At 37.6% G+C, this 144179-nt stretch overlaps 2 protein-coding genes across 2 annotated transcripts; one reads left to right on the forward strand and one right to left on the reverse strand.

The window, feature by feature from the left end:
• Positions 1–13492: 13492 nt before the first annotated feature.
• On the reverse strand, positions 13493–16418 carry LOC145029836 (uncharacterized). The gene is made up of 3 exons (XM_078978290.1): positions 16256–16418; positions 15864–16024; positions 13493–13609 (listed from the first exon to the last, which is right to left on the reverse strand). Exons 1-3 carry the CDS (start codon positions 16416–16418, stop codon positions 13493–13495), a joined length of 441 nt encoding a protein of 146 aa, XP_078834416.1.
• Positions 16419–51710: 35292 nt separating this feature from the next.
• Positions 51711–113441, forward strand: LOC145029837 (uncharacterized). The gene is made up of 5 exons (XM_078978291.1): positions 51711–52054; positions 63579–63645; positions 110729–111101; positions 112603–112747; positions 112973–113441. The coding sequence occupies exons 1-5, from the start codon at positions 51711–51713 to the stop codon at positions 113127–113129; spliced, it is 1086 nt and encodes a 361-aa protein (XP_078834417.1). The 3' UTR covers positions 113130–113441.
• The last annotated feature ends 30738 nt before the right edge of the window (positions 113442–144179 follow it).

The raw sequence follows: 144179 nt of genomic DNA on the forward strand, positions 1-144179 counted from the left end.
CATGTATAATTCTTAGGCATCCTTTCTCAAGGATCCTACTATGGCACAAAATGAAATAACACGTGTCATTAAATGGATCTATTTCATCACATGCATTCGTGTTGAATAACATAGTAAAATTGCGATACCATTGTTTCAAAACTATTTAAGTCATATAAAGACTTTACAATTTACACATTTTGTTGCTTACCCTCGGGTGAGATAACTGTTAGGCAGTTTCATGTAGATTATACATCTAAATGTATCTTTAGATGTTTTAGTATCATATCAGGATGATATACTTCCAAAGTTCGAGAAGTTAAACCACATATATTATAAGAGCATACAAATGAAAATTAATGAAGAAATTTTTATGTTTGTAATCCAAACATGTATTTCAAATATGTCCTCAACTCATACTTCTGATTTGGAAATCCGCTAAACCGCTGTGATTTCTCAAACTCAATAGTTCAAATGATAGGACCATTATTAGTTTTTACAACTTAATCCAGGATGATCTTCTAAGAAACAATCATATGATTCCAAATTTAGAATACTCATATTTCCACTCATAGTCATTTCAACGTCATATTGAATATCTTAATATTCACCAAAACCTTTATATTGTTTTGATGAATTTCAATCAATATTATTCGATTTAATGGAAATATCTTCTTGGAGTATAGAAGTATCATGTGATTATAAATTTTCAATAAATCAGTGCATATTTCTATTGAAATCATAAACCATTATGTTCTAACTGATTCTCATATTCTTTGGATCTATCTGCTTTCATTCTCCTCTTGACAATCCATTTATAGCCTAGTCGTTTACATACTAGAGGTATATCCACCAGCTCTCATGTGTGATTTGGCAAGATAGAATCATTTCACTTTTAATTGAATCTTTTGATTGAGATATGTTAAAGAAAGTGAATTCGTTTTTGAAAGTTTGAGGCTCTCTTTCAACCATATACATCATCTACAAATGATTTATGAGGAATAGGACTAAAACTCAAAGATTAATAAGTTATTATGAAGGAAAACCCAACCTAGTTGACTGGAGATCCCAAGATCTAGGTTCAATAGGATAACCTACTTGCATATAAAATTTATGAATCATTGTGGGGGTTATCCCCAACCCATTCCTAAAACAAGCAGTGATGCAGGTTAAGCTTATAGCCGAAGATGATAAGATGGAAATCATCATGGATTAACTTCTAATGATTATGATGGAATCAACTATGTGAGAGAGAATTGGGGGTCTCTTCAAAGAGAATTGTATGGTCACATTCCTAAGAGCTCTTATCGAACCATGCAAGTGTCCATGACCATAATGAACACATCAATGAGAACTTAATTGGGCCAGGGAGAATCATGTGAGACACATATTGATTGTTTACACAAACGATAGAATAGTTCAAGGACATCGAGTCTACTGCTCAGCTAGTAAAATAAATATGTTTCTTAAGGGAAGGTTCAAAGGGTAAAACATACCTATCCTATGCATGATTCAATTGTTGGATTTTATCTCGGTAGCTTGAAAATGTTTGATTATTTTTTTATTCATGTGGGGGATTTTTGGAAAATTGGTGTTAACCAATTTATACAAATGGGGTTTTCCTTTTTTTTAAACCATCCAAAATGGATTTATATGAATGAGAAATTAATCCTTAAAGTAAGGGTCTTGGAAGAAGTAAATAAAAGAGTTTAATGGTTGGGAGAAAGAAAAGAAAAGTTCAGGGACCTTTCTTGTAAACATTTCTTTCTTTTGTAAATAATTAATATTACAATTTAATTACATATTAACACACATTAATATTGTGATTAATAGAGGTGTTTAAATGGGAGGTTATAGAATGTGTAGTATAAATAGTACTACACAACCATTTGAGGACATCAATAAGAATACAAAAATTGTATTATTCTCCATTTCATATTCTTAGTTTTCTTGCTGGATTAAAAGTAAAATGCAGGCCTATTCAGGGTTCGGGTGGTCTAGAAGAACCACTTCAAATTGTTGTATCCTGGGAAACAAACACTCTGTAGCGGGCGAATTTGTTTTAAGGACAATGTGTTAAACACATGCCTCTGTCTTTTCTATTTTCTTGTTTGTTTTCTTACATTTATATAATATTATTCATACAATAATTATCCTAGATTTTTGAGACATGAGTAGTCATTCCGAATAGTCAAAGCCAGAGATTGTTGCCATTATATGTAGTCATTCCGAATAGTAAATGTCATAAATTCCTGACAACCTTTTAGACCGACTATTTCAGACCATTATCCCAGAGCCACGTTTTAGACTAGCTATTTCGGAGACAGGTTCCGGACCAGCTATTTCGGAGCCACATTCTGGAATTGGTATTTCGGACCATAATTTTGGAACAATAATTATCCAAGATTCCTGACATATGTGTAGTCATTTTCCAACAGAAAAAGTCTTGGATTCCTGATAGTATGTGTAGTCATTCTGAACAGTAAATGTCATAGATTCCTAACAGTGTTTCAGACCCTTATTCCGGAACCCTATTCTGGATTCGGAGCCACTTTCTGGAATGGCTATTTCAGACACTTGCTTTTCGACTTAAAAATGTACCTAGCATGAATCCTCAATGTTGAAACAAAATTGGAATGAGTTCATTTCATGATGGTGTTTGGCATTTTGAAGAAGAAGATTGTTATGTTTGTTCAGGTAATAACCCATTTTTGGAAGGTCCAGATTTCCTACTCTCGGATAAAATGCCTGATGACGTTTTCCAAGCTACGAAGGTTGCTGAAGAAGCAAACAAAAGGGGCTCTAAAAGAAGTTGCACACTAAATCGACGTGTAGACGATTCAGCAGAACAAGTAAATGAAAAAGAAAAATGGGTTGCATAAGTATTGAAAGAAGTGAAACAAGCTAAGAAGTGGATTGAAAATGTAAATAAGGAGATCAATAAGGTGCATGCAGAACGGGACTGTCTAACAAATGTTGTTAGAATTAGAGGGGATTTTATTAACTGGGAACAAAATATGTATCCCTTACAATTTCCTAATTTGTGAAAACCAATTTAAGTATGTAATAGGTTAAATAATGATTTTTGGAATAATATTAATGAAAAAGGATAATTGTCATTTTAGATAATCATACTGCTCATTTTACAAAATTTAGTTTAAAAAGACATTACAATATTCAAATTTAAAATTAGATTACATTTGTCGCCGATAATTTGGAACTTGCATCTGATGCAAACTACCTGTGTCTAAATGATTTTCAAACAATTCCATGTAGGTCTCAATTAGTTTGAAACCATTATCAGTCAATTCAACTCAATTTTCTATTGTTGGAGTTGTCCTACATGTTTCTTCGATGATGTCCATTGTGTTCACAAATTGTCGTATATCTTCAAACATGGTAATAAGGAGCATTTTCATGTTATACGATGCTATTTTTCTCCGGTCCTCAACCGGTGAAGGCGTAATGAGATTTCCAGTATTACCATTCATTGTTTAGCACATTGATAATCACGAATCATTTCTAATGCATCCATATCAACAAGATGTTGTTTCTCATCTTCAAGACGTGATATAACATACTCTATAGGCAACTCATCATGATCGTTCGAGTGACTGGATGTTGGAGACTAAAAATAGAATGTACCTAAATTATATTAATATACTATTTAAAAACCAATGTGCATAAAATATTTAATAATAAAAAAAATACTTCCATAAACATATCCATAACAAAAAAAAACCATAATTACAACTAGTCTATTATAACAGGTTTGTCTGCACTTGCTCCGATGTCATCTTTTGGAATCCTATCTACTTTCAATTTAAGTTTTAACATCTTTTCTAATTTCTTTATTAATTTTATGGGTGCCTTTGTTGGTTTATTTGTTTTTATCTTATTTTGAAACTCAGCATCATCGTTTTCTATCTGTAAAAAAAAGTTTCCAATAACATTTTTAATATATTACAGTAAAAATAAATTAGAATTATAAAATTATTGTTTTTTTATAATGGGTTTAGGTCATTTTTGGTCACTTAACTTTTGATTTTGTGCTTATTTGGTCACTTAACTAATTTTAAGTTTTGAAAGGTCATCAAACTTTTGACTTTGTGCTCATTTAGTCACTTAACTTTTGGTTTGGTCACATTTAGTCACTTAACTTTTAGATTTGTGCTCATTTGGTCACCTAACCTTTAATTTGCTCATTTATTCACCAAACTTTTAAAAAAATTTAAAAGTTTAGTGATCAAATGAGCACAATTTTAAAAGTTAGGTTACTAAATGTGACCAAACCAAAAGTTAAGTGACTAAATGAGCACAAAAGCAAAAGTTTGATGACCTTTTAAAACTTAAAAAGAGTTAAGTGACCAAATGAGCACAATACCAAAAGTTAAGTGATCAAAAATGACCTAAACCCTTTTTTTTATTTTACCTTTATCGGGCGCAATTCGGAAAGCTCCTTTAAATGGAATACAACTTCGTCATCCTTAAACCCCATTTTTTTAACAACATGTACGCTAACTTGTCTGTAGACTAACATGAGTTATTAAACAATACTTAGAAAAAAAATAGTATATTATAAGTATTCTGGATCATCATTTCGGAATAGATCATCAGGTTCTAGTCCTACATTATCATTTCGGAACACCAACAATAATATCTAATTGAGGACTAAAACAACCGATTAGAAACACATTACAAAGTACTTACATGATATTCATACACGTACAATGACAAAAAGATATATAAAAAAAGATCTACAGTTGTTCCTTGTGTTCCGGACCATTCCAAAATACATAATTTCTTTCAGAAAATCAAATGTAAATGTCGCTTCTGTGTAGAACTTACTTGGTTTGATGATTCCATACTGAAAATTTGGTCCAAAATACGGGTGGATGGTGCTTCCACTACTAGAAAAACAGCCTTTTACGATGCTCATTGCGTGTTGTAAAAGGCTCAGATGACGCGCAAATGCGCGTCAAGGAAGGCCCTGTCATAAATAGAGACGGCGCGTGTTTGCGCGTCGTCTATACACGACGCGTATTTACGACGTGCTTTTAGGACACGCAATGCGTATCATTAAAGCCGCTGTCAAGAAAGGCCATGTCATAAATGAAGATGACACACATTTTTGCGTATCGTAATTTTATTTTTTTTAGAAAAAAATTATTTATAGATTTACTAATTTTCAAATTAAATTTGCATTTTACGTGTCATAATAACAAATAAAATACCATATACAAAAAAAATACAATCCATTACACAAAAGTTAATGTCATACAAATAATCATTCCAATAATAGACAAATGTAATACATCAAATGTTAAAGAGATGAAAGTTATCAACAAATAATAGTTGAACTACAAGAACTTGTTACCCACCTTCACAACACCCCAAGATACTTTGCTTGACACTATGCACATCAACAAGACCTACAAATTTGAATAATGCTACCATTAGATTTAAACTTTTGGCTAGCACTCCAACAGCCCTACTGAAAAATGATCTGATAAAGGTGGCTAATACCAACAACAGAAGCTTCAATAATCACCCTGAAATAAATATATACAAACTACTTACAGTTAAATAATGAAGGGGATCAGATATGTATGGATGCTTGGGGGAATAAATCTCAGGTACAGATGCAACCAAATGTCCGACAACAATGTTGAAATCAAACTTAGCTAATTCCAATATCTTATGGGCTTGATCAGGAGCACCAACTAACAAAGTTGCCATGAATCCAACAAGTTGAGCAGAAAAATCGGAGTTTGACTCCCTTAAAAGAAGAAAGAGCTTCCAACAGTAGTGATTCCCTGTAATACAATAAATTGGATGGTGATCACAAATTAGGAAAATTGATAACTATCAACTGGATTCAAGTAAGCCAATTAAAACAAGAATTCAATCTAGTTATTTTTCCTACTTGTAATGTTCATCAAGTTTTAACTAGTTATCATTTTTTTTTCAAATACTAATAATCATCATCTAATTCTGGGGTCAAAATTACCCTACAAAATGGAAGAAATAATTAATAAAAGAAGACCTTAATGAATAGTTAAATTACTTGCATATTCCTCTAGAGTTAGCATCTTGTTTCCAAAGCTCCTACCCACAACTTATGCACTCTCCCCGACCATTCTAATCACCTGCTCAACAAGTATAAACATTGCACATAAGACAAGGGTATTTTTGGCACATGAAAAATAAAGCTATCCATACATGACTAAATCACACCAAACGTAAAAATACAAATCCCAACGATGTTCCACTTCCATGAGATAATGCAATTTTGAGACGCGACGCCTAAAGAGTGGTTCAAGGCGAAAAGAGGGAACACCAGTTTGCCATCTTTTAACCTCATACATCTCATTCCATGCTTGAACTATTTCATCAATTTTATAACCAAGACCTAAAAAACACTCATACAAAACATTCAACTTTGGACTAAATTAAGTAAAAATCAGAAAAGCACAAGGAATTTTTTTGTTATTAAAGGAGGAGCATGGAAGGATGGATATTAGATATTAGATATTAGATATTAGTATTACTTACAGCTGTGAAGCTTTAGAGTACATTACTTGAAAATATGTCCTCCTCGATCCAAGGCGTATGGTACCACCCATATGAGTTTTTGAACCCTATTATCATTCATATTGTTATTATAAATGATGACTGAATAGTTTGTTATATTATGTTAAAAAAAAATAAGGCGATAAACCTTGGGGATAAATATGACACAAGGATTTTTAGTATTTGGATCGAATTCGGTGCTATTTGCATTTTCAAGACCAAGAACAGATCTGGCGTACTCTATGACAACAATTTGCATTCCTAAACAAATGCTAAGGTAGGTGATATTGTTCTCACGTGCATATTTCGCTGCAATGATTTTCCCTTCTACACCTCTATCACCAACCCCCCCCCCCCCCCCCCCCCCCCCCGGAACAAGCACACCATCCACCGACTACATCATCACACCAAATCACACTCTAAAACCGTTAACAATGCCATTATTATAATTTTTTTGTAAAATTTGTTTTTCTATCCAGATGATATTTGATATAACTGTCCTAGATGTATCCTTTTATTTATCTGTGCAGTCCACTTTGATTTTTTTATTTTTTCTCTTTCTCTTTCAACCAGTTTTCTTCTTATGTACTTTGAAAAAGGATACCCGATCATAACAGTCAAAATAACTAGGAAAGTAAAATGAAAGTAGAATTCTATATGCTTTGAACCCTTATCTAACTAACATACACACACACATACACACACAAACCTTCAAAGAATTCCAAGCAGCTCTGTGAACATCAGGATTCTATATAAAAACAAAAAAGATCCAGCATGACCAATAAGTTTCAAGGACATGCATTGCATGATAAAGAAAAAGAAAAAGAGAGATGGAGTGGATAGTAACTTCTATGGTAGTTGCTTCTTCAATTGATGAGTAATTTCCTTCGGCAAGCAACAAAAGCATGCAACAGAGCCCAAATGAGTAATCAGAACTTAGTATGCTACCAGTAGACGCATCAGTTTCAGAGGGAGAGATTACTAGACGTGATTGTGTGGATATTAGTGACTGCAAACATATGATAGCCACAAGGGTATAAAGGTCAAAACACAAAGGTTTTGTAGAATTATAATGTAGAAAGTTTGTTTAAAAATATAAACTTACTAATAGTTCATTCATGTCACTAGATGCCCTAAGTCTTGCCCTTTGTTCAAGTGAACAAACCAAGAGAACAAAACCAAGAAGCATGACACTAACAAAAGCAGCCCTTAATGAGAAATTCATTTTCAAAACACTAACAAAAGCAATATAGTATATGAGTAAATCAGCAAGAATAATAGGAGTATTTTATCAAGGAGGGGTATTTTGGGTATTACGTTAATTAGTTTGCAGCAACTTGCAACAATGCTTATAAGAGGGTAGAGGGTACCGTATGTGCGTATCATGATTTCTCTTTTGTGAAATTTGTACATTGTTTCTTTTGGAGAGTGGCTTCGTGAATTTTCCAACTAGTACATCAATGGCTTCTTTGTGGATGCAAAAAGCTCCTCTAGTGCACGCTTCTTTAATCCAACAAAATGTATAACATCAAACCTACATACATAGACACCACAATCTAAACCTATTAGATTATTTCAACACAAATCACATACATGCATGATATAAGAATTGGACTAGTGAAAACAAGCTTACTTTGTGGAGGCAAAAATGATATCCTCAATATCCAGACTTGATTTGTACGGTAAAATATGTTTTCAAAAAAGATAGATAGTTAAGAAATAGTGTACGTGATAGTGAACAAACCATCGGGCGGTGGGCGGCGTGGAAGTAGGGAAGTAGTGTAGCAGCAGATGAACAGATGGGTGAACAAGCGAAACTGGGGACCGCCGTTTTAGGTTTCGTGGTGTTTACGAACATTCTGAGACCTGATAATAGCGATTTATCTCCATTCTCCAGCACAACTCACACAAATTGAGAAGGCGTTAGATTTTTACCATTAACGATGAATCGAAGAGGGAGTACCAAAAGTTATATACCACGAATCGAATAGAATGAAACACGAATCGAAGAGACTGAAACCAGAGGATGATGAAGATCCCAACAACCGATTATGAGATGTTCTGCGCCAAAATGAAGATCCAAGAAACTGATTTCGCTTCGATGGATTAAGAATTAATGACTACTTCGTCTTCCACTTATAGAGTATTTAAGGGTTTTATGGATATTCAGTTGAATAGACGGCCGTGAATGGGGAGGAGATGGAAGCCGGAAGAAAATCAAACGATTGTGGGTTTAGAAACTTAAGTGAGGGTGATGTTGGTTGAGTCACTGATGATGTTAGAGGGAGGCGGCGTAAAGAATCATTCTTAGGGATTAAGGAAAAAGAGGGAAATAAAAATGGGGGAGAAAAAGGAAGGCGGTCATTTCTAATTTTTAGGATTTCCATCTCCTGCTCGTTGCTACTAAAGGAGGCGCGCGGTCACCTTAAAAAATTATAAAATGACACCTAATTCTAGGTCACGCGAAAAATGCGTGACTTTAATCCTTTAAATTTTATCAGAGATGACGTTTTTTTTACGATACCCACTTTTGCGTATAATAAATCAGTGCGTGTCATATATTGCGTGTCCTTAAAGCCCTGTTTTCTAGTAGTGTTCGGATCTGTTAATACCGGAACGCGTATTCCAGTTTTTTTGTGTGTGGGACCCATATATATATATATATATATATATATATATATATATATACACCATTGAACTACAATATTGGGCTTGGACCGGTTTTCGGACCCGAAATGACCATTAAGGACCAAAGGGATATTTAAAAAAAAAAAATACTTGGTTATATGTAAAAAAAACCAAACATGTGGTAGATTACTCAATTCCCATATATATATATATATATATATATATATATATATATATATATATATATATATATATATATATATATATATATATATATATAGACACACACACATACTCTTAGGGTACCCACGCGATGTGGCGGCAACACATAATTTATTTGGCGTGTAATATCCAACGATAATTAGTTTTGTTTCGACAGGCTATGTCCGGATTAAAATAAAAATATATTTTTAATTTGGATTTTTAGAAAAATATGTTGTAATTTTGGGGTACTAATAAAATATATTGTTATTTTTAGCTTAAATATGAAAGTGCGTTGTTGTTATAGGTTAAAAATAAAAATAAGTTGTTGGTTAGGTTAAAAAAATATGAATTATTGTTTTATCTTAAAAAATTAAAAGTCCATAATTTTTCTTTTTAATGTTTAAACTTAACGACATTCTATTCAATAACGGACATATCTATTGGTTAGATAGTATAACTGATTTCTTATAGTTACGTGTCGAAGAATATTCTCTTTGTGAATCGTGTTCTTTAAACGTTTAGTTTTATATGAAAACTTGTCACATTTCAAAAATCAGAGAATGCATTGATATATATATATATATATATATATATATATATATATATATATATATATATATATATATATATATATATATATATATATATATATATATATATATCATTAACATTTAAATACATATAAATAGAATTCGAACATAATTTTATTTTATATATCATGTAAAGCTTCTCGATACACCACGTTTGATATGTAAACTCCATCTTGATTAAAATCTTTAGTAGGCTTCACTAAGACTTTTCTATTGTCACATGATATTCCTTTAGAGAGCACCACGTAATGTTGTCCATGCGAGAATACTGATTCCGATAGAAAAACACCCACATTTTGAATTGTTTGGCCTTGAACTTTATTGATTTTCATAGCAAAGCTAAGTTAAACTGGAAACTGCTTTCTTTTTAGTTTGAATGGAAACATGTCATCCATAGATGGAGAAAGAGGGATTCTTAGAAAAGGTACTTCTTTTTGTTAGTCCACAAATTATGGATCCAATTTACTAATCAATGATGTTAATTGCAATCAAAGTGAAATGTAGAAGGAGTAGAAGAAAGATCAAGCATGCACACATCTATTACGAATAAATGTCAAGTACACCTTGAGAAAATAAGCCCACTGCAGTGTTCAGCCAAAAAGTACAATCTGACACAACTCAGTTACTATAAATAGTACCCCCACCAGCACATGAGTGTGCAACCATACACGAGTGTGCGGCCGCACACACATGTAAGGCTGCATGCACAAGCTCAATTTACTACATTGCTAAACAAACATTGACACTCTGATCAGATCTATACAAAATTAATGGCTAGCTCAAACCACAAAACTATGGACCTTCAAACTCCTCCTTGGTTTGAGACTAGCATAGAATGGAACTTCATTCATTTGGCTCATCGGCTGGCTTTTCATACAACTTTAGATTCGATCTTCCCATAGAGCCCATCTACAATCTTCCTTTAATGATTGTAGCCATATTTGCAGTGAATTCTTTAGCAGCAGCTTCCATGACTGCTTTTTTGCAGATGATCTGGTGATGAGACGAAGTTCGAATATCCCTCTCTCTGAATCGAAGAAGATCATTTGCACTTATCAATCTCAGAACTTGTTCTTGGTCCTTGAATTTTATAGCAGCAGTTGCAGTTTCGTCATCATAGGGCCAAAATTCCATTTTATCAAGATATCCCTCATGAAAGTGTTGAGGGATAGGAATTTCCTTTTGTTGCTTAGTTGCAGGCCAGAGAATGATCTTCATAGGTTCGCCTGATTCTGGATCAAGAATTTCTTTTTCTTTTCGATATAAGGCTCTTTCAGTCTTCATTGATAGAAAATTTTCTTTTACTTGTCTGTCAAGAAACCTTTTGAAAATAGAAGCACTGGGATCTTCAGAGGGATTATGGAATGGGGCCCTCAATAGTTCAACAAGATCCACTTTGGTCCATGAATTAAAATCAGGGGTGCTCTTGTAATACTCAGGAACACCTAAGTTTCTTTTCACAACCCACATATTAGTTGTAGGATCAAAGGTCCACATTTGAATTCCCGATCTATCTCCGTACTCGTCACCAAATTTCCTTTTCTTTATATCAGTTACAGTTAGAACAAGGTCTTTTGCCTTGCGATTCTCATTTGAATTCTTCATGAATAGCAAGCCTTCGCGTTTGTTGGCTGTTATGGTTCTCTTGCCCTGTTTGATCATTATTCTTGCTCTGCTTCCTTCTGGCTCCTTTTCAAATTTGTTGACAGTAGTGGTTGTTCTCGGAGCTGGTGGATCGACTGGAAAGTCTTCAGAGACAGACTGTGTGGGGGCTGTAGGAGGATCATCGATTCCATGTGGCTGTTGAAAAAGAGCCTTGAATTTTTCACCAAATGTGTCATACAGAACGTTCTTTAGAATAAAGTAACTAGCTGTCACTGAACCAAGATTCGTCTGTAGATCTTTAATTTGTTTTGTCTTCTCCTCGTCCTTTGCTCTAAGATCTTCGATGTAAGAAGTGAGTCGATCCATCTGAATGGTCTTCTCTATAAGTTCTTGATGGAGAATCCCAATTTCTTCACGAAGATCAAAAGTGGAAGACTTGTCATCACCTGTGCACTCCTCTCTAAATGATATTCCTTTGCCACGAGAGGAGGTTGGACTGTGTTGGGATAGGTGTTTTACCAACCTTATAGAAGCCTCATCTAATGAAGGTCTGGTGGGAGAATATTCTGAAATGGATGATGAGCCACCAGTCTCAAATATAGTGCTCGCCTGCTCGGACCTTCATTAGATTGTTTTGGTGGAGAGTAAGTAGTGGTAGCAGTGATTGTGGAGAGAACTTGAGGAGCACTACCCATAGTGGGTATCTCCAGACTTGTAAAAGATTGACTTGTTTCCATGTAGGACTGAGAGGTCAGGGGTTGAGTTGAGTCAGGAATAATTGGAGCAAAAGTTGAGATTGATGACACAAAGGGAGGAATCTCTGATGTCACATATCCTTAGTTTGATGTAACCTCCAGGGGCTTTGAAGTAGAGAGCAAAATCTTGAGAATATTTCCTTCATCTCTAGTCTTGGTAGCTGAAGAAGCAACTTCATCGACTTTATTAGGACAGCTGCTGGGAATTCCAGGAAAAGGACCGAATTCTTCATCATCGAGATCAAATTCTATATTTGTCGAGATGTCATCATTCATTCCTGTAAAATCAATTTCATTTAACAACTCTATGTTATCATAACGATCATCATCATCATCCTCCTGAGTAGATAGTGTTTCATCTTCTTTTTGATGATCATGTTCCTCAGCCATAGCAGCTGAAGGAGAATCATGTACCTCCTCAATCTTTGGCTCGGAGGCTGAATGAAAAATGTCTTCAGATTCCATTAGGATGGACTGCTCTTCTGACTCTTCTTTATCAGTCTATTCAAAAATTCCGAATTCTATCAGTGGAAATTTTCCTTCAAATACAAATTTCCCGCCTCAGTTTTGTTTCATTAGTCCAAAAGCACTTAGACCAATGGATTTGAAGTCCAAGGTTTCATTTCCGCTCTGCAGCTCAGGGTGTGTTACATTGAGAATGATTTGCAAAAATCTTGGATACATCAAGAACTTGTCCCTCTTGCTCCCTTCAAGGTTTAGAATCATCTCATGCATGATAAACTTTGAGAAGTTGAACTCAAACCCTGCAGCCAAGGCTGCAATTGCTCTAGTGTTAGCCAGGGATATCTCATTTGCTCTTGATCTCCTGCCGGAAATACACCTCACAAACACGTGAGCCAAATACTTCCAACATGGAGGAAGCAACTTCTTGATGGTAGGGGGAAAGGTTCCCTCGTACCCCATATGTTCTAAGACATCCTGAGTTTGATGAATGTCAATCTCCATAGTGTACTTAGATATGTCGTCTATTTGTAGAGATTCCTGAATAATGCTCTCTGTTACTTGAACTTTCTTATCTTCAATTGTTGCTTCAACGAACTTTTCACTCTGATTATTCTTTTTCACAACAACGCTCCTCCAGAAATCCTTGATCAAATTCTGGTAAATTTTAGGACATGTGGTTAGAGCATGGACCAGTCAGGATTTCTTTAAACCATCAACAATGAATTTTAAATCATTGTGAGTTGCAGGAGGATCTTCGAGAAAAATGGCGGAGTTGTGGACCTTAGCAAATTCCATGTCTCCCATCTTCATCTGAAAATAAACACACGTAATCATTAGAGCAAAATTATTGAAAATAGTGCAACCGCACACAAAAATGCACACAGCCGCACACGTGCAAGTGTGCAGCCATACACGCGTGTGCGGGCGCACACATTCAACTGTTCAAAAATCATTATAGCCGCACACGGTTCAGCCGCTCACGCCCGTGTGTGGCCGCACACACCGTATACGGTCGTACTCTCATACGAAATGTTTGATTCTTTGATACAACAACAAACGATGATCGATTTTCATAAAAAAAATTGATTTTTGAGCCATGTTCATGAGATTTACCAGGTAAGAGCTTTGATTTCTTGAAAATCAGTGGAATATTCAAAGAGATTGAGAGAAAAGCTGTGACTGTGTGCGATTAAGAGAGACGTGAATGGAAATAGTGACGGTACATTTCTCACCGCACACACCACATATATACTAAAAAAAATTCATTCCCCCCCCCTCACTTTTTAACAATTAAAACTGGTGCCTCATACTCACCATTTTTCAAAAACAAACCATTTTGAGGATTTAAGTGACTAAATTTAATTTTCTTAAGATTTTTTTTAAAAAATAAAATAAAATAAAAATAAAAAATAAAAAATAAACTAAAAGAAAACTTATTAACTAAGATAAAAGTAAAAATAAAAATAAAATAAAATTAGAATAGACTAAAATAAAATAAAATTGGAAATACAATTAACAAGAAGGAATTAAATTTTAATTTTAATCCTAAATAAATTTATTTAACCTATTGAGATTAGGGATCAAAGTTGTTAAAGAATTGTTGTTCATTTATTAGTTCCTTCTCTTTCATGAATAAATCTGGTCGATTGTCAGTATTGTGGTCCACTTAAACACGAAAATTTTTGTGACAAATTTGGACATGCTATAAGTGACAAAGATAATGTGATCCTAAGTTACTAGATAAAATATCTTAAGGACCATTCAACTGACGACGACCAGGGATATTGTTGTCCGCCTAAATTGAGCAGTGAGATCTATAGACAATCTTTGAGTGTTCAATTTTAATTGTACTGGAACATGTTTCCCGCTTCCTGATATGCCCCAGTAATCAAAGACTTCCAGAGTACTCCTTACATCGGGTGAGCATACCATCATTAGGAGAGAAGATAGATTCAGATTATTATCACTTATAGTTTTAGAGGGATTGAGAAGTAGAAGGTTACATATGCTGTGTACCAGGTCAGATTGTTAGTCACGCAAAGGAGACAGCATATGGCTAACAGATAAGAAGAATTTCATATATATATATATATATATATATATATATATGTATATATATATATATATATAATATGCAGAGAAATAGAGTTGCATATGTTACAGTCCATGTCGTATCTCTTCCAATCACGCAGAGGAGGCAACATATGACTAACAATAAGAAAGAAAGAAAATGATTTTCTACAGACCTAATTCATCGGAATCAACCAGTCGCCGTATCAATACCGGAATTAAGGACAGAATCCGCACATTGAGAAAGAGTTAAACCACGATTCCAGATACGGGTTTAATTAATGTGACGAGTAGATTTCCATATATATCTCCCTGCTCAACCTATCCAAGCATCGTATTGTCAGACTAAACGTAACTATCTAGGTCAAGATTTATCAAGTCTCTAGATTCCTTAATTTCATCTACACCTAATCAAGTTTGTTTAATTCTTCGTGCCTACTAGCGCATCGAATACAGAGCCTAGACAATCAAGTTTTGGTACTTTACACAGACCCAGATTTCCCTTTATCACTTGATAATATCACTTCCCAAACCAACACAGATATATATATATATATATATATATATATATATATATATATATATAATTTTTTGTTTTTCTAATGTTTTTGGATTTTCTAAATTTTCTCCACCTAAATTTGTGCATAAAATAAAAATAATAAAACAATGCACAAATTTATCCTACACTAAACAAAAAAATTAATCCTCAAAACGAATCATTTTTAGAAAATTAACCAGCACATCGAATCGAGCTTTGTTAAACGGCTTGGTGAACAGATCCGCTACATTATTATCAGAGTGGACATGTTCTAGCCGAATGAGCGAGCGCTCATAACATTCTATGATAAAATGAATTTTGATGTCAATGTGCTTGGTTTTTGAGTGTTGGAACGGGTTTTTGGCAATTTGGATCGTAACCTCATTATCACAGAAAAGAGGGGTTTCTTGAAAATTCAAAACTGTAGTCCAACAGCTGATGTTGGATCCAGATGACTTGAGAACAACATGCAGACGCAGCGACATACTCCGCTTTTGCTGTTGAGGTTGAAACGGTATGCTGCTTCTTACACTGCCATGAAACCGATCTATCACCCAAAAACTGGCACCCTCCTGAGGTCGATTTTGTATCAAGCTCACACCCACCATAGTTGCTATCTGCAAAAGCATAAAGGTCAAATTATAGATTTTTCGGATACCAAAGACCCAGTTTTGGGCACCCTTTGAGATACTGAAAAATCCGTTTAACAGCAAGTAAATGAGAGAGTTTAGGATTAGCCTAGTAGTGAGCACATTGATAGACCGCAAACATTACGTCTGGGTGACTGGCAGTCAGATACATGAGAGATCTGATCATTGATCGATAGTGCGTCTGATCTATTGATTCACCCTCAAGATCAGGGGTTAGTAGAGGTCTTTCCGCCATGGGTGTAAGAGCAGGTTTCGTGTCTCGGAACCCGAACTTCTCCAGTACATCATCCACATACTTTGCTTGGTGAATAAGGATTCCGATTGAAGATTGTTGGACCTGAAGCCCCAGAAACATGGTCATTTCCCCAAGCGAACTCATCTCGAACCGCTTCTTTATCACTGCTTCGAACTCTTTGCAAAGTTGATGGCTTGTCGACCCCAAAATAATGTCATCCACATAGATTTGAACAAGAATTTGATCTGGACCGACATGTTTGAGGAATAAGGTTTGATCAATGGTGCCTCGGGAATAGTCGTGGTTGAGCAAATGCTGAGTCAGGGTAGCATACCAAGCTCTAGGAGCCTGATGCAATCCATACAGAGCTTTGTCTAACTTGTAAACATGGTTGGGAAGTTTTATTTAACGAAACCAGGTGGTTGGTCAACGTAAATTTCCTCCTTGACCTTTCCATACAAGAAACTTGTCTTGACATCCATTTGGTATACAGTGAAGTTCATATAGGATGCATATGCAAGGAAGATACGAATGGCTTCCAAGCGAGTGATCGGAGCATAAACTTCCGTATAATCAAGACCCTTAACTTTCCGAAACCCTCTAACCACTAATCTCTCCTTGTTGCGCACAATTACACTGGAGTCGTCTTGTTTATTCCGAAAGACCCATCGAGTGTCAAGAGATTTCTTTCCTTTTGGCAGCTCCACCAACTTCCAAACCCCGAGCTTCTCGAATTGATCCAGTTCATCATGCATGGCTTCAACCCAGCTGGGCTCATTTAGAGACATTTCGACATTTTTGGGCTCAATCTGAGAAATAAAGCAAGAATAGAGACACGTATTAACATCTCCACTCTGACTTCTTGTTTGAACACCGGCGCCTAGCTGGCCTATGATGTTCTCTGTAGGATGGCCGCGCTGAATGCGTGCAGGGATCTCGTAGCTGATATCATTGACAGAGACTGGAAGAGTATGAATGTTAACCACTCCATCATTTGCTGTGTGATCCACAGTAGATGAACAAGGTTCGTTCAGAGGATCCGATACAAACTTTTCGGCAATATTTTCTGGAAAGAAGTTCCATCAGATTTGAAGTTACAACGGAAGTCTCGTGGTTCATGAACTCTCTTTCCACCGGAGTTAGAGGAGTAGCAACAACATCAGGAGAAGGTTGTTGAGGGGAAGATTCAGAAGACTCAGTGTGAATAGAGGGCACTATTGGAGGATCAGAAGAAATCAGTGGTGGTCGGTAAACAACTTCGTCTTCTTCATGTTCAATAATGATCTTCGAATTTGACGTAGATCCTTCTTGATTATCTGAGAACAATTTAATGATTTGAAAAGAGATGTGTAGTCAAATAGCCAATCGGGACCCACTCTTTCATCTGTCTCATTTTCTTTGAGCCAACGAACATCGAAAGATTCTACAATCTGTTTTGTCTTCTTGTTGTAAACCCTATAAGCAGTTCGAGCAGCATATCCAACAAAGTAACAGTCTTCGACTTTTGCATTAAATTTGGGGTTGGATTCCAAGTGAAGAAGGGTGCAAGGGCAGCTAAATACTCGGAAATGGCTGATAGATGGCTTGTGTCCGTATAAACTTTCATACGGTGTTTTCATCTGGCTTTGTTGATCAGCACACGATTCTGAACATAGCATGCGGTGTTAATCGCCTATGCCCAGAAAAACACAGGAAGCTTGGAGTCACAGAGCATCGTCCTTGCGGAGTCTTTTAGAGTTCGATTTCTGCGTTCGACAACCCCGTTTTGTTGAGGTGTTCGAACGAAACTAAACTGGCGCACAATCCCTTTCTCAGCACAAAAATGGTCAAGAATGGCGTTTTTGAATTTTGTTCCATTATCAGTACGCATCGCTTTCACTCGATTGTTGGTCTGATTTTCGATCATCACAATGAATCTTTTGATGAGGTCAGCGATCCCAACTTTGTTGGACAGAAAGAAAACCGAAGTGAATCGAGAGTAATCGTCTATCACAACAAGGCAATATGAGTTGCGATTTATGCTGAGAACATTAACCGGACCAAATAAATCCATATGTAACAACTCGAGCACTCGACTTATGGAGTTTATTTGCTTTGGAAAGTGTGGTTTCCGATATTGCTTTCCTTGAGCGCAGGAAACACATTTTTCAAAAGTAATGAAATCTTTGACAGGTAACCCTCGGACCAGTTTGTTCTTTGCAAGACTATTCAAGTTCTTTGCATTCGTATGACCGAGACGATGATGCCACAACATCGCATTTTGTTCAGAAGCTTTGGAGAAAAGACAACTGACTTCGTCAGGGAAATTGTTGTTCATGTCTATAATGTAGGCATTTCCATCCCACTTAGATCTTACAAGAATCCAATCTTCAGGGATGACCACGCCAGGCTTTAAGATTAGACACTCCTGATCTGTGAAACGAGTGTAGTAACCCTTGTCGCAGATCTGGGATACACTCAGCAAGCTGTGCTTTAGTTCAGGAGTAAAGTTAACATTCTTAAAATTCAACACTCCATTTGAAACAGTTCCTTTTTGAGTAATTTTTCCGCCCTCTCTGCCCGCAAAGGAAACATATCCTCCATTAAAAGTTTGAATGTCGTGCCGTTGGGATATGTCTCCAGTCATGTGTCAGGAGCAGCCGCTGTCGACATACCAAGGTATGGCGACATTCCTCCGCAACTGTCCCTGCATGATGAGTGGAATTATTTAGTTTTGGGGACCAAGGTCATCACAATCCTGGGTTGACCCTTTCCTTTCATAGATTTTTCATTTAATTCTTTCTTTTCTTTTGATTTAGAGTTAAATGGTGACTGATCTAAAGTTGATTTTGAAAGTGATTTTGGTATCCACTGAAAGTTAGGTTTTGAAAATTTGTTAGTTTGCTTCGAGCCGGTGGATTTTCTACTTGAAGAGTTTGAAGATCCGGCCCTGCTCGTTGACAAATTTAACTTAGGCTTAGCCTGAGTTAATTTTGGCAAACTCCTGTTGTTTTTACGAAAAACTTTTTTATTCTTTTGAATCTTGTCATTTTCTTGCTTAATTTTGTGTTCAAGTCACCATTTTGAGAACGAGTTCTGGGGGTTTTTCTAGTTAAAGATCATCCCCGAAATTCGTTCTCCCCTCTTTTTGTTGTATGAGAAACAAACATCCGGTTCATACAATTTCTTGCAATGTGTCCTGCGGTGCCACAGTTAAAACATATTTGTTTATTATTAATGGTTTTGGCACTACTGTTGACAGATTTATTGTTCCCTTTTTCATTTTTAACACTTCCACACTTGCAAGATCCATCACAGGATTTTGAAGCAGATGTGGACGGTGTAGATACATTCAAATCAGATTTATCAGTTTGATCATAAACAACACCATTATCAACAAAATTATCAGACTGAAATAAAACACCACCAGACACAAAAACATTAGCATTTGTTTTTGACATAGACTCATTGCAGAAATCAACACCAGACTTAGACACAAGATTATTTGATTCAAAAGTTTCAACTTCATGCTCCCCCTGAACTATTGATATATCTGCACTTAAGGTAGAAGCGTTAGTATGCAAACTCCCATTATTAGACTGTATTGCCTGCTCAGAAGCTGACTTTCTGTATACCACGCGAGGTTCTCTTTCAATTTCTTCTTGAGACAGGGGAATAGCAGTGTAGTTGTGATTGAAGGGAGGAGGGACACTCTTAAATCCTAGTCCAACTTTTATTTGATTACCATGAGTGATATCTCTCCAATGCGATTGGCCTTCAATCAATTTTGCAATCTTTTCACTTGACCCATCGTATTTTTTGAAATTAAATTCAGCTTTTTCAAAACAATTTTTTAATGTGTCAAGTTCCGCTGTTACAACAACAAATTTTCTTTTGAGATGATCATAGTTGTCGCATTTGTTGTTGTAATCCTCTTGCAATTTTTTAAAGTCTTTAGTTTTATTTTCTGATTGAGTTTTTAAGGGCTTTTGATTTTTCCTAAGAGTATATCCCTCATATTTCAAGTGTTTGTTCTCTCTTTTGATTATCTCAAGTTGATATCTCAAAAATTTAACAGTTTTAATTCAAGATTGAGAACAACTGAATTCACTAACCTCATATTTGACTGGTTCCGGAGTAGTTTGTACCATGAAAGCAAATTGCGAATTCATCATCTCCTCTTCTAGATCTACGTTTATTTTTCCTTCATTTTCATCCTTGACTTGAGCAAGATTTGCCTTTTCAGGTCCCAAAATGTTTAGGGCCTGAACTTGATCTTCCCAGCTAAACTATTGGCCCACCATTGCCATGTTTGCAGACTGATTGTTTGAAGATGATCCTTTGTTGTTGCCGTGAACATAAGTCACTGGCACCATGGTTCTTTCAGAGTTCTCTCGTTGATCGGGTTTTGGGCATTCCCTTGCAAAGTGTCCTGGTTCATGACAATTGTAACAACGTAACTTTCCTTTACTGAATCCCATCTTCTTGTCAGAACATACACCGCAGTTGTTCTTTCCAGTCTTCTTTGAGAATTGTTTAGCCCTGAATACTGCCATTGCGATTTGCCAAGTAATATCCATCTCTTCAACATCTTCTAGGTGAATTTGGTTGAGATCAGCGAATGAAAGTTATGGAGAGAGTTCTCCGGCAACAAAGGCATTGTAGCAGTTCACTAACCCAGTAGCTAAAGCCATATTTTCCTCTTTTCACTTGTAGATGAACTGTGAGAACCAATTCTGTGAGATTGAACTGAAACACCTGTGGAAGAACCAACACTAGAACCTACTTGACATATGTTTTGAGATTAAGGTACTTGCGTTTGGTTCATTTGAGGTATGTTGTATGGTATGGTTTGATGGGCTACATAAGGTTGAGCTTGAGGAACATGAACTTGAGAATTTGGATGAGTGGTAAAGCTTGAGAAAGCGGCGTTGTTGTTTTGAATTCTGAGATTAGCTGTAGAGTACGAGTTGACATGGTTGATTTCTCTTTGTTTATCATCAAGATCGCAAGCTTTGATGATTGCCATTGTTTCGGCTAAACTTAATAGGTTCAGGTCTTTTGTCTTTTTAATCACTGAGATATTCATGTCCCATGATTTTGGAAGAGAATTTAACAGCTTTTTGTTGATTTCGAACCTAGTAACCATCAAACCCGCAGAGCTCATTTCAGTGGTTAGTGTGATAAATCTTTGCAATTGATTTTCCAATGTTTCTCCCAAGACGTAATTGAACATGTTGAATTTCTATCGGAACATGTCTTGTCGGCTTTGCTTCATGTCTTCATTTCCTTCGTAGACTTCTATGAGCGCTTCCCACAATGCTTTTGCTGACGTGTATTCACGAAATCCTTGTGCAATCTCAGGAGACAACGCCATGGTGAGTGTAGCGAGTGCCTTTTCTTGTTCTTCAACTCTTTCAAAGTCATCATCAGTGTAGTTTTCAATCTGCTTGTCAATTACAGTGCCATCTTCTAGAGTGGATGTGATCCGAATCGGATCTCTTAAAATACTTCTCCAAATTTTGAAATCTTTCATCTTGATATATTTTTCAATTCGACATTTCAATTCAGGAAATCCTTTAGCAGACAACAATCTGGGAATACAAGTAGTGGTTCCTATAATTGCATCTAAATCCTGATGAGCAATCATGCTTTGAGATTCCATTTTGACAAGCATAAGTGATTGTTACCGCACACACAATGTATAACCGCACACAAGGTTCACTAAGCAGCACACTCAACAACACACGAATTGTAACCGCACACACTCATCAGCACACAATCCTTAATAGCAAACACAATCGCACACACTTAACAACACACAATTCTTAAATGCAACCACACGCACCTTAACAACACACTCAACTGCACACTCCCAGTAGCACAATCAACCGTACACACATAGCAGCACACCTTCAAACAATTCAACCACACACCTTCAACAGTTTTAACCGCACACCTTTAACAGTTTAACCGTACACCTTCAAACTTCCAACCACACACCTTCAATAGTTTAACCGCACACCTTCAATAGTTGACAGCACACCTTCAACAGTTAACCGTACACACGATTTTCTCAGATTTTTGATGAAACTTGATTTCAAACAATTTGAAAACTATTGAAAACATGAATCAAATATCAGTTCTTCTGTAACGACCCAAAATTTAAGACCAAAAATTTCTTTTAATAAATCATTACTTAAAGTAAAGTCATCATTCCAAAACATAATATGAGTATAAGTTTTCAAAACACATGTTCATTATCAGAGCAAATATTCCCAGGCTGTCTACTCTATGGTGTGTGCCATGCGATCACCCCGAGCTCTTCCCTCTGCTACCGGAAGTACCTGAAACCAAAACTGAAAACCGTAAGCACGAAGCTTAGTGAGTTCCCCACCCTACCACATACCATGCATAACCACATATTGCACATACGGGGCCATGCCTGCTATCTTGGGCCTCGCCCCTACCTTGGGACTCGCCCGCTACAACGGCCCCGCCGCTCCAGGCCCCACCTGGCTTCGAGCCCCGCTCGGATACATATCTGTTTTACTTAGGCCTCGCCTGTCACAGAGCCTCGCCCGCCAACAAATAATAACACATAAATATATCACAACACATAACTTAACACATGCAACTGGTTCTGTCCTAAGGCCTCGCCTATCCTGGGCCTCGCCCATGACCTGCTACTGAGGAGTCATGGTACCCCGTCCACGCTCCTAATGGTAGTGAGATACTGGCCCAACCTACTCTCACTCCTGTTCTACTTTGGGTCTCGCCCCTGTTCTGCTTCTAATGAGATATGGAACCCCATCCACACAATGCTATTGGTGAGATACAGGATCTCTCCCACGCTCACCTTCCTACCAGGCACATACATGTATCACACAGACAACAAGTATAAACTATCATTTAAACAATTCTTTGGGCACCCGCCCGCTATGACTGGACCTCGTCCTGAAAATCATACTAGCATACTGCGCCTAGGGCTAACCCCCGGGTCTTCTACTCATAACTACATGGGCCGACATTGTGGCCTTAGACCCATTCACACAAAGGGAAACTCACCTGCACTAGCTGAACTTGCTGATGATCTCACTAGTTGCTGCCCAACAACTCACGGAACTCCTGCTCCCCTTGCTCCCTAAACTACCAATATCAAAGCAATACTGAGTCTAAGTGACCCCCGAAAGACAACCAAGTCAACCCTGGTCCAAGGTCAAAGTCCTGGTCAAAGTCAACCTTCCAGGTCAACCCTACTCGCCGAGTCACCCTACTGACTCGCCGAGTTCAAAATGATCAGATTCCTTCCATTCGCGACTCGACTCGCCGAGTCAGTCCATGACTCGCCGAGTCTACCGATTTCTGAGTCCTGACGTGTCCAACCCACTGAGTCTCCACCCGACTCACTGATTCGAGTCTCAAATCGAAGGTTTTGGGGTTTCGCGACCTGACTCGCCGAGTCCAAGAACAGACTCGCCGAGTACAAGGCAATCTTCATACGACTCGACGAGTTGTTCATCCCACTCGTCGAGTTTCTCCACAACTTCATGCTACTCGCCGAGTCCACTCAAAGGACTCGCCGAGTCCCTTCAATTCTCCTTACATGCAGAGGACTTTTGAGTCATGCATGGACTCCAAGCTGTAGATTTAGCCTTCCCAAGCCTATTCCACATGTAATGTTGCAAACTTTACGTGTAGTGAAGTAGATCTAGGCAAAATATGCCATAAAATAGGGTTTAAGGCTAAGGGGCTTCAAAATCAATTCAAGGGCTGATACTTTACGGGGTTTTAGATCAAAATAAGCATGGATCTGAGGTACCAACCTCAGATCTGAGCCCCTAGCTCGAAAGGTCACTCTAATGCCATGAATGCCCAAATACACACATAGATCTAGGTGCAAAGAAGGGAAAAATAGCAACTTGTTACCTCCAAGATGAACACTACTGAAGTAGATCTCGGATCTACACCTCCTCCTTTGAATCAACCTTCTTGATCTTCAAGTTCCTTTCCCAAAGTTCCTTCCTCCAAGCTATATCTCTCAAATGATGGAAGCTCTTACAAAATCAAGGGTGTACTGGTTCTCTAGGGTGATATGGGGGCTGAGGGAGGGACATAACACCCTTTAAATAGGGTACAACTCCCGGGATTAGGGTTTTCCGCATTCAGACCAGACTCGCCGAGTCACCTTGGCCGACTCGCCGAGTCGGTCGCTTATTCCTCGACCCGGACCCCGCTCGGACTCACCGAGTCCCTCCTTGGACTCGCCGAGTCTACCCTTAAAATTAGGGCTTTTCTTTCCTTTCTTGGCCTTCAAAACTTTGGGTGTTACAACTCTCCCCCACTTAAACTAAACTTCATCCTCGAAGTTTACTATACTCTACTGTCGGCGATTTGCCTCCAATGCCCCACCATCCATTCTAACACCAACTGCCTAACTTTGCTGACCTTCTGCTCAGTCATTCAGACTAACGTCAATCCTTACCGGTAATTATCTCGTGTGCAACCCATCCCTGAACATCCTGGAAACACGACTTACTCAACCAAAAATCATCCTGGTATTCTCCGAGTACTGCAACATAGGGGTTCACCCCTTCTTTCCTTGTGCGATTTCCTTGCCTTCCCGAGGCAACGCTCCATAACCATTTATCTCCTCTGCCACTGTGAAGACCCTGTCTTTACCCAATCTATTACTCCCGCTACTCTGTACGGGTCATCATTGCTAGTATCCACTTGGCATTCTTTCTACTATCATTCGGTGTCGAGCACCCACGATCAAATAACTGAATTCCACCATACTCTGCATCCCCGCACTGCTATTGACTAGACATCCTGCTATTCCTTATCTGGCTTCCGAATGAACTGAGACCATCCCGGTCCCTACCAACCTATCAATATCTGGATTACCGACTATACTACTGAGCAACCCTGCTCTCAGGTCTCACCTATACTGCTATCCTCATACGGGCCTCGCCCACGGGTCTCACCCGACTATATCCTAGAGCGGCCTCTTCCAAGGCCTCATCTCTCAATGGCTATACAGGCAACTACATACCATTCTCATCCATTCCCCATTCTCGATCCCTATCTGAATGCTAGGAGATAAGGGCCTTGCCCCGACTCTGCCAACGAAGCTACTACAGAATGCTACGGCTGCCCCGTAGTCTGACAACACTTCCACCACAGACTGCTAGTGAATGCTACGGCCGCCCCGTAGTCTTACATCACTTTCCACCACTGACTGCTAACACGAAAACATCTCTTGCTATTTGACCTCAAGATCTCCATTCCGACTCACACGAGTCCTACAGGCGACCCTTTAACCTGAATCCGAACCACATACTCCCCATTACCCTTTACACGCACGAACTGATGGGAAGTTTCTCAAACTCCCAACCCTGAACTACTCCATCCGCCAAACGCTGAACTACCTCCTTTCCTTCTCAGAAATCATATACCCGATCTGGATTTGCGTGCCCTTACCCTTATACACTCGGAGGATTCTCCCCCACTTCGATCCTGCTTACACCTCGATGCTCAATGAAGAGAAATCCCAATCCTTGCTACCATAATCAATCCGCTGAGGAATCCCAAGCTTACCATAGCTAAGGGTCTAACCTGGCCATTCTAAAACTTATACGGCTCCGAACTAGCGAGACATACCGAGTCTTTCCAAGGCATGCTACAGATACTACACCCTAAGTAACCTTCTTCGATACAACCCATCCCTTAATTACTAAGCAATATCCAAGGTATGCAGAGGGCATATAACTCGATCATAGCCAACCCGCTCAAAAATAAAATACTCATACAAATAATGATGCAGAACCATAACAATATAATCATGCACAAAATAAAAGAACTGAAAACGGAAGTCGCATACCTGCAACGTCCGGCGCTGCTCGCGTCTCCAAAGTAGCCATCTGAAAAGCCCTGCCTCCAACTATAGGTGCCTCCGCACGGCCCTGACGGCCGTCTGTTATCCTCAAAGTTGCAGGGGCTGGTGCTATCACCCGTCCTGCTGAAAACAAACTGGGGCACTGGGCCTTCTTGTGGCCCCACTGATTGCAGTGAAAACATATCAAGTCTGATCCCTAGGTGATGGTAACAGTACAATCTCTGCTAAAATGACCAGTCCGACCGCACCTGAAACAGCCGAACTCACCACCACTACCACTCCTGCAGGCGCCTCCGTGCATCCTGCCACACTTTTCGCATCGACTGCGGTCCTGATGATCCCTTGATCTTGAATCCGATCCCTTGGGACTTTTTCCCGAACTCGCGGCTACCTGAACCTCATCCGGCTTCCTCTTCCGGATCTGCTCCAAATCAATTTCCCTCTCCCTAGCCCAAGAAATCATATCTTCCAGCTTCTTACAACCGGACCTGCTCACGAACTCCCTGATGTCATCCTTCAGCATCTCATGATATCGTGCCTTGTTCATCTCCTCATCCGCGACGTACTGCGGAACAAGAAGGGCTCTCTCCCTGAACTTGGTGGTGATCTCCGCCACAGTCTCAGTAGTCTGCGTCAAATCCTGAAACTCCCGGGCCAACTGCTGCACCTCAATAATCGGCGAAAACTCCGCTCTAAACCTAGCTGAGAAATCACTCCAAGTCATCGCGTCCAACACGGCATCATCACCCAAAGCATGACCAATCTCCTCCCACCAATCCCTCGCTCTGTCCTTCAGAAGACAGAAAGCGAGTCTGACCTTGTCCTCCTTAGGGCACCGGCTCGTACGGAATGCGTTGGCAACATCAGCCAACCATCTGCTGCTAGCGATGGGGTCCCTAGCCCCATGATAATCTGGTGCCCCGCAAGCCCTAAACTCCCAAAATGTCAAGGTACGTGCTCCCAACAAGGCCATCATCTCAGTACGGAAGGCTCCCAGCCTCTCATCCAAAATATCCAATATACCCTCCTTGACCGTGCCAAAGATCACAGGAGTCTGAGCTAGAATATTGCGCATCACCTCGGCTGATATCAACTCTCTCATCCGCTCCTCGAGCTGCTCGGCCCCTAAACCCGAGCCCAATCCCTCTCCGACGCCTGATCCGCCCGACGGTCCCTCTTGCAATGTCACCATACTGAAACATATAACATAACCATTATCAGAATACTCCTCACTGCCGCGAGACCAAACATACTCACTACCAGGTTCCCGATCTAGTCTCGGCCTTTCCCGAATCGAGTACGGATCCTCTGCTTTCAGTAGTACGGGCCCATACTACCTTCCACATCTATCCGTACTTTCCTCAAGAACTGCTTTGACTCCACGAGGTCCCTTTTCTACTACTGCTCCCAACACTACCTTATCCTAGGCTTACCCTAGGGAAACCTTTGACTCAACTCAAACCAGTCCTCAACTGCTGAAGGCCTCCTTGCAATGCCAGTTAGCCGTTACCTGGATACCATCACATGTGACGAGGCTCAGATAATCCTCCAAGTAAAAGACTCGTTCCTACAACGGTTGGACTCAAACAAGAGTTGCGCAATAGGACCAAATCCAGCACTCTGAGATTATTCAACCCTGATCACATGCAACGTGACGTATCCACGTAATGGCTAACTCCCATCACTTAGAATCCCACAATGCACAAAGCAAGTAGCATTCAGACAAGGGAAAGCCTAACCATAACATACTCAAGCAATCATATCCACATAGCAAGAATCTTAACTAGCATGCAATACAGCTCATAAACTCAGGCATAACCTAATCAGGCTATCCTACTACTAACTATTCAGCACTATCATGCAGATCAAAAACACATATAATAGGCACATAAGGCATCCTCCCTAGATCCTTAGTCCTAATCTAGCACGTTGTTCTATTAACTGATAATCAAATCATAAACTCGTATGGGTATTTTGGGGTACTTACTTGAGCTCGGTTGATTGCATGCTCCACACCTCTTTTCTCTTGTCAAAGTTCTTTTCTTTCTGAATTCTTTTTACTTTTCTAAAACCATTTTCTTTCTCAAAACTCTTTTTACAAAACTGTTTTTCCATTTTGAAAACTTCCTTACCAATTCCTCAGTTTGAGTTCACACACACCCAAGAGCATGTCCGAATCCCTCAAACCAAGGCTCTGATACCAACTTGTAACGACCCAAAATTTAAGACCAAAAATTTCTTTTAATAAATCATTACTTAAAGTAAAGTCATCATTCCAAAACATAATATGGGTATAAGTTTTCAAATTACATGTTCATTATCAAAGTAAACATTCCCACGTTGTCTAAGCTATGGTGTGTGCCATGCGATCACCCCGAGCTCTTCCCTCCGCTACCGGAAGTACCTGAAACCAAAACTGAAAACCGTAAGCACGAAGCTTAGTGAGTTCCCCACCCTACCACATACCATGCATAACCACATATTGCATATACGGGGCCACGCCTGCTATCTTGGGCCTTGCCCCCTACCTCGGGCCTCGCCTGCTACAACGGCCCCGCCGCTCCATGCCTCACCTGGCTTCAAGCCCCGCTCGGATACATATCTTTTTTACTTAGGCCTCGCCTGTCACAGGGCCTCGCCCGCCAACAAATAATAACACATAAACATATCACAACACATAACTAAACACATGCAACTGGTTTTGTCCTAAGGCCTCGCCTATCCTGGGCCTCGCCCATGACCTGCTACTGATGAGTCATGGTACCCCGTCCATGCTCCTAATGGTAGTGAGATACGGGCCCATCCCACTCTCACTCCTGTTTTAGTTTGGGTCTCTCCCCTGTTCTGCTTCTAATGAGATATGGAACCCCATCCACACTCTGCTATTGGTGTGATACGGGACCTCGCCCACACTCACCTCCCTACCAGGCACATACATGTATCACACAGACAACAAGTATAAACTATCATATAAACAATTCTTTGGGCACCCGCCCGCTATCACTGGACCTCGTCCTGAAAATCATACTAGCATACTGTGCCTAGGGCTAACCCCCGGGTCTTCTACTCATAACTACATGGGCCGACATTGTGGCCTTAGACCCATTCACACAAAGGGAAACTCACATGCACTGGCTGAACTTGTTTATGATCTCACTAGTTGCTGCCCGACAACTCACGGAACTCCTGCTCCCCTTGCTCCCCGAACTACCAATATCAAAGCAACACTGAGTCTAACTGACCCCCGAAAGAGAACCAAGTCAACCCTGGTCCAAGGTCAAAGTCCTGGTCAAAGTCAACCTTCCAGGTCAACCCTACTCGCCGAGTCACCCTACTGACTCGCCGAGTTCAAAATGATCAGATTCCTTCCATTCGCGACTCGACTCGCCAAGTCAGTCCATGACTTGCCGAGTCTACCGATTTCTGAGTCCTGACCTGTCCAACCCACTGAGTCTCCACCCGACTCACTGATTCGAGTCTCAACTCGAAGGGTTTGGGGTTTCGCGACCTGACTCGCCGAGTCCAAGAACAGACTTGTCGAGTACAAGGCAATCTTCATACGACTCGACGAGTTGTTCATCCCACTCGTCGAGTTTCTCCACAACTTCATCCCTTCAGTTCTCCTTACATGCAGAGGACTTTTGAGTCATGCATGGACTCCAAGCTGTAGATTTACCCTTCCCAAGCCTATTCCACACGTAAAGTTGCAAACTTTATGTGTAGAGAAGTAGATCTAGGCAAAATATGCCATAAAATAGGGTTTAAGGCCAAGGGGCTTCAAAATCAATTGAAGGGCTGATACTTTACGGGGTTTTAGATCAAAATAAGCATGGATCTGAGGTAACAACCTCAGATCTGAGCCCCTAGCTCGAAAGGTCACTCTAATGCCATGAATACCCAAATACACACATAGATCTAGGTGCAAAGAAGGGAAAAATAGCAGCTTGTTACCTCCAAGATGAACACCACTGAAGTAGATCTCGGATCTACACCTCCTCCTTTGAAGCAACCTTCTTGATCTTCAAGTTCCTTTCCCAAAGTTCCTTCCTCCAAGCTATATCTCTCAAATGATGGAAGCTCTTACGAAATCAAGGGTGCACTAGTTCTCTAGGGTGATATGGGGGCTGAGGGAGGGACATAACACCCTTTAAATAGGGTACAACTCCCGGGATTAGGGTTTTCCCCGTTCAGACCAGACTCGCCGAGTCACCTTGGCCGACTCGCCGAGTCGGTCGCTTACTCCTCGACCCGGACCCCGCTCGGACTCGCCGAGTCCCTCCTTGGACTCGCCGAGTCTACCCTTAAAATTAGGTCTTTTCTTTCCTTTCTTGGCCTTCAAAACTTTGGGTGTTACATCTTCGATCAATTTAGACAAATGCACTTGAAAAACAGTGGAATTTTGCAGTCTCACACTCTAAAATACTTCAATTGATACCAAATTGGCTCTGATACCAATTGTTAGTCCCCAAATTATGGATCCAATTCAGTAATCAATGAAGTTAATTGCAATCAAAGTGAAATGTAGAAGGAGTAGAAGAAAGATCAAGCATGCACACATCTATTACGAATAAATGTCAAGTACACCTTGAGAAAATACACCCACTACAGTGTTCAGCCAAAAAGTACAATCTAACTCAGTTACTATAAATAGTACTCCCACCAGCACATGAATGTGCAGCCATACACGCGTGTGCGGCCGCACACACTGTGTGAGGCTACACACACACAAGCTCAATTTACTACACTGCTAAACAAACACTAACACCCTGATCAAATCTATACAAAATTAATGCCTAGCTCAAACCACAAAACTATGGACCTTCACTTTTCCAGCATGATGACCAACTATTATTTCCGCATCGATGATGTTCATTTGAAAATCTTTTCATATTAATCTTGTTCCATTACATAACCCATTCAAAGGATAAATATTCCACAATAGTATTATAGGGCATCCACTTTTAAGTCGAAGGTAGTGAAGGGGCAAACCACTAACATTTAGAGAGCTTAAGAATTCCATCGGATAGAATTTATTCTTATCGTCTTCTGCTTCATCAAAACTGTAGTACACCTTTTTGTCTCCACAGAACCTATCGATCAGTTGCTCATTAATTTTGTCGCCATTTTCATATTTAGTTGATAATGTCGTCCTGGAAATAATATAATCTGAAGAACCTCCATTAATTTGCAAAGATGGAAAAATTGCATTAATCAAATCATCTTTCAATTAGCTTGATCAGTGTAAGGAATACACATGTCATCAGGTATTCGAATAAAACTTCCATCGATAGCTTCTTCATCATCATTACCAACTCGTATTAAGAAATATGAAAACCATGGATCAGATAATGCCATCATGTTTATAGTTAACCGTATCTTTTTAATCAAAGACCAAAGAGGCGACATTCGTAGGTTGAAGTCTACAATTTGTGCTCAAGTGCCACATTAAATGACTAACAACACTTGTCTAAAATCACCTCCCAAGACCATTATCTTTCCACCAAAGGGAGGCTCACCTTTGTAATTTCTTGCACCATTCGATCCACAGCCTCCACTGCATGCCTATGCGTCATCAATGATGGCCAAACAGAGTAGTTGTGCAGTCCCACTCTGTTGATTGATATTGCACATTGAGTTATTATCAAGATTTATAGGAATCTTAAAACGCGAGTGAGCTGTTCTCCCTCCGAGCATATAATTAGCAGCAACACCAGATGTAGCCGTCGAAAGTGCAATAAGACCATGAGGAACCTCGACAAATAATTCTTTGTACAAAAATGTTTTTCCAGTTCCACCAGGACCATCAATAAGACCATGAGGAACACACCAAAATGATGTTTGAGATGCAGAATTTTCACTAACCCTTAGTCCACAAAATCAAAATGCAATCCTTGGGCCCCTAAACCATCAATTAGTCAAGGTTTACCGCCCAAAAGAAATCAATAACTCAAACTACGATAATCAAATATATTTTACATAGTAGTAAGCAATTCGAAATTTTAGTAAAGTCCATGTGATAGTTTAAAAAATCCACAATATTTAAAAATGCATCATGCATATTGATTAAAAAATACAGTATCACATTTCCCTCCAAGTTGTATGTAGCCAGTTAGGTAATAGAGTAACAGACTTACCTTTTTTCTTATCAGCCATGTAATCACGTTTCCCTTTCATTCTTCTACTTTTTCAGAGCTGTATTTCATTCCCCTGTCATGCCATCAGACGTAAAAAAGAAGTCATATGATCAAATAGATAAGAGTGAATCACTTTTATCATTCTTTTTATGTCTGATCTTACCAAATTTCTTGTACTCCAAATCTTTAAAAAACATACCAAATTTCTTGTACTCCAAATCTTTAAAAAACATATCTATCAGTGAAGCTTGTAATACTGCTACCCATATTGTGAATCAAATCAGAAGGATTTTCTAGCCTACTTGGCATCATAAAAAAATGGTGAAATGAATAAGCAAAAAAAATCTGTAATTATGCATCCATGTTACCTTCGTTAGTGGATTTATTTTGCAACTAATTACAAATTTGGATATAACTCACAGATTCATGGCCTTTAGTGCTATGATTAATACTAATAATAGTGAATGGCACATGAAATTTTAACATAAACTATAAATTAATCACATTTTAACGTCAGAAGGCATGAGAAGGAGAAGTCGGAAGAGGGAAGAGGCGCACGTAATGACAACCAAATTCAATTCCATATTCATTCTTTTCTTTATGATGAATGTGCATTCTTTTCTTTACGTTAAATGATCAGAATACCAAATTCAATTGCATGGAAATTGCGAAATATATTAATTCGATATATAAATCCTTACATTATAAAGTCTATCTTGATGAAGAGTTATCGTGATTTAATTCTGATTACAACTTGTTGGTGAAGCATAACCTAAATTTACAAAATAAAGATAGAAATCGAAAAGGAATGAGGGCAGAATTTGGGGGATGAAGAGTTATCGTGATTTAATTTTGATTTGTGATTTGTGCACTTTTTGAGGACAATATTTGCTTCATTTCTTCCATTTTTCTTCCCCTCCCGACGAGCCCAACACCTTCAGCCGGTTTATGAACATAAGCTGATGTCTTCAAATCCACCATTTCAACAAACCCACTGCAACCTATATATCAAAATATTTTGAGAAACTGTTATAGATTTGCAGGAGAAGACCAAAAAAGAAAAAAGAAGAAAAAAACACATACCTACAGAGTACCACCGAAGAAAGCAAAAGAAGAAGAATTGGAACCGACAATCCAAAATTATCAACCGGAAAAGAGCAGGAGAAGACCACGTGCACAACAGGTGACCATTCCAGCAAGGCTTTCGGATTATCCAAGCACTCCACCGACCTCCACATAATTTTCTTCCGATCACCACAGATTTGTAGAACAATCCAGCTCCAAAACAGCTAGAATTAGAAAAACAGTGAGAAGAAAAAGAGCCAAAAAAATTACTGACTGCACTATTCACAAGCCAACTTGAAATTTATTATATGAGTTGGACGAAGGTATACATATGATCGTCGACAACCAATTTACCCTATATTTTTTCCGCTTGACTTCGATTCTCTGGGGCTTCTTCTCCACGTGTTTTGATGTTGTGACACTCTCTGGCAGAGAAAGCAGCAGTTGGCGATGACTGTTGGTTTGTTGTCGATGTCCGAACGCCGGTGTGACTACTGACGATGTCTTCGGAGAAAGACGAAGGAGACGGAAAGAATATTGTGGAGAACGCCAGAAGAAACTGGAAACGTAGATCCAATTGGAAGCGTAAAATAGGAGCTTCAGTTGAGATACAAACGTAGATCCAATTTAAATTTGGAGAAGATTTCTTGATTTCTTGGTGTAGCGATTGACATAGCGATTGACATGCATTCAAAAAATATAAGGAATAATATGGTAACCGAATCCCTATTCTAATAAAAGAATAGTTTTAATATTCTTTTGATATCATATAAAGTTTTTTAATTAATACATATTTTATTCATCTTTTGTGATGTATCACCATATTAAGCCATTAATTAATGCATACTACTTATCAATCTATTAGTTCTTCATTTCAAATTTTAAATTTTAAATTTCTCACTCTAATTAAATTAAATTAATAACATTAGAATAAAGTTAAAATAAAATTAACACAAATTATAGTTGATATAATATTTCATATATTTATTTAAATTAGTGATTATAATTTTATGTAACTAAAAAAATATTTGTTAATTAGTAATTTATTTAAAATAATTAATTAATAATTTTTGAGCTCTCATTAAGAAAATTTAATTAATTTTGTAACTGTGGTTTCCACGGGTTATAAACTAGTACTGTATGTAATACAAGCAGGGCCAAATGATAGGAGGGGAAAAATCGCTTGGGAGGGGCTGATAGAATGTCATGCGGTAAAATTAGTTTTATTTATTAGATTAGGGGATTATATAACATACTAGGTTATAACCATGGTCGGTATATTTAAATTTTTTATATACTTAAAAAATAATAAATATATAAAAAAAACAAAGATATTGTCGATTGTAAGTAATTATGAATTAATTTGTTAAGCAAAATAAACATAATAATGTTATTAGGTTATGATTTTGTATTTTCAAAATTTGAATTGAATTTGATTTGTTAAAAAAAAGGAAATAATAAAAATCTTAGAAAAATGTCACGTGTCAAAGAGACATTTTAAAAAATTGACACGTGTCACTTTTAAGTTTCATTTATTAGAAGAGGTAGATTAAAAAGGGAGAATTCCGCTCATGTCCTTACAAACATTAAATATTACTTATATATCCTTGAACCTTTAAATTACATACATATCCAATTCAAACAATAAAACTCACATCTATATACAAACTTATAATTAAATTAGGTTTAAATTATTTTAATATTTATAAACTTATCTAGATATCAAAAGTACATATGATTTTACTAAAATATTCTTCCTAGAGTAAAGATTAAGATAAACCTAACTAAATATGACTAAACTTGTTGCACATCATTAAAATCCTACTGCTATTTTGTTCTCACATAACTACTAAGATCGTTTTCAAATGTGACTTAATTTTTCTCTTCTTAATTGCTACAAGACTGGAATCTTTTTCTACAAAAGGATTTGTTCTGTAATATTTTCTATACGGAGATATGTGCATGTTGCACAAAGGATACCTTTTTGGGAAAATTTTACTGTAGCATACAGAAGTTTGTGTGTTTTCCTGAATTGGTCATTAAAGTTATTTTTTGAACAATAGGTCACTAAATTTTAATTTTACTTGTTAAATAGGGGTTTGAAGTTAAAATTAATTGGTTTCTTGGTTAACATGCTTAGTTGGCATGATGACTTTGAGAATGGAGACGTATTATTAATCTGTATCATTAAATGAGTTGGCCTTCTTCTCCCACAACCACCACCATCCACCTCTCACCCCCATCCCCTACCATAAACCAGTGGCTGCAACACCGCCCATAATTGTTTCACCCAAATATAAGTCTAAAACTTCATCAACCTTTGTGTCATCAAGGGGAACTGATATTATTCTGAAACTTGTAGGCATCAATCCCTCTTGTGTTTGTAACAGTCCATGGTTTTCTCCCAACTCTTAACGAACAAAAAAGAAGCATCAATGGAGTTCGAAAGATTTACGAATATGGTAAATGAACAATTATATACAAGTAATTGTAGTCACAATCATCAATTTACATGTAATTCTAAAGTATGGAGGAGGAAGTTTCTAATGATTTCTCATTCTCACCTTAGCAAGAAAGCCAAAGATAAGGGGACGGAATCTCAAATAAAAACATGATCATAATTTGACAACGTCTTATATCTTGGCTGCCACAATACGTTACAACTATTTCCTTTAACAACCACTAAGCTTCTTTCTCCACCTCCGATTTTTTATGTCTGTCATATCTAGTGAGACTTAAATTTCATTTTAAACATTCTTTGACCTAGATTCTTCCCCATATGTATCTATGGTTTCATCTATTTTCTCTATCACTACTGGCATGATTCATCTTATCATTAACACCTTGCACGCAAATCTTCTAGAAATTATTGTCATTTACGCTAGTTTCTAATTTTGTTGAATAAAATGATACTTAATGAGGTTTACTTTAATAAGTTATGTTAGACTTCTCGGAATGGACTCGACAATTACATCGGCTAGATCGACGAACATCGGGTCGAGCCCTCGGCATGTCGTGCTCGGCACGACAACTCGGTACAAATGTACCAATGAGAGAGGATGTATGGGTTTGAATGATTTAAATGTTGGAAGGGTATTTGTGACCCTTTTAGAAGAAAAAAACCCTCCTTTTTACCCTATATAAACACCACTACATATTCTACGTTATCCCACTTCACCATATTTATTTTTTCACTCAAACAATATAATTTTTTGTGAAAAACATGGCTTCCCCTTCTAACCCAGAAGCTCAAAAATACCAAAAGAAACACCCAAAACCCAAACATCTCACCTTCTTCACCAAATTTCGTTCAAAATCAAAGCGATCGACCTATTTATTCCCCACCAAGTTTATACTTTGGTGGTTTTTACTATCCATTTCAAGCCTAAAATCAACCTCAATACCAAAATCAAGCACAATAGCAAAACCAACCTCAATTTCAAAACCAACTACAATTCCAAAGATAACTCCAATTTCAAAACCAACCATAGATGAACTTCTCATCCCAAATACAAAACGACTTAAATCCATTTGATGATCTTCCTGACTCCCCAATGAATTTCCAAAACTAATTCCAAAACTCAAGGGGAACATGAAGTCGTCCCCGAAGCGGATTCGGAGCCGGAAAAGAATTGACCACAACCTGAAAAAAATGGAAGGGTGGTTCCAAAGCAATGGACACCGGCTGAAGAAAAGGTGTTGGCTCGTGCGAGAGTGGATGTTTATGAAGATTAGGTGGTAGGAAACTGTGACATCCCCAATTTCACGGCCAGAAAAGACCGATTTTGTTTATGCTTTGTTTTAAAATCAGAGTACTTCTCTTATTAAAAGTGTTGTGGACTTTGTTTCCTAAAACAAAATATGATAAGAATCTATCAAAACTTTTCTTGAAGAAATGTATTTTCATTAAATAAGAAAATTTCGGGATGTCATGTTCCGATACATACACATAAGCATAAACCAAACTTATATTCATCTACACTAATGATTTACATCTCATTTAATCTCTCAGTGAAATATGTCTTCGTATTGATACATGTGATACAAAGAAAACTGAGTGGGTCAGGCTTGGGAACCTGGTGAGCATATAGGATTTTCAACCAACAATAATATAATTAATATATTTAATCATCAAACAATCAACCCAAATACCCATCCCCATTATCTTCTTTATTTGTTAAGGTTTTACCCTAAGAATCAATTGTCCTTCATTCATTCATTCCTAAGGATTGACCTAAGGAATTTATCCAAAGTCCATGGCTACCAAGGTTTATACAATAGGCACTACGTCTCATACTCGCCAGGGTTTATACAATAGGCACTACGTCTCATAGTTACTAGGGTTTATACAATAGGCACTACGTCTCATAGTCACCAAGGTTTATACAATAGGCTCTATGTCTCACAGTCACTAGGGTTTATACAATAGGCACTACGTCTCATAGTAGCTAGGGTTCACTCATAACATCTTTCATTTTACACCAACTATTTGATCTACCCATGTTCTACCCAACATTTATCTTGTAGATATAAAATACACATACAATTTTAATCATTTAAAACCTGTACAAAACATCAAATCCATACCCATTGCAAATAAACAAACAATATATAACACATAGCACATATTTCATAGCAAATACTTCATATTTATGTGTTAGAAGTAAGTAACTACACACTCACTCATAACATATACTTAATACATTCAAATATTACTTGTATTAAAATCGTGTTTATGAAAGAGACTATACAAAGATCGATTCAATATGTTTTGAAGTAATTAGACCCACTAGTGGGTCAATTTTGAGATAAGATAAACTCTGTTAAGAACAAATCAAGAAATTGGATTGATAAGTCATTGATTTATAGATGGTTGACTGATATTGGCTTTATGTGTCGAATGAATATTAATTGAATCAACTAAATTGGATTGGGCCCAATTCAATCAGTAATATTACAATTTAGGCTCAAAAGATTTTCATGAACAGTAACATATTCGTTTTCACGTAATGGGCTTCAAAATCAATATGAACAATAAACGAATTTCTTTTGAATTCACTTAAAAACATGGATGAACAGTGAATTTTATATTTGATAATGATTTTGGAATTTTGATCTAAACAAAAATAATTGGATTAATCAATGAGGTTTGAAACGGTTTTGATCCAATGAGGAAAATCGATCAAAATTGAAAAACAAAAAACACGAATCGAAATCATGGACATTTTGGAATCCATTTGAGAATTTGAGATACCTTTTTGACGAATCGAGTTCCGTTTTCAACAAACGAATCGAATTTAGAAGATCTTGGTTCCTTTGTTGGAATAAGAAAATCTCCAATTTGAACATTGTACCATCCATTATGCGAGATGTACAACCCGGTCTTCGTGTTCTTCATCAAACCAAGAACATCTTCAAAAGAACCACTAACACTTTTGGGTTTTGACTTCAAATTCAATGCAACACTTGGAGATTGTTGCTTTGGAACCCAAATTTGCTTAACGGGTTTCGGCTTCACACCATTTGACGATTTTTGTGAGTAAACCCGCTTGTTTTTGCGATTGATCTTCTTCTTCTTTTTCTTTCTCATCTTTTTGCATCTTGAAGACTTGACTCCATGAAAAAACCCACTTTCAACAACATGAACATTTTGTGTTTGAATCAAATCTTTTGGAGTTTGATACTTGTGATTTTCTTGGATAATCGGCTTCCGATAAGGAATCATTCCTTCAAACGAATCACAAGAACACAAAATATCATCGGTTTCAACTCCAATCGAGCAAAAAACTTTTTCATCATGAGAATCAACTTGAACTCCTTTTTCTTGAACATCAAGAACATCACATTGAACTCCATTATCAAGAACTTCAAGAAACTTAAGAGCACGAAGATCATTTGGGTTTTCAATTAGAGAAATGTATTTCTTATTGAACAAATCTCTTTCTTCTCCTTCCTTTTGATTTCTACTATGGACTAATATGGACAAGGCAATTTTATTCAACCATGCAATCTTACAAATTGGTTGAAATACCAGGCTTCCATGATCATCCTTCAAACCTCCATAAGAAACCATATTACCCCATGAAATCAATTTGCTTAACACCAACCCATAAAATTGATCTTCATTGACTTTGTATTTGATATCTTCAATGATCACAATCCAAGAATCATATGACAAATCCACCATGATCACAAAAACTTGAAGATTTCTAGAGAGAGAAAGTGATTTTGAATGGGTTTTCTAGAGAGAGAAAGTAAAAATCACTTGAATTCTAGTGAAGAAAATCGAATTTTGAGTAGAATCAAAGATGAATTCGATTTCTAGAATCCAAAAACTCTCTAAAACACGAAGATCCAAGATCATAAAATGAATCACCAAATCAAGATAACCATCAAGGATCAATTCTTGATCAAATCAAGAACACTCGCTCTGATACCAATTGTAGTGGTGTTGATTATGATGGCATATGCGGAATGTGAAAAGATCTAGTGAATCATCATGTAAAATCAAGAACACAAGGAATAAATAAATCTGTGTAAGCTCATATTAGATCTAGAAATGATATACAAATTGGTTTGTATACAATTTCTCTCTCTAGTCTAACACTTCAAAATAGTTCCCTTTCATAATGGGAGTCACTCACTTCCTATTGATAGGAAAGACTCAACCCATTTACACATACAAGAGGGTAAGCCTAAAACACTACATCCAAGAGTGACTTTGCACCCTAACATAACATAATCATCCATGATCAATAAAAGAAACCAAGTATCATGTATCTTAAATATCGTATCAAATACTATATCAAAATAAAATGAGAAATATCAGAGTCAATCAATCCCAAGCTGAAAACTGTGGTGTGTGTCACGCCATCAACTCGATCCCTACCCTTTGTTCGCTGAAGTACCTGAAACCAATACTGAAACTATAAGCATGAAGCTTAGTGAGCTCTTCCAAACTACCACATACAATACAAAACACATGTAACAAATAACATAACTCTAGGACTCTTCCCAACTGCATCGGGATGAATCCCGACATCGGCTTACCCGACATCAGACTCCTGTCCGACATCATGCTTACCCCGGCATCCGACCGCATTGGGCATCGGGCTCACCCCGACATTGGGCTTACCCTGGAACATACACAGCATAACATATATCATGAACACAATTAACACAATCACATAATCTGCATCGGGCTTACCCCGGAACACATAACATATAACATATTCTCATATACTGCATCGGGCTTTCCCGACATTGGACCGGAGTCCAGAACACATAACACATAACACATAAACATGCATGAATCACAAAGACATCAAGCATACATAACTACTGTTCGGGACTGCCCCGACATCATACCGAAGTCCGAAAACATATAAATTGCATCGGGCTAACCCCGACATCGGACCGAAGTCCAGAAACATATAAACTGCATCAGGCTAACCCCGACATACTCTACCACTTAAACGGGACGACATTGGTGAGTTAGACTCGTTCCTACTAGAGGAAAACTCACCTCGCGTAGCTGACTGCTGAAATATTAAGCAGGAAATGTCTGACTGCTGCTTCGACGACTCCCCGACTATAATTTCCACAATGACACTTAGTCAAAACACTGATAACTATTGTCAGGGTAAAATGACCATTTTACCCCTGGCTAGAGTCAACATCCTGGTCAAAGGCAACTTACAGTTGACCTGACTCGCTGAGTTAGCCACCAACTCGTCGAATCCCCTAGTCCTTCATTTGTCCTTAACCCGATTCTGATGGTCGAGTTTAGCAAGAAATTAACGAGTTCTCCTTTATTCATGATATCGGGATAGCCTTTAAAAGACTCGCCGAGTTGTATGAATAACTCGTCGAGTCTATCTTCCTCATATGAACATGTCCAGTCTGTGACTCGCCGAGTTGTATGAACAACTCATCGAGTCTAACTTCATGGGTGGGGAGATTGCCTTGGACTCGCCGAGTGTGTTCTTCCACTCGCCGAGTCCCATGGTTCTCGGACAATGGTTATGTCCTAATACGTTGATTCACTCTTCTGGACTCATCTAATCTCTTCTAAAACTCAACTGGGTTCCTTTGAACCCCGAACTGATTTGGGGAATCAACCAATGACTAGCTAAGTCCCAAAACTGACTCGTAGAGTCTACAAATGACCAAGCCTATAAGTCGATTTCTGATGTGAAAAACTTAACCAAAAGGTAGATCTAGGCGCCGATATACGTGCTTGCATGAAACATTTGAGCTTAAAAGGTCAAAATGGGGGGCTAATAGCATGCATGGGGGTTCTCACGGTCCAAATTTGAAGGTGTATCAACTTGGGACGTCCAAATCCCAAGAATCAAGCTTCAAAGCTCAAAATAGCCATAAGAAGATCTAGGAAATCATAAGTCAAGTGTGAAGCTTTATTACCAGAAAATGAGGAGAAGATGGTGTTTATTATGGATCTGAAATGTCACACCCTCGAACTGGATGGGTGAAACGTCCTAGGGCTCGCGTGACTTAAATTGAAATATCATCACAATGAATATACATGAAACATAACATAAATATCACCATGCATTAATACATTACAACTGACCTTGTTCACATCAAGTACATTGTTTACATGACATATTTCAAAACATAAATTGCATGATGATTAACATTTCACAAAAGAAATTTCCTGGAACATACTTGGAGGTTCTTCAATCTAACGATTTCCTGAGAATACAAGTTATTTTGAAAACGTTAACATATATAATGTTGGTGAGTTCATAAGCATGTTTGATATAAAACTAGTTTGTATTGTTTGTAAAACCCAGAAAATCCGATATTTTTTGTACAAAAATTGTTTGCGAAAAAGGTTTGATGATCCCATAAGTGCATACGTATGTGATTTCAAAACAAGTAAAAGTGATGGTTATTCAAAATTGCTTCTTGTATTATAGTTGTTGTATGTAGGAGTGAATAATGTTGTTCTCCCGAAAAACCCGATGTTTTCCGATATAAATAGTATTATAGTTTTGTATATTACTGTATCATCACAACGAATGAATATGATTTCTCATGATTACTTAGATGGTAATGGATCTCTATGTGAGTCATTATAACGATGCATAATAATGACTAATTCGCCTGTCTTGGCATTTTTCCAAACGCCACTTTTGATCAAGATTTTGTCACCCTAGACTGGCCGAGTCTAACTATAGCGAATAGCTCAGGTGTTTGGGAGTCACCCCCGTATAGATCTATACACCAACTCTCGCTCTCCCTCCAGGAGACTCTGGTTATAACTACAGACTACGACCGACACTTATTGGTGTTACCCATTATTTTTCACTAAATCCAACTGAAATTGAATAACCTTGTTTAACAACCTGATTTATGTTTACTTGAATAAAAGGTAAGCATAACTGACGAAGAGAAGAGGGCAACAAAGGCCCACTAATCATGTATGTTATTATAGGCTGTCGAGTATGCGACGGACACGTTAGCCCATCACGTATATGATTGATTTGGACCACACTAGCAATGCAGATGGGCCATTAAGGCCCAATACCATGTAAAAGCCATTGAGGGTCCATTAGGCATGTAATTAGGTCACCGAAAGCCCAATAAACATGTGTGATTATATTTGGCCCAAATAATCATGATATTGGGTCGTAAAGGCCCAATAGCACGAATAGAAGATATTTGAGCCCAACTATTGAATCATTTATAATTTATTGATCTTAAGTTCGGAATGTAGCTATTGTTGTAAGCGAAATGTTTATTCGAAGTATTAAACTACTCTGATGTTTCATTTATAACGAAGCTTTGGTTATATATATATATATATATATATATATATATATATATATATATATATATATATATATATATTTATATATATATATATATATATATGCGTTATAAACTTGATATTTTTAACCCAAAAAATTATAATTGTCGATTTGGTTCAAAAAACATTTAGTTTGACCATTGCAGCCCCTTTATCTATAAAAATGGCACTTTTAGTCCCTTTTATGAAAATTGATTTTTGGTCCTTAAACCATTTTCTTGACATTTTGACCCAAATTTTATTTAAATAATAATTTCAGCCCAAAACTATTGTATTTGTCTCCAGCCTTTATTTGTAAAAAGTTTACATTTTTGACTGAATTTCCGTAAGTTTTACAGTTTTGACCCCAAAATCAAAACCTTTGCATTTTTAGTCCAATTTGGTAATGAAATCATTTCAACACCTGAAATTTATTCATTTATGTTTTAGACTCATAATTTTATGAATTTACAATTTCAGTCCCTAAAACTCTTCATTTTCGCAAGTTTAGGCCAAAAAATCCGTGAGGCCCAAATTTAAAGCCTATTAGCTAAAATTTATGTTTTTGGTCCTTTGAAAAGTATTATTTTCATAAAAATCAGATGTTATATAGATAAATACTTTATAACCCTCATAAAACCGAAAATGATCAACCTTCAACCCAATCTTTGTTATTTTTGCAAAATAACACTTGTAAAGATCTTTGGCTTTGTTTTTCACTTATTACACTTAAGGACTCTTAGATCTATGATGTATGTTGTTTATTATGTTTTTGTTTATGAATCTTTCACATTTTAGCTATAGATTTCAAAATATCTTAAGTATTTACACATTATCGCAACAAAATCAAAGAAATCAAATATAACATGCAAACACACATAAATCAACACATAACACTTGTATTCTCCCCCTAAAACAAGTAAAAACCAAAAACAAGGGGGTATTAACTCACCTTGCTTAGTTGCTCACGGTTTTTGAAGAAGAACGAAAGAAGATGGTGTTGTTTTTGGTTCTAGCAAGCTCCTTGAGTGGATTTTGGACTTGGATGGGTTCTAGGGAGTATGATCATGAAATTAGGGTGGTAAGAAGGATGAATGAGTTCAAAAGAAAGTATGCTACTTAGATTTGTGAGATCTTACCACTAGAGTGCAACTTGAAGTGATTTTTGGTTGAAACCTCCTTGAAATGCTTCTAATTCTCGAAAATTCTTGATGAGAGGGGAGAGGTGTTCTTGAATGTGTTTTTAGGAAGAGTTTGATATGGTTTGTGTGTGTGCTTCTTGCCTACGACCGAAGATAAGAAGAAGAGGGAAGAAGAGAGAGAGTGAAGTGATAGATGCATGTGGAGGTGAGAAATGTGCATTGATATCCCACATACAATTTTGAGGTGTCACCCTCCCCCCCCCCCCAATCACCCATTAATCTCATTTTTTATTTTATTCTTGGGCTAAAATCTTGGGCTAGGAGGAAGGAGGTAAATTAATTTGACCAACTTCTTATCTTCATTAATAACGAGCGTGATACCAACGATCGCATTGATTTCAATCTTGTGACTTAAGTCAAATGCTACATCAAACTCGATTCTCAGAACCACGTAACAAACTCATTGTAGTTGGGATCAGTTTGATATGACCACTAGGGTCGGAATAACAATCATTCTGCTATTCATTACCGAAACAAAGTTAATGACATACCTAAATAAAACGGAATCAATCACTAGCTTCTTGGTAACCTAGTGACTTTCCCTGATCCAAGTACGAGTCATGTGCTTCCGGTAGTATAGGCCTCTACTACCATTCACACCTGCTCATACTCGTCCCAATTATTGTCCCGCAGTCGACCAAGTCACCATTCATAAATCATACAATCATTCAACACATCAGATCACAAAACCAGGGTTTATATTATTTCTTGAAACTATTACACAAAGGTTCAAGTTCACCCCATACTATGCCTCTAATAGGCTACACCACATGTTACTATTCACATTGCTACTTCATAAATTGATCTTCGGGTATCAAGTCTTTACTTCTAATTCCTAGCGTTGTTATTTTCTTCATCGAGGATCATGTGGAATGCCCTTGGCTGTGGCGGTGCGTTTTTCTTTGGGCAGTCTCTAGAAATATGCCCTTATTCGTTACATTCGTAGCACACCTTCTTGTTAGATGCACACTTGTTGGAATAATGCTCTGTCTTCCCACATTTGTAGCAAGTCATCTGCTCGTTACATTTCCCGAAGTGTTTCTTTTTGCACTTCTCGCACCACTTAGCTTCATCTCTTCCTCCAAATTTTAGGAATTTGCTTTCTTTGTTGATAATTGGAGATCCCTCATGCTTCCTTTTCTCCCCAACTTCAGCTCTCTCTAGGCCCTTCTCTCTTATCTTAGTCTCGGCATTCTTAGCAGCCCAGATGGTGACTTTCAGAGTGGTTGCTTGCTTGACTATCGGGCTAAAGTCCGCTGGTAATCCGTGGGCAAACTTGTTAACCTTGGAGAGTTTAGTTGGAATTAGATAAGGAACAAGCTTCATCTTTTCCGTGAAACTAATAGAGTATTCAGTGACACTCATTTTTCCCCACTTCAAATTCTGTAACTCATTATTGATTTCCAGAAGATCCTGCTCAGAGCAGTATTGCATTTTCAGTTGCACCACAAAGTCTTCCCAAGACATCTTGCTAGCTTCTCCTTTGGGCATCAAATCAGTTAGCAACTTCTACCAGCTCAGTACACCAGATTTTAACAGAGGGATCACCAGCGCGGTCTTTTGTCTATTGTTACATTCATAACTTTCAAACAATGTCTCCATCTCGAAGATCCAATCTATAACTTGCACCGGTGTCGGGATCCCAGAAAGACATGGTGGCTTGGATGCCATAAAATCCTTATATTTGCATCCCCGTCCATCAATTCCTCCATCCTGGTTGTTTCGCCTAACTATCAGTGGGTTGGCTTAACCAACAGTCCCACTGTAGTTTCCTCCTTCCCACCGCCCTTAATTCAATTCAGGCTATTCAACAGGGATCATAGTTTCTTCCCCATTATGTTGAAATAATTGCCTTGTCTCCTCCATTTGGCGATCCAGCATCATCTGCATCATTGCTTATACCCCAGCCATCATCATTGGTTCAGGTGCAGCTGCTACAACAGGTACTTGCTCAAGTACTTGGGGTTGAGGTTGTTGGTTCATGTTTCTGTTTACATCTCCAACTCCACTTTGAGTTCTTTCCATTTTGATCTATACATCAAATTAGGCGAATTTAGATCCTCATCCATGGTAGATATTTAGATTCTTCTGATCACTCTGAAACGTTTATATGCTAGTTCTAATATCGTAGTCATACGTTTAGAATCCTACACACATAAGGTTTCCAGATCCGGTTGGCAACAAACCATAGATCCGAACAAATAATGTCATATATGGAAAACATACAACATTTAGCACATAAAAGTATTTTAGGCATCATTCCTAAAATAAACAAGTTCTTCTATCAATTTAGGTGTACTACCTAACATATTTTAGACACACCCCTCACGATCATTACTAAGCATTCTAAGTTTAAGTCTAGAAATTTCCTAAAAATTCCTAGTTCGCTTAAACTAATGCTCTGATACCAACTTGTGACATCCCCAATTTCACGGCCAGAAAAGACCAATTTTGTTTATGCTTTGTTTTAAAATCAAAGTACTTCTTTTATTAAAAGTGTTGTGGAATTTGTTCCCAAAACAAAATATGATAAGAATCTATCAAAACTTTTCTTGGAGAAATGTATTTTCATTAAATAACAAAATCTCGGGATGTCATGTTCCAATACAGAAACATAAGCATAAACCAAAGTTGCATTCATCTACACTAATGATTTAATCTCCCAGTGAAATATGTTTTCGTATTGATACCTGTGATACAAAGAACACTGTGTGGGTTAGGCTTGGGAGTCTGGTGAGCATATAGGGTTTTCAACCCACAATAATATAATTATTATATTTCATCATCAAACAATCTACCCAATTACCCATCCCCATTGTCTTCTTTATTTATTAAGGTTTTACCCTAAGAATCAACTATCCTTCATTCATTCGTTCCTAAGGATTGACCTAATGAATTTATCCAAAGTCCATGGCTACCAAGGTTCATACAACAGGCACTACATCACATAGTCGCCCGGGTTTATACAATAGGCACTACGTCTCATAGTCGCCATGGTTTATACAATAGGCATTACGTCTCATAGTCTCCAGGGTTTATACAATAGGCACTACGTCTCATAGTCACTAGGGTTTATACAATAGACACTATGTCTCATTGTCACCAGGGTTTATACAATAGGCACTAGGTCTCATAGTCGCTAGGGTTTATACAATAGGCACTACGTCTCATAGTCGCCAGGGTTCACTCATAACATCTTTTATCTCACACCAACTATTTCATCTACTGTAACAACAACAAAATTCAGGTCAAAATTTCAACTTTTATAAAACCTTAATTAAGTATACTAAGTGGTAGATATTGTAACAAGGTTTTCATACATATAAAGAACATTAAAATCCGAGTTATAACGAAGAAGTTATGACCATTCTAAGTTTCCCGACAAAAACCGGCAATACGAAGTTACGTAAAAACGCAAAGTTTCAATAAAACACTTTTTGACCTTAGGTGTCTAAATGAAAATCATAGATATCGTCAAACCGTAACCGTACATAAAAAGAACGTCCAAATCTGACTTCGTATGAGGAAGTTGTGATTTTTCTAAGTTACAGATATAGCAGTAGACAGCTAAAAACTCGAAATAGAGATCGAGAGACTTTTGGCCAAAAGAACCTAAATGAGAATCAAAGGGGATCAACAATTCTAGCGCAACGGTAAAAAGTCTGATGAAAACGGACGTCGGATGAAGAAGTTATGGAACTTTAACGGACTTTTCCTGTCCCGACCTATTAAAAATGAGAAATTAAATTACCTCCTACATTTTATGCCTACAATTATTCCTACCCACTAAAATTATGACAAATCACCATTCAATTTAATTGTAATTGATATATTCCTAATATAACCTTAATGAGTTAGTTAAAAAAAATATGGAATGATGATAATTGTCATAATTTTATTGCGTATGAACATTTGTAGGCATAAAAGGTAGGAACCAGTTTAATTTCTCATTAAAAATATAATATTAATAATAAAGTCAAAACTATCCGACAGAGTCTAAACGAAAGTTGTAGATCGTAGTCTCACATTCGCGTGGATATAAAGAACGTCGAAAACGGAATTCGTATGAGAAAGATATGAATTTTTGAAGTTTGTTAATTAATTTAAATATAAATTAAATTAAAGCCCGGTATTATCCGAAGAAGGAGTCACCGGTCTGATCCCTCGTACGCCCAGCGTACTCGGATGCTAGGCTCCGGTTCGTCCACGTCGCTCCAATGTTTCAACCGAGGATACGCTCATGCATGATGCATGAGTACGCAGCGCGTACTCTAGTACGCCCCGCGTAACGCAACCTCTCAGACCCCTATAAAATGGATGCGAGGGTGCCGGCCAAAATTGCTAATTTCCTTCCTTTCTCATGCCGAAGCTTTGCGTTTCAACCCTCGGAATCATCCTAAAGGCCCGGTTTTCATATCCAAGGTGGGAAGAAAGTTTTACACTCCCGAGACTCCCGAGATTTCCCGAGAATCTCGAGAGACCCACTTTCTCGAGTAGAAGTTCTGCTCGGTTTTCGTCACGCTTTCTTCAATCGATCAAGTGAGTTCATACCCCTTTCAAACACACTTTAAATACATTTTAAATGCTTTTATACTCTATAAGGGGGGAATACAAGTAAACATACGATTATTATCGTGTATTTTATAAAGTTTCACTTCACTTGTTTTATCGAATAAATCACTTGGAATTCCTTACTACTATGGAAAACTCTTTTCATACATTGCGTGCATTAGACTTATATAAAATATATAGTGATTTCAAAGAACTTTTCATTGCTAAGTCGTTTTATACATTCTAAAAACTTATGATTTTTGCTTGTTCAAACATTGTGAAAAAGGATAAACTTTGCATACAAAACTATCACTTTAATGCGGACTTAGTTGAGAATCCATGAGACGTGTATATCTTCAAACACTACTTTTCTTTATTAGAAAGTAATGCTGCAAGTCCTGTCGATAACCAGAGTCTCCCGTTCGGAGAACGTGTCAAATGTGTATAGATCTATACGGGAATTCATGATCCCGCACCCTGACTATTAGCTACAGTCCGTCCTTTGGGGTGACAGTTGTCATAACGCTGCGATGCCTGAAGAACGTTGTTCCAGGCATATTATGTTTAGTATGGTTATAAAACTCATCGGATATACAATTATTATGGTATTATGCTTTTATGAACAAGTAGCTATTAAAACTATTCTCCATCTAACAAATGCGATCTTCGTATAGCTTTATTATATAAAACTATGACACAACTTTTAAGAACGTCGGTTTCTTGCGATTTTTGGTCTTAGAGACTGTCAGTTATGTTAGGAAAGTAAGGGTTTTTCCTGCATACAAACCAAACAACTAATAGGAAAATAAGGGATTTTCCTGGTGCAATTATTTACAACTTATAACACGAACATTCATATGCATTTCATACTTTTATAAGAAAATAAGGGTTTTTCTTGGAAAACACAACAATTCATATCTCAACCATTAGGGAAAATATGGGATTTTCTGGATCTAATACATTCACTTTCAACACAACAAATCACAACTCTTTACATTTGAAATACTGCGTTTTCTGGAAAACATACACGAACTTTCGAATGGCGTACATTTTTCAAAACACTACTCATGAACTCACCAACTCACCAACTTAATTTTTGACACTTTTTCTTTGAAATAACTCCTATTCTCAGGGAACTGCTAAGCAGATTTGGAAATCAACTTTTGGGGATTAACATACTGACGTTAATTACTTCTTTTGAAGATGTTTATGTATTTAACTTTTGAACATGTAACGAATACAATTATGTAAACATTTTGGAAACTTTAATATATATGGTGGTGTGTACTTTCCTTTCTATGAACTGTTATGATACTGAATATGACGTCCTCCGCCCTCGAACGTTTCCGCCGTTCTGGTTTGGGGGTGTGACAGATTGGTATCAGAGCATTGTTTATAGTGAATTAAGTATATCAAAACCATTTTTGGTATACAACTATAAACGCAACTGGGAAAAAACACTCTGAGTAAGAGTCATACTTTTAAAATTATATTTATTTAGTTTTTGTAAAGTAGACATGCATTCATTTCATATTAATAACATGGTCAGTATCATAATTAAAACAATATAGAAGTATTATATATAAGTTGTGCAGTGCAGGTATGCCTTGGGACATGTAATCGGAACTGGGAAGAATGTAGCCTGATCAACTATATTTTTCCAAGGGCCGACTAACGTATGCCAAGGAGTGTCTGCAATGGACAACAAATTTAAAACTAACCAAAAGCATATCATTAAAGAATACTAAGGGAGTATTCGAGTGCCTTCAACCCTTAAACTTAAGAGTAAATTCCATGTGCTTTAGCTTATAGTCAATTCTTAACCCTATTCTCGTATAGACTCAAATGGCTGGATTCCATCACCCCGGTGACCTCTACTACTCCAACCAAGGTAATGGAGAAGGGATAGAGAATGATCCTGAAGAAGGAATGCAAGAAGAATCAGACTCAGATCCCGAGGACAATAACCTACCCTTAACGACTCCAATTCAAAATCCTAATCCTCGACCGGAATTTCATGGCTCGACGCCCCTTTGGGCAACTAACCTGAATAGGTGGAGCCGCGAACATGATCAACCCCTTCTATTCAACAGAGACCAAAGCTTCTACAACCTAAGCGAGGGGGCTCAGTAGACAGAGCCCTTCCTATATTGGTTCGTCGGATTTCTCGCATTGGTGAACAAGGACGGACGGCCATCCATCAAACTGAGGAAAATGATGCGAACACTGGAGTCAACACAGTTCGCATCCGACAGTTAGGATTAGCTCATGGGATAATCGTAAATTGAAATGAAGCGTTGCAGAGAGAGCTAGCGGCAACTCAAACCGAAGTGATAGAACTTCGGGCACGCCAAGCAAGACATGAACTACGTATGCTCGAGATGGAGCATCAGTTGGCAGAATCTAATGCCCATGTAGCCAACTCACGTAACAAATAATACTTGTCTGACTTCCAAAAATTTTGTCATAGCATAAGACCTCGGATAAAGTCCTTACTTTTCTTAACCTTGTAATCGAAGACCTTTAGATAGGTCAAATTTTCCTAACTACAAAATGTAACGCACCATATTTTTAATATATATGATGTATTTCCTTTATTAAACCCTTTGCATACGCCTCCAATTCATGAGTTTATCTACTCTGTTTATGAGTCGAACTCAAAACCCTATTCAAGGGTAAACCAAACTTCTGATATAACAAATCACTAATGCGCGACTTTCGAATCATTACAATTTATAGTTTTTTTTTGTTTCTTGTTATTTCCTTATCAGAACAATGCCTCCTTGTAGATCAGCACGTAGAAACGCAACCCCACCACCACCTCCCCTATATGACCCCAACATAGTGCACTCTGCTATCACTGCAGCAGTAACGGCTGCACTGTCTCAAACAAACTTTAGCGGCACAACAAGGGCCGGAAGTAATCAACTTACCAACATGACCCCATTCCTACGATTGGACACCGCCACTTTACAAGCTATAGTTATAGCCACAGTGGCAGCCATTATAGCATACAATAACTCTGTCAACTCAAGCAGGGAAGGAAACGATATCAAAAATCCTAATCAAAGAAACAATCAAAGCCACCTACCAGTAGCTACCTATAAGAATACTGCAAGGTACGAACATAAGAACATGAAATGAAAACCCTGGAGCGAGAGGAGAGGCGAATCAACTCAAAGAAACGCCAAAAAGCAATCAACAACCCATACCCCTACACCCACAAGGTCATACAACGGCAACCAGCCTAAGTGCAACCGATGCAACTTTCATCATCACGGACCCTGCCGTGAAATGCATTGCGTTAGGTGCAATGGAAAGGGACACACCATCCGCTACTGCAGAGAACTAGCCCAACCAACTACTCCAGCCACAAATGTAGGAGTAGACCGTGCTTGTTATGAGTGCAGAGTAGCGGGACACTTCCGAAGGGACTGCCTGGAGTCAAACATCATGAAGGCTGGTGGAGGAGGCCAAGTATTTGCAATGGGCCAAGAGGAGGCTATTACAGACCCCACGGTTATTCTGGGTACATTTCTCCTTGATAACTTATTTACGTACATTCCATTTGAAAGTAGGGACGCAGAGGAGTTCCGTGAGTCACAAGTTTAAAAATCTACTCGAACAAACACCCCAACCATTAAACAAAACTTTCATAGTAGTAATAATGGAGATAGACTAAAAAGCACTGAAAACACACACGTAGAATGCACTATTTCACTAACGAACGTCTTACAATGAGAAGTACCGACATCAACATTCGACGTGGATTGGTGTGACCCTACCCATACCAGTTCCATGTGTTATAAAAGACCCTTTCACTTTAACCATCGACTAACGAAACTCGATCGATTTATAATGACAAACCCGACACAAACACCAATTGGTTTCTACTTTCAAAACCCCGAAGTACTCATGTGAGGAATCTTTACAACCTTCCCGTAGTATCCCCCAACAGATCATTTAGAAATATCACGCTTACAACAAGTCAAATCCAAGCTCAGAAACTAGCAGTGAATCCAACCATGAACTTCAAAACATAGCTGCCCTAATTCATCGAGTGAATATGCAAACATTTAGAAGAACATAAGTAAATAAACCCAAAACCGCACGATCCCGATCGGTCGAAGTGATAGGCGGAGTAATGAAGGTCCGCTGAAACACGCACATTAGGATCTAGATTCATAAAGGAACAAGAGGAACAAATGGACCATAAGTACTCATGCCTGCCCGCAAGTATTGGAGTCCCAGTCAAAATGCGAATTTCAGGACGAAATTCTCTCTAACCAGGGGATAATGTAACAACAGCAAAATTCAGGTCAAAATTTAAACTTTTATAAAACCTTAGTTAAGTATACTAAGTGGTAGATATTGTAACAAGGTTTTCATACATATAAAGAACATTAAAATCCGAGTTATAACGAAGAAGTTATGACCATTCTATGTTTCCCGACAAAAACCAGCAATACGAAGTTACGTAAAAACGCAAAGTTTCAATAAAACACTTTTTGACCTTAGGTGTCTAAATGAAAGTCATAGATATCATCAAACCGTAACCGTACATAAAAAGAACGTCCAAATCTGAGTTCGTATGAGGAAGTTGTGATTTTTCTAAGTTACAGATATAGCAGTAGACAGCTAAAAACTCGAAATAGAAATCGAGAGACTTTTGGCCAAAACAACCTAAATGAGAATCAAAGGGGATCAACAATTCTAACGCAACGGTAAAAAGTCTGACGAAAACGGACGTCGGATGAAGAAGTTATGGAACTTTAACGGACTTTTCCTGTCCCGACCTATTAAAAATATAATATTAATAAAAAATCAAAACTAGCCGACGTAGTCTAAACGAAAGTTGTAGATCGTAGTCTCACCTTCGCGTGGATATAAAGCACATCGAAAACGGAGTTCGTATGAGAAAGATATGAATTTTTGAAGTTTGTTAATTAATTTAAATATAAATTAAATTAAAGCTCGGTATTATCCGAAGAAGGAGTCACCGATCCGATCCCTCGTACGCCCATCATACCGTCGTACATCCAGCGTACTCGGATGCTAGGCTCCGATTCGTCCACGTCGCTCCAATGTTTCGACCGAGGATGCGCTCATGCATGACGCATGAGTACGCAGCGCGTACTCTAGTACGCCCCGCGTAACGCAACCTCTCAGACCCCTATAAAAAGGATGCGAGGGTGCCAGCCAAAATTGCTAATTTCCTTCCTTTCTCATGCCGAAGCTCTGCATTTCAACCCTCGGAATCATCCCAAAGGCCCGGTTTTCATATCCAAGGTGGGAAGAAAGTTTTACACTCCCGAGATTTCCTGAGAATCTCGAGAGACCCACTTTCTCGAGTAGAAGTTCTGCTCGGTTTTCGTCACGCTTTCTTCAATCGATCAAGTGAGTTCATACCCCTTTCAAACACACTTTAAATACATTTTAAATGCTTTTATACTCTATAAGGGGGGGGATACAAGTAAACATACGATTATTATCGTGTATTTTATAAAGTTTCACTTCACTTGTTTTCTCGAATAAACCACTTGGAATTCCTTACTACTATGGAAAACTCTTTTCATACATTGCGTGCATTAGACTTATATAAAATATATAGTGATTTGAAAGTACCTTTCATTGCTAAGTCGTTTTATACATTCTAAAAACTTATGATTTTTGCTTGTTCAAACATTGTGAAAAAGGATAAACTTTGCATACAAAACTATCACTTTAATGCGGACTTAGTTGAGAATCCAAGAGACGTGTATATCTTCAAACACTACTTTTCTTTATTAGAAAGTAATGCTGCAAGTCCTGTCGATAACCAGAGTCTCCCGTTCGGAGAACGTGTCAAATGTGTATAGATCTATACGGGAAGTCATGATCTCGCGCCCTGACTGTTAGCTACAGTCCGTCCTTTGGGGTGACAGTTGTCATAACGCTGCGACGCCTGAAGAACGTTGTTACAGGCATATTATGTTTAGTATGGTTATAAAACTCATCGGATATACAATTATTATGGTATTATGCTTTTATGAACGAGTAGCTATTAAAACTATTCTCCATCTAACAAATGCGATCTTCGTATAGCTTTATTATATAAACCTATGACACAACTTTTAAGAACGTCGGTTTCTTGCGATTTTTGGTCTTAGAGACTGTCAGTTATGTTAGGAAAGTAAGGGTTTTTCCTGCATACAAACCAAACAACTAATAGGAAAATAAGGGATTTTCCTGGTGCAATTATTTACAACTTATAACACGAACATTCATATGCATTTCATACTTTTATAAGAAAATAAGGGTTTTTCTTGGAAAACACAACAATTCATATCTCAACCATTAGGGAAAATATGGGATTTTCTGGATCTAATACATTCACTTTCAACACAACAAATCACAACTCTTTACATTTGAAATACTGCGTTTTCTGGAAAACATACACGAACTTTCGAATGGCGTACATTTTTCAAAACACTACTCATGAACTCACCAACTTAATTTTTGACACTTTTTCTTTGAAATAACTCCTATTCTCAGGGAACCGCTAAGCAGATTTGGAAATCAACTTTTGGGGATTAACGTACTGACGTTAATTACTTCTTTTGAAGATGTTTATGTATTTAACTTTTGAACATGTAACGAATACAATTATGTAAACATTTTGGAAACTTTAATATATATGGTGGTGTGTACTTTCCTTTCTATGAACTGTTATGATACTGAATATGACATCGTCCGCCCTCGAACGTTTCCGCCGTTCTGGTTTAGGGGTGTGACATTTACCCATGTTCTACCCAACATTTATCTTGTAGATATAAAATACACATACAATTTTAATCAAATCCATACCCATTGATGTGTGTAAAACCAACTAGTTTTAATCCTACTAACTTAAACACAAAGACAAACACACGAAAGGCAGTGTACCTATCGATTAGCAGTTTAGTTCAGGTAAGTAGGGTATCGAACACAGGGAACGGTAAACAATTAAAATAAATGCTAATATTATCTAAATAAAACAAGTAAAAGAAAAAAGGGTTTTCTCTAGTTTTGCAAGACTAGAAACTATAATACTTTACTAACATGCAAACTAAGCAACTAATAGCTAAGAAAACAAAGATCAACTAAATTCAATGATTAAAAAAGCCTTCTGTTTAGGTTTGAATCATTTGTTCCCATGGATGATTTTATGGTAAATATATCAAATTAATTCTTCATTGGTTACCGACTAAAGTGATTAGATTCACATTCGCTATAGCTAATCCTTAGAAAACATATTAATTCAAGCAATGGCCAGTTGTCTAAATTAATGAATTTCCTAGTTTGTTGATTCGGGTTTAGAAAGACTTGTAATTAGCTAATCAAATTGGTGATTCAATTAACCTCTTGTTGATGGTGTATCACACAAGCTCACACATTAACTTACCTATGTTCAAGTTAATTCTAGTTTCACATTCGTAATTCCTAGACATACAACTATGTGGTCACAATAAATCATATGAAATTAATAACTAAGAGATGTTCATACAACTTAATTACTAATTTATTAACAGAAGAATAGTTATTGTTAACACATAAGGTTCTTTAACAAGCTTAATAAAACATAATCACCAATTAAAATTAATCCTAATCGAATAATCAATCCATGTTCACAAATTCATATACCTAAACAGAAGTTATGAGTTTTTAGCTCATGATTACAGCAGAAACAAGCACAAAAACGAAATCAATTGGTAAAAACATAGTTCAAACAAGAGATTAGGTAAGAGTAAACTTGATTTTGACTTGATTCTCCTTAAAATTGAATGTAGGGTTGATTCCCTTGCTTCCTACGCTCCAGCAGCACCTTTAGTCGACAATTAGCCTCCAAGGGTTAATCTATCTGCTAGGGTATCGATCTGAAAGTCCCTTTATATAGATTTTCAAAAAACAGGGGCTACTCGGCAAGTCCAGTGACCTACTCGACGAGTCCGTCACTTAAAACCCGTGTACGGCAAGTCAGCGCGTCCAGAATCGCAAAATCCAAGATCCAAGCGTCCAATCGCCTATTCCGCTTCATTTTCCTATCGAGCATGTCATTTTTGCTGAAAAATGAAATTATAAACTAATTAAGCACCTTTTTTTCATTAAATGAGACAAAAACAACATAAAGTATTAAGATAATGCATGAATTTTATAGCTAAATATGCCAATATCACCCATCTCAAATAAACAAACAATATATAAGACATAACATGTATTTCATAGCAAAAACTTTAGATTTATGTGTTAGAAGAAAGTAACTACAAACTCACTCATAACATATACTTAATACATTCAAACATTACTTGTATTAAAATCGTATTTATGAAAGAGACTATACACTCACTTGATAAGATGATTATTGGATAACACTACGGCTCTAAAAGCAGTATTCTTCGGTGAAACCGGGAGATCTTCACAAAGACCAGGCTTCTCGCATGCAGAGCTTCGGCTTGAAACTCTTTTCTTCTCGGGATCTTCGGAGCGTCGGGACTTGCTTTGGGTGCTGGGATGATACCGGGGCTTTGGGGGTACCTCAAGACAACTACAGAGGGTATCGGGAGTGAGAGAGTGAAGAAATTAGCAACCAAATCGGCAGCCTTCGATTTCTATTTATAGGGGTGGTTTTTTGATTTTCACGTCGTGAACCATCATTTCACATTGTGGCCTTGGACGTCATGGCGTTCATCATCGCAACTTGGTTCTGCCAGGCTCTGAAAGGTCAAATCACCGAGTTCACGTTGTGAACACTGACTTAATGTCGAAAATCATGCCCTGAACTTCAGAAATTCACATCTTTCGCATACGAGCTCCGTTTTAGAAGTTATTTACATCCACGCGTAGGTGAGATTATGCTCAACAACTCTCGTTTAGACTCCGTCGGCAAATTTTGACCTTATTTTATCATATTAGTTTTAGTAGGCCGGGACAGGAAAACTTCGTTGGAAATTCATAACTTTTTCATCCGACGTCCGTTTTCGTCTGTCTTTTTACCGTTGCACTACTATCGACGAGATCTTCGATTCTCATTTAGATTGTTTCGGCTAGAAACCACTCGATCTCATATTCGAACTTTGGACTGCATACTGCTATGCTGAAACTTAGAAAAATCATAACTTCCTCATACAAAGTTAGATTTGGACGCTCTTTTTATGCACGCTCTTGGTTAATGTATTCTATGAATTTTTTTTAGATCACTAAGGCCAAATATCTCTCTATCGTAAAGTCGTTATTTACGTCGCACTGTGTCGTGTCGGTTCTGTCGCGAAACTTTGACATGTCATAACTTCTTCGTTATAACTCGGATTTCCACATTTTTATATGTATGGAATCCTTGTAACATATACTACAACTTAGTTAAGATTAGTCCTTCTAATAATCTTACATAAAAAAGTCATTTTTGATGCTCATTGTCCTTAAATTGACTAGCCTGATCTACGGGCGTTACAAAAATAGCCAATATTATACAAATTTTTTCCGAAAAATTACATGGTGTTTTCTCATGGAGATGAATCTTGGAGATTACCGGAAAAAAGACTAAATTTATTCGAAGTGGAGAAATGTTAACAAAGTGATTTAGTTTAACGCAGTGTTTTCGAATGTGAAATGGCAATGACAAAGTGGTGTAAACGATGAAACTATTTTGCAAAAAGCTCTCGAAATGTACCAGAATAAGAAATGGTCCAATTTCAAATTTCTACATGTTTGGAATATTTTGAAATTGTCAAAAAAATGGCAAGACGTCGATGCTTCTGAAACTTTAATGGGTGGTTTTTCTAAAAGAGCCAAAACATCCGAAATGACGCATAGTTAATCGCCCGATGCACATGTCGGGATTAACCTCAATGAAGAGGAAATTTTTGAGGTTTCAAGAGCCACTCGTCCCATGTGTAGAGACCGAGCGAAGCGAAAGGAAAAAGCGGCGGTAACTAGTTCCAGTGACATCGAGCAAACTAACAACAAAAATGGACAATTTAAAGTCGTCCTTGGAGCAATACTTGGCATTCGCACACGAGAAAGAAAAAACTCGTGTCATGTCGATCTTAACGAGAAACACAGGGAAATGCCGATAAAAGCCAAAGGGGAGCTTGCAAAAAAAATAAAATAATAAATAACATATAACTTTCGTTTTTGTAATTTTCATGGTTTCGTTTTTTTTTTTTTTAATTTCTAGGTTTTTTTTTATTGTTTTACTTTTTTTTAAGTTTAATGAAATTTAAGATTAAAAAAATATGTTTGAAATGTTTTCTATATTAATTATTTTTTTCGAAAAATATCATGACAAGTGTGTCAACCCATATCATGCAAATGACAATTTTTGGCTAAAGTGTGGCAAAGTTGATGTAACACCTACGTGGACTTGGCAAGTTTGGCTCCACTGTTGCCGGTGCCAGCTACCTTCGTCTTTGAACTGGTAAGCTTCAGCTTCGATTTGTTTTGTTTGTTTCTATTTTTAAATACGCTTGTGTCGATTTTCGATTTTCACTCTGTTGTATTGATTTGTTTCTTCCGATTTGCTTCTGTAATGCACCTCACCAGTAGTTGACTTATCATACATGTGTTGTTTCTTCCGATTTTCAATCCACTGTATCGATATGTACCGGTGTTGTGTTTGTGTTGTGTTAACAGGTACATATAATAGTTAGAGAAATTAATTGTTGTTTCCATTCTTTCTATTTTGATGAACTATAATTCATGAAAGATTGATTAGAAGTTTTGAAATTGGTGAAATCATTTAAAAAAGTTAATGATATTGATGAAATTAGTGAAATTGCATATAATATTTACATTTTTTTTCTGGTTTGCAGTCTCTTATTTCTATGAATTTGTGTTACTTTGGTTTGATGTTAGGTTGATATTTGTCTTATTTAAATATTGTTACTATGTAATTCTCAGATAATGGATGAAAACCACACTAATGTTGTTGATTGTCAATCGTCTCTGAAAAAGAAAAAACCAAAAATTCGTATGGGATAATCTTATGTTCATGGTGTTTGTCAATGCGTGCTTGATTTTACTAAGAAAAGGCCATAGATATGGTACTCACTTTGATAAGGTTGGGTGGAAGATTTTACAAAAATACATGAGGGACAAAAAATAGGCTACAACCATGAAAAAAACAACTAAAAAACAAACAGGATAACAAGAAAAATGAATGGAAGCTTTATGACCGCTTAATGAAGCTTGAAAATGGACTTGGTGGGACGAGAAGCCTAATAGAGGCATTTCTTGAGTGGTGGTAGGAGAAAATAAATGTATGATCTATTATTCTTTTTAATTATTGTAAGTTATGATTGCATAAGGAAAGCGATGGATTAAACATTATATTTTTGTCTTGTAGGAGAGTAATGAATATGCCAAATTTAGGAACACAAATTTAAGCATATTTGATGAAAATATGATCTTTTGTTTCGGGATTCCCCTGCCATTGGAGATCAGACTATGACTCTGTCATAACTAATAATTTCATCAAATATGCTCTTTTGTTTCCGGATTCCCTTGCCATTGGAGATCAGACTATGACTCCGTCACAATTTAGAAATAATAGCAATTCAAACAAATAAAATATGGAGGGCAATGGAGATAGTGATGAAATCAATTTAAATGATGATGAATTTTTCCTAGTTTCCATGAAAGTAGTTCAAGTAAAAAGAAGAAGTCTAAGCTTGTTTCCAACAACCGTTCAACCAAGAGTACAAGTTCTATTTATAAGAAAAAATTTAAACTTTATTAGATGCAATATCAACAAAAAGCACACAAACTTTTCCACAAAATAATCCTTCCCCAAAAATAACAGATTGCATGGCCATTGTCATCAAGTTTTCTGATTTTCGTGAATGGTCCAAAGAATTTTCACAAGCATTGCTTGTCTTCACAAAAATTCAGAATCGTGAAGCTTTTATGTTTCCAATGACTAATGAAGCCAAGATGGAGTTCCTTAAGCTACATATGAAATTATGATTTGTCATTTGACATTATGTCTTATCGTTTTGCCTTTTGTGTTTGAAAAAACTGACCTTTGTAGCCCTAATAAATTCAAAACTGATCGGATAATTTGTATCACCCTGAATCCAGCAGACCAAGAAAAGGGAAGGGGAACCCGAAATCAATGAGTCAACTCGTTGAGTCGATGAAAGAACTCGAAGAGTCGGAGCGAGTTCCATCTCGCAGATTATGTTGTCGACTCGGCGAGTCCGGGGTTTCACTAGGCGAGTCAGGTCTGGGTTAGGAAACCCTAATTTCAGGACTTGGTGCCCTATTTAAGAATCCTATTCTCCCCTTTAGGGTTTCATTTGCAGCCTCTCTAGTCCAGAACCGAAACCCTAGCCACCCAACTTCATTTCTTCAGCTTTTGTAAAGATTAAGGTCCACTTAGAGTGCATCTTGAATGTTTGGGAGAAAGGAGCAAGGAAGGAAGCGTAGATCCAACCTCCACCTCAGTTTGGCGGTGGATAGAAGGTAACAAGTCGATACCTTGAGCATTCATTTGATAAATCCCCTTCTTAGCTTGTATTTTGTCACTGTTGGGTCATTTTCAAGGTTAATTCGAGTATTAAGCCCTTGGGGATGTATTGGACTTCAGATCTGGGCACTCTTGAGCTTTAGATGCAAAGAGTTTCTAGCTTTATCTAGCTATGGCTCCATTTCGTGACCTAGACCTTCATTTTAGCTTGGATTAAGAGCTTTAGCTTCATGGCACCTTGCATGCATGTAAAGTTAGCAACTTTACGTGTAGTGCTAGCATTAGGAGTCCAGATCTATGAGTTGTAGGTGTTGGAATGGAGTGTAATTGACAAAATTGAGATGTCACAAATCGGACTTAGTGAGTCGGTTCATGGACTCGACGATTCAGGTCGGTTCATGGACTCGACGAGTCGGGTCGCAAACCCAAATCCCTTCTGGTTATGAGTTAGATCAAGTGAGTTGAGTTAGTGAGGGACTCAGCCGGTCTAAGTCCATAATGGTCCGGAAGTTCATCGTACTCGACGAGTTCAAAGAGGAACTCTGCAGGTCCAAGGTAATCTCCTTAGCTATGAAGATGGACTCGACGAGTTGTTCATACAGCTCGGCGAGTCACAGACTAGGCACATTCATATGTGGATGATGAACTTGCCGAGTTCAAGGACGAACTTAGTGAGTCTTTTGAAGATGTTCCCAATTTGTATGGTTGAAGGAGCACTCATCGAGTTCTTGCCAGTCTCGACGAGTAGAGTCGGGGTTGCTTTGGGATTTGAGGAGTATAGACTGGACGAGTTGGTAGAACAACTCGACGAGCCGAGTCAACTGGAAGTTGACTTTAACCATTGACTTTAACGAAGTTTGACTAGGGTTGACTTTTGGATTATTATGGCCTAAATGTTGCTTTGGGTATTGATAGTTCGGGAAGCTGAAGGATCAGTAGTTCAGAAGTGCCAGTTAGCAGTCGGAGGTGTTCAGCGAGTCATCGGCTGTGTGAGGTGAGTCTCCTCACTGTGTCCATGGGTCTACGGCCACAATGTCGGCCCATTATGTTTATGCTTGCGTATAGAAGGAAGACCCGGGGGTTAGCCCTAGGCACTTATGGATATATGTTCTGGGTTACGACCTGATGCCGAGCAAGGACCAAGGAATGTTAGGATGCTAGAGGTCTTTGTGATTCTTGCATGTGCCAGTATAATAGGTTCTGGACCGAGGGTCCGGTGATGGGGTAAGCCCGAAGTATGTTAGACAATAGTATGTTTCCGGACCGGGGATCCGATGCCGGGGGAAATCCCGAGGAAGATGCTTATGTAGTATGTTAGATTATACTTGTTGTCTTCGTGATACTTATATGTGACTGGTAGGGAGGTGAGTGTGGGCGAGGTCCCGTATCTCATCACTAGCTGAGTATGGATGGGGTTTCATATCTCGATATTAGCAGAGCAGGGGCGAGGCCTGTGATAGGAAGGTTGTGAGTGTGGTCGGGGGCTCGTATCTCACTACTAGTAGGAGTATGGATGGGGTTCCATTACTTCAGTAGTAGACCGGGGTGGGGCCCAAGTTAGGCGAGGCCTTAGATCAGGGTATGGTCAGGGTATGTTTATGTGTGTTCTAGTATGTTAATTGATCATATGTATGTGTATGGCGGGCTAGGCCTAAAGACAGGCGGGGCCTAAGGAAAACAGATCTGTATACCGGGTGGGGCTCGATGCCAGGCGGTACCTGATGGCAGGCGGGTCCTGATGCCGGACCGGGTCCGATGGAGGGGGGAGGCCCGATGCAGTGGGCGGGGGCCGAATATGTGGTTATGTGTTCAGGATTATGTATGGCATGTATGGATTAGTAGATATGTATGGTATGTGGTAGATTGGGGAACTCACTAAGCTTCGTGCTTACGATTTTCAGTTTTGGTTTCAGGTATATCTGATAGCGGAATGAAGAGCTCGGGACGATCGCATGGCACACACCAAGAAGTCTAGCCTGGGATGTTTACTCTGATAAAATGAATAAGTGTTTTGGAAAAGATACTCTAATTTGTCATATAACCCTTTTTGTATGTTTGAAACGAATTAATGCTATGGTTATAATGCTTTTTAAAGAAAATTTTGGTCACGATTTTTGGAATGTTACATAATTCTTATTTTGAAGTTTTAAATTTTTGGGTAGGTATGTTGAAATTGGATGCGTTGGTCATTCCTTTTTCAATTTTGAAGAAATCTTGTATGGTCTTCAGGTATGTTGGTTACTCACTTATATGCTCATGTTCATGTTATCTACTCTGTTATATGTATGCTAATTGTTGACGGTATTGTAATAAAGTGTCTAACATTCATGCTTTGTGTTGTATACAGTATATCTAAAGGACAAGTAACTAAAAAGATCTTCTCCGACATTAAGAAAATTCGATGGGATTAAAAGTATGTTACAAAAACGGTCGATGGTTGTAGAAAGTAGACTTACCTTGATTTAAGAAAAATTATTACATATTAATTATTCAATCAGTAATGGTTTTACCTTTAACCCTAATTGAATAACTTAGGCCCTAAGCAATCCAAGATCCTCCTAGATATTAGGCTTGGATGAATTTTAAGCTTCCCAAACCCTAAATTTATCCACCCCATTATCTATAAGGATACATAGCCCAAAACACTACTATCACACATTTGACAGTTTATGCCCCTTTATTCAATTAACCTCCTTAAGTCACCAAATTAATTCTCAATTAATATATGACTTATATTAATCAAATAACATTATCAATCCTTTTTAATATATTATTCTCATAATATAGTAACAATAATATTTCTTCTCTCTTAACAAATCATCCTGTCAAGTTGCTATGGTGAAGGCAACCCAAAAGGACCATGCATAACCGGGTCAAGTACTTACCAAATATAGTTGTAGCCTTAGACACTAATCCAGCAGTATCCCACTTGGATAATTCTAGTAACTATATATGCAAACACAAACTGATTAGCACTCGTAGCTCTCAAAGATGCTGTCAACTCTGATCTTATCAATCTCCTGTCCTTTAGATAAGGGATCGTACAGATCTCTGTATAGATATTATACGGACAATATTATGGAACTTATTGTCCAACACTTGGTTTCTCGATCTCAGATTCATTTGACATAGAACTTAATTGAACACATCAATTCAGTCCTGACCGGGCCCGACACATAAGTCAAATCAAATCATCGAGTGGCTGTGATATCGCTTTTATTCTCTTAGGATAAAAGTAACAGATAAACTTCAACTTATATGCATTTACTATTTACTAATCAACTATACACAAAAATACATTTTATGACATCTCGCATTTTCAATGCACAATTAATTAATAAAAAATAAACCATATATCTTGGTTTTAAGACCATATGATATTATCGTCTTGCGATCACTTGTGTCATATTCCAAAAGCTGATTCCAGCAAGCGCGGGTTTATTCCAATGCTCAAAACTTGTTCATAAGCACTCATGAATGTTGTAGCAAACCTTTTCTATGTCTAATACTCTTTTAGACAATCTACACACCAATTCATGACAATCTTCATTCATACCTACTTCCAACATATGAACGATTGTGGACCATTTGAATAATTCAATTATTCTTAATAAATTAGTTATTCAGGAAGTCAAAAAATGCAAAGTGAAACAATAGTTAAACAATTAACATAAGACAGTAACTTTACTTATAAATAATACTATTTTATTTAATCATCAAATGTCAATTACATTTATCTATTACATGTTTCAAAACTATCTAATCTAAACTAATATCGTCTTTCAGCCCAATGCTCCTAGCGTGCTGCAAATGCTTAACCTTACTCAGTCCCTTTGTAAGCAGATCTGTTGGGTTATCCTATGACGATACCCTTTTCACTACGAGGGTCCTTCTTCTAATCGATGTCTAATAAAATGATATTTTCTATCGATATGTCGAGATCTACCATGATCCCTCGGATCCTTGGTCAAGGCAACCGCTCCTTCATTATCACAGAAAATTTCCATAGGCTCTTTTATAGCAGGTACAACTCCAAGGTCACCAATGAGGTTCTTCAACCACATCGCCTCCTTTGACGCTTCGCTTGCTGCAATGTATTCTGATTCACTCGTTGAATCAGCTACGATCTCTTGTTTGGAACTTTTCCAAGTCACTGCTCCTCCATTAAGGGTAAAGACCCAGCCTGACTGTGAACGGTAGTTTTCCCTATCGGTCTGGAAGCTGGCGTCACTATACCCTCGCACCTTTAAGTCATTACTCCGTCCAAGGACTAAGAACCATTCCTTGGTCCTCTGAAGGTACTTAAGTATATTCTTGACTGCAATCCAATGAGCTCTGCCAGGGTTCCCTTGATATCTACTAACCATGCTCAAAGAAAAGGCCACATCAGGGCGAGTACAAGTCATAGCATGCATGATTAAGCCAACTGAGGAAGCGTAGGGTATTCTGCTCATCTCAGCTATCTCAGCTTCGGTACTCGGACTTTGAGTCTTACTCAACTTGGCATTACTTTGTATTGGTAGTTCTCCCTTCTTTGAGTTTTCCATACTAAAACGTTTTAATACTTTATCTAAGTAAGTATTCTGACTAAGTCCTATTAGTCTCTTACTTCATTCCCTGTCCACATCTCGTGAGGTGTTTTGGCAGCCTTCTTTGTAGGGACTTGATTAAGGATATGGGCGGCAGTCTCTAAGGCATACCCCTAGAATGAGATAGGTAGTGAAGCATGACTCATCATAGAACGGACCATGTCTAACAAGGTTCGATTACGCCTTTCTGCCACACCATTCAATTGCGGTGTCCTAGGTGGTGTCAATTGCGAAACTATTCCGCATTCCTTGAGATAGTCGTGGAATTCAAGACTTAGGTACTCTCCTCCTCGATCGGATCGAAGCATCTTGATATTCCTGCCCAATTGATTCTCCACTTTATGTTTGAATTCTTTGAACTTTTCAAACATTTCTGACTTGTGCTTGATTAAGTAGATATACCCATATCTACTATAATCATCGGTAAAAGTCACATAGAAGTGGTTCCCATCCTTTGTGGTAGATCTAAAGGGCCCACATACATCGGTATGTATGAGGTCCAATAAACCCTCACCCCTCTCACAAGTGCCAGTGAAGGGTGACTTGGTCATCTTTCCAAGTAAACAAGATTCGCATGTGTCATATTCCCTAAGGTCGAATGACTCCAACACTCCATCCTTTTGGATTTGGGCTATTCACTTCTTATTGACATGTCCAAGACGACAATGCCACAAGGATGCTCTATCCATACTATTGGAAGAATTCATACACAACACATCATTTCCTAGGTTATCTACAACCATAACAGTTTCATAAATTCCATTACAAGGAATTGCTTTAAAATATAAAACACCATTTAGATAAGCATAAATCGAACCATTCTCATTATTAAACGAATATATAAATCCTTGTCTAAATAAACCATGAAAAGAAATGATGTTTCTTGTCATATCTGGCGAGTAGCAACAATTATTTAAATCTAAGTTCAATCCATTACTAAGCACTAAACAAAACACTCCAATATTGGTAACAGGCGACGATCTTCTGTTCCCCATGATTAGATTTATTCTTCCAAGCACCACATCCTTATTTCTTCCTAGTCCCTGCAAATCAGAAAAAATGTGGTAACCACACTGTAACGCCTAGGTTTCGGAGCTAAGCATTTTTAGATGATGTAATAGTCTAGGTCAACTATTGTAACTCTTTTTGATGTAATAAAGATGAAATATTCTAATTCTATGTGAATTATGTGTATTTGTGTGCTTATTACTTTATTATAAATACATATTTAATAAAGAATAAAAATAAGCGTCAAAATTAAAGTGTGAGATAAGCCCGATATCTCTACATAAAGTTGTAGCGGTCGAAACAAGGATTCCGAGGATATAAAGAACGCCAAAATCCGAGTTATAACGAAGAAGTTATAGCCCGTCGAAGTTTTACGGCAAAACCGACACGACACCGGGAGACATAAATAGTGAATTTACGATGAAGGGATTTTTAGCCTTAGTGATCTAAACCAAATTTTTAGTATATGTTAAACCGAGAACATCCATAAAAAGAACGCCGAAATCTAACTTCGTATGAGGAAGTTATGATTTTTCTAAGATTCGGCTTAGCAGTGCACGGCCCGAAACTCGAATTTTAGTTCGAGCAGTTTTTGGCTTACGCAACGTAAATGAGAGTTGAAGATCTTATTAATAGGAAATCAACGGTAAAAAGACAGACAAAAACAGAGTCCGTATGTAGAAGTTATGAATTTTACGCAGACGTTTAAAAGTATAATCTCATTGTACTGTTGAATTTAAGATCGGTCGAGAATTAACCGACGGAGTCAAAATGAAAGTTGTAGATCTTATTATTACCTACGCTTGGATATAAATAACGTCAAAAGCGGAGGTCGTATGCGAAAGTTACGGATTTTAGAAGTCGGAAGTGTGCTGTGCGAAAATGGGTGATGTGGCACAATCTTGGCCATTGCTTTCTCCCCAAGGCTTGCCACCAGATGGTGACATGTGGCACCAAGTTCAGCCACATTTCACCCTATAAATACCACCTCTCGCACCCTCATTTTCTTCACACATTTCCCATTCTTTCTTCTCTTTACTCTCTCTCTCTCTCTCTAGAACCTCTCTCTAGCCCCGAAATCCCCCGAAAAGCCTAGGGAACCTCCCTAGCACGAGGTGGAAGTCCCGGAGTGCTCGACGGCTCCGAGAAGAAGAGCTTTTCGACTCGGAAATGCTGCTCCAAGCAAATCCTGGTTTTCTATAAAACCCGTTGTAAGTGAGCTACGCCTACGCTATTTTTAATATAGCTTTTATTTAATTATAGTAACGTTATTAGGAACTTATAATAAATACTTGGGCTATTATTATGGGTTATATAAGTATTTTTTGACGCTTATATAATAATAATAATAGCTAGACTATTAATTAGTCTCGACGAATAATAAACTAAACTCTAGTGGTAATAAATCTAGGTTTCGTCGAAGAAAATTCTTTTTAAGAATCGAAGCGCTGTCTGTATTTCATATATTACGTGCTATGTGTGCATATTATCTGTATACTTGTTATCTATGCTGGATGAATGTTTTTATACAAGTTTTAAATGATTTAAACCGTATATGTATTTTATATCTACAAAAATGTTGGGGTAAAACATGGGTAGATGTAATAAGACGATGTGTGATAAAATGATGAGGGGCCTCAATGTTGTTGTTGTTAATCCAGTCATCTAGCGGGGTATAGATGACGACCACAGACTCTTCTAGACAGTCCAGTGGAACACTAGCAGGCTCGCAACCTGTAGGTGTTTGTGAACGAGGTGTTCACCGGTGTACTCCATCCCTCACATGGTTGCCTTTAGGACATTTATTGCTGAGGAACCCCCTTAGCAGTAGTGTCCGTCCCGATGATGATCCTTAGGATAGGTCCCTTATGATAGGTGTTTAGGGACGTAAAGTGAGGATAACGGGAACGGGTAATCGGGTTATTGTTGATTGATGAAATTAATAAACTTATTTATTGTGGGTTGAAAACCCTATGTGCTCACCATGCTCCCAAGCTTGATCCACTCAGTTTTATGTATTACAGGTAGTGGCGCATTAGCATAGGTGTGATGTTTTGGACGAGGGATTACGGATATAGGCCTGTAGATATGAAATAATGTAGTAAGGCTTATATTGTACTGTTTATGCTTTTGATCTGTACGAACATGACATCCCAAGTCTTTTAATGAAATACATTTCTATGGAAATGATTTTGATAAATCTTTATCATATTTTTGTTTTGGGGACAAATTCCGCAAGACTTTCATTTAAAATGTAACTCTTATTTTTTTTAAACAAAGCATAAACAAACCGGTCTTTTCTGGCCGTGATTTTGGGGATGTCACAGTTGGTATCAGAGCATTAGTTTAAGCGAACTAGGAATTTGTAGGATTTCTAGACTTAAACTTAGAATGCTAAGCGATGAATGTGAGGTGTGAGAACTAGCTTATTTTAGGAATTGTGCCTAAAATGCTTTTATGTGCTAAATGCTTTATGCATGATATGCTGTTATTTTGTTCGGATCTATGGCCTGTTGCCGACCGGATCTGGAAACCTTATGTGTTTAGGATTCTAAACGTACGCCTACAATATTAGAACTAGCATGTAAACGTTTCAGAGTGATAAGGATGATTTAAACGTCTATCCTAAATAAAGTCTAAATTCACCTTATTCGGTGTATAGATCAAGATGGCAAGGACCCGTAGCGGAAACGTGAACGCGAATGGCGGTAGGAACCAACCCCAAGTGGTTCAACAAATACCTATTGTTGAAGAAGTTGCACCTGAGCCAGTTACCATGGCTGGAGTTCAAGCAATGATTCAGGCTATGCTAGCTGAACAAAGGGAAGAAATGAGACGGATGCTCCACGAGAATAGGGACGAACCTACCATACATGTTGAACCGACGGAGCCAGTTCCTGAGCCATTTGAGGAAGGGAACTATAGTCGTCAAGTGAGTCAAATAGGGACTCAAGGTGAGCAAAGGGATGGCCCAGAAGGGAGAAACAACAAGGATGGGCGGATGTACAAAAATTTCTTGGGTGCAAAACCACCAAGTCTCTCAGGAAGCCCAAAGCCTGTTGAGATTATGGACTGGATCTCCGAGATGGAGATGGTGTTTGAGAGCTGCGACTGCAGCGAGAAGCAGAAGACTGTCTTCGCTGTGAGACAACTGAAAACTGGAGTCTTGAGCTGGTGGAAGCTATTGGAAGATACAATGCCACGAGGAGAAGCTCTGAAAATGTCATGGGATGAGTTCTTGGAACAACTGAAGGCGTAGTACTGTTCAGAGATAGACCTGATTGATCTGAACAATGAGTTCCAAAATTTGAAGAAGGGGAGAATGAGCATCGATGACTATGATGTTGTATTTACGGAAAAGATGAAGTTGTTTCCATACCTAGTGCCAACCGAACTTTCAAAAATTGAGAAATTCGCAAACGGACTGCCGGCTGACTTTGGCCCAACAGTCAAGATGGAAACCACTCTGAAATCAGTTGTTCGAGCAGCTAAGAACGTGGAGACCCAACAAAAGGAAAGAGGTCTGGAAAGGGCTGAGGTTGGTGAGAAACGAAAGTTCGATGGATCCTCGAAGTCCAACAAGAAGAGTAGATTCTCGAAGTCTGGTTCGAGAGGAGGAGGATCAGAAGCAAAGTGGTGTGACAAGTGCAAGAAGAAGCACTCTGGGAAGTGTGATGGAGGGGTCACTTGTTACAAATGCGGAAAGCCTGGGCACTATGCCAATGAATGCACCCTCAACCAGAAGGCCTGTTATGGGTGTAATGAAGAAGGGCGCATTTTGAAGGACTGCCCGAAGAAGAAGGAGGCAGGAAGACCTAACATACCACCAAAGCCGAAGGCGAGAGCCTTCCAGATGACGCTCGAGGCTACGAAGGAGGCAGCAGACGTTGCTTCAGGTACCTTTCTTGTAAATGGTTTTCCTGCAAATATACTATTTGATTCCGGAGCCAACTACTCCTTTGTGTCGCATAAATTTAGTGGGAAATTAGCATTGCTTGTAGAAAAACTAGATAATGCCCTGATTGTAGAAGTTGTCAGTGGCAAATTCGTACCTGTTAGTAATCATATTAGGAACATCGTCATTAACCTAAACGGAAACGAATTCCACGAAGAACTATTACCCATAGAGTTAAACGGTTTCGACATCATTTTGGGTATGGATTGGCTTAGCGCCAACGATGCTAAGATTCAATGTCGAAAGAAGATAGTAAGGGTGAACCCACCCGGAAAGGAATCATTTATGGTGTACGGGGATAAACGTAGAGTGAATTCTGGAATCATCTCCCTGATGAAAGCCAGGAAATGTTTGTCTAAGGGATGTGCATCGTACTTGGCATTTGTAATCGATGCTAAGAAAGAAAAGAAAGAGGTGTAGAATATACCGGTTGTGTGTGATTATTCGGAAGTCTTTCCCGAAGATCTTCCCGGATTACCACCTGATAGACAAGTGGAGTTTCGTATAGACTTGTTACCAGGAACAAAACCGATAACAAAGGCACCTTACCAATTAGCACCGACGGAGATGAAGGAGCTCATGACGCAACTTCAGGAGCTGTTGGACAACGGTTTCATTTGACCTAGTTCATCACATTGGGGAGCTCCGGTGTTATTCGTGAAGAAGAAGGACGGAAGCATGAGGATGTGCATAGACTACCGAGAGCTAAATAAGGCAATGGTGAAGAACAAGGATCCATTCCTGAGGATTGATGACCTATTCGATCAGCTGCAAGGTTCGAGCTACTTCTCAAAGATCGATCTTAGGTCAGGATATCATCAGCTAAAGGTGAGAAAGCAGGATATTGAGAAGACTACATTCAGAACAAGATATGGACACTACGAGTTCTTGGTTATGTCATTCGGACTAACCAATGCTCCCGTAGCATTCATGGATTTGATGAATTGGGTTTGTAAAACATTTCTCGATAAATCTGTGATAGTGTTCATCGACGACATTCTCATCTACTCGAAAAGCCAGGAGGAGCATCGCAAGCATCTACGAGAAGTGTTGGAGGTGTTAAAGAAGGAGAAGCTTTTTGCAAAGTTCTCCAAATGCGACTTTTGGATACGATAGGTCCAGTTCTTGGGTCATGTGGTTAACCAGGAGGGAATAATGGTTGATCCAGCAAAAATCGAAGCTGTAATGAAATGGGAACGTCTAAAGAGTCCCACAGAGATTCGAAGCTTTCTAGGATTAGTCAGATATTATTAACGGTTTATCCAAGGCTTTTCTTCGATAGCTGCTCCATTAATGTCACACCCCAAAACCAGGAACGGCGGAAACGTTCTGGGGCGGAGGACGTCATGTATAATATCAACAACAATGTAAAGTAGTAAACAAGCAACAACATCATCCATTGCATTAATAATATAATTATTATACAAATGTGTTCTGTCAAATTTTGATAAACACTAAAGCATAAATCAAAATGACAGATAAGTCTTGAACAAGCTCCATCTTCCTTTCTCCTTGCATCGGTACCTGTCTATGATGACCTGAGGATACAAGTAATTTTGAAAGCGAGTATCAACTTTAAAGCTAGTGAGATCATAAGTATTTAGTGTCTTAATTTGTATGTAAGAATATGTAAGTCTATGTATTGTAAGTATTGAAAATGTATATGAACTGTAAGTGTTTGAAAAACCCTAGAATCCCTATGATTCCTACTAGTATATGAAGGTGTCTTCTACCAAGACCTAACTGTTCTGAATGTATGTTTCTTGTAAGAGTATGTATTTTCCCAAGTATCACTATCATTATCCAAAAATATAGTTTCTACATTATTGTGCGTCGTGTGAATGTTCACGAAGTGAATGTAATGGGAAAATGAAATAGTACTATGGTGTAGTGCTGTAAGAACTACTGCCGTACTAATTACCTTAAACCGGATTTATATTAAGGCATTATGTGATAAATTGCACCATACTATCGACTAGTAACAACGACATAATGAATGGTCGTAATAACGGAATGACGTTTGGCACCCGCAGACCTGCAGGTCCGGCTGTAGCTAGCAGCAAGGTGTAGGATTGTCAATCCATTATAGATCTATATGCAAACTCACGCTCTCCCTCCAAGAGAATTCTGGCTACAACTCGAGCCATGACATTTAAGTCATGCTCCGATTTAAATCACAATAATTAACGTATTCTTGTATATGTACTATAACGAACTGTTCTAGCTGTAATGTAATGAACTGTTCTAGCTGTAATGTACGTGCTCTCTACCTAGCAAGTATAGTAATGTAATAGTTCTAGTATAGTTGTATATGTTCTCTTCCTAGTATAGTTGTATATGTTCTCTTCCTAGTATAGTTGTATATGTTCTCTTCCTAGTATAGTTGTATATGTAATGTACTGTAATGTTCTAGAAAGTATTGACTCATGAATGAACTGACTCATTGTATGATATCGCGTTCTAGTAATTGTTCTAGTATCTTCCTAAACTACCTATATGGTAGTTTACTAGTAATCTATCTGGTAAGTATGGACATGGATGTATACCCTTGCTACCCAAGGGCATATGTTGAACTGGAAGGACCTTTTATGACTATATATGTACACATGATATATAACTAATATTTAAACGACTTTCGGACGAATACCCAATATCCCACCAGACCACATCTCAAGGCGCAAAAAGGAAATAGGGTGGATAGCCTTCCTAAGTATTTTAAACATTTCTTATATAACTATACATATAGAGGCATGCAATTTATAATATAAAAGCATAAACAAGTTTTGTAAGACATTTGAAACATAAATATTATTTCAAGAAAAGATCGACTTGATGTCAATCTATAAAACAATTTGAAGGCATAATTTTGATGAAGCATTTTAAGTAGAAGGAAACATTTGTTTGAAACACAGTTGTAAATAAGTTTGAAAGGTAATGTACGGAGTAAGATGTATAGTGTAATAAGGAGTTTAAAACATATAAAATGTTTATAAAAATCATTTGAAGGAAACTGTTTGGTAAAAACGGCTAATGAGTAGCCAAATCATTTGAATGCTGTATATTAATCACATGTGATTGATGTAATAAGTAATATAATCCTACTTACTAATCACATGTGATTGACATAATAAGTAGCATGATTCTACTTGTATCCCCCCCCCCCCCCATAAAACATTTAAAACGGTTTAAAACATTAGTTAAGGGGTATGAACTCACCTGCAGTAAGTGACTAGAATTGAACGGACTGCTATCGTACGGAAGGATCGGACAAGTGCTTGGTGTCAAGTGAAGACTTAGACACACACAATGATCCTAATTACATATGAAGACATATGTATATAAATAATTAGTGATTAAAACACTATTTATACAAGTAAAGCCATTTAAACGCGAAGAAAAACACCTTTGGTCAAGTGCTAGGAGGCTAAAGGGTTGCAACAAAGGAGTGTAATGCCTCTAATGGGAGTTTATGGTCTAAAGACCATATGTCTTGGAGTTTACGGCCCAGGGGAGTAAGCTCCTTACCGTAAACTCTCAATAAGCCCCTAAATGAAGTCTATCAATTGTACAACTCATGTGGTGAATTGTTTCAAGGCTAAATCAAGTCTTGGGGTGCCATATCAACTCCTTTAAGGAGTTTACGGCCATGGGACCATAATCCCTTGGAGTTTACGGCCGTAAACTCCCTTGGGAGGGTTCTTATGGTGTTTTCAAGTCTCAAACATTTCTAGGAACAAATCTGGGCTTTAGTACTTGGTTTTAGAAGAGTTTATGGCACATTTAGCACCATTTTATGGAGTTTACGGCCATAGAATCTTTTGGGCCGTAAACACCCTCACTCTTGGTGTTCTAAGTATTTTAACTAGTCCAAAACTCATCTAGGTACATGTCCAAATTGTCTCTTGGTGTAAGGAAGGATTTAGGGTGTCCTTTGACCCCTTTAAAGGAGTTTACGGCCCAAGAATTACTCTTGGCCGTACACTCTTCACACTTGTGCTTTCCTTATGTTTTCTAGGTTCTACACACTTAGGAGTACATGTCTAACATCAAGTCCAAGCCTTAGGTGTCTTAAAAACACCATTTGAGCATGTTTCAAGGGAGTTTACGGCCTAAGCTTTTCTTGGGCCGTGAACTCCTAACTTTGGATGTTTCTTGGTTGATTTCATGTACTTAAAAAACTTATATACATGTCCAAGGTAGTTACTAAGCACGGGGGACAATCTAGGCTCGGTTTCGGGAGTTTACCGCCCAAGAACACATTGGGGAGTAAATTCCTAAATCGAATGATTTAGCTATGTAATCTATGTTATGAACACAATAAAAGCTTTAGAACACTACTAAAAAGAGTTACTCACAATTTGGGATAAAAACCTGAAGATCCGTGAGAGAGAATTTGGCTTTTCTCTAATTGGAATTCAACTAATGAACCAATTTGGTTCAAAATTCTATTTATAGTCTTGAGATTTTTGGCAGAAAATATTTTTATTCCTGGAACGAACTCTAATGTCCTAGAGTAATGGAATAACAATGTTTCACAAAACCCTAGTGCAACCACTCTCCTAATATCTTCTTAAGTGTAAATCCTGAAAAACTGCCAAACTTATACTCGAAGTCTGAATTTTTCACTGTAACTGATCTACATCTATTGGCTTGATATGGTTTGTTCAGAATGGAAATTTCGGGTTGTCACAATTAACAGCTTTGACTCGTAAAGGAGCTACGTATACGTGGAGTGAGAAGCACGATGAGGCATTCGAGAAACTAAAGAAGAAGTTATGTGAAGCACTGATACTTTCTCTACCCGATGGAGTCAAAGATTTCGCGGTTTATAGTGATGCATCTGGAGTCGGGTTGGGTTGTGTTCTGACCCAAATAGAAAAGGTGATAGCATACGCATCTCGACAATTGAAAGAGCACAAAAAGAACTACCCCACTCATGATCTAGAGTTGGCAGCGGTAGTATTTGCCTTAAAGATATGGAGGCATTACCTCTACGGCACGAAGTGCAAGCTCTTCACTGATCATAAGAGTCTCCAGTATCTCTTTAATCAGAAGGAGTTGAACATGAGGCAACGACGCTGGCTAGAACTTCTCAAGGACTACGACTGTGAGATACTTTACCACCCGGGTAAAGCAAATATTGTTGTTGATGCTCTCAGTCGGAAAGTCAATCTTGAAAGGAAAAGGCCAAGAGCATTAAGAATTGAAGTCATCTCGACGATTGTGGAAAGTATCAGGAAAGCTCAAGAAGAAGCCTTAGAGAAGAATGACCGAAAGGAAGAACGTTTGGGAAAAACGTTAGTGTTCGGTACAAACAGTCGAGGACTGAAGGTATTCCAAGATCGAAATTAGGTACCTAAAACGGGAGGAATAAGAGATCTTCTGATGGAAGAAGCACATAAGACCATGTACTCAATTCATCCCGGTAGCACTAAAATGTATAGGGACCTAAAACCCTACTACTGGTGGCCAACGATGAAGCTCGATGTTGCAAAGTATGTGGTCGAGTGCGTAACATGTGCGAGGGTTAAGGCACAACATCAGAAACTGTATGGGAGTTTAGAACCTTTACCTGTACCCATGGGTAAATGGGAAGACATCACCATGGATTTTGTGACTAAACTGCCCAGAACGAAGAATGGTCACGACATGATTTGGGTAGTCGTGGATCGTTTCACCAAGAGTGCACACTTCATAGCCGCCAATGAGAAGTGGTCTATGGGTAAGCTCGCAAATGCTTACGTGAAGGAAATTGTAAGACTTCACGGTGTCCCTCTTACGATTGTGTCAGATCGTGATAGTCGTTTCATGTCGAGGTTTTGGAGGAGTCTGCAAGAGGAATTGGGTACAAAATTATGTTTGAGTACTGCTTACCATCCACAAACCGATGGTCAGAGCGAAAGAACGATTCAGACGTTGGAAGATATGCTGAGAGCATGTACCCTCAAATTCTAAGGGAATTGGGACGAGCACTTACCTCTAGTATATGAAGGTGTCTTCTACCAAGACCTAACTATTCTGATGTAGTCTTCTACCAAGACCTAACTGTTCTGAATGTATGTTTCTTGTAAGAGTATGTATTTTCCCAAGTATCACTATCATTATCCAAAAATATAGTTTCTACATTATTGTGCGTCGTGTGAATGTTCACGAAGTGAATGTAATGGGAAAATGAAATAGTACTATGGTGTAGTGCTGTAAGAACTACTGCGGTACTAATTACCTTAAACCGGATTTATATTAAGGCATTATGTGATAAATTGCACCATATTATCGACTAGTAACAACGACATAATGAATGGTCGTAATAACGGAATGTCGTTTGGCACCCGCAGACCTGCAGGTCCGGCTGTAGCTAGCAGCAAGGTGTAGGATTGTCAATCCAGTATAGATCTATATGCAAACTCACGCTCTCCCTCCAAGAGAATTCTGGCTACAACTCGATCCATGACATTTAAGTCATGCTCCTATTTAAATCGCAATAATTAACGTATTCTTGTATATGTACTGTAATGAACTGTTCTAGCTGTAATGTAATGAACTGTTCTAGCTGTAATGTACGTGCTCTCTACCTAGCAAGTACGGTAATGTAATCGTTCTAGTATAGTTGTATATGTTCTCTTCCTAGTATAGTTGTATATGTTCTCTTCCTAGTATAGTTGTATATGTTCTCTTCCTAGTATAGTTGTATATTTAATGTACTGTAATGTTCTAGAAAGTATTGACTCATGAATGAACTGACTCATTGTATGATATCGCGTTCTAGTAATTGTTCTAGTATCTTCCTAAACTACCCATATGGTAATTTACTAGTAATCTATCTGGTAAGTATGGACATGGATGTATACCCTTGCTACCCAAGGGCATATGTTGAACTAGAAGGACCTTTTATGACTATATATGTACACATGATATATAACTAATATTTAAACAACTTTCGGACGAATACCCAATATCCCACCAGACCACATCTCAAGGCGCGAAAAGGAAATAGGGTGGATAGCCTTCCTAAGTACTTTAAACACTTCTTATATAACTATACATATAGAGGCATGCAATTTATAATATAAAACCATAAACAAGTTTTGTAAGACATTTGAAACATAAATATTATTTCAAGAAAAGATCGACTTGATGTCAATCTATAAAACAATTTGAAGGCATAATTTTGATGAAGCATTTTAAGTGGAAGGAAACATTTGTTTGAAACACAGTTGTAAATAAGTTTGAAAGGTAATGTACGGAGTAAGATGTACAGTGTAATAAGGAGTTTAAAACATATAAAATGTTTATAAAAATCATTTGAAGGAAACTGTTTGGTAAAAACGACTAATGAGTAGCCAAATCATTTGAATGTTGTATATTAATCACATGTGATTGATGTAATAAGTAATATAATCCTACTTACTAATCACATGTGATTGACATAATAAGTAGCATGATTCTACTTGTATCCCCCCCCCCCCCCCCCGCCCATAAAACATTTAAAACGGTTTAGAACATTAGTTAAGGGGTATGAACTCACCTGCAGTAAGTGACTGGAATTGAACGGACTGTTATCGTACGGAAGGATCGGACAAGTGCTTGGTGTCAAGTGAAGACTTAGACACACACAATGATCCTAATTACATATGAAGACATATGTATATAAATAATTAGTGATTAAAACACTATTTATACAAGTAAAGCCATTTAAACGCGAAGAAAAACACCTTTGGTCAAGTGCTAGGAGGCTAAAGGGTTGCAACAAAGGAGTGTAATGCCTCTAATGGGAGTTTATGGTCTAAAGACCATATGTCTTGGAGTTTACGGCCCAGGGGAGTAAGCTCCTGGCCGTAAACTCTCAATAAGCCCCTAAATGAAGTCTATCAATTATACAACTCATGTGGTGAATTGTTTCAAGGCTAAATCAAGTCTTAGGGTGCCATATCAACTACTTTAAGGAGTTTACGACCATGGGACTATAATCCCTTGGATTTTAAGGCCGTAAACTCCCTTGGGAGGGTTCTTATGGTGTTTTCAAGTCTCAAACATTTCTAGGAACAAATCTAGGCTTTAGTACTTGGTTTTAGAAGAGTTTATGGCACATTTAGCACCATTTTATGGAGTTTACGGCCATAGAATCTTTTGGGCCGTAAACTCCCTCACTCTTGGTGTTCTAAGTATTTTAACTAGTCCAAAACTCATCTAGGTACATGTCCAAATTATCTCTTGGTGTAAGGAAGGATTTAGGGTGTCCTTTGACCCCTTTAAAGGAGTTTACGGCCCAAGAATTACTCTTGGCCGTAAACTCTTCACACTTGTTCTTTCCTTATGTTTTCTAGGTTCTACACACTTAGGAGTACATGTATAACATCAAGTCCAAGCCTTAGGTGTCTTAAAAACACCATTTGAGCATGTTTCAAGGGAGTTTACGGCCTAAGCTTTTCTTGGGCCGTGAACTCCTAACTTTGGGTGTTTCTTGGTTGATTTCATGTACTTAAAACACTTATATACATGTCCAAGGTAGTTACTAAGTACATGGGACAATCTAGGCTCGGTTTCGAGAGTTTACCGCCCAAGAACACTTTGGGGAGTAAACTCCTAAATAGGATGATTTAGCTATGTGATCTATGTTATGAACACAATTAAAGCTTTAGAACACTACTAGAAAGAGTTACTCATAATTACGATAAAAACCCGAAGATCTGTGAGAGAGAATTTGGCTTTCCTCTAATTGGAATTCAACTAATGAACCAATTTGGTTCAGAATTCTATTTATAGTCTTGAGATTTTTTGCAGAAAATATTTTTATTCCTGGAACGAACTCTAATGTCCTAGAGTATTTAAAATGTTTCACAAAACCCTAGTGCAACCACTCTCCTAATATCTTCTTAAGTGTAAATCCTGAAAAACTGCCAAACTTATACTCAAAGTCTGAATTTTTCACTGTAACTGATCTACATCTATTGGCTTGATATGGTTTGTTCAGAATGGAAATTTCGAGTTGTCACATCATGCCCGTGTTAAAAGGAATTTCGTCCCGAAATTAGAATTTAGGCAAGGAAGTATGTACTAATGATCGAGACGTGAGGAGGAAACTTCCTAATCGATTGGTTCTAGCGCACTTAAGTTAAATCGGGCTCTTGGTTGGCATTCCAACGAACCTTCACTAACTGGCGACGATGTTGCTTCGTTCGCTTGACCTCTCGGTCGAGGGTCACAACGGCTCTAATACGAAGGCGAGGATCTCGACGAGTGTACTTGCAAGAGTCCTAACGGAAAGGTATGGTTTCACGATCGAGATGCGAAGAGTAGAAAGTACGTTACTGAGTCGCGGAGTGGGTCTAGTTTGTGCGAGGCACAGGACCGATTCTGATAAGAATCTCGGAGGTCCTGTCTAACTTGGATTTAGTTTTCCACGCTTTACGAAGCGTATTAAGCCATTCCCAGAGTGAGTTATCCTAAAGAACTTGGTCACTCACTTGGAATCTCAAGGGTTCCTTTTCTTGCGTAACCTCCCAGTCAAAGGCCACCCCTTGCTGGGTCAAAGTCGTACGAGTTTCTGTAGCTTGCAAGGAGTTCTGAATGAACTAAGGCGGTAGGTCAGTAAGACCTAGAATCTAGCGAAAGACTGTCGGCGTCTCTGATGTCGATAAATGCTCAACGGTTTTGACAAATTGTAAGAGTGCTCATAATTTCTCACATTACTAACAGTGTGTCTTTAGAAATTTGACTCTTCAATTTCAAAACTCGTGCTTTGAGAACATCGCTAAAAGTTCCTCTGAAGGAAATGTTTTCCCATGGGTTCCTTCTTACTACAAGGGTAGATAAGTAAGTCATTACATGGAGAAATGACGAACTGATCCAAGTAAGAAAGACGTACCCTACTCGTTTAGCTCATGAAAGCTATGGGCGTATTGGTCCTACCCGAAGGGTATCACTACGGACTCGAAGTGTCCGCATCGAGTTCAGGAGATAGTCTTCCGGACATCTTTCCCTAACACTCGAACTGGTGATATTCGGATCCTAGATCCATTCCTGGAAGTAGTTTCTTTCTTTGCGTTTGCTCAACCATTTTGTCTACGCGCGGCAAAGATAACAATTTCAAATGAAAAATCTCGATGGAGTCCTCGATAACCGAGGTACATACAATGTGTTCCGTCGATCTCTGGAAGAATATCACCGAGGTTCTCTAGGGTGAGAAACCTAGTCTTCTAATTCTATTTATGTGTAGTTCGCTAAGTTGTCCAAACTGTTGTTGTATCTCTGTGGGTGTTTAAACTATAAGGTGATCTGTTTACGGGAGTCGTACTGGGTTCTAAGTTTGTTCGCATGACGATGCGATTACTCGCAGGCTTAATCAGTTCTTCGTCCTGAAGTTCATATTGGAATTCATACTTGGTTCACAATCACCATTTCGTGTATACGAGTCATACATAATTAAGGTTGAAAAGGTAGTCGAATAACTGATTCTTCTTTAAGTTCACATCCCTTCTGGGAAAAAAGAAGTTAAAGTGGAATCATCAATTCTAAACCTGTTGAAGCTTGATTATATATCACTCTTATGTATATCCTCCTCAGTGATAGATCAATCGCATGAATCCTTGGTTTAAACTTGACGTACTGCACGAGTGGTACTTCAGGGATTTCTTCGGAAAGAAAATAACTAAGAGGTACTCCTGGCATGAGTACTTCGGTGTTCTGATGTGACGGTTTTGCTAAAATGACGTTTACTGAAAAGGAGACGTACGTAAGAAGCTGTGTTTGTGAGGATCAAATTTAATCGAGTCGTATGATAATGTCGAAATCATACCGAAACTTAAAGACATTGGATTTGAACTTAAGACGTTTACAGATAAAACACAACTGTGCAACCATGAACAGAGTTACAGTACTTTAGATTTACCACAAGACTATTGCTGCGAATAAGGTATACTACAAAAGACAAGTATACGCAGCACGAGAGTCCCTATACAGATAGGATCTCGCAAAAGGTAAGACTCTAGTTGCACTGGTTCTAGATAATTTATAAGTCTGTTATGTCACACCCCCAAACCAAGGATGGCGGAAACGTCTGGGGGTGGAGGACTTCATGTAGAGTATCACAACGATGAATATAATAGTGCTCAAAGTAAATACAACCACCATAAATATAATTGCAAAAGTTACACCAAAGTATATGTTTATATGTTTCAAAAGCAATTACATTATGATGACAAAATAAGTTGTTGACGGTTTAGCGTCCCATCCTCAAAACGATGAAGTTTTCCTGTTTCACTGATTTCCTGAAAATACAAGTAGTTTTAAAAGTGTCAACACAAAGGTTGGTGAGTTCATAAGAGCTTTGTTTGAAGTAGAAACCGCTTTTCCTTGAAAAATCGATATAGTTTGATTTCCAGAAAATCCAATATTTTCTTAGTTAAGTATGAATAGAAATAATCCTACATGATGCATTAATGAACCTTAGAGCAATCCGTAGAGTTCCTCTATAATCGTCCAACATATATAAGTTATATAAGGTTTAACTTAGATAAAGCGTTGAATATAGCGGGTCTGCCCCAGGTCCACAACCCAACGAGGAACAGGAGATGAGGCGGGCACCACCAATTCTAGGCCAATCATGACTAAATTCTTATATGACTCAAACATGTACGCTCAGCGATTATAGTTGAAGTCTAACAGTTCTAGATGCAATATAGTTTTAATAACATAATAACTTTGTATAGAGACCCGGTACTTTGTATTTGTACCCCCCGGTACTTTGTATTTGTACCCCTTTTTGTATAGAGACCCGGTACTTTGTATTTGTACCCTCCCGGTACTTTGTATTTGTACCCCTTTTTGTATAGAGACCCGGTACTTTGTATTTGTACCCTCCCGGTACTTTGTATTTGTACCCCTTTTTGTATAGAGACCCGGTACTTTGTATTTGTACCCTCCCGGTACTTTGTATTTGTACCCCTTTTTGTATAGAGACCCGGTACTTTGTATTTGTACCCTCCCGGTACTTTGTATTTGTACCCCTTTTTGTATAGAGACCCGGTACTTTGTATTTGTACCCTCCCGGTACTTTGTATTTGTACCCCTTTTTGTATAGAGTGTGTTGAGTGATGTATCATAAACTATACCTATTATAGTTTATCTAAAATGAATGTAGACCTTACTAGCAAGACCAAAGGACCCTTGGGGACCGGTGGTATACAAGCCATTGAAAGTCCATTTACGTTGTGTCGGATCGGTAAAACCCAACACTCCGTAAAAAAAATGTCTTCGGGCCTTAAGATCAGGTCATTGGGCTAGCTAGGCTCAACGAACAAGATTTTACACTTGTGGGGCCCAAAGATGGTGCATAGACGTCTGTGCACACTCGCATGTGTATGTATAACCAAACGTTACTTGTATGAATCGTAGTGTTAGTAGTTGTAGATTTTTATTGGCTCGAGACCGAGCCAATTCGTTTAACAACGACTTTTGGTATTGTAATGTATTGTATTTCGTTGAAATGTGTGCGAATAGAAATCTTTCTTGTATGAATGTACCTTTCTTGTACGAGTGCGTAGAGTGATGTATCATAGACTATACCTATTATAGTTTATCTAAAATGTATGCAATATGTATGAACCCTTTTATGGAAATGTATTAGTGTTATAAATATATTCAAACTATACTTTTTATAGTTAAATAATACGTGTTCCAAAATGAATGGATAATGTTTAATATGAATGTCTTAGTTTCAGTTCATAATGATAAACTAATCAAGGAAACACATTCAAACATTAAAACTTATGATTATACACTTTGCTCAACATAATACAAAGTGTTATGATATTTACATGCTATTGGTAAAATTTAGCAATTCTGCCCTGTTTTGGAAAAATCATAGAAAAATCATACGAAGTCGAAAACTAGATCCGTAACTTCTGAGAGTTCACAAAATATGTCTAGTTTGCTCATAATTTTTATCACAATTTATAATGACCTCTAATTTGGGTGAAAAAGTCCAAAATCACAGACTGGTCCGGATTGTTGTTTGAAATGATAGGCAGTTTTGTAAAAATCGCCATAAATTGTAGAAAAATCGTATGGAGATGTGCAAGTAGCCATTTTAAAGCTAAAAACTTGAACTATTTGCACCTTGTACAGTTTTGAAAACAAAAATGTGTAAGATGCCCAAAACAGTCCGTGAATGGAGTTGAACTTTTCTGATGAAGGCTGTTAGAAAAATCTAGTTATGTTCTTAGTGTTTTAACTTGTATTCCCCCCCTGAAAACTTGAGAAAACATGAAAATGTAGGGGTATGAACTCACCTTGAGTGATTTCAGTAGATACGTGTTGAAGAAGGAAAGTGTTCAACCCAAGAACACTTGAAGAATCACTTGAAGATTCGAAGCTCTAACACAAATATGAGAGAGTTTGTCTAAGATATCCATGATTTGAGTGGAAATAAATGAGATAATCATAAAGAGAATGGATTATGCTTACCAAATGTGGAGGAAAAACTCAAGATCAGCCCTTGAATCTCGAATTTCTAGAGAGAGAAAGTGAGAGAGGAAAGAGTTTGATCTTCTTGTGAAATGAGAGCAAAATGAGAGAAATGAGGAGAGAGGATGAATAATCAGTCCTCAAAACTCGGGAAGAGGGTTAATTGAGTGGGAAAAGACGTTGATGTGACCTAGGTAAGGTGGGGAGGCATGGCTGGTCAGAGAGTGGGTGTGGGGCGGTTGCTTGTGACTGCGGATCAATAACACTGCTTGAATGCGAAGTTGGATTTAGCTTTGCTATAAGTTTCAATCGATTTTGAAATTAAGTATTGTTCGCATTTGTATGAGTGTAGTCGATGAATCGATAAAGCAAGAACATATGAGTTTTGTGAATCGCATTTGATTGATTAGGTTAAAATGCGAAGGGATGCGAAGGGTGTAAGAATGAAGATGCGAAAGTGATTAATGCGAAGGGATGCGAAGGGTGTAAGAATGAAGATGCGAAAGTGATTAATGCGAAGGGATGCGAAGGGTGTAAGAATGAAGATGCGAAAGTGATTAATGCGAAGGGATGCGAAGGGTGTAAGAATGAAGATGCGAAAGTGATTAATGCGAAGGGATGCGAAGGGTGTAAGAATGAAGATGCGAAAGTGATTAGTGCGAAGGGATGCGAAGGGTGTAAGAATGAAGATGCGAAAGTGATTAATGCGAAGGGATGCGAAGTATTTCACAGTAGAATGCGAATTGGGGAAGAAAACAGAAGATTTCAAATATTGTCCCTGGAGTTTCGCATTTTTGGAAATAAATACTCAACTTCGCAAATGGGGTCATAAAATGATGAAATTGCAGAAGAGTTTCGCATTTTTGGAAATAAATACTCAACTTCGCAAATGGGGTCATAAAATGATGAAATTGCAGAAGAGTTTCGCATTTTTGGAAATAAATACTCAACTTCGCAAATGGGGTCATAAAATGATGAAATTGCAGAAGAGTTTCGCATTTTTGGAAATAAATACTCAACTTCGCAAATGGGGTCATAAAATGATGAAATTGCAGAAGAGTTTCGCATTTTTGGAAATATAAATGAAAATATATCTTTTGTTGTTTTAATTAAGGAAATAAATATTTTATATGAATACTCACCAGGAAAAACGCATATCATACATTCCCGATGAGTATGCATCATTGTTTTATCAGTTTGGCTCGCCACGTACTACAGTTTTTAGGTTAAAGAGATCTAGTTGTACGTACTTTTCGATTCATGTTTTCTTATTAGAGTAGTGGGTTGTTTAGTAAATACTGAACGTAAGTCCAAGTACACAAGGGTTAGTTGAGCTGAGAGGTTTGACTTGTTGACTTTATTTGACTTTGAATTGACCAGAATTTGACGGTTGTCACATCATCCCCCCGTTAAAGGGAATTTCGTCCCGAAATTTGCACTTCGAATGGGGATCTAGGAATTTAGAGGAAAGATGGGGATGACTTTTCGTAGTACGAGAATTTGATTATGGTAAGGAATAACTCGCCCGATGTCACATGATTACTACTATGCATGCTTTAATCGATGCTAGATTTAGCATATAGAGAAATTCGGGATCTAAATGTCGATGTTAGGAACACGTACTGATATTTGCGGGCGGTTCTGGAGTGGTTTCTCCTGCGGTAGTGATCCTTAGTATCCTCCCGTCTGCACCAGAGTTCTTTATGATTGGACATTCCTTTCTAAGGTGTCCAGTCTCGCCGCATTGATGACATATCTGGCTTGCACTAGCATTGGTGGTGGAAGTGAGGTGTTTAGTTAGAGTTACATGGACACGGGTGCCCTCCTCATTCATCCACTTCGAAACTTTCCTTTTATGGGGTCCGGTTTTCCCATCAACCTTGTGTGCAGGGTTTGTCCCGATGCCAGGGATTTGAGGAATCGGTCGTGCTGCTGCTGAAGGGGCAGGAGTTGCCGCTTGTTGCTGTTGTATGGCAAGTCTTTGGGATCGTTGACGCTCCTTTTGAGCTCGACGATTTCGTTTCCTCTTCTCGGTTTTACGACTTTGTATGTCCGAGACTGTTGTCCTTTGTTGGCTTCCAAGATTGATACAACAATCGAAATTTTCAATTCCCTTGTCAGTCGTGGTTGCGTCGTTAGTGTGGAGGTTTGTAAGGACAGTTGTCACAGCAACTGTTACCGCGGCTTGAAATGTTGCGGCATCGATATGAAGGTTAGGGGCTTCATTGTTCGGCTGACTATTTCCGGATGATGACATGACTCTGTAATACGAAACACAAGGAAATTGTGAGTGACTAAGGTTGGCTCTGAATTATTTTGGTTCTGACTAAAGATAAGTTATTATACATGAAAACTTAACATATACACATTATGATATAACCAAGACTGGGCGGATAGTAAAATGTGTGATTCTCCTTTAGTTTCACATCCCAACGAGGAAAAGAAACTAGGTTAGAAATCTCACATTCTATTTTCTACCAAGTCTTCGTTGTATATAACTGGGGAATGTATATGTGAGGAAATCATAACAAATAACATTCTTATTAATCCCTCTTGAAGAACTAGAATTCCTAGTAAGGGCTATCATTGAACCTAGATGTATTTCGATTGTCCACCTATAGAGTAGAAGTAAGATCAGAGAATGATCTAATGACGTTTGTCGTTTAAACCGGGTTCCATTGGTTGGTGAATAACATGATTCAACCTTTGAAAGAAATTGGGAACGATCCCGGAGTCAAATTACTCTAGTCCAACAACTTGACTAAAGTGGGCTTCAGATAGACTCATCAGGAAGTATTTGAACAAAGAGTGTCACGGAATTATCCTGACTGAGAACGTCATTGATGTCTAAGATGTAGCAAATTGGAGAAAATTGACCTTGGAGAGGGTCTTACATCACATCCGAAGCAGGAGAGTTTTGGCCGCCTCAAGGCCTAACTAAAAGTACTTACAGTACCAGATGGTTTCACATAGGATGCCACATAGGACATAGATAGGGGAAAGAAAAATTCCTTGTTAATAGGGAAAGGAAGTAAGGCATCTACTACTAGCGGCGATCATCCCTTTGGTGAACCCTCAGTTCAACTAGTTGCCACTCCATATCAGGCAGGTGCCTTTTGTATACCCTCTGGTGTACTCAGAGTTCTATAACTTCGGTTCGTGTTTCAGCCTGTGCTCGCAGTAAGGTTTCAGGGTCTCTCTTAGACAATTCACGAGTGTGCTCAAGGCGATTGGTGCGGATCGTATGTATTCTTGCATTTGCATCAACCTCTGCGATACTATGGAGAGTTGTTCTACCCAGAATCTCGTTTCGGGCAACTCTATGGACCAGGATTGGAAAAATTGTATCTGTTGAGCTTCCTTTGTTTATGTTGTAGAAGCTTCGTTCTCTATTAAACGACATGTGTTGGTCTTGTTCTTTGCTCCAGGTTTCCATGCACTCTACCCAAGGAGGCGTCGGGCCTTGAAAGCCGGTCAAGGGTTGGGATTCGGAACAAGGGTCATCGGGGTTAAGTTCTCCACTTCAGGGTCGGAGTCAGAACCATCAGCATAGCCTTCAGCTTGGTGACCATCTACAGGGGTTGGGTAATCATTCTCTGGCTCCTCTCCGAGCCATTTGGTATTGTCGTGGTTAGGGTAGTACGGGTCGTCGTGTGGATGGAAATCCAGCCATGATATCTTCGCGAGAAAGGGGAATATAAGAAATAATTAAGCAAACGTACTAATTAGCTAATTATACGATGATCTTTATCAGGTACTTCAACAAATTGTTTAGTGCATACTAATTATATGTATTCGGGACAGGATAGACCTTCGAATAAGCGACCCTAACTCTAAATCCCCAATCCAACGAGAACAGGAAGTAGAGCAAAGATCCACAGATTCTAAGTCTATGACGTCCTGGATACATAGAATTTTAATGTATCTACTAAGCAACTATTGACCTATTGATAAAGATCTATTTAGTTCTCGCAGATGTAATTTTTAATAATGCCAAAATACCCCTATGGTATTTCATTGTGGTAGTGTTGGTAAGTTTTTAGACTTGTTGCCACATCACAACCATTCTTGGGCATATGCTAATCACTCCTCGGACCAGCATAGTTGATCAGGCTATGCCACTCCCAAGACTGACCATACATCCCCAGGCTTACCTGTGATATCCAACAATCATTACTTTTGTTTTGTCCTAAAATGATGCTGACCTTAGTATGTATGCATGCATGTATACTTTCAACAAAAGTCATTTATTCTTAAAGGTATAGTGGTTTTGAAATCTTAAAATCAGAGACCTTAGTCCCAATGTATTTATAGTTTGTATATCTTATGTGGTTTGATATACTTAGTTCACTATAAACAATGCTCTGATACCAATCTGTCACACCCCCAAACCAAGGATGGCGGAAACGTCTGGGGGTGGAGGACTTCATGTAGAGTATCACAACGATGAATATAATAGTGCTCAAAGTAAATACAACCACCATAAATATAATTGCAAAAGTTACACCAAAGTATATGTTTATATGTTTCAAAAGCAATTACATTATGATGACAAAATAAGTTGTTGACGGTTTAGCGTCCCATCCTCAAAACGATGAAGTTTTCCTGTTTCACTGATTTCCTGAAAATACAAGTAGTTTTAAAAGTGTCAACACAAAGGTTGGTGAGTTCATAAGAGCTTTGTTTGAAGTAGAAACCGCTTTTCCTTGAAAAATCGATATAGTTTGATTTCCAGAAAATCCAATATTTTCTTAGTTAAGTATGAATAGAAATAATCCTACATGATGCATTAATGAACCTTAGAGCAATCCGTAGAGTTCCTCTATAATCGTCCAACATATATAAGTTATATAAGGTTTAACTTAGATAAAGCGTTGAATATAGCGGGTCTGCCCCAGGTCCACAACCCAACGAGGAACAGGAGATGAGGCGGGCACCACCAATTCTAGGCCAATCATGACTAAATTCTTATATGACTCAAACATGTACGCTCAGCGATTATAGTTGAAGTCTAACAGTTCTAGATGCAATATAGTTTTAATAACATAATAACTTTGTATAGAGACCCGGTACTTTGTATTTGTACCCCCCGGTACTTTGTATTTGTACCCCTTTTTGTATAGAGACCCGGTACTTTGTATTTGTACCCTCCCGGTACTTTGTATTTGTACCCCTTTTTGTATAGAGACCCGGTACTTTGTATTTGTACCCTCCCGGTACTTTGTATTTGTACCCCTTTTTGTATAGAGACCCGGTACTTTGTATTTGTACCCTCCCGGTACTTTGTATTTGTACCCCTTTTTGTATAGAGACCCGGTACTTTGTATTTGTACCCTCCCGGTACTTTGTATTTGTACCCCTTTTTGTATAGAGACCCGGTACTTTGTATTTGTACCCTCCCGGTACTTTGTATTTGTACCCCTTTTTGTATAGAGTGTGTTGAGTGATGTATCATAAACTATACCTATTATAGTTTATCTAAAATGAATGTAGACCTTACTAGCAAGACCAAAGGACCCTTGGGGACCGGTGGTATACAAGCCATTGAAAGTCCATTTACGTTGTGTCGGATCGGTAAAACCCAACACTCCGTAAAAAAAATGTCTTCGGGCCTTAAGATCAGGTCATTGGGCTAGCTAGGCTCAACGAACAAGATTTTACACTTGTGGGGCCCAAAGATGGTGCATAGACGTCTGTGCACACTCGCATGTGTATGTATAACCAAACGTTACTTGTATGAATCGTAGTGTTAGTAGTTGTAGATTTTTATTGGCTCGAGACCGAGCCAATTCGTTTAACAACGACTTTTGGTATTGTAATGTATTGTATTTCGTTGAAATGTGTGCGAATAGAAATCTTTCTTGTATGAATGTACCTTTCTTGTACGAGTGCGTAGAGTGATGTATCATAGACTATACCTATTATAGTTTATCTAAAATGTATGCAATATGTATGAACCCTTTTATGGAAATGTATTAGTGTTATAAATATATTCAAACTATACTTTTTATAGTTAAATAATACGTGTTCCAAAATGAATGGATAATGTTTAATATGAATGTCTTAGTTTCAGTTCATAATGATAAACTAATCAAGGAAACACATTCAAACATTAAAACTTATGATTATACACTTTGCTCAACATAATACAAAGTGTTATGATATTTACATGCTATTGGTAAAATTTAGCAATTCTGCCCTGTTTTGGAAAAATCATAGAAAAATCATACGAAGTCGAAAACTAGATCCGTAACTTCTGAGAGTTCACAAAATATGTCTAGTTTGCTCATAATTTTTATCACAATTTATAATGACCTCTAATTTGGGTGAAAAAGTCCAAAATCACAGACTGGTCCGGATTGTTGTTTGAAATGATAGGCAGTTTTGTAAAAATCGCCATAAATTGTAGAAAAATCGTATGGAGATGTGCAAGTAGCCATTTTAAAGCTAAAAACTTGAACTATTTGCACCTTGTACAGTTTTGAAAACAAAAATGTGTAAGATGCCCAAAACAGTCCGTGAATGGAGTTGAACTTTTCTGATGAAGGCTGTTAGAAAAATCTAGTTATGTTCTTAGTGTTTTAACTTGTATTCCCCCCCTGAAAACTTGAGAAAACATGAAAATGTAGGGGTATGAACTCACCTTGAGTGATTTCAGTAGATACGTGTTGAAGAAGGAAAGTGTTCAACCCAAGAACACTTGAAGAATCACTTGAAGATTCGAAGCTCTAACACAAATATGAGAGAGTTTGTCTAAGATATCCATGATTTGAGTGGAAATAAATGAGATAATCATAAAGAGAATGGATTATGCTTACCAAATGTGGAGGAAAAACTCAAGATCAGCCCTTGAATCTCGAATTTCTAGAGAGAGAAAGTGAGAGAGGAAAGAGTTTGATCTTCTTGTGAAATGAGAGCAAAATGAGAGAAATGAGGAGAGAGGATGAATAATCAGTCCTCAAAACTCGGGAAGAGGGTTAATTGAGTGGGAAAAGACGTTGATGTGACCTAGGTAAGGTGGGGAGGCATGGCTGGTCAGAGAGTGGGTGTGGGGCGGTTGCTTGTGACTGCGGATCAATAACACTGCTTGAATGCGAAGTTGGATTTAGCTTTGCTATAAGTTTCAATCGATTTTGAAATTAAGTATTGTTCGCATTTGTATGAGTGTAGTCGATGAATCGATAAAGCAAGAACATATGAGTTTTGTGAATCGCATTTGATTGATTAGGTTAAAATGCGAAGGGATGCGAAGGGTGTAAGAATGAAGATGCGAAAGTGATTAATGCGAAGGGATGCGAAGGGTGTAAGAATGAAGATGCGAAAGTGATTAATGCGAAGGGATGCGAAGGGTGTAAGAATGAAGATGCGAAAGTGATTAATGCGAAGGGATGCGAAGGGTGTAAGAATGAAGATGCGAAAGTGATTAATGCGAAGGGATGCGAAGGGTGTAAGAATGAAGATGCGAAAGTGATTAGTGCGAAGGGATGCGAAGGGTGTAAGAATGAAGATGCGAAAGTGATTAATGCGAAGGGATGCGAAGTATTTCACAGTAGAATGCGAATTGGGGAAGAAAACAGAAGATTTCAAATATTGTCCCTGGAGTTTCGCATTTTTGGAAATAAATACTCAACTTCGCAAATGGGGTCATAAAATGATGAAATTGCAGAAGAGTTTCGCATTTTTGGAAATAAATACTCAACTTCGCAAATGGGGTCATAAAATGATGAAATTGCAGAAGAGTTTCGCATTTTTGGAAATAAATACTCAACTTCGCAAATGGGGTCATAAAATGATGAAATTGCAGAAGAGTTTCGCATTTTTGGAAATAAATACTCAACTTCGCAAATGGGGTCATAAAATGATGAAATTGCAGAAGAGTTTCGCATTTTTGGAAATATAAATGAAAATATATCTTTTGTTGTTTTAATTAAGGAAATAAATATTTTATATGAATACTCACCAGGAAAAACGCATATCATACATTCCCGATGAGTATGCATCATTGTTTTATCAGTTTGGCTCGCCACGTACTACAGTTTTTAGGTTAAAGAGATCTAGTTGTACGTACTTTTCGATTCATGTTTTCTTATTAGAGTAGTGGGTTGTTTAGTAAATACTGAACGTAAGTCCAAGTACACAAGGGTTAGTTGAGCTGAGAGGTTTGACTTGTTGACTTTATTTGACTTTGAATTGACCAGAATTTGACGGTTGTCACATGTTACAACGAAACGCCTTAATTGCATTTAACGTGGTTCCGGAGCAGGCTCTCCTGCAGCTGTGATCCTGAGAATTTTCCCATCTGCGCTAGAGTTCTTTGCTATCGGGTAATCTTTCATGAAGTGCCCTACTTCCCCGCATTGGTGGCATGCCTGGGTAGTACTAGCTTTGGCGACGGGATTGCGGTGTTTAGCCAGAGTTATGTGGACACGAGTGCCTTCCTCGTTACTCCACCTTGAAAATTGTTTCTTAAATCGTTCTGCGTTATAACTCATCTTGTGTGTAGGGTTAGTCCCAATGAAAGGGGATTGAGTGATGGGTCGTTTCTGTGCTCCACAGTCACGAGCATGGTGCCCTATGTTCAGGCAATTGCAACATTGCATCTCATGGCAAGTCCCATGATGATGGAAACCATAAGTATCACACTTCGGGAGTTTTCCCTCGTATGGCCTGCTCAGCACTGGGATGGCAGGGGTTTCCACTTGTTGCGGTTGCATAGCCAGCTTATGGGATTTCTTGCATTCTTTCTGGGCTTGACGCTTTCGTTTCTTGTTCTTTGTCTTTCGGCTTTGCGAGCCAGTGACTATTACTGTTCGTTGGTTTCCCGGTTTGGTACTACCATCTAAACTCTTGACTCCTTCTTCTGTCTTATTGGTGTTGCCTGAGTTGATGTGTGTAAGGAAAGTTGTCACAAAAGCTGCTACTGCAGCTTGTAATGTAGCGGTGTCGATATGGAGGATAGGGATTTCGGTGCTCGGCTGATCGTTTTTGGATGACGACATGATTCTGTAATACGAAAATAAGGAATTTGTGAGCGATTCTGGTTGACCTTGATGTACTTAGATTGTTCGTGTAAAGAGTACGACTATGTTCTCGAAAGTTTGACCTACATCCCTATGATGCAGTCCTAGTACAGAATGAAAGTATGTTCGTGAAGGTTTGACCTGCATCCCTATGATGCAGTCCTAGTAACGGGTGGAAGTAAGTTCGTAGAATGGTCTTAAAACGTTCGTTGTTCGAGCTGAGGTATCGTGGGTTGGTGAATAACAAGATCCAACCACTGAAGAGACTTGGAAATGTCTCCGGAAATAAATAACTATAGTCCAATGACTTGACTAAACCATGATTTAGATATACTCTAATGAAAGAATGATAAGAGTACTTAAATGAAGAATGACACAGAAGTTAGCCGGATGTCAATATCTTTGATATTCACGATGTAAAGATTCTGGAAAATGACCTTGTAAAGGTCTTACATCATATCCGTAAAAGATAGTTCCTAACAGCATAAAGACCTAGCTAAAGTACTTACGGAACAAGATAATTTCATAGAAAATGCCAGATCAGGCATAGACAAAAAAACACGATTCCTTTTAATAAGGGAAATAAAGTAAAGCGTCTACTACTGGCGACGGTCATCCCTCTGGTGAACTCGTAGTTCAACCAATTGATGTTCCATGTCAAGTAGGTGTCTTTCGCACACCATCTGGCGTACCCGGAGCTCTATGACTTCGGCTCGTGATTCGGCCAGTGCTTGCAGCAGGGTTTCATGGTTTCTCTCTGATCTCTCATGTGCATCTTCTAGATGAATGGTGCGGAGGGTATGCATTCTCGCATCGGTGACAACTTCGGTAGTATCTCATTTCGGGCCACTCTGTGAACCAAGATTGGCAAGACTCTATCTTATGAGCCCCCATTGCTCAAGTCGTCAATGCTTCGGTCGCCAATAAATGGCTTAGACTGACCTTGTCCTTGGCTCCATGTTTCCAAGCATTCCACTCACTCAGGGTCGGGCCACGAAAAGTCGGACGAGGGTTAGGAATTGGAAAGGGAGCTGCTCGGGGTAGGTTTTCAACCTCTGGTTCGGAGTTAGCATCATACAAAAGGTCTTCATCATGGTGATCATTCAAGGGGAAAAGGATGATAATTCTCTGGTTATTCTCCAAACCAACCAGCTATGACTTCATTCGGAAGATACTGGTTGCCCAGGGGATGGAGTCCAGCTATGTTTTCTATGCGAGAATTTAGGGTAAGAGAATAATTATTATATGAACTATCTAGATAATTATTTAGAAAATCTTCATCAGTTACATCGCTATTTGTGAAGTGCATACCAGCTATGTGTAATCTAAACAGGATAGACCTTCGAATAAGTGACCTTAATTCCAAATTCACACAGAATAAGGGTAAGGCAAAATTATCACAGATTCTAAGTCTATAACATCCTAATTACATATAGCCTTAGTGTATCCACTTAGCAACTATCAACTTATTAATGAAGATCCCATTTTAATTGTCAAGTATAAAGTACTTGTAGTAACACCAAATACTCCTATAGTATTTTAAATTTATAATGTTATGTTTTATTGTTCTCATTGTGGTAGGGTTGGTAAGATTTTAGCATTATTGCAACCACACACTTAAACTTAGGCACATGCTAGTCAACTCTCGGATAATATAGGTGATCAGGCTATATCTTCCCAGTCTTGACCATATGTCTCTAAGCCTACTTGTGTTGCCCAACAATCGTAATTCTTTTGTACTGTCCTAGTGACACTGATTTTAGTATGAATGCAGCACATATACTTACTTAAATATTTTACTATTTAAGTATAAACTCTTGGTCAGAGTATTTTTAATCCCTTATGTATTTATAGTTAGTATATCTTTTATTGGTTGATATACTTAATTCACTATAAACAATGCTCTGATACCAATCTGTCACACCCCAAAACCAGGAATGGCGGAAACGTTCTGGGGCGGAGGACGTCATGTATAATATCAACAACAATGTAAAGTAGTAAACAAGCAACAACATCATCCATTGCATTAATAATATAATTATTATACAAATGTGTTCTGTCAAATTTTGATAAACACTAAAGCATAAATCAAAATGAAAGATAAGTCTTGAACAAGCTCCATCTTCCTTTCTCCTTGCATCGGTACCTGTCTATGATGACCTGAGGATACAAGTAATTTTGAAAGCGAGTATCAGCTTTAAAGCTGATGAGATCATAAGTATTTAGTGTCTTAATTTGTATGTAAGAATATGTAAGTCTATGTATTGTAAGTATTGAGAATGTATATGAACTGTAAGTGTTTGAAAACCCCTAGAATCCCTATGATTCCTACTAGTATATGAAGGTGTCTTTTACCAAGACCTAACTGTTCTGAATGTAGTCTTCTACCAAGACCTAACTGTTCTGAATGTATGTTTCTTGTAAGAGTATGTATTTTCCCAAGTATCACTATCATTATCCAAATATATAGTTTCTACATTATTGTGCGTCGTGTGAATGTTCACGAAGTGAATGTAATGGGAAAATGAAATAGTACTATGGTGTAGTGCTATAAGAACTACTGCCGTACTAATTACCTTAAACCGGATTTATATTAAGGCATTATGTGATAAATTGCACCATACTATCGACTAGTAACAACGACATAATGAATGGTCGTAATAACGGAATGACGTTTGGCACCCGCAGACCTGCAGGTCCGGCTGTAGCTAGCAGCAAGGTGTAGGATTGTCAATCCAGTATAGATCTATATGCAAACTCACGCTCTCCCTCCAAGAGAATTTTGGCTACAACTTGAGCCATGACATTTAAGTCATGCTCCGATTTAAATCGCAATAATTAACGTATTCTTGTATATGTACTGTAATGAACTGTTCTAGCTGTAATGTAATGAACTGTTCTAGCTGTAATGTACATGCTCTCTACCTAGCAAGTATAGTAATGTAATCGTTCTAGTATAGTTGTATATGTTCTCTTCCTAGTATAGTTGTATATGTTCTCTTCCTAGTATAGTTGTATATGTTCTCTTCCTAGTATAGTTGTATATGTAATGTACTGTAATGTTCTAGAAAGTATTGACTCATGAATGAACTGACTCATTGTATGATATCGCGTTCTAGTAATTGTTCTAGTATCTTCCTAAACTACCCTATGGTAGTTTACTAGTAATCTATCTGGTAAGTATGGACATGGATGTATACCCTTGCTACCCAAGGGCATATGTTGAACTGGAAGGACCTTTTATGACTATATATGTACACATGATATATAACTAATATTTAAACAACTTTCGGACGAATACCCAATATCCCACCAGACCACATCTCAAGGCGCGAAAAGGAAATAGGGTGGATAGCCTTCCTAAGTACTTTAAACATTTCTTATATAACTATACATATAGAGGCATGCAATTTATAATATAAAAGCATAAACAAGTTTTGTAAGACATTTGAAACATAAATATTATTTCAAGAAAAGATCGACTTGATGTCAATCTATAAAACAATTTGAAGGCATAATTTTGATGAAGCATTTTAAGTAGAAGGAAACATTTGTTTGAAACACAGTTGTAAATAAGTTTGAAAGGTAATGTACGGAGTAAGATGTATAGTGTAATAAGGAGTTTAAAACATATAAAATGTTTATAAAAATCATTTGAAGGAAACTGTTTGGTAAAAACGGCTAATGAGTAGCCAAATCATTTGAATGCTGTATATTAATCACATGTGATTGATGTAATAAGTAATATAATCCTACTTACTAATCACATGTGATTGACATAATAAGTAGCATGATTCTACTTGTATCCCCCCCCCCCCATAAAACATTTAAAACGGTTTAAAACATTAGTTAAGGGGTATGAACTCACCTGCAGTAAGTGACTAGAATTGAACGGACTGCTATCGTACGGAAGGATCGGACAAGTGCTTGGTGTCAAGTGAAGACTTAGACACACACAATGATCCTAATTACATATGAAGACATATGTATATAAATAATTAGTGATTAAAACACTATTTATACAAGTAAAGCCATTTAAACGCGAAGAAAAACACCTTTGGTCAAGTGCTAGGAGGCTAAAGGGTTGCAACAAAGGAGTGTAATGCCTCTAATGGGAGTTTATGGTCTAAAGACCATATTTCTTGGAGTTTACGGCCCAGGGGAGTAAGCTCCTTACCGTAAACTCTCAATAAGCCCCTAAATGAAGTCTATCAATTGTACAACTCATGTGGTGAATTGTTTCAAGGCTAAATCAAGTCTTGGGGTGCCATATCAACTCCTTTAAGGAGTTTACGGCCATGGGACCATAATCCCTTGGAGTTTACGGCCGTAAACTCCCTTGGGAGGGTTCTTATGGTGTTTTCAAGTCTCAAACATTTCTAGGAACAAATCTGGGCTTTAGTACTTGGTTTTAGAAGAGTTTATGGCACATTTAGCACCATTTTATGGAGTTTACGGCCATAGAATCTTTTGGGCCGTAAACTCCCTCACTCTTGGTGTTCTAAGTATTTTAACTAGTCCAAAACTCATCTAGGTACATGTCCAAATTGTCTCTTGGTGTAAGGAAGGATTTAGGGTGTCCTTTGACCCCTTTAAAGGAGTTTACGGCCCAAGAATTACTCTTGGCCGTACACTCTTCACACTTGTGCTTTCCTTATGTTTTCTAGGTTCTACACACTTAGGAGTACATGTCTAACATCAAGTCCAAGCCTTAGGTGTCTTAAAAACACCATTTGAGCATGTTTCAAGGGAGTTTACGGCCTAAGCTTTTCTTGGGCCGTGAACTCCTAACTTTGGATGTTTCTTGGTTGATTTCATGTACTTAAAAAACTTATATACATGTCCAAGGTAGTTACTAAGCACGGGGGACAATCTAGGCTCGGTTTCGGGAGTTTACCGCCCAAGAACACCTTGGGGAGTAAATTCCTAAATCGAATGATTTAGCTATGTAATCTATGTTATGAACACAATTAAAGCTTTAGAACACTACTAAAAAGAGTTACTCACAATTTGGGATAAAAACCTGAAGATCCGTGAGAGAGAATTTGGCTTTTCTCTAATTGGAATTCAACTAATGAACCAATTTGGTTCAAAATTCTATTTATAGTCTTGAGATTTTTGGCAGAAAATATTTTTATTCCTGGAACGAACTCTAATGTCCTAGAGTAATGGAATAACAATGTTTCACAAAACCCTAGTGCAACCACTCTCCTAATATCTTCTTAAGTGTAAATCCTGAAAAACTGCCAAACTTATACTCGAAGTCTGAATTTTTCACTGTAACTGATCTACATCTATTGGCTTGATATGGTTTGTTCAGAATGGAAATTTCGGGTTGTCACAATTAACAGCTTTGACTCGTAAAGGAGCTACGTATACGTGGAGTGAGAAGCACGATGAGGCATTCGAGAAACTAAAGAAGAAGTTATGTGAAGCACTGATACTTTCTCTACCCGATGGAGTCGAAGATTTCGCGGTTTATAGTGATGCATCTGGAGTCGGGTTGGGTTGTGTTCTGACCCAAATAGAAAAGGTGATAGCATACGCATCTCGACAATTAAAAGAGCACAAAAAGAACTACCCTACTCATGATCTAGAGTTGGCAGCGGTAGTATTTGCCTTAAAGATATGGAGGCATTACCTCTACGGCACGAAGTGCAAGCTCTTCACTGATCATAAGAGTCTCCAGTATCTCTTTAATCAGAAGGAGTTGAACATGAGGCAACGACGCTGGCTAGAACTTCTCAAGGACTACGACTGTGAGATACTTTACCACCCGGGTAAAGCAAATATTGTTGTTGATGCTCTCAGTCGGAAAGTCAATCTTGAAAGGAAAAGGCCAAGAGCATTAAGAATTGAAGTCATCTCGACGATTGTGGAAAGTATCAGGAAAGCTCAAGAAGAAGCCTTAGAGAAGAATGACCGAAAGGAAGAACGTTTGGGAAAAACGTTAGTGTTCGGTACAAACAGTCGAGGACTGAAGGTATTCCAAGATCGAAATTGGGTACCTAAAACGGGAGGAATAAGAGATCTTCTGATGGAAGAAGCACATAAGACCATGTACTCAATTCATCCCGGTAGCACTAAAATGTATAGGGACTTAAAACCCTACTACTGGTGGCCAACGATGAAGCTCGATGTTGCAAAGTATGTGGTCGAGTGCGTAACATGTGCGAGGGTTAAGGCACAACATCAGAAACTGTATGGGAGTTTAGAACCTTTACCTGTACCCATGGGTAAATGGGAAGACATCACCATGGATTTTGTGACTAAACTGCCCAGAACGAAGAATGGTCACGACATGATTTGGGTAGTCGTGGATCGTTTCACCAAGAGTGCACACTTCATAGCCGCCAATGAGAAGTGGTCTATGGGTAAGCTCGCAAATGCTTACGTGAAGGAAATTTTAAGACTTCACGGTGTCCCTCTTACGATTGTGTCAGATCGTGATAGTCGTTTCATGTCGAGGTTTTGGAGGAGTCTGCAAGAGGAATTGGGTACAAAATTATGTTTGAGTACTGCTTACCATCCACAAACCGATGGTCAGAGCGAAAGAACGATTCAGACGTTGGAAGATATGCTGAGAGCATGTACCCTCGAATTCCAAGGGAATTGGGACGAGCACTTACCTCTAGTAGAATTTTCCTACAACAATAGTTTTCACTCGAGCATCAAGATGGCACCTTATCAAGCCTTGTATGGACAGAAGTATCGTACGCCGTCTTGTTGGCTTGAAGCCGGAAAGAAGCAGTTTATGGGCCCCGAGATAGTCCATGAGACTGCTGAGAAATTGAAGGTGATTAGGGAAAGAATGTTAGCAGCTCAAGATCGTCAGAAGAGCTATGCTGACAAGAAAAGACGACCGATAACCTTCGAAGTTGGGGATTCCGTTTTGCTTAAAGTCTCACCGTGGAAGGGACTTATACGATTTGGGAAACGAGGAAAGTTGAGTCCAAGGTTTATTGGACCGTTCAAAGTTCTTCAGAAGATTGGGAACCAAGCTTACAAGCTGGAATTGCCCAAAGAACTCAATGGTATTCATAACACCTTCCATGTATGTTATTTGAGGAAATTCATGGGAGATGCTCCCGACACAATTCCAATCTCAGAGTTAAGAATGGATGAGAATAAGAGGCTAATCGAAGAGCCCGAGGCAATTGTTGACCGTAAGACTAAGAAGCTACGACGCAAGATGGTCGACTTAGTGCTAGTCCGATGGAAACATTCGAATGGGCCAAATCTCACTTGGGAAACAGAGAGTGACATGATGAGTCGCTACCCTCATCTGTTTGCTGATGCATGATTCCGGGACGGAATCATCTTAAGGGGGAGAGAATTGTAACGCCCGGGTTTCGGGGCTAAGCATTTTTAGATGATGTAATAGTCTAGGTCAACTATTGTAACTCTTTTTGATGTAATAAAGATGAAATATTCTAATTCTATGTGAATTATGTGTATTTGTGTGCTTATTACTTTATTATAAATATATATTTAATAAAGAATAAAAATAAGCGTCAAAATTAAAGTGTGAGATAAGTCCGATATCTCTACATAAAGTTGTAGTGGTCGAAACAAGGATTCCGAGGATATAAAGAACGCCAAAATCCGAGTTATAACGAAGAAGTTATAGCCCGTCGAAGTTTTACGGCAAAACCGACACGACACCGGGAGACGTAAATAGTGAATTTACGATGAAGGGATTTTTAGCCATAGTGATCTAAACCAAATTTGTAGTATATGTTAAATCGAGAACATCCATAAAAAGAACGCCGAAATCTGACTTCGTATGAGGAAGTTATGATTTTTCTAAGATTCGGCATAGTAGTGCACGACCCGAAACTCAAATTTTAGTTCGAGCGGTTTTTGGCTTACGCAACGTAAATGAGAGTTGAAGATCTTATTAATAGGAAATCAACGGTAAAAAGACAAACAAAAACAGAGTCCGTATGTAGAAGTTATGAATTTTACGCAGACATTTAACAGTATAATCTCCTTGTACTGTTAAATTTAAGATCAGTCGAGAATTAGCCGACGGAGTCAAAATGAAAGTTGTAGATCTTATTATTACCTAAGCGTGGATATAAAGAATGTCAAAAACGGAGGTCGTATGTGAAAGTTACGGATTTTAGAAGTCGGAAGTGTGTTGTGCGAAAATGGGTGATGTGGCACAATCTTGGCCATTGCTTTCTCCCCAAGGCTTGCCACCAGATGGTGACATGTGGCACCAAGTTCAGCCACATTTCACCCTATAAATATCACCTCTCCCACCCTCATTTTCTTCACACCTTTCCCATTCTTTCTTCCCTTTACTCTCTCTCTCTCTCTAGAACCTCTCTCTAGCCCCGAAATCCCCTGAAAAGCCTAGGGAACCTCCCTAGCACGAGGCAGAAGCCCCGGAGTGCTCGATGGCTCCGAGAAGAAGAGCTTTTCGACTCAGAAACGCTGCTCCAAGCAAATCCTAGTTTTCTATAAAACCCGCTGTAAGTGAGCTACGCCTACGCTATTTTTAATATAGCTTTTATTTAATTATAGTAACGTTATTAGGAACTTATAATAAATACTTGGGCTATTGTTATGGGTTATATAAGTATTTTTTGACGCTTATATAATAATAATAATAGCTAGACTATTAATTAGTCTCGACGAATAATAAACTAAACTCTAGTGGTAATAAATCTAGGTTTCGTCGAAGAAAATTCTTTTTAAGAAGCGAAGCGCTGTCTGAGTTCAGAATCACCACCTTTTCAGGTGAGTGCATAGTTACTTTCATCTTACACATAGATATGAAGTATTTTATATATTACGTGCTATGTGTGCATATTATCTGTATACTTGTTATCTTTGCTGGATGAATGTTTTTATACAAGTTTTAAATGATTTAAACCGTATATGTATTTTATATCTACAAAAATGTTGGGGTAAAACATGGGTAGATGTAATAAGACGTGTGTGATAAAATGATGAGAGGCCTCAATGTTGTTGTTGTTAATCTAGTCATCTAGCGGAGTATAGATGACGACCACGGACTCTTCTAGACAGTCCAGTGGAACACTAGCAGGCTCGCAACCTGTAGGTGTTTGTGAACAATGTGTTCACCGGTGTACTCCATCCCCCACATGGTTGCCTTTAGGACATTTATTGCTGAGGAACCCCCTTAGCAGTAGTGTCCGTCCCGATGATGATCCTTAGGATAGGTCCCTTATGGTAGGTGTTTAGGGACGTAAAGTGAGGATAACGGGAACGGGTAATCGGGTTATTGTTGATTGATGAAATTAATAAACTTATTTATTGTGGGTTGAAAACCCTATGTGCTCACCAGGCTCCCAAGGCTGACCCACTTAGTTTTATGTATTACAAGTAGTGGCGCATGAGCATAGGTGTGGTGTTTTGGATGAGGGATTACAGATATAGGCCTGTAGATATGAAATAATGTAGTAAGGCTTATATTGTACTGTTTATGCTTTTGATCTGTACGAACATGACATCCCAAGTCTTTTAATGAAATACATTTCTATGGACATGATTTTGATAAATCTTTATCATATTTTTGTTTTGGGGACAAATTCTGCAACACTTTCATTTAAAATGTAACTCTGATTTTTTTTAAACAAAGCATAAACAAACCGGTCTTTTCTGGCCGTGATTTTGGGGATGTCACACACACCCTGTATCAAGAATCCAAGAAATAGCATGGGATGAATCATTAGATTTAATTGTGTATATAACTACAAAAGATGGCTTGATCTTTCCATCCTGGATGGCTTGCAGATATTCCGGGCAGAGTCTCTTCCAATGCCCTATTTTGTGGCAATGATGGCACTCTGCCTCTTTTGGGTTAGGGTTGGGCTTAGCAGGATCAACCTTGGTCCCACTAGAGGAGGAACCATCTTGGGACTTTCCCTTGCGGTGGTTCTTCGAAGAGGCCTTCCTCTTCTTGCCCCTTCCCTGCCCAATAGCCAAAACAGGAGCAGCAGACGGATTGGGAGATGGTGCAACAGCCTTGTCCTTAAGGTTGCTCTTAGCAGTCCTTAGGAGCCCTTGGAGTTTTCTTAGGGTGACCTCTTCCTTGTTCATGTGGTAGGTCATCCTAAATTGGTTGTAGCATGAGGGCAAGGAGTGGAGAAAAATGTCGATAGCCAAATCTTCCCCAAAGTTGACATTCAACTTGTGAAGATGATCGACATACCTTTGCATCTTTTGCAAGTGTATGGTAAGAGATTATCCACTTCCCATTTTAGCAGTGATCATATTCGTTATGATCTCATAGTGCTCTTGCCTCGCGCTTTGGTGGTATCGCTCCATCAAGTCTAGATGCATCTCATAAGGATACATGTCCTCATAGGACTTTTGGAATTCGGAGTTCATGGTGGCTATCATGATGCAATGGACTTTCGTTGCATCACACTCATGTGTTTCAAACATAGCCATTTCTTTGGGAGTGGCAATTTCTGGATTGATCTTTTTGAGCTTCTCATCGAGAACATACTCCTTGTCCTCATAACGCACGATCGTGCGAATGTATCTTATCCATTCGCTAAAGTTCGATCCATCGAAAGTCACCTTTTGACAAAGGCTCGTTAGCGTGAATGAGCTAGCAGCAACGTTGTTTGCGTTAGACATCTACAAATAGAAAGGAACAAAGTCGATTAGAATTAAGTCCCTAATTAACACCCAAAATGAAAATTTAGGGCTAGGACCCAACAACATTATTTACATATTAGAAAAGGGATGCCATGATCCAACATGCAAACAATTTGGAGGTAAGTGAATGACGATTCAATAATTCTTCACCATGAAAAACATAAGCTTTAAGTTTTAAATGTATTGAGAATTCCTATATTTTGAGATTCATTGAACTTTTCAATAGCATGTTTAAATCTCGATATGCCCCTCTAGTTTGTGACTGGGATACCGAGGATCACAAAGCGGGTGTGAATAACCATGCAAATCTATATGGTGCCTTCATTGTTACAATCACCTATTCGATGTGCCAGTAAACCACACATGCTCCACCGAACTATGATAAATAACGAATCACCCTTTGCCACCTTTTTTTAGAACCAATTAGTGTGCCGGTTAACCACACACGCTCCACTAACATTTAAACAAGGGTGCAAAGTGTAATTTCATGGGATTGCATCAATTCACTTTTCCTAAAGTAACTAAGATTGGGAATTTTATAAAATAGTTTAGTTACTTTATGTAGATTCATTATACTTATTAATGAGAAGAGGTTTGCCCTATCCTACCCGTTCGGCTAACGACCCTCCACCAGTCAAGCAAGCGGTAGGTGTGAGTGTACACCCATTAAGCGCCATTTTATAGGCAGCAACCTTATACCCACCTTATAAACCGGCTTCGTGAATTAGGCCTACTAGCGGTAAGACTAGCATTTTAATTATACATATCTATTCATTATGCTTATAATAATATAATAGTATAGGTTTGAATTTTAAACTTGTAAAATTCTAGGGTTTGAAATTTAAATTATTCAAATTAAACTTTTAATCACAAAACTTAAATTTCAAAAACTTGAGGACAAGTTTTAAACTTTTCAAAACATAAGGATCAAATAGCAAATAATGTAAATAAACAATTAGATTATCTCAATTTGATCTTATTCGATATTACTTGCAAAACAATTCACCAATTTAATTCAAATAACCAATTATTATCACATAAGGAAATTATTATTTAACTAATTGGTAATTATCTTTTGTTTGGTCAAGAATACACTCATATATAAGGTTAAAATCGGATTTTAATGACCCAAAACAGTTAAGGCAAGTTTCCTCAAGTAAAACAACAAGAAATCCCGAAACTCCCTCTTTCTGACGCTTGAACTCGCCGAGTTGGAGCTACTCGTCGAGTCCACAATGGAACTCGCCGAGTTCATCAAGCAGAAGACCAAAAATCGAATTTTTCAAGTAACAAGCAATTAACCAATGCATCAATTCAATAGAAATCAATCAATGCTCTAATACCACTGATGGGTTTGAGCCATAAGAACTTTCCTATGTGCACATGCAAACCCTAATTTCTTGGATCTAGGTTTCTTTAATTGAACATGCATGTATCCAAGACTTTCATTTCATGGATCTAGTGTAAATAAACAATTCATAGCATATGAAAAACAGATCTAGAAGAATACCTTGAGTTGCTTGTTTGATACTTCTTCTTCTTGGAGCTTAGAGTCACAATTGTCACTCCTCTAAAGGCTTACAAACACCAACTAGCAAGAAGATGATTTGAGAGAGAGGAAGGAGGGTGAGAAATCAGACCTAGGGTTTCTTGCCTTGCATGAGTGTCGATTTCCCTCACCCTAGGGGTCTATTTATACTATGGGATACTAGGGTTTTACCTTTAACCCTAATTGAATAACTTAGGCCCTAAGCAATACAAGATCCTCCTAGATATTAGGCTTGGACGAATTTTAAGCTTCCCAAACCCTAAATTTATCCACCCCATTATCTATAAGGACACATAGCCCAAAACACTATTATCACACATTTGACAGTTTATGCCCCTTTATTCAATTAACCTCCTTAAGTCACCAAATTAAGTCTCAATTAATATATGACTTATATTAAACAAATAACATTATCAATCCTTTTTAATATATTATTCTCATAATATATTAACAATAATATTTCTTCTCTCTTAACAAATCATCCTGTCAAGTTGCTATGGTGAAGGCAACCCAAAAGGACCATGCATAACCGGATCAAGTACTTACCAAATATAGACACTAATCCAACAACATATTCAAAGATGCCACAAAAACTTTCTGCTATAGATTATACCTTAAAGGTAATCTTTTCTAAAAACTCGTTTATAAATTTTATATATGTAAACTTTTACAAAATTATCACCTACGAGGCCCATTTGAAGAAAATACCAAATTTAATTAAATTGTTGGGAGATGGATTTGAGATCTTTTAACAGATGATAAATAAAAAAAAATTACCTCCACTATTACATACCCACAAACAGAAACACTTTTTTGATCATTAAAACATCACCTCCAGGCACTACAGGAAAACAGGCTATACAGTACACCCACATCTAATATAGTTGTAAATAAAAACCATATTAGAAAGGGCTAAATAAATATAATATGCCCAATTACAACATCTAATACGGTTAATGAGTTGTACTAACATGAACATCGTCTTAAAATTCAAACACCCTCTTGTTAAAATAAATTGTAATTAACATGAACATTGGAATGACAAATACTACTTGACAGTCCCTGAGTACTAAGTTCATACCAATCAATTTCAATATATCAACTTCTTACTCACAAAGACCACATTCCCTTTTTTAATTCTTGCCCTCATTGATATGTGAAAACTTGTAGAAGTCAACTCATTGTTGGCTAGTTTATCCAATATCAAACTTTCCTAGTGTAATGCCACTAATGAATTCATTAAAAATGTCTTGAGTTGACTGTTGATCAAATGACCAAAATGCCCTTTCATTCATGGTTTGGTTTGCTCACTTTCTTTCAGGTACATCAAAGAAGGATTAGAGAATTCAAAAAGGACAATATGGTCATTTTGGCATATCTTCTTTTGAGGATTCCAGATCAACAGTCTCAAAAAATTCTTATAGTAATTTTGATAGAATTTTGAGTCATGGAGTAGTTCAGCATCACCATTTGTTACTTAATCAGGGGTAAATATGTCATTACATACCAGATCTTTCATATAAATAAATGTTGTTTGGATATAGTCATTTTACTTTTGGTCATGTTAGTTACTACTGATGGTGGAATTTGGATACATATCAACATTTATTACAACTTTTGCATGTTGTATTTTGCATCAAGATTAATGTGAATTATGTGACACTGTTATGAACTCAAATTCCCTCAAGATAAATGATAGCTTCATTTTATTTACTTCTTTTTATAGTTTTTTTAGCACATTCCATTTGCATTTTAGTTAATTTCCATGCATATTTTCCTTTTTGTTATTTTTATGATCATTTCGGGTACTTTATAGTTTCTTGAGCATTATTGCAGATTTTAAGGAAACTAGAGGAGCGGGAGTGTGCGGGATCTTTTGGAAGGCGATTGGACTTGAAGAGCAGTGGGGATTTCGTGCTTTATAGCTTTGGAGGTGATTCAGGGAGTAGGCTTATCGATTGCTTGAAGGCGCAGAAGTGTTGAACTTTACATATGAAAGGGCGCGGGAGAATTCTTGAGTGTGCAGAATCGATGTTTAGGCGTTTGCAGGAGTTTTGAGTGATGTGGAAAGACAAATTGGGCTTTAATTGAAAAAATATTGAAGAAAAATGGGCTAGGAGCTGGTTGGATTCGAACTGGGCCAATGGATTAGCTATGGGGGCCCAAGACTTCAAGAAGCCCAAAAATCCCGTCGAAGTCACGCGGCCCGTGTAAGATTCCCTGCGGCCCGCGTGGATTCCTAACAAGGGCAATTTCGGGATTTTACTTAAAGCTCTATATTGGGAAGGTTGGTGTGCCTCTTCAGCCTTATCTTGGAGGTCCGATTTTGATACTTTCTCTCTGGAGTTTGGAGTACTTTTGAAGGCCAAGAACACTTCAAGAATATCTTCTTTTCATCTCTTGATTCTTGTTAAATGTTTGGTACAATCTTAACTAACTTTGTTTCTTTGAGTTTAGTCATGCTTGGCTAAACTAATCTTGGTTGACTTTTTGTTGAATCCTTTGAACTTTTGTTGAATGTTGAAGAATCCATGAACTTGTTCTTAAATCTTTATGGAAATGTTTTGTGTTTTATCATATTATCACTACTATTATGTTTTTATTCATGAGTTTAAATGTGTTTGTGATGATTAGTTGGCTAATTTCTTGATTAAGTAAAGGATCCTCAAATTAGCAAGCAACAAATGATTTTTGTGTTGTTTTTGCTTCACACAATCTTAAAAACATTTCCTCCAACATGGTGGTGAAAGCATTTGACCCCTATTGGATTTGGTGACTTTTTGGTTCTTAATGCTAGTTGACTTTCACTAATTACATGCTTAATGGAAATTGTGACTTTGACTAAGGAAATTGTTATGAGCTTCTCTAACCATTTTAACAACTAAGAAAAGTCTAGGTAATCTCAAGCTTTTTGGATTATTATAGCCAAATTGAGGATTTAAAACAAGTATTGCACCATTGGATTCTAATGATTTGTTCATCAAAAGTCAAAGTGAGGAAACTTTAAGTCAACCATCTCTCCCTTATTGATTTTACATCAATCCCTTATTTTTGTTGAAATTGTCTATTTAAATCATAGTTAATTCTAGTTTGTTTCAAGTATTTCAAAATAACCCCCCCCCCCCCCCGCCCATTATATTTTTATTGTTATTTTACAAGTATTTTTACAAAGAGATTTTTCATAGAGCTATAAATTGAACCAATCCCCATGGATTCGACCCCTTTACCACTATACAGTATTTTAGTGTGTAATATTTATGGTTATTATTTTTGTTGGCCTCGACAACCACCAATAAAAATAACACCACAAACTGTTGGGATAACAATTCTTCTGGGATTAATGAACAAAAACACACAGATTACAAGAGAATGATAAAAAAAAAACGAAATAGTGAAAGCAATTCGATGGAATCATTCTTTGGTAATGATGGAATCAGGGAAGAAATGGAATGGAATAACTCATTCCATTACCTTCTCCATTCCATCCTCCAAAAAAATAAATCTTGACATGAGTTGAAATTTCAGATTGTGATGTCAGTGAGCTCCTTTGGTCCTAGATTACCAACACATCATAATGCAGATAGTTACTTGTGTAATAAACTAACAAAGAATTTTATTAATTAGTAACAAAGTTTCACAATTGTTCCATTATTGTGAATTTTTTGTTGTAGTGATTATAGTATCAATGTCTTCTTGGCCTTTATTGACATTGTTTTAACTGAATAGGAAGTGGAAAAAAAGAAAGCATTTGATCTTCAAGATTACCTCTTCCAAAATTCTTGCTTTCAGGATCCATTGAGCAGTATCATGTATGAGGACATACCATTATCACCTGAAAATTGATAGTAAGAATCATAAATGGTCTTCAATATGAAATTCAAGAACAAATATGTAGACCATTGAAAAAGCAAAAATTATGAGGCATTATCTTTTGGCATTCATAGTTTCATGCAGTATGTACATACCAATGCATTAATTCTTCAGTGACTGTTGCAGAAACTAAATATATTATTATCAATATTTTATGCATAATTTTCTTGGATCTGTAATTATGTAGCTAAGTTAACAATGTTAGTAAGTCACACATGGCTAAATATAATAGGGCATGAATTGATTACAAGATATATTCATATGTTGGCCCCACTATAAAGAAACTTTAAAAGCCAAGCTTCTTAAAATGCTTAGATTGGTGTGTCATTCTGTCAACCAGCTACTTGTAAATCAAAAGACTAGACATGTAAGGTATCTACCTGATACCTTGTTGCAACCTTGTTGCCTAAGAACAGAAAACAAAATAGAACATGAAGGAAAGAAGGAAAGAAAACTGCACAGCAAGCAACTGGTGATAACAGGGGAAGAGAGACACGAGATTTTTTGATTTTGCTTGGTGGAAAAGAAAACTTTTATTGCTGAAAAAACTTTGATTTTACTGGTGATAACGTAGCATATTTATAATAAAAGAAAAAAGAGTTTAAGTCATACTCTAAAACCTGGAAACAAACATAATAAAAACAATTTTCCTAAAATGCCTCTGTAGGCTTTTTCCTAAATTACGCCAACAAAACACACAAAATTGCTCGGAGTAAATGAACCAAATACATATCACGTATGCAAAATCATAAAATTATGTCACAACATGACAACATTATCGGCCAATGAATCGGTAGCCTTTTTGCCTTTTTGGTAATCAATTTGCTTGCTTATGCTACATGAGAATTGGACATGTTTTCTTGCAATAATCAAGCCCATTAAATTTTGAGTCCATGCCATGGTTCATGAAGAACTTGAGAATTAGACATGTTTCTTGCGAATAATAATAATAATGAGAAATTATAAACATGGTTATGTTTAAAGTTATATAGAAAACTAAGAATATTTTGTTTTGGGTTTCTTAAGTTTAAATTAATTACTAAACTATTATAGAAAAAAAATCACAATAAACGTGAAAAAAATAATAATTATACACTCAGAAATAAAAGTTGTGGGTTTTTATTGTGTAGAATATTATTTCCGTAAAAATAAGAAGACCATTTGAGCTCGTTGAAGGAAAAAAAAAAAAAAAAAAAAAACAGATTTACTAATACAGAAGAAAAAAAGGGTAAAAAGAATTTGCAAACTTAACAAAATTGACCCAAAAGTCAAAATTGCAATTCTTCACTTTTGCTTATACGTGTTTGCTTATCACGAGAACGACGGAGCCTTCTGCCAACGACGCCTCCACCTCTGGCCAACGACGTCTCCGCCTTTGGCCGACGACGCATCCGTCGCCGGTCTCCGGTCGACGACACATACGAAGTCTCCTAATCCGGCCTACAGCTGCTTCCGCCTCCTCCTTCTTTCACATTGTTTTGGCCTCCGCCTTCGGCCAACGACGCCTCCGCCGCCGGTCTCCGGTCGACAACACATACGAAGTCTCCTACAGCGGCTTCCGCCTCCTCCTTCTTTCACATTGTTTACAGGTACGATCGGCCTTTCGGTGTAGTTGATTGATTCGTTGATTAATGTTTTGTTTATAAAAATGTCTTCTTTGTGTACGACATATTACTTCATATTGATTGTTGATAAACCTAGAAAGCATCATCAATTCTATTTTGTACATCTTTGGAGTAGCATTAGCATCCATTCATATAGTTTGTTAACATCATTGACTCTATTTTGTTTCCTTCATATTCCTTGTCTCCTTGATATGTTGAATATTATGCTAAGCTGTTGGGATCTTTTGCATCATTTATCAACGTGTTGTCTAGTTTGTTTGCAAGTAGATACGAGTTTGCCACAAACAATGTTTCTACTGAGTTCAATATCGAAAGCCTTGTAGTGTTGCTACTGGAGGCGTTTCTCCACTTAGTTCACACAATTTTGCGCAACAGCATTGTGTTTTAGAACACCTTTGTTTGGTGATCTTTTCTCAGAAGGTGGGAGGTCAGTGGGGTCCACCGATGGGTATGATGAATCTGTTATCACTACTAGTTCTGTTACAAACGTGCTTTTGCCTCTCCATGCTGCAAGTGAACTATTTTATATTCTTGAAAACAAGTGCTTTTTCACCTGAATGGAATTGTACATTATATGAGGATGCATGTTGAAAGCTTAACTCATATCATATCGATATCATGCTTTTGATTTTGACTGTAGAAAAGTCCAAAGGGTATTTTTGGAATTTTTTTTTCCATTTCATCAAACAACTTTTTGCCTCCAAATCTCTTTTCCTTTTAATGAACCCCTTGATGAGAGCATTATAACCATTTACTGTGAGATCATATCCCTTCTCCACCATTTCTCTATACAAAAACCATGCCTCCTTCATATTCCTTGCTTTACGGTGTCCTCTTATTAGAACATCATATGTGTTGGTATTCGGGGAAACACCTTTTCCCAACATACCCTTGCAGATTTCACTTGTTTGCATAAACCATCAACCAATGAAGTATAAGTTACAACATTTGGAGTTAAACCCATTTGAACCACCTCATTATGAAGTGAAAACGCCTCTTTTGTTTGACCGTTCGTGCAGTTCCCATCATCAATAAGGGCTGGATATAAATTGCATCATATTTCTTTTTTTTTTTTCCATCAAATGTAATTGTTTATTGCTGTATTTGATTATAAATTGCATCAAATGTAATTTTGGTCCTTATTTTTATGTTATATAACCATCAAGGTCTCTATCCTAAATGAAATGACTATATCACACTTTTTTGGGTATGATTTTTTTATGTTTTGGATGTTGTATGTGAAAAGATTAGGTGATGCATCTTTTTCAAGATTATTTCATGGATTCTTGAATTACCAAAACATTCTATACAAACATTATACAGAACATCAGAGTTGCTTCTCATTTCATATATAAAAAAAAAGTGTCATAATATTCTCATTAGTTGGATTAAGTCATAATCTTTAACATATCATTACCCTCATCATTTTTTGTGATCATTTTTATGCTCATTTTCTTATCAACAGGTATGAGGTTATACATCAGAAATTTACCATTACATATAGATCAGGTACTAGTGCAAACAACCAAGAGTAGGAGGATCTGTATGGTAGAAAGAAAAACCAGAAAAAGAAGTGTTGGTAAACCCAAATCAAAACATCTTGAAGCAAGGTATACATATTAACTAGCATTTGATATACATATTAACAAACATTATTTGAGTTAATATATGAATCAAGAGTACATAAAGCATTGAATTTGCTTTGAAAAGAACATAAACTTACCTTGGGTATCTTCGATTATATATATATATATATATATATATATATATATATATATATATATATTTGTTTGAGACTCTTAGAATTAATTATATGAGTGTTTATGTTTTTGTAGGCATACAATGGATCGTCCAGAAAAGAAAAAAAGAAGTGTGACATTGATTAGAGACCATTCCAAAGACTATCTATCAAATTTAACAGTTGAGTTTGGTTCAGTTGGAGTGGTGATCCATGTGTTCCGCAACATCCATAGAGTGGAATTGGCTGATTAATAAGGCTGGAATGCAAAGCCAGAATGGGCCGGAAGGAATGGGGATGTGAGACATCAAGTGCGGTTGTATATTGGTGTATTAGATGTGTATATAAGGCGTATTAGATGATACTTGATACATCAAGTACAGTTGTTTATTATTGGTGTATTAGATGTGTACATATGGTGTATTAGATGATACTTGAGACATCAAGTACGGTTGTTTATTGGTGTACTAGATGTGTATATATGGCGTACTAGATGATTGTATGGAATGGTATAGGATACATATAATACGGTTAAATAGTTGTACTTTATTATGCATGTAATCTAATATACACCCCTCTACTAATACGCCTGCTATGTACGTACTATATTCATAATTTCAACCGTACTATATTAACCTTTTTCTAGTAGTGAGGCTATGTGTACCGGATGATGCAAAACCCCATGTAGATTAATCAATCTTTATCATTTTCTTTTTTGTACTTAAGAAAAAAGCTTACAAGTATGATATCTGTTAAATTATGTAATATGTTTTTTTAATAGGGCATATTATTCAGCGTTGCTCTACAAATGGCTACTCCAGGTGGATCATGTGCGTTACTCAGTGGTGAAGTGGTGGTTTTGAAGCTGTATGAGTATGTTTCTTTCTTTGCTTAATCAATGTCATTTTTAATATGTGGTCTGTTGCCCATATCATATGAGAGCCCTAAGCATTTGTTTTCTTTCTCTGATTACTCATCTATTTTTATTTTTAAAAGATTACTTTGATTTGCACCACACTTTGGTTCAACATAATTCATCAATAAATTAATTTCATATAAGAAGATGAAGAATGCTGGTAGAACCTCTAACAATGGCAGAAACCATATTTTTTTTTCTAATATTTTGATTTTCTTTTATTTTGGATCACAAACTGGATGCGTGGGCTTTAATTTTGAAGTTGTTTTTGTAGGTAATGGAGGTTGTAGGTGATTTTTGGATTTATTTCTTACTTGAGCCTCCACCGAGGGAGGGGGGAATTGAGTATATGCTTCAGAAGGATGTTAGAGAAGTTGAAGAAATTAATGAAGGACAATGAGGTGGCTATCGACAAATTTATGTTGATATCCTAAAAACATTCTAAAGAAAGTTACTTGGGTCTATCTCTGATTCTTAAATTTTCTTTTATGATTTCTATCATTGATTTCTACTTTGAAATGGAAATTTTAGTTGAGAATTGAGATATATTTGATGGAGTTAGATTACCTTGTGATAGAGGATATGGAAAAGCTTGTAGATACTATCATTTATCTAAGCCACCAAATTAAAATTGTCTTTAGTGGTTGGAATCACGCGTTAAATTAAATTATTTAATGTTTAGTTAATCTTCTGCAGGTATATAGACAAATTTAGCAGCCATAAACATCTTCACTTAACCTTCTTTAGGGGGTTGTTTAGCTCTAAGTTCTTCATAGGAGTGATTCAGATAAAGAGAAGAAGCAACAGGTAGGATCTATGGGTTGTCAGCAATTATGATTTGGAGAGTTTTGTTTTATAATATTTTTCTACATAGAAGCATTGTACTTTTAACATTTTTGTAAACTTGATTTCTTTGGTTCATTGTGAATGTTATGTACCTAGGATTTTATAAAGTTTTTTACTCAACAAAAGAAACATATCACACACATCGGAACACAATCATCGATACAAACTACTTTACTGGTAAACAACTTTATATACTTATAAAACAATGAGAATATATTCACAAAAACCATAAGAACTTTACAAAAAAATTAAGGAACGAATCACTAATACTAGAAAGGAAATATTTGCATTGATAAAAATAGATGAACAAACCTAAACCATTTTATTAATAAAAAAGAATGTTAAACGGGTTTACAACGTCCACCCGACAAGAAAGCAAAGCTTCATAACGTCGAAACACATAGGGCGTGTTCGGAAAAACTAGCTGGTAGCGGATAGCAAGTAGTTGGTAGCGGGTAGCGTTTGATTTTGAAGTGTTTTGTTGAAAGCTACGTCATGTAGCTTTTGATTTTGGAGTGTTTTGTTTAGGTTAAAAGCTAAACGCTCATGTTGCCGAACGAAACTTTTTCTTTTTTACTAGCGTTTTCTTAAAAGCTAGAAGCCAGAAGCTCCCAAACATTGCGTGCCGAATACGCCCATAACCAACAACATCTAATCCCCTCAACGCGGGGGACACTTTCCTAGTTATAAATTGTGTGAAAAAAAATTTGTTAAGTATAAAATAATATATAAAATAGTAAATTATTGTAAATATGTAAGCATGCTATTTTTAGTTATTTTATAGGTAAAAAAACTAAATCAAGCACCTTTTAAAAATAAATTTTAGTTTTCACCTCTCAAAATACTTAAATTTTTTTTTTTGGCAAAAAATTATAGTAAAAAAAAGCCTTTTACAAACATTTTTTTGAGTAAATTAAAGAAATGGTCCCTGTTTTGGTCGAATTTTCACTTTTGGTCTTTAAGTTTAAAATTTGATAGGTTACATCCATGTGGTTTGTGAAAATTGCATTGTTGGTCCTTGATCCATATAAAAAGACATGATTACACTTTTTTTCTAAGAGCATATTCACCCTTTTCTTTTATCTTTTATTAAAGGATCGGGTGATCCAATCATTTGATTTGGTAATAGTAATAAAAAAAACAAATAGAAAAGAATAATGGTTTGGGCTGTATATCTACGCTAAGGTATAAAAAAAGGTTCAATCAGAACAATTATTTATTTCAGGGTACCTCTTTTTCTCAAAAGGGGGAGGAAGTGTGGGGAGAAATGACAAGAAAATATTGGAACATTAATTTAGAAGAGATGATGGAAGCAGGAGTTCATTTTGGCCATGGTTCTAGGAAATGGAATCCTGAAATGGGACCTTATATCTCTGCAAAACGTAAAGGTATTCATATTACAAATCTTACTATAACTGCTCGTTTTTTATCAGAAGCTTGTAATTTGGTTTTTGATGCAGCAAGCAGAGGAAAATAATTCTTAATTGTTGGCACTAAAAATAAAGAAGCCGATTCAGTAGCATGGGCTGCAGTAAGGGCTCGGTGTCATTATGTTAATAAAAATGGCTCGGTGGTATGTTAACGAATTGGTCCACTACATAAACAAGACTTCATAAGTTTAGAGACTTGAGAATCGAACAAAAAACAAAGGGGCTCGACCGTCTTCCGAAAAGAGATGTGACTATGTTGAAAAGACAATTATCTCATTCGCAAACATATCTGGGCGGGATTAAATATATAATTATTTAGGCAATAAATGTAGAAGCATTGATATAAACAAATGATACAAACAAAAAACACATAAAGCCATAAAACTTGATAAAACTAAATAAAAGAGCAAACACTAACAAATAACTTGTAAACAAACACGAACAAGGGTTTGTTCGTGTTCGGTTGTTTAAGTTAGCCGAACAAACAAACGAACACGAACAGATAAATGAACGAGATTTTCTTATTTGTGTTCGTTCGTTTAACAAATAATCTTGTTCATATTCGTTCGTTTATGATTGTGAACATAGTAAACGAACATATAATATTCTAATATAATAAAAAATTGAACATAAATGAATATAAATAAATTAAATGAATGAACATAAAAGAACGTAAATAAACATCATAAACGAACGTTCACTAACATAAATGAACGAACGTGACCATTGTTCATGTTCATTCGTTAAACTAAACGAACAATAATTATTGTTCATGTTCATTTATTTATTAAATAAACAATCATAAATGAACTTTCTGCCGAACAGTTTATGAATGGTTCACCGAACGTTCAGTTCGTTTACAACCATATCTATGTAAGTAAAAGATGTAAACAAAAAACACATAAAAAATAACATTAAATAATCATAATAGACACACAAAACATCAAAAAAAACAACATTAAAAATATCCTTAAATAAAACATCAAAAATGTTAAAAGATTTTTAAACCATAAAAACAAAGATAAATAAATAAAGCAAAAAAATAAATAATGATAATAATATAATTTTATATAATTTAGATAATTGATTTAAAAATAAAAATAATTCAATAAATAATCTATATTAATTCTTTTAAAATAAAGATAAAAAACAATTATATATATATATATATATATATATATATATATATATATATATATATATATATATATATATATATATATATATATATAGAAAGGTTATATGCAAAATAAATAATTAGGGCAACACATGTTGGAACCAATGAAAATATGACAACACATCACTTTGGAATAACTACATAAATAACTTCCATAATACATTGCTTATGAATAAAGAAATGGACATGTGTGACTTGATCATTGGTCCCAACATATGTTGCCCTAATTATTCATTTTCCATATATATATATATATATATATATATATATATATATATATATATATATCACTACTAGAAAACATGGTGTTTTCCTACGAAAAATAGTTACGGAATTGCTACGGATCAGCTACATAATGGGATGCTCTAGTTTATTAACGGAATAGCTACGGAATAGCTTCGGAATAGCTACGGAAGCGGGTCCGTAGCTATTCCGTAGCTAATTAGCTACAGAATAGCTACAGATGCGAATCCGTAGCTATTCCGTAGCTAATTAGCTACGAAATAGCTACATATGTAAATTCGTAGCTATTCTGTAGCTAATTAGCTACGAAATGACTACGGAATACCTACAGATACTAATTACCTACAGATTAGCTAAGTAGCTACGGATTTTTCTTATTTTCATTTTTTCGGGAACCAAACGTCGTTTTTTTCGCTTCGTTTTTTTCACACCTCTACTATACATGATTATCTTTATTTTCACCAACATGTAGCTATTAATATCGTTCATAAAGTTGTGTGCCCTTCGAGATCAAGTACTCATTTCACAGTTTAACATTGTAATGCATATACTTTTCATCAACTTGTGATGAATTATGTTTTTATATGTATATTTATACACACGAATGAGTTATGGTATATTTGTACGTGTATATGTGTATGTATACGTGTTTGTGAGATGTATGTGAACGTATTCATATGCATTATAGTGTTAAACCACTAAACAAGTAATGGATCCCGTATGTGCACACAACTTTATGAATGATACTAATAGCTATAAGTTGGTAAAAATATAGATAATCATTTATAATAAAGGTGTGAAAAAAAACGGAGAGAAAAAAACGAAGTTTGGTGCCCGAAAAATCAAAAATAAGAAAAATCCGTAGCTAATTAGCTACAGATTAGCTACAGAATTCTAACGGAATGCATACTCCGTAGCTAATCCGTAGCTAATTAACTACGGAATAGCTACGGAATATGCTTTCCGTTAGAATTCCGTAGCTAATCCGTAGCTAATTAGCTACGGATTAACTACGCATTTTTCTTATTTTTGATTTTTCCGGCACTAGACGTCATTTTTTTTTGCTCCGTTTTTTTCACACCTCTATTATATATGATTATCTATATTTTCACCAACTTATAGCTATTAATATCATTCATAAAACCATGTGCACATAAGGGATCCATTACTTGTTTTTTGGTTTAACACTATAATCCATTGCTCATTGTTTAACGTTGTAATGCTTGCATATACATATACACACATACATATACATAAGCACACACATACATACTTATACAAATATACATATTTCCCATAATTATCATATTTTTTCATTATTTAATTTATACATTAAACGTATATTATTTAATTGTTTGTTTGTGTGTTAACCACATTTTTAATTTTTTTTGAATATTATTATTATTGAAAAAAATAATAATAATAGTGAAAAAAAGGTTTTAAGACTTGAATATTGAAATAATAATAATAATAATAATAATAATAATAATAAGCACACACATACATACGATCATAAAAAAAAAGTTTTAAGACTTGAATAATAATAATAATAATAATAATAATAATAATAATAATAATAATAATAAAATCGTGAAAAACATTGTTTTTCAAAAATAATTATTAGGTACGATTTTTTTTTTGAAGTGTTCAAAACAATTTTTTATAGTTTTAATTAAGGTTGTTATGATCTATATTATCTCATCTAAGTATATGTTATTTGTATTGTTTCTGGATAAGATCAATAATAATAATAATAATAATAATAATAATCGAAAAAAGAAAGTGTATACAATTAATAGGAGACTAACTCAACACGGATGTGGCATGCCCGGCCGGATGGTAATTGTGTTGGTTAGGTATGCGGTAATTGTGTTGGTTAGGTATGCAGGAGACTCGAGTTCAATTCTTATCCCACCCCGTTTTTCTTTAATTTTCCAGAAACAAAATAAAATCAATTGGAGTCTAAACAATTAAGGAAGTGGCGTACCTGGCCGGTTGGTAAGACTATTGGTTTAATACTTGTGATGCTCAAGTTTGATTCCTGTTGCAACAATTTTTTTTTTTTTTGTTGGCCGGTGTCTCTAATTTATATGCCCCTTTTCTCCCCTTTTCTGTCTTCCCCCTTCTCGCATCGCAACTTACAAGAACCAAAAAAAAAACATGCTACTGGTGGTCGAGGCACTCTAATTATGCTCGAAAATGTTGCATTTCCTAACACATCGCCTATACTTTGTAAATATAGGAAACTGGGCATAATTAAAAGAAGAATAAGGAACAAAGCAAGGGTTGAGGGTTCAATAGTCAACAAACATCTAGTGAATGAACTCGTTACCTATTGTTCATTATATTTTGACCCGACGATTGAGACACGCCATAATCGAGAAGCACGGAATTTTGCACCGCAAAGTCATAATTTTTCTAGTGGAGAAGCTCCACTTAGCATCTTTGTTGTCCCTTCAAGAAGATTATATGAAAAAAGTGGAAAACGACAAGCTTTGACTGATAAAGATTTCCACAAGGTGCACACCTACATATTACTTAACTGTAAAGAAGTTAACCCTTACATCATGGATTTTGATGAAATGGTCATGCAAACAAATCCAAACGAATTAGTTTCAGATTTAAGAGATAAATACTTTGCTGAATGGTTTGAGGACAAAGTAAGTAGAAATAGTTAAATCATACTGATTGTTACCAACGCATCATTAACCAACATAATGTGTATATTTTCACTGTAGGTAATGTATAAGACACCTGATGGAAGTGCTAGACACTTAGAAGTTATAGCTAATAAACCATCGAGACATGCTCATTACTATAATGGGTATTTTGTAAATGGTTATAAGTTTCACACTCAACAATACGGTGAGGGTCGTGTGACGAATAACTTTGGAGTATATGTGAGAGGGGAGACGTATAATGCTGAACAAGAGTCAGACTACTATGGCATAGTGCAAGAGATCATAGAGATTAAGTATTATAGCAGCGGACCCTCGACTGTTGTACTGTTTAATTGTATTTGGTTTGATAACAAAGACAGTGTAATAGTCATCAAAAACAAGTTGATTGATGTCAAATCCAACTCTCGACTTCAAACTGACGACCCTTTTTGTTTGGCATCAAAAGTCGAACAAGTGTTTTATACACCATACCCTTCAATGACAAGGGAGACTAAAGATAAGTGGGCAGTGATCAAGACAAAACCAAGAGGGGTATTTGAAGTTACCGAAGCTGAAATGGAAGCAGATGAAATCTTTCAGGATGAAGAACGATTTGAGTGACCCCTTACTGTAACTCGTGCAGAACGATTATGCCTAGCCTCAACTACTAATACGTATGAGCAAATATCTGACGACGAGAATGAGAGACTTAGGGAGGAAGACGAAGAAGTGGAAGATTTTGAAGTCGAAGTGATGAAAACGAGTTGTATTATTCAGAAGAAGAATTTTAAGACGAAGATGATGAGGACGGATGTTAGGAGCATTGTCTTTTTTTTATGATAAGAGCATTGTATTTGTTGATGTTAAGAACATTGTCTTCTTTTTTAAAACCTTAAAATTAAATGTTTTTTTTTAATGATTTTGGTTTGGACATATTGTTATTTTAAACATTTCTTTTGTCATAACTTATTAATCATATATTATATAACTAACCATTCTTGTTCTATTAAATGCAGCATGTCGGGTAATAGACGCAAGGATAATGGCCATAGTAACAACTCTTCTTCTGGTAGTGCGAGGCATACGGTGGGGAGGGCATCCCCTAATTCTACCGAAGAGCTACGTTATAGGACGACACTCGTACCGATCGATATGCCGATAGTGACAGGAGTTGCAGGCTCCAACAGTCAGGGTGCTATTAGTCAGCAAATCGGTATGGCTGATCCTTTAGCAGACTTCGTCGGGATTCTTCGCCGTTGGGCTCGAGAGACGGGTCATATGCCCCAGGTCCCACATATGGATTATAGGCCTCAGCTCCCACCACAGACGGATTATATACCTCAGTCCTTACAAATGTTTTTGAGGACAGGTGGTAATGATGGGTTTGAGGACTATTGTTTTGAGGGTGCAGATGCAGAGGCAACCTTTCGGTCACCACATACCCCACACACACCGATGGCACCGAACACGCCATTGACGCCGCATGGCTCCGCCTCTAGAGGTATTTCAGGAGGTCACGACTCGAATGCGAGTGATTTTCACGCCTCATCATTGCCCCTCATCAGACGATATGGGGAAAAGTTAGTGTTTTCATCATTTAAAACTTAATTTCTTGATGTTATAAATATACTTATATAGTTTTTTCAATACTGTAGGTTTGGGGATCAAAAAATCCACAGCGCGTGTATTCATCTCTTTTGGGAGAATTTAGATCATCCGTGGGCCCAGTTCAGTGATATTCCAAATGAGGCTCTTCTACATATGTTTTCGCGTTTTGGGGTAATATATTAAATACTTGTTATTGTATCTTATACTCATTTGTTTTTAGTTTGTATTTTTTAAATTTACTTTTTGTCTTTCACAGACAATGTACAGGTGGCATTCACAAGAGAATGAGAACATATTTGATGCATTCAAGTGTGTCCTCAAGGATAGATACAGAGATAGGATGAAAGATATCAAGAAACAATCTGCCAACATGGCACGAAGTGATGGGAAACCCCTCCCCCAAAAGTTTTGTAGCTACTATGATGGGATGCATAACTACCGCCCCGAACGCGTACCGGAGACTGTGTGGCAACATTTGTGTGATGTAACGGATATGATACATTATTATTTTTTTGTTAAGTTTTTTATTTCTTATTATATTATTGTACTTATATATATATACATATATATATATATATATATATATATATATATATATATATTCTTTTCAAAGCATTGGTCCACAGAGAAGTGGCAAAAGAATTCAAAAATCGCTCAGCAGAACCGTAACACCGTAGATTCTAGTGGGTCAACAGCAAGACACACTGTGGGTAGTCGTCACACTCCCGAACCAGACGGCGGAAACGTCCGGGGGCTTGCGCGTGACTTCATCTTGAAATATCATTACAGTGAATATAATTGAAACATAACATCATCATCATCACACATGTAATATTACAACATTCATTGTTTACATCGAGTATTGTATTTGAATATTACATGCCAAAATAGTAAGAGTATAATGAAACAAAATATCACACAATATCCATTAGTTTGTTACGTTCATCCTACTTCAACGGTATCCTGAGAATACAAGTTATTTTGAAAACGGTCAACATAAAAATGTTGGTGAGTTCATAAGCATGTTTGTGAAAATGATTTGTATAACTTTGAAAACCACCAGAAAATCCGATATTTTCTAAAAACTGTTTAGTGTGTTTGTGTTAGATCTTGTATTAATGCATGTATGCTATTGTTTATTTGACTAAAAATGTAAAGAGAATGTAGAGAGAATGTAAGAGCATGTAAAGAGAATGTTCCCAGACAACCCGACGTTGCCTAAAAAAATGTAGATGTCTTCCGTAAACTTCATAACGTTAATTCCTCTTAGCGAGCCGTCATAACCATAGTAAATAATGACAATTTCACCTGTCTTGGCGTCGTTGGACGCCGACGGAAAATAGAATAAGGTTTTCGTCACCCTAGACTGAGTAAGTCTAACTGTAGCGAACAGCTGAGGTGTGGGGTGTCAACCCCGTATAGATCTATACACAAATCCCCATTCTCCCTTCAGGAGACTCTGGTTATCACTATAGGCTACGATTGTACACTTAATAGGTACCAACCGATAAAAACTCGCTAGATCCTTAATCGAATTTACGCGAAGAAATATGTATAAACTCATTCTAGGACCAATGATCCATGTAAGTGAACCACTAAGGCGTCGCTAAACATGTAAATCATTTCAAGACCCAAATGGAATGAGATTATATAACATGGGCCCGAAATATATATGAAAGGACAACTAAGGCCCATTTCACATATAAAGTATTTACAGGCCCAAATAGCACACAAATAGTATCCAAGGTCTGTCGCACATGTGAATGGGTCAATGAGGCCCAATAAACATGTAAATAGTATACAGGACCTATCACACATAGAAATGGGTCACTAAGGCCCAATAACCTAGAAAATGATCAAATTAATTCCATTTGTTGGTTTATCATTGCTTTTAGCTCAAGTATTCACTAAAATAGTATAAAAAGAAGAACGCACATAAAACCCATTCCCAGGCCCAATAAACATGTAAGTGGACCACTAACGCTCACTATACGTGTCTATTATTTCCAGGCACAAAAGGAATGTGAATGTCTATCCTAGACCCAATATACATGTAAAAGGACACTAAGGCCCACTAAACATGTACCTTATTTCCAGGCCCAATAAGGATATGAATATCATTTTTAACACGTTTGTTATTGTTTTGTCTATTTTAGCTTGATTATTTACAAAGTTGATATAAAAAGCCCTCCTTTTGTAAAAATGATGTTCTTGGCCCAATAAGCATAAAATTCACAATTACGCCCAATTTTTTTTTGTAAGAATAACACTTTGATCTCCAATTTTGTTAAAAACTTGTGTTGATGACTACTTTGTGATAAAAATAACATTTTAAACCCATTTTTGTCAAAATATCATTTTTGGCTTGATTTTTGTGGAAATACATATTTTTCTGGTTTTGGGCTTCTCCGACCTAGTTTTTGGAAAATTTGTAGAAAACTTATCGTATGTCGAAATTTAGATCCGTAAACTCTGGATGTTTGGAAAACATGTCTAATTTGTTCACAATTTTTCTCAAAATTTTTAATGGCCTCAAACTAGTGTGAAATTGCTCACCTTCACAGGTTGGTCCGAAAGTATGTCAAATTTGATAGGCAGTTTTGTAAAATTCTCCAAAAATTGTAGAAAAATCATATAAAAACGTGAGAGTAGTCATTTTAAAGGTATAAATCTGAACATTATCCATGCAAAACAGTTTTGAAAATTACTTCCATTAAAAGGGTAAAAACAGTCCGAGATTGGACCAAAACGTTTCTGTCAAAGGCTATTTTGTGAGTTTAGTTTATAGATCTCTAACCACAACACTCATTTTTGCTATATCAAGTGTATAAATCCAGTATATACTAGTTTACATGTATTATGTTTGATAAAACATACTTCTCTCAAGATTCATATAAAGATCCAAGTGATATAGTTCAAGTTCTTGACATATTTTTAGATTAATGAAGTAAGCAACATATAATCACCAAATGATTCAAGAAAACACACATAGTCATGCATATACACATAGATCTACACAAAGCAACTTGTATTCTCCCCCAAAATCATGTGAAAACTGAAAACAAGGGGTATGAACTCACCTTGGGGTTTGGTTCGATTTTGACGAAGGGATATGAGAAAATGATGTTGTTTTCGGCCTAGCTTACTTCCTTGAAAAGATCTCGAAGATGTGGATGGTTATAGGAGTGTAACACAAGATTTGTGATGTTTTGAAGAAGATCTAACATAAGATGGATTTATCCAAATTAAAATTGAAGTATCTTACCTAGTATGTGAGTTGGAGGGACCTTCTTGAGCACACACACACCCACTTACGGGTTTATGGAAGAAAATGGAAGAGCTCTTGAGGTTTTTGGGAGTGAAAGGAAAATTGAATGATTTTTGGTGAGGGAGAATGGCGTTAGGCAGAGATTAAGAAGAGAGAGGGAGGGGAGAGAGTGGAGTGACCTTAGCATGGAAGTATGAGAGTGTTGATACATGAGAGGTAATTAGTGTGGAAGTCCTACATGTAAAAATGAGGTGTCAACCTCTTCCCCATGCAAGATTTCTTTCTTTCTTCTTTTTTTTTTGGTTAAGTGATGTTGTTGGGCCTAGATAATGGGCTAGAGTACTAAAAATTAAATGATTTGGGCCCAACCTTGGCCTTGTTCGAAATTTGTGAAGCTCCAAGCATTTTTTTGGCTCATTGGGCCCTTAAGAAGGTTCACGGCCCACTAGGGCAAATGGAACCATTTATGGCCCAACAAGACCTATTAGAGATGAAAATGGATTATTTTAGGCCTACATGGCCCAAACTACTAAAGTATTATGATTGTGGTCCATTTAGAGCCCAAATAGTCGATTTGAAAGTTTATTGGTCCATTAGGCCCAATAAGAGAATGCTTGTCCATAAAGAACTTAAGTCGGGATTTCTAGGGTTTCCAACCCTTATATGAACGTATGAGATATATTTGAATGATAATGAAGTATAGTATTCACTTAGAGTACAAGTTATTACACTAGGCGAATAATTACCTGAGAGTAGAATTTCCTAGCAAAAATGCTAATTGTGACATCATCCCCCCGTTAGAGGGAATTTCGTCCCGAAATTCTTTCGAAAGGTAGGTTCATGAATGATAGAATAGGTGAGGGTATTTCTACTTCATATGGTCTTCGCGTTGATATGTGAATTCCGATCCACGCTTGGTGTTTCCATCGAACCTTCACAATCAGAATGCGGCTTTGTTTTGTACGCTTTACTTCACTATCCAATACATTGACTGGTTCTTCGATGAGCAGGAGATTCTCGTTTATTTCCACCTCTTTCTAAAGGAATGATAAGAGTTTTGCCTGATAGGCACTTTTTCGGATTCGATACGCTGAGCACAGGGTGTACGTTGTTGAGCTCTACAGGCAGCTGCAGCCTATAAGTCTTTTGGACCAATCCGAGCAAGAATCTCGAACAGTCCGATGTATCTTGGGTTTGGTTTTCTCGTTTCCTAAATCGAATCATTCCTTTCCAAGGAGATTCGTTTAATAACATGCGATCCCCGACTTGACATCCTAATGGCTTATGCCGCTTTTCGGAATAGTTCTTCTGTTGGTCTCACGATGCTTGAAGTCAAGCTTTGATTTGGAGTACCTTCTATGTTGTTTCGTAAATGGTTCCTGGTCTTATGAGAGTACTGGCAAGTGATCTGCATTTATGACTATAAAGAGTTTCGAAAGTAGCAATCTTGATGCTTGTGCGATAGCTGTTATGGTATGAGAATTCAATCAAGGGAAACTGGGTATCCCCTGACTTGTTGAACTCAAACACCCAAACTTGTAGCATGAATTTGAGTGGTTGAATGGTTCGTTTGCTTTGGCTATTGGTTTGAGAGTAGTAAACAACACTCATATTTAGCTATGTTCCCATAGCCTTCTGAAATGACTGTCAAAGTCTTGCAGTAATCCCGTTATCTCGATTCGAGATGGTAGATACCGATATTTCATGGAGTCTCATGATCTGTATTAGCAGGAAATGGGCAGATTGGGTTAACCTATCGATGATCCCCCAGATAACGCCCAATTCGACTCACATACCTATAAGCTTCGTCTTTCAACTTCGAGAATTTTATCCATCCATGTAGTGTTTTCTTCATGATATTCTCCGACTTTGATGCTTTCAAGGCCGATCGTAGATGTTGACAGTGTTTTGTTCTTGCTTCGTGAGTAGATGAGTATGCTACTGATGAAAATAATGAAAAGGATGACTAGGAGTGGTTGAGAAAACTTGGTTCGTAAGGTCCATGAATACCGTGGGAGCATTCACTACACCGAAGGGTATCACAATGAATTTGAAACGGTAGCTACGAGTTCGGAAGGCAGTTTTGGAATGTCGTCTTCTTGGACTCGAAGTTGATGATAATCGGTTCTTAGATCTATTTTAGAGAAGTAACTAGCTCCTTGGAGATGGCCAATTAGATCATCAGTTCGAGGGAGTGGGTATCGGTTTTTGATAGGGAGCTTATTCAATTTCCTAAGATCGATGTACCTTCTGACGGGTCCGTCTTCTTGACGAACAAGACCGGAGCTCTCCAGGGTGAGAAGCTTGGTCCGATGAATCCTTTGCGCAACAATTCTTCTCAATTGACTGGATAACTTGTGAATTTTCTGTGGGAGTCAACCTATAGGGTGAATTGGCAATTGATGTGATTCCCGGTATGAGGTCGATTCGAAATTTGACCTGTCTCTTGGGGTCTTCCCGGAAGTTCTTCGGGAAATACATCCCGAAAATCGCATGCTACCGGAATACCTTGTATGCATACTTTTTCCTTGGTCTTGTCCACAACATGAGCAAGGAAAATTTAGTTCTTCTGGTGCAGGCACTTCTGTGCCTTGATGCACGAGATAGGACGAGGATTGATGTTAGGTTTATCACCATGGATTATTATAGTTTTGTGATTGGGAAGGTGAAGGCAAACGACTGTCTCGCAACACATAATATCAACACGGTGGGGGCTTAACCCAACCATGTTGATTATCACATCAAAACTTCTAATATTTACTGGCATTAAGTTTTTATTTGAAATGAATGGTTGTTTAGTGTTAAGATGTTTCCTACATAATTATCTTTGGTTGATGCGGTTTTCCCCTTAGTTATCTCCACCGTTAAGGCTTAGTTTAGCCTCTGGGGTTGTGGTTTTAGTAAGTGTTTGAATATGTTACTAACGAAGCTTCACTCAGATTTACTATTGAATAAGAGGTAAGCGAAAGAGTTGTTAAGTGGGAACGTACAAATAACAACCATCGGGTCTTGGACTTCTTCGCCTTGACCCCAGGTCAAGACCCTTTCTGATCCTTCTGCACCTTGATTGTTATCCTTGGGGCAACTGCGCCTGAAGTGACCGGTTCCTCCACACCTATAGCAGGTGTAACTAGTCTCATCATGGGTGTTGTTGTTAGGGTTTTTGCGATTGTTGTCGTTTTCATTTGGCTGACGATTATGACATGGATAAGTTCTAGAAAATTTGGCGGTGTGATTCTTTCGGTTGCATTTGTTACAATGCATCTTCTGACAGACTCCATTATAATGGAATTTGCACTGGTTGCATTTTGGAAGGCTTCCAGCATATGGTCTCCTGATTGTTGGTATAATAGGGGTCATGGTCGCATGAACAACATCAACATGTTGCTTCTTTGAGAACCCTTGAGTGGGTTGTCCCTTTCTCTTACTTCCAGGATTTTGCTTCCTGCTCTTAAGCTTGGGGTTTGGAGTTCCTTGATAGGTTGTCACTTGTTGGTTTCCATGTTCGTTCCTTTGGATGGAGTTGTCAATATTATTCCTGCCTCTATTGGGGTTGTTTGCATTGATTTGTGTCATAGAAGCGGTTACTACCGCCGTTACAACAGCTTGGAATGTAGCAAAGTCCATCTGCAGGAGTGGTGTCTCGTGGGTGCGCTTGTTATTCTTGCGGGATGGCATTTTCCTGCTGCACGTTGATAATCCAGATCGTAAGTAATGATCGTCATTCCTGGTTGTACTCTATAAATTTTGTATCTTGTTGTATAATTCTCACTGCTTCCATCTACATCCCTATGATGTATTTGCGGTAATAGGTAATCGCATATTTGGCACGATCGTTACGAATCCTTAGAGTATATAGATTGTTCTGGTTTCGAGATCCTTAAAAATCTAGTGGTTTTGGGGGTTTGGTTGTGTATATAATTGAATTTATGCAATAATTTGAAATAAAGATAGCACATAATTGTTCCATTGGTAAGTACCATCTTAGTACATGAAAGAGAGTCATGTCGGATAGTATGGGGAAAAAGAAAAGGTTGATCCTAATTGTGGCGGAAAGTGTCTAGTGGTGGTGTTGATGAAGTGGATGCGCCTCGGAGACGAGTTACTTGTTGTTCGGTATCTCACAGTCGTACTTCCCAAACTAACTATCTCGCTCGAGAGTCTCCATTCACTTCCTGTGTTTGCCTCTCATCTCTCTCAAAAGCAAACCACATTTGTTCCGTTCGATTTGGGGTGTCCTGAGCTTGGTTATCAATACCTCAGGTGCGCGGGACCATGACTGGGAGGGCCCGGTCAGGTGGTCCTCTACGACAAAGATTGAAGAGACCTCAGTTCCTACCGTAGTGTGGTCGTATCCCCTGCTGGTGACTCTATCTCCAAATATCGTGTGCTCAAGGGGGCATGGGGCCACCAGGGCCCACACGATATGTCGGTACTCTGGCTTTACATGGAGGATTGATGTCATCGGATTCTGTATCCGAGTCATCATCATCATTGCCCTCTGGCTGTTCATTGCCCTCTGGCTGTTCCTCTTCGAGGTCCACTATTGACTCGCCGGGTTCACCTGCAGGTTCTACTTCGTGTTCCTCCTGTGGTTCCTTCACTGAGTCGAGCCACCCTACTACTCCCTGACTAGGGAGATAGGGGTTTCTTGGCTAATGGTACTCGTCTATATTTTATTGCACGAAGGGGTATAAATACTAGAAACAAATAGCACACCAAATACTCCTATAGTATTTTAATTTTTTTAGGTTTGGTTCTATAAGCTCTTTGGATAATTAAATGGTAAGTTTTTGATTCATTGTTCATCACAATCACTCCCGAACACATGTTGGTGGTATTTTGAATGAATGTAGTTGATCAGGCTACATTCACCCCCAATACGACTACATAACTGCCCGTGTTTAATAGCGATGTTCAAATCCTCCAAAGACTTTTACTGTTCTTGTTGTGTTATTATTCTAAAATTCACACAAAGGTATGTATTTTAAATTATTATGTTCAGAGTTGTTTAGTCCCATTGTATTTATAGTTGCATATCCTGTATGATTAGATATGCTAGTTCACTATAAACAATGCTCTGATACCAATCTGTCACACCCCCGAACCAGACGGCGGACACGTCCGGGGGCTTGCGCGTGACTTCATCTTGAAATATCATTACAGTGAATATAATTGAAACATAACATCATCATCATCACACATGTAATATTACAACATTCATTGTTTACATCGAGTATTGTATTTGAATATTACATGCCAAAATAGTAAGAGTATAATGAAACAAAATATCACACAATATCCATTAGTTTGTTACGTTCATCCTACTTCAACGGTATCCTGAGAATACAAGTTATTTTGAAAACGGTCAACATAAAAATGTTGGTGAGTTCATAAGCATGTTTGTGAAAATGATTTGTATAACTTTGAAATCCACCAGAAAATCCGATATTTTCTGAAAACTGTTTAGTGTGTTTGTGTTAGATCTTGTATTAATGCATGTATGCTATTGTTTATTTGACTAAAAATGTAAAGAGAATGTAGAGAGAATGTAAGAGCATGTAAAGAGAATGTTCCCAGACAACCCGACGTTGCCTAAAAAAATGTAGATGTCTTCCGTAAACTTCATAACGTTAATTCCTCTTAGCGAGCCGTCATAACCATAGTAAATAATGACAATTTCACCTGTCTTGGCGTCGTTGGACGCCGACGGAAAATAGAATAAGGTTTTCGTCACCCTAGACTGAGTAAGTCTAACTGTAGCGAACAGCTGAGGTGTGGGGTGTCAACCCCGTATAGATCTATACACAAATCCCCATTCTCCCTTCAGGAGACTCTGGTTATCACTACAGACTACGATTGTACACTTAATAGGTACCAACCGATAAAAACTCGCTAGATCCTTAATCGAATTTACGCGAAGAAATATGTATAAACTCATTCTAGGACCAATGATCCATGTAAGTGAACCACTAAGGCGTCGCTAAACATGTAAATCATTTCAAGACCCAAATGGAATGAGATTATATAACATGGGCCCGAAATATATATGAAAGGACAACTAAGGCCCATTTCACATATAAAGTATTTACAGGCCCAAATAGCACACAAATAGTATCCAAGGTCTGTCGCACATGTGAATGGGTCAATGAGGCCCAATAAATATGTAAATAGTATACAGGACCTATCACACATAGAAATGGGTCACTAAGGCCCAATAACCTAGAAAATGATCAAATTAATTCCATTTGTTGGTTTATCATTGCTTTTAGCTCAAGTATTCACTAAAATAGTATAAAAAGAAGAACGCACATAAAACCCATTCCCAGGCCCAATAAACATGTAAGTGGACCACTAACGCTCACTATACGTGTCTATTATTTCCAGGCACAAAAGGAATGTGAATGTCTATCCTAGACCCAATATACATGTAAAAGGACACTAAGGCCCACTAAACATGTACATTATTTCCAGGCCCAATAAGGATATGAATATCATTTTTAACCCGTTTGTTATTGTTTTGTCTATTTTAGCTTGATTATTTACAAAGTTGATATAAAAAGCCCTCCTTTTGTAAAAATGATGTTCTTGGCCCAATAAGCATAAAATTTATAATTACGCCCAATTTTTTTTTGTAAGAATAACACTTTGATCTCCAATTTTGTTAAAAACTTGTGTTGATGACTACTTTGTGATAAAAATAACATTTTAAACCCATTTTTGTCAAAATATCATTTTTGGCTTGATTTTTGTGGAAATACATATTTTTCTGGTTTTGGGCTTCTCCGACCTAGTTTTTGGAAAATTTGTAGAAAACTTATCGTATGTCGAAATTTAGATCTGTAAACTCTGGATGTTTGGAAAACATGTCTAATTTGTTCACAATTTTTCTCAAAATTTTTAATGGCCTCAAACTAGTGTGAAATTGCTCACCTTCACAGGTTGGTCCGAAAGTATGTCAAATTTGATAGGCAGTTTTGTAAAATTCTCCAAAAATTGTAGAAAAATCATATAAAAACGTGAGAGTAGTCATTTTAAAGGTATAAATCTGAACATTATCCATGTAAAACAGTTTTGAAAATTACTTCCATTAAAAGGGTCAAAACAGTCTGAGATTGGACCAAAACGTTTCTGTCAAAGGCTATTTTGTGAGTTTAGTTTATAGATCTGTAACCACAACACTCATTTTTGCTATTTCAAGTGTATAAATCCAGTATATACTAGTTTACATGTATTATGTTTGATAAAACATACTTCTCTCAAGATTCATATAAAGATCCAAGTGATATAGTTCAAGTTCTTGACATATTTTTAGATTAATGAAGTAAGCAACATATAATCACCAAATGATTCAAGAAAACACACATAGTCATGCATATACACATAGATCTACACAAAGCAACTTGTATTCTCCCCCAAAATCATGTGAAAACTGAAAACAAGGGGTATGAACTCACCTTGGGGTTTGGTTCGATTTTGACGAAGGGTATGAGAAAATGATGTTGTTTTCGGCCTAGCTTACTTCCTTGAAAAGATCTCGAAGATGTGGATGGTTATAGGAGTGTAACACAAGATTTGTGATGTTTTGAAGAAGATCTAACATAAGATGGATTTATCCAAATTAAAATTGAAGTATCTTACCTAGTATGTGAGTTGGAGGGACCTTCTTGAGCACACACACACCCACTTACGGGTTTATGGAAGAAAATGGAAGAGCTCTTTAGGTTTTTGGGAGTGAAAGGAAAATTGAATGATTTTTGGTGAGGGAGAATGGCGTTAGGCAGAGATTAAGAAGAGAGAGGGAGGGGAGAGAGTGGAGTGACCTTAGCATGGAAGTATGAGAGTGTTGATACATGAGAGGTAATTAGTGTGGAAGTCCTACATGTAAAAATGAGGTGTCAACCTCTTCCCCATGCAAGATTTCTTTCTTTCTTCTTTTTTTTTTGGTTAAGTGATGTTGTTGGGCCTAGATAATGGGCTAGAGTACTAAAAATTAAATGATTTGGGCCCAACCTTGGCCTTGTTCGAAATTTGTGAAGCTCCAAGCATTTTTTTGGCTCATTGGGCCCTTAAGAAGGTTCACGGCCCACTAGGGCAAATGGAACCATTTATGGCCCAACAAGACCTATTAGAGATGAAAATGGATTATTTTAGGCCTACATGGCCCAAACTACTAAATTATTATGATTGTGGTCCATTTAGAGCCCAAATAGTCGATTTGAAAGTTTGTTGGTCCATTAGGCCCAATAAGAGAATCCTTGTCCATAAAGAACTTAAGTCGGGATTTCTAGGGTTTCCAACCCTTATATGAACATATGAGATATATTTGAATGATAATGAAGTATAGTATTCACTTAGAGTACAAGTTATTACACTAGGCGAATAATTACCTGAGAGTATAATTTCCTAGCAAAAATGCTAATTGTGACATCATCCCCTCGTTAGAGGGAATTTCGTCCCGAAATTCTTTCGAAAGGTAGGTTCATGAATGATAGAATAGGTGAGGGTATTTCTACTTCATATGGTCTTCGCGTTGATATGTGAATTCCGATCCACGCTTGGTGTTTCCATCGAACCTTCACAATCAGAATGCGGCTTTGTTTTGTACGCTTTACTTCACTATCCAATACATTGACTGGTTCTTCGATGAGCAGGAGATTCTCGTTTATTTCCACCTCTTTCTAAAGGAATGATAAGAGTTTTGCCTGATAGGAACTTTTTCGGATTCGATACGCTGAGCACAGGGTGTACGTTGTTGAGCTCTACAGGCAGCTGCAGCCTATAAGTCTTTTGGACCAATCCGAGCAAGAATCTCGAACAGTCCGATGTATCTTGGGTTTGGTTTTCTCGTTTCCTAAATCAAATCATTCCTTTCCAAGGAGATTCGTTTAATAACATGCGATCCCCGACTTGACATCCTAATGGCTTATGCCGCTTTTCGGAATAGTTCTTCTGTTGGTCTCGTGATGCTTGAAGTCAAGCTTTGATTTGGAGTACCTTTTATGTTGTTTCGTAAATGGTTTCTGGTCTCATGAGAGTACTGGCGAGTGATCTGCATTTATGACTATAAAGAGTTTCGAAAGTAGCAATCTTGATGCTTGTGCGATAGCTGTTATGGTATGAGAATTCAATCAAGGGAAACTGGGTATCCCCTGACTTGTTGAACTCAAACACCCAAACTTGTAGCATGAATTTGAGTGGTTGAATGGTTCGTTTGCTTTGGCTATTGGTTTGAGAGTAGTAAACAACACTCATATTTAGCTATGTTCCCATAGCCTTCTGAAATGACTGTCAAAGTCTTGCAGTAATCCCGTTATCTCGATTCGAGATGGTAGATACCGATATTTCATGGAGTCTCATGATCTGTATTAGCAGGAAATGGGCAGATTGGGTTAACCTATCGATGATCCCCCATATAACTCCCAATTCGACTCGCATACCTATAAGCTTCGTCTTTCAACTTCAAGAATTTTATCCATCCATGTAGTGTTTTCTTCACGATATTCTCCGACTTTGATGCTTTCAAGGCCGATCGTAGATGTTGACAGTGTTTTGTTCTTGCTTCGTGAGTAGATGAGTATGCTATTGATGAAAATTATGAAAAGGATGACTAGGAGTGGTTGAGAAAACTTGGTTCGTAAGGTCCATGAATACCGTGGGAGCATTCATTACACCGAAGGGTATCACAATGAATTTGAAACGGTAGCGACGAGTTCGGAAGGCAGTTTTGGAATGCCGTCTTCTTGGACTCGAAGTTGATGATAATCGGTTCTTAGATCTATTTTAGAGAAGTAACTAGCTCCTTGGAGCTGGCCAATTAGATCGTCAGTCCGAGGGAGTGGGTATCGGTTTTTGATAGGGAGCTTATTCAATTTCCTAAGATCGATGTACCTTCTGACGGGTCCGTCTTCTTGACGAACAAGACCGGAGCTCTCCAGGGTGAGAAGCTTGGTCCGATGAATCCTTTGCGCAACAATTCTTCTCAATTGACTGGATAACTTGTGAATTTTCGGTGGGAGTCAACCTATAGGGTGAATTGGCAATTGTTGTGATTCCCGGTATGAGGTCGATTCGAAATTTTACCTGTCTCTTGGGGTCTTCCCGGAAGTTCTTCGGGAAATACATCCCGAAAATCGTATGCTACCGGAATACCTTGTATGCATACTTTTTCCTTGGTCTTGTCCACAACATGAGCAAGGAAAATGTAGTTCTTCTGGTGCAGGCACTTCTGTGCCTTGATGCACGAGATAAGACGAGGATTGATGTTAGGTTTATCACCATGGATTATTAGAGTTTTGTGATTGGGAAGGTGAAGGCAAACGACCGTCTCGCAACACATAATATCAACACGGTGGGGGCTTAACCCAACCATGCTGATTATCACATCAAAACTTCTAATATTTACTGGCATTAAGTTTTTATTTGAAATGAATGGTTGTTTAGTGTTAAGATGTTTCCTACATAATTATCTTTGGTTGATGCGGTTTTCCCCTTAGTTATCTCCACCTTTAAGGCTTAGTTTAGCCTCTGGGGTTGTGGTTTTAGTAAGTGTTTGAATATGTTACTAACGAAGCTTCACTCAGATTTACTATTGAATAAGAGGTAAGCGAAAGAGTTGTTAAGTGGGAACGTACAAATAACAACCATCGGGTCTTGGACTTCTTCGCCTTGACCCCAGGTCAAGACCCTTTCTGATCCTTCTGCACCTTGATTGTTATCCTTGGGGCAACTGCGCCTGAAGTGACCAGTTCCTCCACACCTATAGCACGTGTAACTGGTCTCATCATGGGTGTTGTTGTTAGGGTTGTTGCGATTGTTGTCGTTTTCATTTGGCTGACGATTATGACATGGATAAGTTCTACAAAATTTGGCGGTGTGATTCTTTCGGTTGCATTTGTTACAATGCATCTTCTGACAGGCTCCATTATGATGGAATTTGCTCTGGTTGCATTTTGGAAGGCTTCCAGCATATGGTCTCCTGATTGTTGGTATAATAGGGGTCATGGTCGCATGAACAACATCAACATGTTGCTTCTTTGAGAACCCTTGAGTGGGTTGTCCCTTTCTCTTACTTCCAGGATTTTGCTTCCTGCTCTTAAGCTTGGGGTTTGGAGTTCCTTGATAGGTTGTCACTTGTTGGTTTCCATGTTCGTTCCTTTGGATGGAGTTGTCAATATTATTCCTGCCTCTATTGGGGTTGTTTGCATTGATTTGTGTCATAGCAGCGGTTACTACCGCCGTTATAACAGCTTGGAATGTAGCAGAGTCCATCTGCAGGAGTGGTGTCTCGTGGGTGCGCTTGTTATTCTTGCAGGATGGCATTTTCCTGCTGCACGTTGATAATCCAGATCGTAAGTAATGATCGTCATTCCTGGTTGTACTCTATAAATTTTGTATCTTGTTGTATAATTCTCACTGCTTCCATCTACATCCCTATGATTAATTTGCGGTAGTAGGTAATCGCATATTTGGCACGATCGTTACGAATCCTTAGAGTATATAGATTGTTCTGGTTTCGAGATCCTTAAAAATCTAGTGGTTTTGGGGGTTTGGTTGTGTATATAATTGAATTTATGCAATAATTTGAAATAAAGATAGCACATAATTGTTCCATTGGTAAGTACCATCTTAATACATGAAAGAGAGTCATGTCGGATAGTATGGGGAAAAAGAAAAGGTTGATCCTAATTGTGGCGGAAAGTGTCTGGTGGTGGTGTTGATGAAGTGGATGCGCCTCGGAGACGAGTTACTTGTTGTTCGGTATCTCACATTCGTACTTCCCAAACTAACTATCTCGCTCGAGAGTCTCCATTCACTTCCTGTGTTTGCCTCTCATCTCTCTCAATAGCAAACCACATTTGTTCCGTTCGATTTGGGGTGTCCTGAGCTTGGTTATCAATACCTCAGGTGCGCGGGACCATGACTGGGAGGGCCCGGTCAGGTGGTCCTCTACAACAAAGATTGAAGAGACCTCAGTTCCTACCGTAGTGTGGTCGTATCCCCTGCTGGTGACTCTATCTCCAAATATCGTGTGCTCAAGGGGGCATGGGGCCACTGGGGCCCACACGATATGTCGGTACTCTGGCTTTACATGGAGGATTGATGTCATCGGATTCTGTATCCGAGTCATCATCATCATTGCCCTCTGGCTGTTCCTCTTCGAGGTCCACTATTGACTCGCCGGGTTCACCTGCAAGTTCTACTTCGTGTTCCTCCTGTGGTTCCTTCACTGAGTCGAGCCACCCTACTACTCCCTGACTAGGGAGATAGGGGTTTCTTGGCTAATGGTACTCGTCTATATTTTATTGCACGAATGGGTATAAATACTAGAAACAAATAGCACACCAAATACTCCTATAGTATTTTAATTTTGTTTAGGTTTGGTTCTATAAGCTCTTTGGATAATTAAATGGTAAGTTTTTGATTCATTGTTCATCACAATCACTCCCGAACACATGTTGGTCGTATTTTGAATGAATGTAGTTGATCAGGCTACATTCACCCCCAATACGACTACATAACTGCCCGTGTTTAATAGCGATGTTCAAATCCTCCAAAGACTTTTACTGTTCTTGTTGTGTTATTATTCTAAAATGCACACAAAGGTATGTATTTTAAATTATTATGTTCAGAGTTGTTTAGTCCCATTGTATTTATAGTTGCATATCCTGTATGATTAGATATGCTAGTTCACTATAAACAATGCTCTGATACCAATCTGTCACACCCCCGAACCAGACAGCGGAAACGTCCGGGGGCTTGCGCGTGACTTCATCTTGAAATATCATTACAGTGAATATAATTGAAACATAACATCATCATCATCACACATGTAATATTACAACATTCATTGTTTACATCAAGTATTGTATTTGAATATTACATGCCAAAATAGTAAGAGTATAATGAAACAAAATATCACACAATATCCATTAGTTTGTTACGTTCATCCTACTTCAACGGTATCCTGAGAATACAAGTTATTTTGAAAACGGTCAACATAAAAATGTTGGTGAGTTCATAAGCATGTTTGTGAAAATGATTTGTATAACTTTGAAAACCACCAGAAAATCCGATATTTTCTAAAAACTGTTTAGTGTGTTTGTGTTAGATCTTGTATTAATGCATGTATGCTATTGTTTATTTGACTAAAAATGTAAAGAGAATGTAGAGAGAATGTAAGAGCATGTAAAGAGAATGTTCCCAGACAACCCGACGTTGCCTAAAAAAATGTAGATGTCTTCCGTAAACTTCATAACGTTAATTCCTCTTAGCGAGCCGTCATAACCATAGTAAATAATGACAATTTCACCTGTCTTGGCGTCGTTGGACGCCGACGGAAAATAGAATAAGGTTTTCGTCACCCTAGACTGAGTAAGTCTAACTGTAGCGAACAGCTGAGGTGTGGGGTGTCAACCCCGTATAGATCTATACACAAATCCCCATTCTCCCTTCAGGAGACTCTGGTTATCACTACAGACTACGATTGTACACTTAATAGGTACCAACCGATAAAAACTCGCTAGATCCTTAATCGAATTTACGTGAAGAAAAATGTATAAACTCATTCTAGGACCAATGATCCATGTAAGTGAACCACTAAGGCGTCGCTAAACATGTAAATCATTTCAAGACCCAAATGGAATGAGATTATATAACATGGGCCCGAAATATATATGAAAGGACAACTAAGGCCCATTTCACATATAAAGTATTTACAGGCCCAAATAGCACACAAATAGTATCCAAGGTCTGTCGCACATGTGAATGTGTCAATGAGGCCCAATAACCTAGAAAATGATCAAATTAAATCCATTTGTTGGTTTATCAATTGTTTTAGCTCAAGTATTCACTAAAATAGTATAAAAAGAAGAATGTACATAAAACCCATTCCCAGGCCCAATAAACATGTAAGTGAACCACTAAGGCTCACTATACGTGTCTATTATTTCCAGGCACAAAAGGAATGTGAATGTCTATCCTAGACCCAATATACATGTAAAAGGACACTAAGGGCCACTAAACATGTACATTATTTCCAGGCCCAATAAGGATATGAATATCGTTTTTAACCCGTTTGTTATTGTTTTGTCTATTTTAGCTTGATTATTTACAAAGTTGATATAAAAAGCCCTCCTTTTTGTAAAAATGATGTTCTTGGCCCAATAAGCATAAAATTTACAATTACGCCCAATTTTTTTGTAAGAATAACACTTTTGTCACACCCCCAAACCAAGGATTGCGGAAACGTCCGAGGGTGGAAGACTTCATGTATAGTATCATAACCACAATTTCAATAGTAATTTAAGCAAACACAACCAACATATATATAATTGAAAAAGTTACATCACTTGTTATGAATTACATGTTTCAAAATCAATTACAATATGTTGACAAAATATGAAAAGTTTGACGCCTTAACTTCCCATCCTCAAAAGCACTTGATTACCTGTTTAGTGATTTCCTGAGAATACAAGTTGTTTGAAAAGTGTCAACACAAAGGTTGGTGAGTTCATAAGTTTTTGCTATAAAACTTAATAGAAGTCTTTTCTCATGTAAATGTCACGTTTGTTTTAGAAAAATCCGATATTTTCCTTAAAATCCGTATAATGTAGCCTTATGACCAAAGACCAAAATGTATAAGAAATCGTTCTTACTTAGTAGAAATGTCATGAGTTTGAATTGATATAAAAAGTGAATTTAAATCAACCTAAAACCTAATTAGGTTTTATGAAATCCCGTAAACTTTATGAATTGTTATCTCCCTATGTGAGTCGCTATAATCATACTATGACTATGTGAACCTGCCACGATGTTTCTCAGGCGTCGCGAAAATGAAATGACATTTGTCACCCGTAGACCTGCAGGTCCCACTGTAGCTAGGAGCAAGGTGTGGGGTGTCAAACCCAATATAGATCTATATACAAGTATCACGTTCTCCCTCCAGGAGACTCTGATTATAACTACCAGGAATTATATTCCGCACTCGGACGTACGGAAAGAGAGAATGTCTCACAATTTAAGGTAACAAGTTTACGTATAATGTGTGTGAGTGTAAACCTTTTCTATATGAATGTACTCCTTTAGTACGAGTGTGTTATACAATATATCATAAACTATACCTATTATAGTTTATCTAAAACGTTTGTAATATGTAAGAACTCTTTTATGGAAATGTATTAGTGTTATGAATTTATTAAACTATACTTTTTATAGTTTAATATACGTGTTCTAAAATGAATGAATAATATTTATTATGAATGACTTAGTTTCAGTTCATGATGATAAACTAACAAAGAAACACATTCAATAATTAAAACTTATGATTATACACTTTGCTCAACATAATACAAAGTGTTATGATAATTACATGCTGTTGGCTAACTTTAGTCATTCTGCACTGTTTTGGAAAAATCATAGAAAAATCATACGAAGTCAAAAACTAGATCCGTAAATTCTGGGACTTAACAAAATGTGTCTAGTTTACTGATAATTTTTATCACGATTTTTAATGACCTCCAACTTGGGTGAAAAAGTCCGTAATCACAGACTGGTCCGGATTGTTGTTTGAAATGATATGCAGTTTTGTAAAAATCACCATAAATTGTAGAAACATCGTATGGAGATGTGCAAGTAGTAATTTTAAAGCTAAGAACTTGAGCTATTTTCACCTTGTACAGTTTTGAAAACAAAAATGTTTAAGACGCCCAAAACAGTCCGTGAATGGAGTTGAACGTTTCTGATGAAGGCTGTTAGAAAATTTTAGTTATGTTCTTGGCGTTTTAACTTGTATTCCCCCCTTAAAAACTTGAGAAAACATGAAAATGTAGGGGTATGAACTCACCTTAAGTGATTTCAGTAGATTATTGTTGAAGAATGGAAGTGTTTAACTCAAGAACACTTGGAGATGCCTTGAAGATTTTTGAGAATCTAACATTATAGTTATGGAGTTTGTGTAAGCAATCAATGATTTGAGTAGAATGAAGTGAAATAATCATAAGGAGGATGAATTATGCTTACTAACAGTGGAAGAAAACTTGAAAATCAGCCTTGAATCTCGAAATTGGTGTGGAAAAAGTTTGAGAGAAAAGTGGTGTTTGATACTTAGTGAAATGAGAGCAAATGAGAGAAATGAGGAGAGATGATGTTTGTTCCAGCTCTAAAAACGTGGGAATGAGTGTAAATTGAGTGTAAGGGACATTGAAGTGACCTAGGTAAGGTGGGGAGGTATGGTTGGTCATAGAGTGGGTGTGGGGTGGTTGCTTGTGACATAAGTTAAGGCAAGGTCAACACTCCACCTTAAATAAATCCCCCATTAGATCTTTATTATTTAGATAATGATTTTCATCAAAATATGTTTAAATTATGAATATTTAGGGTTTATTATGTTAAAATATAATTTCTGGAGAAAATCCCGCTTTAAAATCATGAAAAACGGGCTTAAAATGTTTAAAATATCAAAAAGGGGCTAAAAGTGACAATATTCTGAATTCTAGCCGAGGTTCGGCCTTCTGATGCTGAAACCGAGAGGGGTGAAGAGAGAGAGCAGGAACCGAGAGGGGAGAAGAGAGACCGAGAGAAGAGAAGAGACGGAGAGGAGAGAAGAGAGAATAGAGACCGAGAGGGGAAGAGAGGCGGGAGGAACAGAGAGTGAAGAAGCGACAGAGAGGAGAGGAAGCGACAGAGAGCGAGAAGCGACAGAGAGCGAAAAGCGACAGAGACCGAGACTCGGTCTCAGCTACAGGGGTTCAGTCCTCCGGGTTCAGCCAACAGAGGCTCGGTTCGGTCCTTGCTACTTTCGGTTCCTAAGTCTCGGCCTTAAGGAGCTTCGGCTCCTTGAGAAGGGTTTCGGTTCCTAAGGTCCCTTTTTCTCGATTTTACCCCGTTTTAAGCCGTTTTTGACCCGGTTAAGGGTCGGAATGACCCGAATGATTCTAAAAAGTTACGGGAAACTTTTGAGAGAGATTTGGGAGAGATTTCACATACTTGGAGAGATTTGGAAGAGATTTGACATTCGTGGAGAGATTTCTCATACAAGGAGATATTTGAGAGAGGTTTCACATACTTGGAGAGATTTGGGAGAGATTTGACATTCTTGGAGAGATTTCTCATACAAAGAGATATTTGAGAGAGATTTCACATACTTGGAGAGATTTGGGAGAGATTTGACATTCTTGGAGAGATTTCTCATACAAAGAGATATTTGAGAGAGATTTCACATACTTGGAGAGATTTGGGAGAGATTTGACATTCTTGGAGAGATTTCTCAGACAAAGAGATATTTGAGAGAGGTTTCACGTACTTGGAGAGATTTGGGAGAGATTTGTCATAGAGAGAGATAGAGTGAAAACGATTGAGGGAGGTTCCATGTGTGACAATTGTGAGTGTTTGGCCCCGCAGTGCAAGGTTCTTGAGTCTCGTTAAGTCATGATTAAGGATCCTACACACTCCCGATGAGTATGCAACATGGTTTTTATCAGTTTAGTTCATTGATTAGCACTAAGGCTCAGGAATTTTTAACACGAGACTTTTCCAAAGTGATGTTTTCCCATTAATATAGCAAGTTATACAGTATGTATATAACACAAACCCTGATACACAAGGTTTAATCGAGTTGACCGGTTTGACTTGATGCCTTGACTTGACTCAAGATTAACGATTGTCACATCATCCCCCCGTTAGAGGGAATTTCGTCCCGAAATTTAAACTCGGCTGGGACTTCAAGGGTTTGGGGAAAGACGCGGATAATTTTGCTTCATTTGATCTTCGCGTTCCTAGGTAAACTCAGGCCCTCGTTTCGCGTTCCAACGAACCTTCACTATAGGAATGCGACTATGTTTCGTTCTCTTGATCTCTCGATCCATGATCTCGACGGGTTCCTCCACAAAGTGGAGATTTTCATTAACTTCGATTTTGTCGAGTGGTATTACGAGTGTCTCGTCAGACAGACACTTCTTTAAGTTGGATACGTGGAAGGTAGGGTGTACGTTACTAAGTTCTTGTGGTAGTCAGAGTTTGTACGCCACAGGACCAATCCTGGCAAGGATTTCGAACGGTCCGATGTACCTTGGGTTTAGTTTCCCACGTTTACCGAAACGTATCATCCCCTTCCAGGGGGAAACTTTTAGTAGTACTCGGTCTCCGACCTGGAATTCTAAAGGTTTGCGTCGCTTATCCGCATAACTCTTTTGTCGATCACGAGATGCCTTCAGTCTTTCCCGAATTTGAATGATCTTTTCTGTGGTTTCCCTTATGATTTCAGGCCCAGTAAGGGTGCTATTAGGGATTTGCCCTCTGGCTAGCTGAGTATCCCCGACTTCGGCCCAACACAGAGGTGATCTACACTTGCGACCGTAGAGAGCTTCGAATGAAGCGACTCCAATGCTAGTGTGATAACTGTTATTATAAGAGAATTCGATAAGCGGCAGATGGGTATCCCATGCCTTACCAAAATCTATCACACAGGCTCTCAGCATGTCTTCCAATGTCTGGATGGTTCTCTCGCTTTGCCTGTCGGTTTGTGGATGGTAGGCCGTACTCATGTCAAGCCTAGTTCCCAGAGACTTCTGTAGGGACTTCCAGAACCGCGAGGTGAATCTACTATCTCGGTCAGAGATAATGGATATAGGTACACCATGCAGTCGCACGATCTCTTTAATATACGTCCTGGTTAACTTCTCCATATTGTCTATTTCCTTTATTGGCAGAAAGTGCGCGGACTTGGTCAATCTGTCCACGACAACCCATATGGTATCCAGCCCACCTGATGTCTTAGGCAGTTTGGTTATGAAGTCCATGGTTATTCGCTCCCACTTCCACTCGGGTATATCCAGTTGTTGAAGTAGTCCTGATGGCTTCTGATATTCTACCTTAACCTTGGCGCAAGTGAGGCACTTGCTCACATAAGCAGCAATTTCAGCCTTCATGTTTGGCCACCAGTATAACCTTTTGAGGTCTAGATACATCTTATCTGACCCAGGATGAATGGAGTATCGGTTCTTGTAGGCCTCGTTCATTACAACGTCTCGGTACCCACCGAACTTCGGTGTCCAGATTCGGTTCATGAGATAACGAGTTCCATCCTCTTTGACTTCCAAGTTCTTGTCCATCCCTCTTAGTGCTTCGTTTTCCACGTTTTCTGGTTTCAAGGCTTCTA

The sequence above is a fragment of the Lactuca saligna genome, chromosome 2 (genome assembly GCF_052625555.1).
Source record: "Lactuca saligna cultivar CGN05327 chromosome 2, ASM5262555v1, whole genome shotgun sequence".
In the NCBI taxonomy this organism is placed as follows: domain Eukaryota; kingdom Viridiplantae; phylum Streptophyta; class Magnoliopsida; order Asterales; family Asteraceae; genus Lactuca; species Lactuca saligna.

What these genes read in the sequence shown, in the direction of transcription:
- LOC145029837 (XM_078978291.1), top strand. Translation starts at nt 51,711, where the DNA reads ATGCCTCCTTGTAGATCAGCACGTAGAAACGCAACCCCACCACCACCT. An exon ending in ACCTATAAGAATACTGCAAG is followed by an intron (nt 52,055 to 63,578) that starts GTACGAACATAA and finishes ATTTTTGGGTAG; the next exon opens with GTATGTTGAAATTGGATGCG. An exon ending in TTCTTTCACATTGTTTACAG is followed by an intron (nt 111,102 to 112,602) that starts GTACGATCGGCC and finishes TCTTATCAACAG; the next exon opens with GTATGAGGTTATACATCAGA.
- LOC145029836 (XM_078978290.1), bottom strand. Translation starts at nt 16,418, where the DNA reads ATGACCATGTTTCTGGGGCTTCAGGTCCAACAATCTTCAATCGGAATC. An exon ending in ACTAACCCCTGATCTTGAGG is followed by an intron (nt 16,025 to 16,255) that starts GTGAATCAATAG and finishes ATGCTTTTGCAG; the next exon opens with ATAGCAACTATGGTGGGTGT. An exon ending in CGTCTGCATGTTGTTCTCAA is followed by an intron (nt 13,610 to 15,863) that starts GTCATCTGGATC and finishes GTTTATTTTCAG; the next exon opens with ATGAAGATGGGAGACATGGA.